The sequence below is a fragment of the Procambarus clarkii genome, chromosome 29, assembly GCF_040958095.1.
Source record: "Procambarus clarkii isolate CNS0578487 chromosome 29, FALCON_Pclarkii_2.0, whole genome shotgun sequence".
Lineage (NCBI taxonomy): Eukaryota > Metazoa > Arthropoda > Malacostraca > Decapoda > Cambaridae > Procambarus > Procambarus clarkii.
Window position 1 is genome coordinate 19,949,947 of NC_091178.1, and position 144,179 is coordinate 20,094,125.

A 144,179-nucleotide genomic window follows, 5' to 3' on the forward strand; every position below is an offset into this window, starting at 1 on the left:
GTCGTACCAAGGTTATGAAGTGGGCCAAGGAAAAGTGTTGCCTCGGCAAGATAAAATCAGTGCCATTCTACAGTATCCAGTGCTCCAGTCAAAAAATCAAGTTCAACGGTTTATCAGTATGTGTGCGTACTACCGCTACTTTTGTCAGAACTTTTCCAGTGTCACCACTCCTCTCACTGACTTGTTGCAAAACGCCATTAATTCTAAGTGGTCAACAGACTGTGCAGAGGCTTGCAAAAACTTGAAATTGATCTTAGCTTCCTCCCCAGTGCTCACTAGTCCAAGGTTCGACAGACTATTTAAAATTCCCGTTGACGCGTCTGACTCGGGTGCTGGTGCAGTGTTGTTGCAAACTGGGGATGATCAAGTGGACCATCCAGTGTACTATTACTCTGTGAAATTTGACAAGGCGCAACGCAATTATTCAGTGGTAGAAAAAGAAGCATTGGCGCTAGTATTAGCCTTAAAAAGTTTAAAGTGTATCTAACAACTAATAAAGTGGAAGTGTACATGGACCATAACCCACTGGTGTTCATACACCAGATGAAGGAGAAAAAAAAAAACGCATCCTCAGGTGGGCATTGTACCTACAGGACTTCAATCTTTCCATTATCCACCTCCCTAATCTTTTCTTCTCCTACCACCCCCATTATTTTATATATATATATATATATATATATATATATATATATATATATATGCAAACAAGCCTGAATGGTCCCCAGGACTATATACAACTGAAAACTCACACCCCAGAAGTGACTCGAACCCATACTGCCAGGAGCAACGCAACTGGTATGTACAGGGACGCCTTAATCCGCTTGACCATCACGACCGGACATAAGGAAGTGATAGCCGAAGCTATTTGAACCACTTCCCCGCCGGCACTCGGATGGTAATCTTGGGCATAGCATTTTATCAAATCACCTCATTCTTTGGGGCAACACGTGAGGAACACAAATGCAAACAAGCCTGAATGGTCCCCAGGACTATATACAACTGAAAACTCACACCCCAGAAGTGACTCGAACCCATACTGCCAGGAGCAACGCAACTGGTATGTACAGGGACGCCTTAATCCGCTTGACCATCACGACCGGACATAAGGAAGTGATAGCCGAAGCTATTTGAACCACTTCCCCGCCGGCACTCGGATGGTAATCTTGGGCATAGCATTTTATCAAATCACCTCATTCTTTGGGGCAACACGTGAGGAACACAAATGCAAACAAGCCTGAATGGTCCCCAGGACTATATACAACTGAAAACTCACACCCCAGAAGTGACTCGAACCCATACTGCCAGGAGCAACGCAACTGGTATGTACAGGGACGCCTTAATCCGCTTGACCATCACGACCGGACATAAGGAAGTGATAGCCGAAGCTATTTGAACCACTTCCCCGCCGGCACTCGGATGGTAATCTTGGGCATAGCATTTTATCAAATCACCTCATTCTTTGGGGCAACACGTGAGGAATACCAGTTGCGTTGCTCCTGGCAGTATGGGTTCGAGTCACTTCTGGGGTGTGAGTTTTCAGTTGTATATAGTCCTGGGGACCATTCAGGCTTGTTTGCATTTGTGTTCCTCACGTGTTGCCCCAAAGAATGAGGTGATTTGATAAAATGCTATGCCCAAGATTACCATCCGAGTGCCGGCGGGGAAGTGGTTCAAATAGCTTCGGCTATCACTTCCTTATGTCCGGTCGTGATGGTCAAGCGGATTAAGGCGTCCCTGTACATACCAGTTGCGTTGCTCCTGGCAGTATGGGTTCGAGTCACTTCTGGGGTGTGAGTTTTCAGTTGTATATAGTCCTGGGGACCATTCAGGCTTGTTTGCATTTGTGTTCCTCACGTGTTCCTCATATATATATATATATATATATATATATATATATATATATATATATATATATATATATATATATATATTGGTGTATACTGGCAGAAGGTTTTCTTTCAAACATGTTTCACTGAATATGACCGCATATTCTGTATTTATTATTTTCTGGTTTAGGGCTTCTATCCCTCTAACTATTTTCTTAGCATCAGGGCTTAATTGAAATAGGAGTTCTCCAAAACTCATTTTCGTACTTTTAAGGTGAAGAAAAGAAGTGATTTACTATAGAGTGTATTACACTTATTTATATAATTTGCACGACGTTTCGAACCTCCATGGTTCATTCTCAAGTGAACAGATCTTACAATACTAGTTGATTTTATACCCGCACTGGGTCAGGTGATAATACAATGAAGGTAAAAACATGGGGGGATACATAAGGGATAAATGTGAGGTGAAACATAGAGGCTGCAGAAGGCTTATTGGCCCATACGAGGCATCTCCTATCTAAACAAAGATTAATCCAGTGTAATTGGCCTGTTATGTTGGACATTGTCTTCTGTGTTGGCATCGATATGTTCTTGTCTTGTCCTTACTCTCATGGTGGGTAGAGTAAATAGTTCCGTGATTTGGGTGTTCATGGTAGGTCGCTCTATTCTTATGTGAATTGCCTCAAGAATTTGTAATCTTCTTGCATCTTGGGTTTTGTCTATTATGCAAGTATTCTTGTTCAACATTTCTCTTGTTAGAGTAATGTCATGGGCTTGTCTCATGTGATTCCTAGGGGCACCAGATTGAAGATGGCATGTCAAACGCCTCGTCAGCTTGGTCGACGTCATACCTATGTACTTACATTGAAGGTTACATCCTTCGTGGGGGCAAGTGTACATGTATACAACGCTTGACTGCTGTAGAGGGTTCTCCGTCGGCTTCGGGCTGTTTTTGATAAGGAGTTCGGAAGTCTTCTTGGTTTTGTAGAATATTATCAGGTTTATGTTTTGGTTAGGGGTACACTTGCCCCCACGAAGGATGTAACCTTCAATGTAAGTACATAGGTATGACGTCGACCAAGCTGAAGAGGCGTTTGACATGCCATCTTCAATCTGGTGCCCCTAGGAATCACATGAGACAAGCCCATGACATTACTCTAACAAGAGAAATGTTGAACAAGAATACTTGCATAATAGACAAAACCCAAGATGCAAGAAGATTACAAATTCTTGAGGCAATTCACATAAGAATAGAGCGACCTACCATGAACACCCAAATCACGGAACTATTTACTCTACCCACCATGAGAGTAAGGACAAGACAAGAACATATCGATGCCAACACAGAAGACAATGTCCAACATAACAGGCCAATTACACTGGATTAATCTTTGTTTAGATAGGAGATGCCTCGTATGGGCCAATAAGCCTTCTGCAGCCTCTATGTTTCACCTCACATTTATCCCTTATGTATCCCCCCATGTTTTCACCTTCATTGTATTATCACCTGACCTAATGCGGGTATAAAATCAACTAGTATTGTAAGATCTGTTCACTTGAGAATGAACCATGGAGGTTCGAAACGTCGTGCAAATTATACAAATAAGTGTAATACACTCTATAGTAAATCACTTCTTTTCTTCACCTTAAAAGTACGAAAATGAGTTTTGGAGAACTCCTATTTCAATTAAGTCCTGATGCTAAGAAAATAGTTAGAGGGATAGAAGCCCTAAACCAGAAAATAATAAATACAGAATATGCGGTCATATTCAATGAAACATGTTTGAAAGAAAACCTGCTGCCAGTATACACCAATATATATAAATATATATATATATATATATATATATATATATATATATATATATATATATATATATATATATATATATATATATATATATATATATAATAATAATAATGGGGGTGGTAGGAGAAGAAAAGATTAGGGAGGTGGATAATAGAAAGATTGAAGTCCTGTAGGTACAATGCCCACCTGAGGATGCGTTTTTTTTTCTCCTTCATCTGGTGTATGAACACCAGTGGGTTATGGTCCATGTACACTTCCATTATATTAGTTGTCAGATACACTTTAAACTTTTTAAGGCTAATACTAGCGCCAATGCTTCTTTTTCTACCACTGAATAATTGCGTTGCGCCTTGTCAAATTTCACAGAGTAATAGTACACTGGATGGTCCACTTGATCATCGCCAGTTTGCAACAACAAAATAACGCATTGAAGGGAATGTAGGTCCCCTCCAATACAGTTTCTGTGTGCTTTTCTCCTACCACCCCCTTTCCTTTTTTTTTTTTCCTTTATTGTGTATTTAAAGGTTACAAAACATACAAGACAAATGCCTAAAGGTTATGGATCTCTTGAAGCTCCTCCGCTTCTGGACAGGAACCGAGGACGCAGCAAGCATTTCCCCTCTGGATTGCCACACTGAGACGCTGAAACAAAAAACTGGAAGCCCTTGGGTCTCTGGTGACGTCAATGAGCTTGGAACCCAATTCCTTGAGAAATCCCAAGGCACTCTTGCCCCAGGAGCCATGCGTCTCAGACGCTATGGGAACAAAGAGGTATTGACCTTCCAGTCGCCTGTACTTGAGTGATTTAGCTGTTTCCCTGTGGTTGGCCTCCCCACCTGCTTGATCAGCTCCGAAGTGTACATAGGTGTCAGCCAGGGTGGATACACATGTGTAGTCCCACACCAACTGTCTACCCTCCTTCCATGGGTATATGGTGATGCCATCAGGGCGAAGTGCGGGGAAATCCGGGTTTTGGACCCCTAGGATGCGAGGTTCTCTCCGCTGGGCACCTAGCTGAGACGAGGCTTCTCTTGATGATGTCATTGACCTCGTTGTGTCTTGCATGCCAGCCCTTTGTGCTTCCGCAATGCAACCCATGCAGTCCGTATTGGTCTGCTTCCACCCTGTTGCAAATACACTTGTATTCAGTGTGAATTGGGGCACCAAGGCGGAGGGCTACTCCTACACGAAGGGATTCTGGATCTAGGCGCGTGCCCATTGCTGACATGGGTACTGCCAGGAGGAAGTCTCCTGCATGGGGGGCACGCACTGCTCTGAGGCGGGCTTTCTCCTTGCCTATATATATGTCTATATATGTATATATATATATATATATATATATATATATATATATATATATATATATATATACATATATATATATATATATATATATATATATATATATATATATATATATATATATATATATATATATATATATATATACATATATATATATATATATATATTTATAATAATATGTTTTTGGTACCACCTCTGGTGCAAGTGTAGGGACCCATAGCCTCGGAGAAGAAAATAAAGAGTACTCAGAGAAGACCTTGTGGATCCTCACTGAACACTTTGATATTTTCTTCTCCTACCACCCCTATTCTTTTGGAATGTGTGTATATTTATCTAACTTTATTTGAAAATGTCATTACACAAAAAAAGTTACAATATTGATTACATGCAGGGTACAAGGCTGCTTGTCACAAGTTGAACAGCTCCTCCAGCTCCTCAGATGGCAGGCAGGAACCATGGATGCAGTGAGCATTTCCTCTCTGGATTGCCACACTAAAGCGCTGAAAAAGAAAACTGGCAGCTCTAGGGTCTCTAGTTGTTTCGATTAGCTTAGACCCCAACTCCTTCAAAAAGCTTGCATCACTTTTACCCCAGGCACCAAGTGTCTCTGAGGTAATGGGGACAAAATTGTAGTGGTGCTCAAGGTCTCTGTATTTACGTGACATGGCCGCTTCCCGGTGATTGGCAGCTCCTCCTGCTTGTGTAGCACTGAAGTCAACATAGGTGTTGGCTAAAGTTGAAACGCAAGTGTAGTCCCACACCAACTGTCTACCATATATATATATATATATATATATATATATATATATATATATATATATATATATATATATATATATATATATATATATATATATATATGCGAACAAGCCTGAATGGTCCCCAGGACAATATACAACTGAAAACTCACACCCCAGAAGTGACTCGAACCCATACTCCCAGGAGCAACGCTACTGGTATGTACAAGACGCCTTAATCCACTTGACCATCACGACCGGACATAATGAGGTGATAGCCGAGGCTATTTGAACCACCCCACCGCCGGCACTCGGATAGTAATCTTGGGCATAGCATTTGGTGGTTCAAATAGCCTCGGCTATCACCTCATTATGTCCGGTCGTGATGGTCAAGTGGATTAAGGCGTCTTGTACATACCAGTAGCGTTGCTCCTGGGAGTATGGGTTCGAGTCACTTCTGGGGTGTGAGTTTTCAGTTGCATATTGTCCTGGGGACCATTCAGGCTTGTTCGCATTTGTGTTCCTCACGTGTGCCCCAAAGAATGAGGTGATTTGGTAAAATGCTATGCCCAAGATTACTATCCGAGTGCCGGCGGTGGGGTGGTTCAAATAGCCTCGGCTATCACCTCATTATGTCCGGTCGTGATGGTCAAGTGGATTAAGGCGTCTTGTACATACCAGTAGCGTTGCTCCTGGGAGTATGGGTTCGAGTCACTTCTGGGGTGTGAGTTTTCAGTTGCATATTGTCTTGGGGACCATTCAGGCTTGTTCGCATTTGTGTTCCTCACGTGTGCCCCAAAGAATGAGGTGATTTGGTAAAATGCTATGCCCAAGATTACTATCCGAGTGCCGGCGGTGGGGTGGTTCAAATAGCCTCGGCTATCACCTCATTATGTCCGGTCGTGATGGTCAAGTGGATTAAGGCGTCTTGTACATACCAGTAGCGTTGCTCCTGGGAGTATGGGTTCGAGTCACTTCTGGGGTGTGAGTTTTCAGTTGCATATTGTCCTGGGGACCATTCAGGCTTGTTCACATTTGTGTTCCTCACGTGTGCCCCAAAGAATGAGGTGATTTGGTAAAATGCTATGCCCAAGATTACTATCCGAGTGCCGGCGGTGGGGTGGTTCAAATAGCCTCGGCTATCACCTCATTATGTCCGGTCGTGATGGTCAAGTGGATTAAGGCGTCTTGTACATACCAGTAGCGTTGCTCCTGGGAGTATGGGTTCGAGTCACTTCTGGGGTGTGAGTTTTCAGTTGCATATTGTCCTGGGGACCATTCAGGCTTGTTCGCATTTGTGTTCCTCACGTGTGCCCCAAAGAATGAGGTGATTTGGTAAAATGCTATGCCCAAGATTACTATCCGAGTGCCAGCGGTGGGGTGGTTCAAATAGCCTCGGCTATCACCTCATTATGTCCGGTCGTGATGGTCAAGTGGATTAAGGCGTCTTGTACATACCAGTAGCGTTGCTCCTGGGAGTATGGGTTCGAGTCACTTCTGGGGTGTGAGTTTTCAGTTGCATATTGTCCTGGGGACCATTCAGGCTTGTTCGCATTTGTGTTCCTCATGTGTGCCCCAAAGAATGAGGTGATTTGGTAAAATGCTATGCCCAAGATTACTATCCGAGTGCCGGCGGTGGGGTGGTTCAAATAGCCTCGGCTATCACCTCATTATGTCCGGTTGTGATGGTCAAGTGGATTAAGGCGTCTTGTACATACCAGTAGCGTTGCTCCTGGGAGTATGGGTTCGAGTCACTTCTGGGGTGTGAGTTTTCAGTTGCATATTGTCCTGGGGACCATTCAGGCTTGTTCGCATTTGTGTTCCTCACGTGTGCCCCAAAGAATGAGGTGATTTGGTAAAATGCTATGCCCAAGATTACTATCCGAGTGCCGGCGGTGGGGTGGTTCAAATAGCCTCGGCTATCACCTCATTATGTCCGGTCGTGATGGTCAAGTGGATTAAGGCGTCTTGTACATACCAGTAGCGTTGCTCCTGGGAGTATGGGTTCGAGTCACTTCTGGGGTGTGAGTTTTCAGTTGCATATTGTCCTGGGGACCATTCAGGCTTGTTCGCATTTGTGTTCCTCACGTGTGCCCCAAAGAATGAGGTGATTTGGTAAAATGCTATGCCCAAGATTACTATCCGAGTGCCGGCGGTGGGGTGGTTCAAATAGCCTCGGCTATCACCTCATTATGTCCGGTCGTGATGGTCAAGTGGATTAAGGCGTCTTGTACATACCAGTAGCATTGCTCCTGGGAGTATGGGTTCGAGTCACTTCTGGGGTGTGAGTTTTCAGTTGCATATTGTCCTGGGGACCATTCAGGCTTGTTCGCATTTGTGTTCCTCACGTGTGCCCCAAAGAATGAGGTGATTTGGTAAAATGCTATGCCCAAGATTACTATCCGAGTGCCGGCGGTGGGGTGGTTCAAATAGCCTCGGCTATCACCTCATTATGTCCGGTCGTGATGGTCAAGTGGATTAAGGCGTCTTGTACATACCAGTAGCGTTGCTCCAGGGAGTATGGGTTCGAGTCACTTCTGGGGTGTGAGTTTTCAGTTGCATATTGTCCTGGGGACCATTCAGGCTTGTTCGCATTTGTGTTCCTCACGTGTGCCCCAAAGAATGAGGTGATTTGGTAAAATGCTATGCCCAAGATTACTATCCGAGTGCCGGCGGTGGGGTGGTTCAAATAGCCTCGGCTATCACCTCATTATGTCCGGTCGTGATGGTCAAGTGGATTAAGGCGTCTTGTACATACCAGTAGCGTTGCTCCTGGGAGTATGGGTTCGAGTCACTTCTGGGGTGTGAGTTTTCAGTTGCATATTGTCCTGGGGACCATTCAGGCTTGTTCGCATTTGTGTTCCTCACGTGTGCCCCAAAGAATGAGGTGATTTGGTAAAATGCTATGCCCAAGATTACTATCCGAGTGCCGGCGGTGGGGTGGTTCAAATAGCCTCGGCTATCACCTCATTATGTCCGGTCGTGATGGTCAAGTGGATTAAGGCGTCTTGTACATACCAGTAGCATTGCTCCTGGGAGTATGGGTTCGAGTCACTTCTGGGGTGTGAGTTTTCAGTTGCATATTGTCCTGGGGACCATTCAGGCTTGTTCGCATTTGTGTTCCTCACGTGTGCCCCAAAGAATGAGGTGATTTGGTAAAATGCTATGCCCAAGATTACTATCCGAGTGCCGGCGGTGGGGTGGTTCAAATAGCCTCGGCTATCACCTCATTATGTCCGGTCGTGATGGTCAAGTGGATTAAGGCGTCTTGTACATACCAGTAGCGTTGCTCCAGGGAGTATGGGTTCGAGTCACTTCTGGGGTGTGAGTTTTCAGTTGCATATTGTCCTGGGGACCATTCAGGCTTGTTCGCATTTGTGTTCCTCACGTGTGCCCCAAAGAATGAGGTGATTTGGTAAAATGCTATGCCCAAGATTACTATCCGAGTGCCGGCGGTGGGGTGGTTCAAATAGCCTCGGCTATCACCTCATTATGTCCGGTCATGATGGTCAAGTGGATTAAGGCGTCTTGTACATACCAGTAGCGTTGCTCCAGGGAGTATGGGTTCGAGTCACTTCTGGGGTGTGAGTTTTCAGTTGCATATTGTCCTGGGGACCATTCAGGCTTGTTCGCATTTGTGTTCCTCACGTGTGCCCCAAAGAATGAGGTGATTTGGTAAAATGCTATGCCCAAGATTACTATCCGAGTGCCGGCGGTGGGGTGGTTCAAATAGCCTCGGCTATCACCTCATTATGTCCGGTCATGATGGTCAAGTGGATTAAGGCGTCTTGTACATACCAGTAGCGTTGCTCCTGGGAGTATGGGTTCGAGTCACTTCTGGGGTGTGAGTTTTCAGTTGCATATTGTCCTGGGGACCATTCAGGCTTGTTCGCATTTGTGTTCCTCACGTGTGCCCCAAAGAATGAGGTGATTTGGTAAAATGCTATGCCCAAGATTACTATCCGAGTGCTGGCGGTGGGGTGGTTCAAATAGCCTCGGCTATCACCTCATTATGTCCGGTCGTGATGGTCAAGTGGATTAAGGCGTCTTGTACATACCAGTAGCGTTGCTCCTGGGAGTATGGGTTCGAGTCACTTCTGGGGTGTGAGTTTTCAGTTGCATATTGTCCTGGGGACCATTCAGGCTTGTTCGCATTTGTGTTCCTCACGTGTGCCCCAAAGAATGAGGTGATTTGGTAAAATGCTATGCCCAAGATTACTATCCGAGTGCCGGCGGTGGGGTGGTTCAAATAGCCTCGGCTATCACCTCATTATGTCCGGTCGTGATGGTCAAGTGGATTAAGGCGTCTTGTACATAACAGTAGCGTTGCTCCTGGGAGTATGGGTTCGAGTCACTTCTGGGGTGTGAGTTTTCAGTTGCATATTGTCCTGGGGACCATTCAGGCTTGTTCGCATTTGTGTTCCTCACGTGTGCCCCAAAGAATGAGGTGATTTGGTAAAATGCTATGCCCAAGATTACTATCCGAGTGCCGGCGGTGGGGTGGTTCATATAGCCTCGGCTTTCACCTCATTATGTCCGGTCGTGATGGTCAAGTGGATTAAGGCGTCTTGTACATACCAGTAGCGTTGCTCCTGGGAGTATGGGTTCGAGTCACTTCTGGGGTGTGAGTTTTCAGTTGCATATTGTCCTGGGGACCATTCAGGCTTGTTCGCATTTGTGTTCCTCACGTGTGCCCCAAAGAATGAGGTGATTTGGTAAAATGCTATGCCCAAGATTACTATCCGAGTGCCGGCGGTGGGGTGGTTCAAATAGCCTCGGCTATCACCTCATTATGTTCGGTCGTGATTGTCAAGTGGATTAAGGCGTCTTGTACATACCAGTAGCGTTGCTCCTGGGAGTATGGGTTCGAGTCACTTCTGGGGTGTGAGTTTTCAGTTGCATATTGTCCTGGGGACCATTCAGGCTTGTTCGCATTTGTGTTCCTCACATGTGCCCCAAAGAATGAGGTGATTTGGTAAAATGCTATGCCCAAGATTACTATCCGAGTGCCGGCGGTGGGGTGGTTCAAATAGCCTCGGCTATCACCTCATTATGTCCGGTCGTGATGGTCAAGTGGATTAAGGCGTCTTGTACATACCAGTAGCGTTGCTCCTGGGATTATGGGTTCGAGTCACTTCTGGGGTGTGAGTTTTCAGTTGCATATTGTCCTGGGGACCATTCAGGCTTGTTCGCATTTGTGTTCCTCACGTGTGCCCCAAAGAATGAGGTGATTTGGTAAAATGCTATGCCCAAGATTACTATCCGAGTGCCGGCGGTGGGGTGGTTCAAATAGCCTCGGCTATCACCTCATTATGTCCGGTCGTGATGGTCAAGTGGATTAAGGCGTCTTGTACATACCAGTAGCGTTGCTCCTGGGAGTATGGGTTCGAGTCACTTTTGGGGTGTGAGTTTTCAGTTGCATATTGTCCTGGGGACCATTCAGGCTTGTTCGCATTTGTGTTCCTCACGTGTGCCCCAAAGAGTGAGGTGATTTGGTAAAATGCTATGCCCAAGATTACTATCCGAGTGCCGGCGGTGGGGTGGTTCAAATAGCCTCGGCTATCACCTCATTATGTCCGGTCATGATGGTCAAGTGGATTAAGGCGTCTTGTACATACCAGTAGCGTTGCTCCTGGGAGTATGGGTTCGAGTCACTTCTGGGGTGTGAGTTTTCAGTTGCATATTGTCCTGGGGACCATTCAGGCTTGCTCGCATTTGTGTTCCTCACGTGTGCCCCAAAGAATGAGGTGATTTGGTGAAATGCTATGCCCAAGATTACTATCCGAGTGCCGGCGGTGGGGTGGTTCAAATAGCCTCGGCTATCACCTCATTATGTCCGGTCGTGATGGTCAAGTGGTTTAAGGCGTCTTGTACATACCAGTAGCGTTGCTCCTGGGAGTATGGGTTCGAGTCACTTCTGGGGTGTGAGTTTTCAGTTGCATATTGTCCTGGGGACCATTCAGGCTTGTTCGCATTTGTGTTCCTCACGTGTGCCCCAAAGAATGAGGTGATTTGGTAAAATGCTATGCCCAAGATTACTATCTGAGTGCCGGCGGTGGGGTGGTTCAAATGGCCTCGGCTATCACCTCATTATGTCCGGTCGTGATGGTCAAGTGGATTAAGGCGTCTTGTACATACCAGTAGCGTTGCTCCTGGGAGTATGGGTTCGAGTCACTTCTGGGGTGTGAGTTTTCAGTTATATATATATATATATATATATATATATATATATATATATATATATATATATATATATATATATATATATATGCAACACCTCCTTGAAAAGCATGAATTACAAGGGCACATTCTTCAGGATGAAGAATATTACTAAATAATAGTATTATCTTATAAAAACTTATATCTTTCGCAGCAGTAAATTTAATGATTTTTTTTTTAATTTGATAAAGTTTTAGTAAAATGCCGGAGGATACGAAAATATTTTATGCTTTTAACAGCTTTAATACTGGACTGATAATTGAGTTTATTGTATAAGTACTAAGCTACTTTAATACAATGAATGTAATAGATAAATTTAAAGTTATACTAATTCACTATTATATACTGACGTTCTTCATTCATAGATACATTATATTGCACAAGCGTTCAACACAAGTCATCTATAAGTTTTACATGACACAAACACACCATTACACCACAGGCCTTCAAACTATCTCATGTTGTACATTCCTTTAATAAAAGCTGAACTACCACATATTGTTCAATCCTGGAACAGATCACACAAACGTGATGTTATACAATAACTGAACCATACACAATACTATCATAAGAACACAATTTTGATGTCCTATTGCTCATTAATGTGCTGCACTCTCCTCAAAGATATTGCAGGTTGTGCAAAATGTAAACACACCTTGAAATTACAAAGCATTGTACAATTTCTAGACAAAACACTACTCATGCTGCTCAAGTCTTTGCAGCATATAATTTCAATACATAGGTTGTACAAGCATTTAACACGTCACCACACTACCACCCAATGACTTGGTGACATTCAATGAAATCTAGTTTGTTTGTGTTTCTAGTCACTGCAATATTTGTTATTGCCATTTTGTCTGGGCAGCGGAAGTCATCGGAAAACTGACATGTGTTGCCCGGCGCCCAAAGGGTGAAGTTTTTAGTCGGATTCACTCCCAGTACAGCTTGTTGACCTGTTTTCCATTGGTGAAGGTAGGTGTGCGAGACAGCGGGGAGAGAGAGAGAGAGAGAGAGAGAGAGAGAGAGAGAGAGAGAGAGAGAGAGAGAGAGAGAGAGAAGAGAGAGAGAGAGAAGAGAGAGAGAGAGAGAGAGAGAGAGAAGAGAGAGAGAGAGAAGAGAGAGAGAGAGAGAGAGAGAGAGAGAGAGAGAGAGAGAGAGAGAGAGAGAGAGAGAGAGAGAGAGAGAGAGAGAGAGAGAGAGAGAGAGAGAGAGAGAGAGAGAGAGAATAGAGAGAGAGAAGAGAGAGAGAGAGAGAGAGAGAGAAAGAGAGAGAGAGAGAAGAGAGAGAGAGAATAGAGAGAGAGAGAGAGAGAGAGAGAGAGAGAGAGAGAGAGAGAGAGAGAGAGAGAGAGAGAGAGAGAGAGAGAGAGAGAGAGAGAGAGAGAGAGAGAGAGAGAGAGAGAGAGAGAGAGAGAGAGAGAGAGAGAGAGAGAGAGAGAGAGAGAGAGAGAGAGAGAGAGAGAGAGAGAGAGAGAGAGAGAGAGAGAGAGAGAGAAAGAGAGAGAGAAAGTGAGAGAGAAGAGAGAAAGTGAGAGAGAAGAGAGAAAGTGAGAGAGAAGAGAGAGAGAAGAGAGAAGAGAGAGAGAAGAGAGAGAGAAGAGAGAGAAAAGAGAGAAGAGAGAGAGAAGAGAAAGAGAGAGAGAAAGTGAGAGAGAAGAGAGAAAGTGAGAGAGAAGAGAGAAAGTGAGAGAGAAGAGAGAGAGAAGAGAGAAGAGAGAGAGAAGAGAGAAGAGAGAGAGAAGAGAGAAGAGAGAGAGAAGAGAGAGAAAAGAGAGAAGAGAGAGAGAAGAGAGAGAAGAGAGAAGAGAGAAGAAAGAGAGAAGAGAGAAGAGAGAGAGAAGAGAGAAGAGAGAGAGAAGAGAGAGAGAAGAGAGAAGAGAGAGAGAAGAGAGAGAGAAGAGAGAAGAGAGAGAGAGAGAGAGAGAGAGAGAGAGAGAGAGAGAGAGAGAGAGAGAGAGAGAGAGAGAGAGAGAGAGAGAGAGAGAGAGAGAGAGAGAAGAGAGAGAGAGAGAGAGAGAGAGAGAGAGAGAGAGAGAGAGAGAGAGAGAGAGAGAGAGAGAGAGAGAGAGAGAGAGAGAGAGAGAGAGAGAGAGAGAGAGGAGAGAGAGAAGAGAGAGAGAGAGAGAGAGAGAGAGAGAGAGAGAGAGAGAGAGAGAGAGAGAGAGAGAGAGAGAGAGAGAGAGAGAGAGAGAGAGAGAGAGCGAGAGAGAGAGAGAGAGAGACGTATATTAGAAATTTATATAAGAATTATTTTCATAAATTTCAAATATTCAAAACCATTCTTATTTCATCATAAAAATAATAATAATATTGTAAAAAATATATAAAATAGTTTACTAATATTGGAATTACTCCTATTGTCACTGATTCGACCTGTTTAAAGTTCGAGTTGTCCTGTAAAATGCATGTAAATCTTTTGGTGTATACATTTCTATGTAACATTGCGCAACTGTTAGACATATATTAGATTGATACCTATCTTATCTGTATATTTAATAAGACATGCTAAGACCATGATGGGTTAGTGAAGAGATAATTAAAAATATTTGTAAAAGTAGTTATATTAATGTAACACGTACTAGTCAGCTAGATCTTAATTGTAACTAGAGGGGGTATTGCTTCAAAAAATCTACAGCAACTCTGCATGGCTTTGGTAAGATATATCTCAATTGCAAACGTGCTATAGAATCACAAGTCATAAACATTATTAGTCTTGTGTTTGTTAGTTTTTTGTTTGTGATTAATCTTTGTTTGTTTAGTTGTTTGTCTGTGGTTGGCAGCCAGACACATAGTGCGAATCTCACACAATTTTATAAAGTGATTGGAAATTTTATAGTCTCGTAGGGTAGTTGAGGTTGGGTCTCCATCTTGAAGGGGAATTGACTTCCTCTCCGCTTTCACGAAGGGAGTGGCTATAAAATGTGCAGTCACATGTCTGTGAAGTTTAGCATTCTTTTTTTATTTATTCAGATATTGGCATGACAGATGACAGATTTGCATTCTGGACAAAACTTCTGATTAAATTAATGTGGAAAGTGTGGGTAAAAATGGTTACAGTGATTTGAAAGTACATACAGTGATCCCTGTACAGTGCGTACAGCGAGTGTATGTATTTGTGGAGACGGATCTCTTGTTGTAAGTGGAGATAGGTGCAATGTGAAGATGTTTTACCTCTATGCAGAGAGCATATTCATAAATTGCTATGAAAAACACGCTGAAAGGTAAGCAGGAATCTTTAATTTTCCTTACATTTTTCTTCACTTAAGAAGGAAGTAAACAAATTACTCACCAGTACATTTTTACAGTTTTATTTGGGTGGGTGAGGAAGTGCATGGTATGAGATGAGGGATGGAATGAGGTGGAGGTGAAGATGAAGCACCTCATTTGTAGGTCTACTGTATCTTGTCACTCCTGTTTGCATGATGGGCCACAGTGATCACGTCACCTTCACACGACAGAAACATCGCCCCACAGTCACCATCTGAACAAGAATCCAAATGATGACTTTTCGCACACAATTATGACCACCAGACAAATTGTGTGCAAACCAACGTTGCTGCTACCAGTTACAAAAGGAAGAATCTCTCCTGTTTCAGTTCAGACAATGATCGCGTTTACCATCCTGTGACCAAAGCCAACAGGACAAACCACTCCACTAAGACCTATCAAGAAACACTCCTAACTACCCAGACAAAATCTGCACTGCCAGTCTTCAAGGTGTTGCATGCAGAAGGTAAATCCTCATACGCCACTGTAGTGGACCTTGAAAAAGAGTACTCCCTGCTCAAGATCGGAGCAAAGCTAAACCTAAGAGGCAAATATATCCTTAGGCCCAAAGACGAGACAGCGCTAACGATACTTAAAAATTACAGGAAATGCGACGAACTCAAGCCAGAGGACAAAATAAGGTAAATCATTGTCCTCCACTATCCCTTGCAAATGGCCCTAACTCCTTTCGAAACTATGCTGAACTATGTGGTGTCAGCAGAAAGATGCCAGGTAAAATCCATAAAGCAGAAAACCCGACAAATCCTTCTCACAGTAAAAGGACGGATACCAGAAAAGCTATATCTTGGCATTTGAGACGTGTTTCAACACAGGCCTTAAACCCCAGAGCCTCTCAGATGCTTCAGATGTCAGAGATTTGGACATCACAGGGACAGTTGTCAACGTCCAACGAGGTGTGGAGCCAGTGGCCAGCCCCACGACATGAAAATATGCCGTGATAAACACAACGCTAACCAGCCCGTCCAAGCTAAGTACCCAAATTGCTACAAGGCACACCACGCCTGGAACTTAAGATGTCCCGAAAGGCTTAAAAGGATGCAAACAAACCCCACACGCCTACAGCAGAGCAGAAGTCCCAACCCAAAAATATGCCAACTCCCTTGCCCACAAAAATAACGTGGAGCTTACCATGACTAAACCAGGTGGAGGGGCACATGGCCCTCCATTATCGGCCATGTTGAAGGGTGTGAAGGCCTCCGTCCAGGACAGAGGGATGGCTGGGGCCACAAGAAAATATTTGCATCCAGTAAGCACATTGGGGGCAATGAAGGCAAGAGTGTCCTAGTTTCCACTGATAATCGCCAAAGAGTAAACAGGCCCCCAAACCATCACAGCAGTAAGTAGTTCTCCCACACAATTGGACACCCTCTGACCAATGCTTAAGGCCTTGGTCACGGAATTGGTCCAATGCTTGCTGTCGAAACACGGAATAAAGCAAACCACAGAGACTCGAAAGACAATTGAGCACATGCTCATGAAATTCGAAAAACAATATCCTCACCCTCAAGAACGCAGGGTAGGAAACACTCCTAAAAACAGGAGTCCAGTACTTCTGAAAGCGACCTTGATGAGTCCTCAACTTCCATGCGGAGTTCATCTGACTCCATGGATATCACGGTAATATCAGCCTGTTCCAACAACCCTAGAGGACTAAACATACTGCAGTGGAATGCACAAGGGCTGTGCACAAAATTGCAACACTTGCAATGCATAGCAGCAACCAAAGGCATAGACATCCTGATCCTGCAGGAGAGCCTGCCTCGAGCCGGATTAGAACCTAAAATCTCAGGCTATCGAGGCTTCTTCCTTCCATGGATCAACGGGCAATCCAGGGGATGTGCCATCCATGTGAAATGTAACCTGATCTCCAAGCCCATAACCATCCCAGTCGATTGTGGGCCAGGGAGAGAGGTGATGGGAGTATCCATTGAGCTAGGACCCGTCAGACTTGAAGTGTTTAATGTTTACAGGTCTCCTTTTGCTGAAATGGATCTCTCGGTGTTATTTGGACACGCGACTACATCAAAAAATCATTTGTGGTGATTTCAATGGCCATCATCGATTGTCATTGAGCTCGAACACAACAAATGAGGCCAGCACTCACAGAGCACATAAACTAGACCAGCTACTAGAAATCCAAATCTTAAACGAGAATGAACCCACCCACATCCAAGGAGGTAGATTGATATTACCTACGTTTCAGCCTCCCTGAGAGATGCAGCAACATGGCCAGTTGAGCCCACACTCACAAGCGACCACTATGGAGTTCAAATTGAACTAAAGCTGGATCTACCCACCCCACCTCCCCCAGAAGCCTAGCACTTCGCTTTAGCAAAATGGGACCGCTTTCAAAACCTTATCTCAGAAAGGCATAGAACCTATGTTGTTCCCGATGACATTAATCAGGCAGAACAAGTTTTGTTAAAGCGCTTCAAAGTGCAGCCAACCATTCAATTCCACAGAAAAAACAGTCCACCAGACACCACAAAGATCACTGGTACTATTGCGAACATGTCAAAGAACTCAATCACAGACTCAGCAGCACAAGGAAGCTATACAAAAAGCAGCCATGTAAAAACAACAGGACTTTACTTAATGAGGTCAAGGAACATGTGCATCAAGAGAACAGAATAATCAAAGAACAAAAGTGGCTGGAATGGTGTTCACATGTGAATGAACACATCTCTCTTGGAGAGGTGTGGCAGCAAATCCACAGGGCAAAATTAAATAAAAAACCTAAAGCCCCACACCCTAAGGTTCCGCAACAGGAAGCCGAAGTACTGGCAACCAAATTTTCTGAAAGAGCAGCCAGTAATCAGCTTCCACCTTGTTACGGACCCGAGCCCGACGTCCGAGCACGGAGCAGTGACGACCGCGCCATCTGAGGGTCAGCTCCCGAAACCCCCTCCAAATGGACGACGACACCTGGTGAGGACGAAGTGTACCGGCCACAAGGGCCAGTTTCCAGTCCTGGTCAGCTCACAACACAGCCGCTGCTGACCTCTGGTGAGGTGGTGCTCAGACAACAGCGCCATCTATGGAGTGGATAGGTGGGCGTTTGTGTCTGAGCCTGTAAGTGAGGTGCTTTAGTGAGTCCTGGTTATTGATGACGTGTCTGCTTACAGAGTCGACCTGGGACTGCTGTGATGAAGTTGAGGCAGTCTACCCAAGTCAGCCGTCCCCATACCTTGTGCGTTGCTGCAGCAGCTGTGAGTCGTCTCCCAGATAAACACTGTGGTGTTACCCTGCCTGTGAAGCGGCAGTGAAGGATTGTCGTACCCGGGACCGATTGCTGGAGACGATTAACCACTGGGGTATTGTAGACAGGAGAGTGATCTGTGGTATCACACGAGGCTCCTGACTAGGGCGTTACCCTAGTATCGCTCGTGGAGTGGCCTGAACAGCGTTGCTGATCCGGAACCTGCCAGCTGTTCTGCTGGACTTGTGGTTGACGGCCTCCACGGCGGTGCCCCCAGTGGAACTGTGTTTTGGCTGGCCTGTGTCAGGGGTAGACTCAGCTTGATCGAAGGATTCGTCAAGAGACCACGAGAGCACCGAGGAACTTGGCACCGAGAGGATCCAGAGTCTTCAGAAGAAGACGTCAGTGTAAATAAGTGTTAATACCCCTCCCCCTGTGTAACTTTTATATATTATTTATTGGTGAAGGTATTAATTATAATCTTAAGTTTTTGCCTTTCTTTCCCTTCCCCTTTTATTTTACTTGCGTCATGGATCTCATCCCTTGAAAGCCACTACTGGCTTGGGGCTGGATACCCTTCCTCTAATAACATCAGAGTACGAACCCAGTTGCGACCCGAGAGGGCCGTAACATAATTGGCATCCCCAGCGGGATCCATCCCCTTGTTAGGTATGTTTGACAGGGGTGGTGAAGTGGCGTAATCCCTGTATATAATTCCCCCTGTGTGACGATTAGGACGTTATACGCCCTGTGCGGTGCTCAAGAGTGACTAAGTGCGATATTGTGCAGTGCGGTGCTCGCTGTGATTAAGCGATTCAGTGCAATATTGTGTAGTGCGGTGCTCGTCGTGATTCAGTGCAATATTGTAGAGCGAAGTGTTCGCTTGGATTCAGTGCAATATTGTGTAGTGCGGTGCCCGAAGTAATTACGTGCAATATTGGCAAGTGAGGTGCCAGGTGCGATAAAGTGCAATATTGGCGTAGAACAGTGCTCGTTGCGTTAAGTGCTAACGTGAAAGCGGTGTGTTAAGTGCTAGTTAAGTGTTCCGTCTGTGACAATGGCAGAAAAAGCTACCATCGATGATCTGGACGAGGTTCAGGCTTTTCTGAACAGAGAGGACTGTCTTGCCAGATTAAAATATCTGAGCAAACCGGAACTTGTGCTAGTGAGCGCCTACCTGGAGATCAAGATCCGTGCCAGTGATTCCCGTGTGGAGATCTTGTCCAAAGTTCACCGGCATTTGAAGGCAGAGAAACAGGAAGGCAAGACTCCTAGTATAAAGGAAGGTGAGGAAATAGCTTCCACTAAACAGGAAGGTAAAAGCAGTGATGTCGAAAGTGATGAGAGTGAACTAAATATAAGTGTGCTTACTGTGAAAATGCGTGAACTAGAGATCCATCGAGAAATAGAATGGAAAAAGCTAGAGATCGCTAAAGAGAGAGAAGAGGAAGCGAGAAAGAGAGAAGATAAGAAATTAGAAATGGAAAGAGAGAGATTAGGAAAAGAATTAGAGATAAGGCGTTTAGAATTAGAACGAGAAAGAGAAGAGCGAGAAAGAGAAGAGAAACGAGAAAGGGAAGAGCGAGAAAGAGAAGAGAAACGAGAAAGAGAAGAGCGAGAAAGAGAAGAGAGACGAGAGAGAGAAGAACGAGAAAGGGAAGAGAAACAGCGAGAGAGAGAAGAAAAGGAAAGACAGAGACAACATGAACTAGAAGTATTACGATTAGGCGGTGGTCGGAGGCCAACAACGGAAACCAGTAGTTTCTATCCGGTAAGAAACATCAAAATGGTCCCCAAATTCCATGAGAAGGAAGTGTCAAAGTTCTTTGCAGCCTTCGAGAAAGTCGCTGCCTCTTTGGAGTGGCCAAGGGAGAATTGGGCCATCATGATACAGTCAGTCTTGACTGGGAAGGCCCAAATCGCCTACTCCACGTTATCCCTTGACGACTCCGGCGATTATGACAAGGTGAAGAAGGTTGTGCTCATGGCGTACCAATTGGTACCTGAGGCGTACCGGCAGAAGTTCAGAAACCTGAAAAAAGACCTCAGAGCACACTTTCACCGAATTCGCCACCATCAAGGAGCGACTTTTCCAGGAATGGTGTGCCTCTCGGAAGATGGAGACTAAAGAAGACCTCGAGCAGCTCATACTGCTAGAGGACTTCAAGGATTGTTTGTCTGGAGACTTGAAGACGTATCTAGAGGAACAGCAGGTAGAGACCTTGAGTGCAGCAGCCACAATGGCTGAGGAATACATCCTGACTCATAGGCCATCTGCTAGGTACGTCCCGAAGACCTATTCAAGATATCCAGCCAAACATAAACCGGAGGATAAAACTGCCCCTCGTAGTGTCGCCAAGTCAACCTCAGATAGTCCTCGGAGGATTAGTCCGAAAAGGGATGTATTGTGTTGGACCTGCGGCAAGAGAGGACATATTGCTGCGAAGTGTCGTAGCAGTACAGGTAATAATCCCCGTAGGGAAGTCATGCTGATAAACAGTATAGTACCACCGACATCCACCCTAGAGAAGAGGAAAGGATTGTTCGCCCCATATACCTCCCAAGGGCATGTAGCCAGTGGCCTTTCGAGTAAGCCCGTGGTAATACTTAGAGACAGTGGAGCGGCCCAGTCTCTAATTTTGGAAACATCATTACCCGAAGGTATATCGGCGAATGGGATGCAGAAGGTAATCCTGGGTGGATTCCCTTCCACCTTGTACGTTGCCCCTTTGGTACAAGTGCATCTAGACTCTCAGCACTTCAAAGGTGAGTGTCGGTTGGCTGTGGTGAATAGTCTTCCCATAAAGGGGATTGACGTAATATTGGCCAATGACTTAGCCCTAGGATTGTTACCCAACTGTCCCCTGGTAGTGGATGATCCAGAATGTGAAGAGACCCGTCCTATCGCGGCGGTGCAAACCAGGTCTCAGGCGCAACTCCATGCACCGCCAGATTTAAGCACTTTGTTTGACTCTCCTCCTATCCCACAGGTTACGAGTAGCCATACACCAGTCCCGCCCGTCCAGATGCCGGTTCCTGAACACTGGACTCGAGCCCATCTGATAGAGGAACAGAAGAAGGACCCTCAGGTACGGAAGTTGGCCGACACCATAGACTCTCCTACGAAAGGAGGTGATTTGTATGTACGGTCAAGTGATGTACTGTGTCGCCGGCATCCTCCGAAATACCCCCAGTCGAGTGCGGTAGGTGACCAGATAGTCGTCCCCGCCGTGTTCAGATCTAAGCTGTTAGAAACGGCCCATGCCAATAGATTTGCTGGACATGGTGGGATCTCTAAGACTTTCCAGCGCCTGGCCAAGAGTTTCTACTGGCCGCATATGAAGGAGGACGTACGTCGTTTTTGCAAAACCTGCCACGCCTGCCAGGTGGCCGGGAAAGCAAACCAGCCTGTCCCCAAAGCCCCTTTATACCCCATTCCATCCATAGGTGAGCCCTTTGAACATCTCATCCTGGATATAGTAGGCCCACTTCCGCCTTCTACCTCAGGGGTGCAGTATTTGCTAACGATACTAGATCGGGTTAGTAGGTACCCAGAAGCGATCCCCCTTAACCCTTACACTGCTCAGGGGTCATATGGACATTTACACCCCTGTGCGCAAGAAAAAAAAAAATTCAAAAAAATTTTTTCGTCTTCTAAACATGTTAATTTGTGTCCCCTGAGCACGGAAAAAATAAAAAAAAAATCGTAGGTAACATATTTTGGGCGCAATTGACCGAGGAAGTCTGGCAAAAAGTTGGCGTTGACAGAGCGGTCGTCAGACCCGGTCAGCGTCACCCGCGTTGACAGATGGAAGTTGCCACAAAGATATTATTACCTAATTGTTTCAATGTCTCCGATTGATTTTTTCTTAGTTTTTTTGCAGTAATATTATTCAATAGTGTGTATTGTAATATATTTATATAATAAAAGTGGTTAATAATCGCTATACTCAAAAGTATGATGTGCGTATTAGTGATTCAATTATTATGTTTATAAAACAATAAACAAATAGTTTTGCTGCTATTACACTCTATACACAGGTTATATATAAGTATTGGCATGTTTTGGTCACCATAACGAACCACTAAGTTTGTATTGAGAGTCGAAAAGCAACGAGGAGTTACCGCCACACACCAGCCAGCCACTCGCTGCCACTCCCTCAACACACGCACTAAACTTTCTCCCCCAACAATACCAGTTGTGGTGTTATTACACTATATACAGACGTTATATATAAGTATGAGTATATTTTGTTCACCACAACTGTACAGCTAAGCTGATATAGTTAGTTCAGGCACTAAGAGTCGTCGCTATACACAGATGGCGGCTGGCGGCTCCCTCACTCTTTCAAGGTCACACGCACTAAACTTTCTCCCCCAACAATACCAGTTGTGGTGTTATTACACTATATACAGACGTTATATATAAATATCTACATGTTTTATGCACCATAACTGTACACCTAAGCTTGTAGAGCGCCCAAAGAGCATAGTGGCCACCCTCTAAACAGCTAGAGAAATCGTGCAGACGACGTCACCTCCGTCACCCATATGGCTCCTCCCAGCATAATCCTTTTGCTGTTATTACACTAATACACACATTATATATAAGTATCTACATTTGTGTTCACCATAGAGAACCACTGACCTGGTATGGTGAACGCAAACAATAACAGGTGGCCACACAGTCAGTAAACGATGCTGTCTCCCTCCGTCTCTCAGCATCACTCCTCACACAGCGCTAATTATTACAACAATCCTGCTATTATCACAACCCTGGTTATTTATATCACAGTCATTGGTCATCTGTAATATTGTCATCGCTAAATAATAACAATTATATATTTATTTTGACATTTTTCGGCGATGCTGTGGGCACAAGCTGAACATCAATGCTGTTCGCTCATGCTGCGTGCGCCGGCCTTGGTTGCTCCAACAGTACTGTGCCTCTCACACCTGAGAATATTGCCCACGATTTTTTTTAAAAATGGCATCTGTTTACAAGAGCCCTGAGGAAGCTACTGTGAACCCCGTGTAGCCGCGGGCCATTTGAATCAGGCCTGGCACCCTATGGCGTATATATACGCCATGCGCACCATGGGACATGTTACTCAGGGCGTATATATACGCCATGCGCAGTTTAAGGGTTAAGACCATCACTGCGATGGTCTTGGTGAAACATTTGCTCTGGTTCGTCTCGCGATACGGTCTTCCTAAGACCATTCAGACGGACCAAGGATCTAACTTTATGTCCCATTTGTTTCGCCAACAGATCGCCGACCTGGGAATCCGACAGATTACCTCCAGTGCCTACCATCCCGAGTCTCAAGGAGCTTTGGAGCGTTTTCACCAGACGTTGAAGGGCATGCTTCGGAAGTTTTGCTATGACCGGCAGAGTAAGTGGGTTGAAGACCTGCCCTACCTCCTATTTGCGGTAAGATCAGTGCCCAATGAATCCCTAGGAATCTCCCCATTCGAGATGATCTTTGGTCACTCAGTTAGAGGTCCCTTAGAGGTGGCACGAGACCATTGGCTAGACGAGGAAACCAATGAGGACGTTGTGGACTGGTTGTCTACAAATAAAGGCCGGCTGTTCTCAGCATGGGAGATGGCTACGAGAACCTTGGAAAATACGCAAAAGACTACCAAGAGCAGATATGATAGAAGGACCAAGCAAAGAGAGTTCCAAGTAGGAGATCTGGTTTTGGTAAGTACTCCTACAGTAACCGGAAGCTTGAGCGCCAGATTCGTAGGTCCCTACCAGGTTGTAAAGAAGGTTACTAATCTCAATTACCTTCTTAGTACTCCAGACCGCCGGAAGAAAGAAACTTTGGTTCATGTCAATATGATCAAGAAATACGAGGGTCGGGATACACTCCCAATAACCTTGGTGACCACAAACGATGACATCGAGGAGGAAGAGGAGGTGTTAACTAACTCAGAAATTCTGTTAAACTTGCAGGCAAAGTTGACACACGTGGCCGAAGGACATCAACCATCATTGCTGCAGATGATCCAGGAATACAAGCCTATCTTCAAAGATGTTCCAGGATTAACATCAGTCCTAAGGCATGATGTCGAGCTGGAGGAAGGAGTCCGACCTATAAAGCAACACCCTTACTGTCTCAACCCACTGAAGAAATGGGTGGTGAAAGAGGAGATAGATTATATGCTGAAACACCATCTAATAGCCCCGAGCTCGAGCCCATGGTCGTCCCCGATACTACTAGTGCCCAAACCTGGTAAGAAATACCGTCTTTGTATTGATTATCGCCAGGTGAATAAGGTCACAGTAGCAGATACCTACCCTCTCCCCAGGGTAGAGGAATGTCTGGATGCCATAGGTAAAGCTCGTTACCTGACTAAATTTGACCTGTTCAAGGGCTATTGGCAAGTTCCCCTCACGGAGAAGGCCAAACCCATATCAGCATTTGTGACTCCCGACGGGCTGTTTGAATGTCAGGTGATGCCATTCGGGATGAAAAACGCAGCCTCCACTTTCCAGAGACTGATGGGTATTGTGTTGCGTGGCGTGGAAAACACCTTAGTCTACATCGATGATGTATTAATATATGATGTAGATTGGCAGGATCATCTGCGTCACATAGAGGATTTCTTCAAGGCCATGCTCCAATCAGGATTGGTGGTCAACCTGCATAAATCTGAGTTTGCCAGAACCTCTGTCATCTTCTTAGGTCATAAGGTTGGAGGAGGATGGATTGCACCGAAGGCCAGTAAAATAGAGGCAATAATCCAGTATCCTACACCAGCTACCAGGAAGGACATCTTGCGTTTCCTTGGTATGGCTGGTTTTTATCGTAAGTTTGTCCCTAATTTTTCCTCCATCGCCGCCCTCCTGACAGATCTTTTGAAGAAGGGGGTGAAACTAATATGGAATGAGAATTGCCAGGAGGCATTTGAGAGTCTAAAGACAATTCTAATCTCTTCTCCGATCCTCAGGTCCCCGAGCTTTGAGGATAGATTTATCCTAACGGTCGACGCTTCTGACTATGGCCTGGGCTCCGTGTTATCTCAGACGGACGAAAAGGGGGTGGAACATCCTGTGGCCTATCATTCTAAGAAGTTCACCCCCAGTCAGCTTAATTACTCAGTCATAGAAAAAGAAACGTTGGCCTTAATTAATTCCGTCCAGCACGTTGAGGTATACTTAACAAGTAATGGTCACCCTATATTAGTACGGACCGACCATAATCCTCTAAAGTTCCTAGCTCAGTTTAGGCAAAAGAACCTCAGGCTCACCAGATGGAGTCTACATCTGCAACAATATCCCCTCCAAATAGAACACATCAAAGGGGTGGACAACGTAGTAGCCGATGCATTGTCTCGCGTCTAGATCCACGTACTAATTTGGTTTGTGTTTCTCTTTATAGAACCCCAAACCAAATTCTTTTTGGTGGGGAGGTGTTACGGACCCGAGCCCGACGTCCGAGCACGGAGCAGTGACGACCGCGCCATCTGTGGGTCAGCTCCCGAAACCCCCTCCAAATGGACGACGACACCTGGTGAAGACGAAGTGTACTGGCCACAAGGGCCAGTTTCCAGTCCTGGTCAGCTCACAACACAGCCGCTGCTGACCTCTGGTGAGGTGGTGCTCAGACAACAGCGCCATCTATGGAGTGGATAGGTGGGCGTTTGTGTCTGAGCCTGTAAGTGAGGTGCTTTAGTGAGTCCCGGTTATTGATGACGTGTCTGCTTACAGAGTCGACCTGGGACTGCTGTGATGAAGTTGAGGCAGTCTAGCCAAGGCAGCCGTCCCCATACCTTGTGCGTTGCTGCAGCAGCTGTGAGTCGTCTCCCGGATGAACACTGTGGTGTTACCCTGCCTGTGAAGCGGCAGTGAAGGATTGTCGTACCCGGGACCGATTGCTGGAGACGATTAACCACTGGGGTATTGTAGACAGGAGAGTGATCTGTGGTATCACACGAGGCTCCTGACTAGGGCGTTACCCTAGTATCGCTCGTGGAGTGGCCTGAACAGCGTTGCTGATCCGGAACCTGCCAGCTGTTCTACTGGACTTGTGGTTGACGGCCTCCACGGCGGTACCCCCAGTGGAACTGTGTTTTGGCTGGCCTGTGTCAGGGGTAGACTCAGCTTGATCGAAGGATTTGTCAAGAGACCACGAGAGCACCGAGGAACTTGGCACCGAGAGGATCCAGAGCCTTCAGAAGAAGACGTCAGTGTAAATAAGTGTTAATACCCCTCCCCCTGTGTAACTTTTATATATTATTTATTGGTGAAGGTATTAATTATAATCTTAAGTTTTTGCCTTTCTTTCCCTTCCCCTTTTATTTTACTTGTGTCACGGATCTCATCCCTTGAAAGCCACTACTGGCTTGGGGCCGGATACCCTTCCTCTAATAACATCAGAGTATGAACCCAGTTGCGACCTGAGAGGGCCGTAACACACCTGATGTACTAGCAGTGCAGACAGGATAAGAGGAGGAAGGATGGCATAGAATCCTTACAGCATGTGCAGACATCTCTGACACTAATACCCCTTTCACACTGGATGAACACAATCGGGCTAAGAAAAACTCCAAAGAAACATCCCCTGGAGACGACAAAATAACCTATAAAATGATTAAAAACCTCGGCCCAGAGAGAGACGCTGCATATACCTTAGTTTAATTAACTTAGCCTGGCCTTAATTAGCCTTTAATTAACTTAGCCTTAGCCTTAATTAACTTCTCAAACTAGACCTACAGCTTGGAATAGAGCAGACATGTGCCGATCCCAAAACCCAAAGATCCAGTTAATCCCAGGCCCATCTCTCTCTCTGAAGATCTAATATATCGAAGATCGAATATATATATATATATATATATATATATATATATATATATATATATATATATATATATATATATATATATATATATATATATATATATTTATATATATATGTCGTACCTAGTAGCCAGAACGCACTTCTCTGCCTACTGTGCAAGGCCCGATTTGCCTAATAAGCCAAGTTTTCATGAATAAATATTTATATATATATAAATTTTATATATATATATATATATATACATATATACATATATATATGTATATATACATATATATATGTATATATGTATATATATATATATATATATATATATATATATATATATATATATATATATATATATATAGATATATATATATATATATATATATATATATTGTGACGGTGTTCCCCCCTCCCCCCTTATATTTCTCCCACACCTGCTGTAAGAGTCATGTCCACTTTACCCGAGCGTTCTCTACGTCGCAGGCTTCAGTTTGATATATGTGGGAGAGTGTAGTGTTCTCGAGGTGGCGAGAAATTTGTAAAAGAAGAGTATTTTGGCCTGTGGTATAGGCCCTTTAGGGAGCCAATATGGCGTTGGCCCCTCCGTTTTGCCGCCAAAACTGTGTGACGTCAGTGACGCCAGATTGGTCACCGACAGGGACGTGGTACAGAGAGCCAATGAAAACCTCTCTTGGCAAGTATGACGTCACGAAGGAAGGGGGGTCCGGTCAACGCGCCGCGGTGGCACCACCAGTCTGAGACAGCACGTCAAGGAGGTCGGATGTGCGCTGGGGGGTCCTGTCAGTTGGACAATTTACCCAGTCTCCGGAGGACTTACGCATCACCAGCGGTCTGACAGCACCTGTGGGGTCTTCCTTCGTTCATGTGTTGGACCAGAGAGGGAATTGGCAGAATATTGAGCAACAAGTGCTCCCAGGACAGGTGTTGTGCAGGTGAAGTCTAGGCAGCAATGTATGCGACGGCTGATAGCTTCACAGTGATAACGTAGTTGCTGGGCAAATCCTCCGTGAGGGAATCAGTCTGACACGACACGTCAAGGTGGACAGATGTGTGAAGGTTGATCCTGTCAGTTTGATAGTTGAACTCAGATCCCGTGGATCTTACGCGTCACCCGTAGTCTGCAAGTACGCCGAGAGGTCTTCCTTCATTCCATGTGTGGACCGAAGAGGGAATTTATGAAATATTGAGCATCAAGTGCTCCAGGGTCGGGTGCTGTGCAGGTGAAGTCTAGGTAGTAACGTCTGGGACGTCTGATAGCTTCATAGTGACGACGTAGCGGCTTGGCCAATCCACTGGGAAGCAGTGAAAGAAGATACTAATTGGGAATCCGTACGACTGCAGCCGAGAAGTAGGTTGGCAGCTGTAGTTGGGAGGAGAAGTTGACGGCTGGGAGACCGACTCCAACCCTACAAGACGTGGAGGAGGAGCACGGACCCGCGGAGGACAGAACACGGAGACAGCGCGTTTATTTTGGGACGTTGGTTGGGTTCCTAGAGGACACGACAGGGTGTGTGTGGGGGGCGTTCCCTACACGAGGTGAGAGCCTGGACCAGGAGCTACAACTCGACTCTCACCGGAGGATAGGTGGAAGTAGGTGATTCTAGTTTCCCTCCCAATTCCCCTTTAGTCAGCTATATTATTTAGCCAGAGTATTTTGTATGTCGTGAGCAAGGCTCACCAATGTCACAGTAGGACACAGTTGTGAGAAGTGGGGCTGTAGAAAGCCCTCACAGGATATATTTGTGGTGTGGATGCACCCGTATTATTATTGAAGAGTTTGCTGTGTTAGTTGATAATTTCTTTCATGTGACATTTATGGTATAACTTATGCCAGAGAATATATATATATATAAAGTGAACCAGTTATTGGAGTTAGGCTATGTGCCCAGTATTGATATTATTACTATTAGGGGCCATGGTACCCGAAAATCCGAAGAAAAATGGAATATTTACGAAAAATTACGAGAAATACTACAACGTTCTGGCAACACTGTGGTGCAAACCGTTTTATGTTATCTTGATAAATAACGTAATTAGAGTCAAATTTCCTGCTGCAACTTTGCCAAATCCGGCCTCGCGGCCTGGGTGCGCCGCGGAGTAATGTGTTTTACGTTGTAGAGGTCTAATATTTCGTAATAGCGTTGTAAATAACATATTATGCATAAAACGAATAAACTCACTCATTGGCAACAGTCTCGTGTGAGGCAAAGGGTGGGCTGTGGCTAAGCAGTCAGTCACTCTTTGTGTCCCTGAGGAGGTGGATCTATCGTTGACGCGCGCTCACAATATCTCCCAGAACGCTCGCTATTTCTGTGCTATTTGGACTGCAATATGACTTACCAAACGAACAAGAAGAAGGCATTGAAAGCTAGATGCATGCGAGCTGTCCGTAGAAGGTACGAGCTGGCTGTAATGCGTAAATCACGCAATTTGTCGAGTGAGGAGCGTGGTGGCCTCTCCGCCGCCAGTGTGAGGGGCCTGTTGCAGCCCGCAACCACCTACCCTCTGCCACCGCACGTCTTGGACCTGCTACTCCAGATGTTGGACCTGCTACACCAGATGTTGGACCTGCTACTCGTGATGTTGGACCTGCTACTCGTGATGTTGGACCTGCTACTCGTGATGTTGGACCTGCTACTCGTGATGTTGGACCTGCTACTCGTGATGTTGGACCTGCTACTCGTGATGTTGGACCTGCTACTCGTGATGTTGGACCTGCTACTCGTGATGTTGGACCTGCTACTCGTGATGTTGGACCTGCTACTCCTGATGTTGGACCTGCTACTCCTGATGTTGGACCTGCTTCGCAATGGCAATGACAGCTGTCAACTACAACGTCGGATATGTGACCGGATCTCTGACCAGCCTCATTGGTCTACCACAAAGTGACGTACGAGACTGGTACTTTGAAAGGAAGAACAAGGAGATGCAGATACCAACGAAACGCATCACCAAGCCACGACAGGCCCCTGAGGGAGCTGACCCAGGTTATGGGGCAGGGGCCTACTAGTGCCAATGCAGTGCCACCTGCAGGACTCATATTTCTGACCAATTATATTAGGTTAGTATGTTTTAGTGTTATATTGTGATATTACTTCATAAATATTTGTACATATACAACTGGTGACAAATATTATTTATTTTTTTTTTTTTAATAATAATAATTTTTTTTTTTTATTAATCAGACGATCTTCATGGAACTTGCACACCATACTGAACCCATGCCTTTCTACAAGGGTGCAAATTTTGAATGATATTGGTCAACATCAACCTCACCCACAGGTGGCTCAACTTTGAACTTTGTTTCTGCAGGTAAGTGTTTTACAACTATATCTGACTTCACAGCCTTTATTTATTATTCGATTTACATGGAACTTGCACATTATATGTAGAGTTTATGCCTCTAAAAATACATGTTGTGATTGTTATCTAAGTAGATTTATTGATTTTATAAATAATGATAAGCTTCAGTTTGTTGCATACTTTTTGGGAAAATTTAATAAATCTGTATTATTGCACTAAATACATTTGGGATAAAAATCCATACTTGCAAATCTTTATTATATAGTAAGGTCATAGCTGAGTGTCATAGAAATGATTTCGTTTTACAATTGTGGGCTGTGAAAGCAATTGAACATTGTTGGAAAATTGTCTAAAATATTCTTTTCCTTTTTTTTCTCCTTCTCTATTTAGGCTGAGATGATGAAACTTGGCCCAGTTGCAGCACCTTTCACATGTATGAGGATAATAAATTTTGAATACCCTACGACAATTTTCTTATATCCTGGTCATATAGCCCCTTATTGATATCTATGATTTATCTATATATATATATGTACTTGTGTGTTGAATAATTTCTCATGTGTGCAGTGATCAATTGAATATTCCCCTACGAAAGGAATTACTGAGAACTCCAGTATTATATCTTGTTGCATTCGTTATCATTACATGAAATACAGTGTGTTACGCCATGATAGTGAATTATTATGTTCATTAATATAGAGATGTTTGATTGAGCTCAAGATCAGTGCAGTGATTCGATTGCGTTCTATTGCCATTATAGCAGTAATTGTGTTGTGTGATAATACAGTGATAGTTGAGAATTTAAAGAAACAGGCGCATAACGCCAACAAACAAATAGTGCAGTAAGAGATCACGCAGTGAGGGGGGAGTCGCCCAGCTGATTTTGACGTTTGACGTGAAGGGAAGCATTGCCAACTTGGTGCGTCCCTGATTATATGTGGAGAACGAGCGACTTTTGCATGAACTAGCTGTTTGCTTGTTGATATAAGAATATGATGTCTTGAGTTTTAAGTAAAATACAAAATACCTTGGGGTTTGTATCATCCCCTCCATATTTCTTGTGGCTGTATAATACTTGAGAGGAGATAGAGTGATAGGAATAAATACCTGCCTGATATCAGACCTATTGTGTGTTCTTGCCGCTGTTATCACAATTTCACCAAACCACTGACGTGTTACTGGACATAGGAAACACCAGTTGGCAACCTTGTGGTTAATAGTAGAGCCCTTTGTCGGGGCGGGCACACAGTTGTAAGAGCAAACTGTGTCTCCACTCATCTCTAACTACTAAGGCCGGTTGGGGATCGACTGGGGTACTCTCCTGGCGTACAGTGGCGCCGCGAGGATGGAGTGAAGACCCGCAGGGCTACGGTGAGTAACAGTTATCGCTAATAGTGCGACCGTTGAGAGGACATCTTGTATACTGTTGCTCACCCCTCGTACGATAAACCCCGACAATATATATATATATATATATATATATATATATATATATATATATATATATATATATATATATATATATATATATATATATATCGTACCTAGTAGCCAGAACGCACTTCTCAGCCTACTATGCAAGGCCCGATTTGCCTAATAAGCCAAGTTTTCATGAATTAATTGTTTTTCGAAAACCTAACCTACCTAACCTAACCTAACCTAACTTTTTCGGCTACCTAACCTAACCTAACCTATAAAGATAGGTTAGGTTAGGTTAGGTAGGGTTGGTTAGGTTCGGTCATATATCTACGTTAATTTTAACTCCAATAAAAAAAAATTGACCTCATACATAATGAAATGGGTAGCTTTATCATGTCATAAGAAAAAAATAGAGGAAATACATTAATTCAGGAAAACTTGGCTTATTAGGCAAATCGGGCCTTGCATAGTAGGCCGAGAAGTGAATTCTGGCTACTAGGTACGACATATATATATATATATATATATATATATATATATATATATCAACGAGGTCAATGACATCATCAAGAGAAGCCTCGTCTCAGCTGGGTGCCCAGCGGAGAGAGAACCTCGCATCCTAGGGGTCCAAAACCCGGATTTCCCAGCACTTCGCCCTGATGGCATCACCATATACTCATGGAAGGAGGGTAGACAGTTGGTGTGGGACTACACATGTGTATCCACCCTGGCTGACACCTATGTACACTTCGGAGCTGATCAAGCAGGTGGGGCGGCCAACCACAGGGAAACAGCAAAATCACTCAAGTACAGGCGACTGGAAGGTCAATACCTCTTTGTTCCCATAGCGTCTGAGACGCATGGCCCCTGGGGCAAGAGTGCCTTGGGATTTCTCAAGGAATTGGGGTCCTAGCTCATTGACGTCACCAGAGACCCAAGGGCTTCCAGTTTTTTATTTCAGCGTCTCAGTGTGGCGATCCAGAGGGGAAATGCTTGCTGCGTCCTCGGTTCCTGTCCAGAAGCGGAGGAGCTTCAAGAGATCCATAACCTTTAGGCATTTGTCTTGTATGTTTTGTAACCTTTAAATACACAATAAAGGAAAAAAAAAAAAGGGAAGGGGGTGGTAGGAGAAAAGCACACAGAAACTCTATTGGAGGGAATACACATTCCCTCCAATGCGTTATGTGTGGTTTCCTCCGAGGCTATAGGTCCCCCTTCTTCCAGCCAGAGGTGGTACTCCCTTCCCTATTTTATATATATATATATCTTGAGATGATCTCGGAGCTTTTTTTAGTGTCCCCGCGGCCTGGTCCTCGACCATGTCTCCACCCCCAGGAAGCAGCCTGTGTCAGCTGACAAACTCCCAGGTACCTATTTACTGCTAGGTAACAGGGGCATTCAGGGTGAAAGAAAATTTGCCCATTTGTTTCTGCCTCGTGCGGGAATCGAACCCGCGCCACAGAATTACGAGTCCTGCGTGCTATCCACCAGGCTACGAGGCCCCGTAGCATTTATGCATATATAATGCATATATATTTATGCATATATTCATTGCATATATATATATATATATATATATATATATATATATATATATATATATATATATATATATATATATATATATATATATATATATATATATATAAACTTTAATTAATATACAAAACAAATTATAAAACAAAGACAATCCCTTGGCTATGTATATATATATATATATATATATATATATATATATATATATATATATATATATATATATATATGTATGTCGTACCTAGTAGCCAGAACGCACTTCTCAGCCTACTATACAAGGCCTGATTTGCCTAATAAGCCAAGTTTTCATGAATTAATTGTTTTTCGACTTCCTAACCTAACCTAACCTAACTTTTTCTGCTACCTAACCTAACCTATAGAGATAGGTTAGGTTAGGTTAGGTACGTTAATTTTAACTCCAATAGAAAAAAAATTGCCTCATACATAATGAAGTGGGTAGCTTTATCATTTCATAAGAAAAAAAATTGAGAAATTATATTAATTCAGGAAAACTTGGCTTATTAGGCAAATTGGTCCTTGCATAGTAGGCCGAGAAGTGCGTTCTGGCTACTAGGTACGATATATATATATATATATATATATATATATATATATATATATATATATATATATATATATATATATATATATATATATATATATATATATATACATATATGCATATATATATATATATATATATATATATATATATATATATATATATACATATATGCATATATATATATATATATATATATATATATATATATATATATATATATATATATATATATATATATATATATATGCATATATATATATATATATGTCGTACCTAGTAGCCAGAACGCACTTTTCAGCCTACTATGCAAGGCCCGATTTGCCTAATAAGCCAAGTTTTCATGAATTAATTGTTTTTCGGCTACCTAACCTAACCTAACCTAACTTTTTCTGCTACCTAACCTAACCTAACCTATAAAGATAGGTTAGGTTAGGTTAGGTAGGGTTGGTTAGGTTCGGTCATATATCTACGTTAATTTTAACTCCAATAAAAAAAAATTGACCTCATACATAATGAAATGGGTAGCTTTATCATTTCATAAGAAAAAAATTAGAGAAAATATATTAATTCAGGAAAACTTGGCTTATTAGGCAAATCGGGCCTTGCATTATAGGCTGAGAAGTGCGTTCTGGCTACTAGGTACGACATATATATATATATATATATATATATATATATATATATATATATATATATATATGCATATATATATATATATATATATATGCATATATATATATATATATATATATATATATATATATATATATGCATATATATATATATATATATATATATATATATATATATATATATATATATATATATATATATATATATGCATATATATATATATATATATATATATATATATATATATATATATATATATATATATATATGCATATATATATATATATATATATATATATATATATATATATATATGCATATATATATATATATATATATATATATATATATGCATATATATATATGTCGTACCTAGTAGCCAGAACGCACTTCTCAGCCTACTACGCAAGGCCCGATTTGCCTAATAAGCCAAGTTTTCCTAAATTAATATATTTTCTCTAATTTTTTACTTATGAAATGATAAAGCTACCCATTTCATTATGTATGAGGTCATTTTTTTTTTATTGGAGTTAAAATTAACGAAGATATATGACCGAACCTAACCAACCCTACCTAACCTAACCTAACCTATCTTTATAGGTTAGGTTGGGTTAGGTACCCGAAAAAGTTAGGTTAGGTTAGGTTAGGTAGGTTAGGTTGTCTAAAAAACATTAATTCATAAAAACTTGGCTTATTAGGCAAATCGGGCCTTGCATAATAGGCTGACAAGTGAGTTCTGGCTACTAGGTACGACATATATATATATATATATATATATATATATATATATATATATATATATATATATATATATATATATATATATATATATATGTCGTACCTAGTAGCCAGAACGCACTTCTCAGCCTACTATGCAAGGCCCGATTTGCCTAATAAGCCAAGTTTTCCTGAATTAATATATTTTCTCTAATTTTTTTCTTATGAAATGATAAAGCTACCCATTTCATTATGTATGAGGTCAATTTTTTTTTATTGGAGTTAAAATTAACGTAGATATATGACCGAACCTAACCAACCCTACCTAACCTAACCTAACCTATCTCTATAAGTTAGGTTTGGGTAGGTAGCCGAAAAAGCTAGGTTAGGTTAGGTTAGGTAGGTTAGGTAGTCGAAAAACAATTAATTCATGAAAACTTGACTTATTAGGCAAATCGGGCCTTGCATAGTAGGCTGAGAAGTGCGTTCTGGCTACTAGGTACGACATATATATATATATATATATATATATATATATATATGTCGTACCTACTAGCCAGAACGCACTTCTCAGTCTACTATGCAAGGCCCGATTTGCCTAATAAGCCAAGTTTTCATGAATTAATTGTTTTTCGACTACCTAACCTACCTAACCTAACCTAACCTAACTTTTTCGGCTACCTAACTTATTCTAACCTATAAAAATAGGTTAGGTTAGGTTAGGTAGGGTTGGTTAGATTCGGTCATATATCTACGTTAATTTTAACTCCAATAAAAAAAAATTGACCTCATACATAATGAAATGGGTAGCTTTATCATTTCATAAGAAAAAAAATAGAGAAAATATATTAATTCAGGAAAACTTGGCTTATTAGGCAAATCGGGCCTTGCATAGTAGGCTGAGAAGTGCGTTCTGGCTACTAGGTACGACATATATATATATATATATATATATATATATATATATATATATATATATATATATATATATATATATATATATATATGCATATATATATATATATATATATATATATATATATATATATATATATATATATATATATATAGGGGAGAGGTGGTACTCCCTTCCCTATTTTATATATATATATATCTTGAGATGATTTCGGGGCTTTTTTTAGTGTCCCCGCGGCCTGGTCCTCGACCATGCCTCCACCCCCAGGAAGCAGCCTGTGTCAGCTGACAAACTCCCAGGTACCTATTTACTGCTAGGTAACAGGGGCATTCAGGGTGAAAGAAACTTTGCCCATTTGTTTCTGCCTCGTGCGGGAATCGAACCCGCGCCACAGAATTACGAGTCCTGCGTGCTATCCACCAGGCTACGAGGCCCCGTAGCATTTATGCATATATAATGCATATATATTTATGCATATATTCATTGCATATATATATATATATATATATATATATATATATATATATATATATATATATATATATATATATATATATAAACTTTAATTAATATAGAAAACAAATTATAAAACAAAGACAATCCCTTGGCTATGTATATATATATATATATATATATATATATATATATATATATATATATATAATCGGGCAAGGCCCAATTAGGCAAATCGGGCCTTGCATAGTAGGCTGAGAAGTGCGTTCTGGCTACTAGGTACGACATATATATATATATATATATATATATATATATATATATATATATATATGTCGTACCTAGTAGCCAGAACTCACTTCTCAGCCTACTATGCAAGGCCCGATTTGCCTAATAAGCCAAGTTTTCATGAATTAATGTTTTTTCGTCTACCTAACCTACCTAACCTAACCTAACCTAGCTTTTTTTGGCTACCTAACCTAACCTTACCTATATATATAGGTTAGGTTAGGTTAGGTAGGGTTGGTTAGGTTCGGTCATATATCTACGTTAATTTTAACTCCAATAAAAAGAATTGACCTCATACATAGTGAAAAGGGTAGCTTTATCATTTCATAAGAAAAAAATTATAGTAAATACATTAATTCAGGAAATCTTGGCTTATTAGGCAAATCGGGCCTTGAATAGTAGGCTGAGAAGTGAGTTCTGGCTACTAGGTACGACATATATATATATATATATATATATATATATATATATATATATATATATATGCATATATATATATATATATATATATATATATATATATATATATATATATATATATATATATATATGTCGTACCTAGTAGCCAGAACGCACTTCTCAGCCTACTATGCAAGGCCCGATTTGCCTAATAAGCCAAGTTTTCCTGAATTATTATATTTTCTCGAATTTTTTTCTTATGAAATGATAAAGCTACCCATTTCATTATGTATGAGGTCAATTTTGTTTTATTGTAGTTAAAATTAGCGTAGGTATATGACCGAACCTAACCAACCCTACCTAACCTAACCTATCCTATCTTTATAGGTTAGGTTTGGTTAGGTAACCGAAAAAGGTAGGTTAGGTTAGGTTAGGTAGGTTAGGTCGTCGAAAAAACATTAATTCATGAAAACTTGGCTTATTAGGCAAATTAGGCCTTGCATAGTAGGCCGAGAAGTGCGTTCTGGCTACTAAGTACGACATATATATATATATATATATATATATATATATATATATATATATATATATATATATGTACCTAGTAGCCAGAACGCACTTCTCAGCCTACTATGCAAGGCCCGATTTGCCTAATAAGCCAAGTTTTCCTGAATTAATATATTTTCTCCAATTTTTTTCTTATGAAATGATAAAGCTACCTATTTCATTATGTATGAGGTCAATTTTTTTTATTGGAGTTAAAATTAACGTAGATATATGACCGAACCTAACCAACCCTTCCTAACCTAACCTAACCTATCTTTAAAGGTTAGGTTAGGTTAGGTAGCCGAAAAAGTTAGGTTAGGTTAGGTTAGGTAGGTTAGGTAGTCGAAAAACAATTAATTCATGAAAACTTGGCTTATTAGGCAAATTGGGCCTTGCATAGTAGGCTGAGAAGTGCGTTCTGGCTACTAGGTACGACATATATATATATATATATATATATATATGTCGTACCTAGTAGCCAGAACTCACTTTTTGGCCTACTATTCAAGGCCCGATTTGCCTAATAAGCCAAGTTTTCCTGAATTAATATATTTTTTCTAATTTTTTTCTTATGAAATGATAAAGCTACCCATTTCATTATGTATGAGGTCAATTTTTTTTTATTGGAGTTAAAATTAACGTAGATATATGACCGAACCTAACCAACCCTACCTAACCTAACCTAACCTATCTTTATAGGTTAGGTTTGGTTAGGTAGCCGAAAAAGTTAGGTTAGGTTAGGTTAGGTAGGTTAGGTAGTCGAAAAACAATTAATTCATGAAAACTTGGCTTATTAGGCAAATCGGGCCTTGCATAGTAGGCTGAGAAGTGCGTTCTGGCTACTAGGTACGACATATATATATATATATATATATATATATATATATATATATATATATATATATGCATATATATATATATATATATATATATATATATATATATATATATATATGCATATATATATATATATATATATATATATATATATATATATATATATATATATGCATATATATATATATATATATATATATATATATATATATATATATATATATATATATATATATATGCATATATATATATATATATATATATATATATATATATATATATTGGTGTATACAGGCAGCATATTTTCATTTATACATGTTTCATTGAATATGACTGCATATTCTGAATTTATTAAATAGTAGTTTAGGACTTCTATTCCTTTGACCAGTGCTCCAGCATCTTTTTTTAAATGGAAGACGAGTTCTCCAAAGATCATCTTCGTTCGAGGTGAAGAAAAAGAAATAAAAAAATGTAGAATGTATTACACTTATTATAAAATGTACACAACGTTTCGAACCTACATGGTTTATTCTCAAGTGATAAGAAAACACATGGCGTGTTAGATTTATACTAGTAAGGGGTCAGGTGAAGACAAGTAGATCTATATAAATGGGACAAGAATAAAGGAAAAGGTAAGGCGTTAAAGAAAAAATGGCGAAAATAGGAGACGAAGTACATACAAAGATTAATCAGGTGTAGTGGGCGTAGCATGTTGAGCAGTGTTTTCTATGTTGGCATCTTTATGTTCTTCACTTATTATAAAAAAATTATATTAAGTGTAATACTTTCTACAGTTTTTTATTTCTTTTTCTTTACCTCGAACGAAGATGACCTTTGGAAAACTCCTCTTCCAATTAAACCCAAGATGCTAAAATACTAGTCAGAGTGATAGAAGCCCTAAACAAGAAAAGAATCAGTACAGAAGCTGCCACGTATGGGCCAATAGCCCCTCTGCAATTTCCTTGATTCTTAAGTTCCTATGATACAAGTTGTCTACAAATTTCTAATTCCAATCAAGAATAGCCCAGTTGAGAACCCATTTTTTCCCCGACATGATTGTATGACTGTTCCTGCTGTGAGCCGAAGGATGCCTTTTAAATTTTCTCCAGGACTTGTTTGTGGCCTTAGCTACCACCCGGCAACAATAACCAAACCATTGTAGATGAAAACGCTTTGTCACATTCTGTAGGTGATGAATATAGTATCCTTATAGAGGAGGTACAGTATGCGACTGCTAAAGACGTTTGCTTTTCTGTTCACGTCTCCTTAAAGTAAGGCATTCCATTTATATGTTCCTAGTTCTGAGTGGGAGGATGGCTTGAATCAAACCCATTTTGTTTTATTAGATTCTTCACCTTGATCTGTTGGGACAGCCACTGCAGTGAAGACAGCCTAGTTTTGTAGCGAAACAATATATCCCAATATCTCTCTCTCTCTCTCTCTCTCTCTCTCTCTCTCTCTCTCTCTCTCTCTCTCTCTCTCTCTCTCTCTCTCTCTTTCTCTCTCTCTCTCTCTTTCTCTCTCTCTCTCTCTCTCTCTCTCTCTCTCTCTCTCTCTCTCTCTCTTTCTCTCTCTCTCTCTCTCTCTCTCTCTCTCTCTCTCTCTCTCTCTCTCTCTCTCTCTCTCTCTCTCTCTCTCTCTCTCTCTCTCTCTCTCTCTCTCTCTCTCTTTCTTTCTCTTCACTAGGATGTGTTTGGCATAGGGAGGGAGGGGATATGACATAAATTTGATTGTAAGAAGAGGAATGACACGAGGCACAAATAAATCACTGGGAAATATTTACGTCTGGAGGTAAAATGTGGCTGACGAGGATGAGGCTGCGTCTCCCAAGGTAATACATGCAGATACTTGCCACACACATGTATACTCTATATAGATGGGGGACCACATAGGTTTACATATATGGGGCTACACCCGGAGTTAACAGTCACACAGGCTCTCATTCATGGGTCATACTCAGAGTTGCTCATAAATTCTTTACACAGAGAATAACTGATGACATTGACTGTCACTCACTTTAGCATAAAAATAAGATAATAACAAAAGGCGTCAAATATGGGTAAATAAGTAATGCTTTGGGTATCATGTAGGAGGAAGAGAAGTTACCTTCGTGTGAAACATGGAAGAGTTTGGCCACAGTTTGACTCAAACATGTTGAAGATAAGTCACACCTGGATTCAATCACACTACACATAAGCCACACTTGGATTGAAATGAAAAATAAAAACATGTTTTAAAGAATACACTGGCTGTATACTCACACCAGTAACTAGAAAGTGCACACGAAGAGTAAAAGTCGACCACCAGGCTGTTATTGTCGCACGGATTATTAGAAGTCTTACTGATCCTAGTGCCGCTCAGGGCCACTTCTGTGAGGTTATACGCGACTACGATCGTACAGCTGCTGTCTGTGGTGATCCCCACAACCACACGGGTAAGGTTATTTATTCCGCATTCTGTAATAATAAAAGAGGAGATATAAAAAAAATTATTTATAATAAACTACCTTAGGTGTTTAGGTTCTTTGGATTTCGGATTTGATGTCCAAAAGGCTTGGAAAGGATGTGAAGGAAGAGGGACGTGGAGGTGAAATTCTGGAAAAGGATTTGAGTGTGGAGAGAGAGGGGTTGAAAGTCCGGTGGCCTGTCCACCATAATCTGGCATGAGGTGTGGGTCGCTTGTTAGTTAAGAGTTAGCTTGGGTGTGTGTTGTGTAGGGTTGTCAGTGCTGGATGGGGTGGCTAGTATGGGTGTCTTACATGGTTGGGCGTATTATTTCATTGAACCACCTGACTTAGTGGGGCCACGTGAGCAACACAAATGCAAACAAGTTTGAATGGTCTTCAACCATATGTGCGACTGAAAACACCACACCCCTTAAGTGACTCGAACCCAGACAGCCAGGTTCCCTTAATACCTTTTTTTTCAGTTTTATTAAACAATAGAGATTTTATACAAAATTTAAAAATAACTGAGTTACTTTATAATTTATTTTATTTTTTATATTTAGCCTTTAGTTTTCTTTTATTAGTTTTATAAAATTGTAATATCAATATAGCTATAGGTTAAGTACTAATTGTAATTAAGAAACAATAAATGCTATTTACATGCTTGTCCTCCATCACTACCAAGGTCGTCTGTAGTCGTGGTTTTCTTTACAGCTTTTCGGGTAAACTCTAATATTCAAATTTTTTTGGCGCGATGTAGGTGATAACGTGTATTTAGGTACTATGCCGATAGTCAGGAATGTACTTATTACATTTAGTATTAAAACGTACTGTCTATTCGGAGGATGGGCTGACCAGTCTCTTTATAATTTTGGGGGGTTAACTTTGTCATCCTGCGCTGGACACGTTCAAGTGAATTTATATCCATTCTATAGTACGGGGACTAAAACTGAACTGCATAATCTAAATGGGGCCTAACCAGAGCAAGATATAGTTGAAGAACAACACCAGGTGTCTCGTTACTAACGCTTGAATTAATAAATTCCAGTGTCCTATTTGATTTATTACGAACATTTATGCATTGATTTTTTGGTTTTAAATTCTTACTAATCATAACTCCCAGATCCCTTTCGCAATCCGACTTTTCCATCTCACCACTATCTAGCTCATATCTTGTAATTCTATCATCATTACCTAGCCCTAAAACCTTACATTTATCAGCATTAAACTACATCTCCCAATCTTCTGACCATTTCAAAACCCTATTTAGATCGTCTTGAAGTGATAACGAGTCTTTTTCCGTGTTTATTTTCCTCCCGATTTTTGTATTATCGGCAAATCTGCAAATGTTGCTACTCAAACCTGAATCTAAATCATTTATATATATTATGAATAACAGAGGTCCCAAGACAGAGCCTTGAAGCACACCACTTACAACATTCCCTGGAAACACAAACCGTAACTGTTTCTATTTTCCGCTTGTTACAACTTGTAATAAAGTTGTTACATCTTAGCTTAACGTGTTTATGACGTATTAGAACGTTTTACAACTTGCTATATTGGTTGTTATAACTGGTTAGGAGGTGTTAAAACTGGTTCAAACGTTGTACCAACGATGTAGTTTCGGTGTGTTTGGCGGGATTTTCCCACTCTGACTTAGAGACTATATTGACTATAGAGACTATATTGACTATATTGACTATAGAGACTAACCTCTCTGACGGCAAAGAGGTTTCGAGGTAGAACGCGAACTTCGTATACCGGATGGAGGGACCTTCTGTAAGCCCGACATCATAGCTTGCAAAGGTAATGAGGCCTTTATATTAGACACCCAGGTCTAAGCTGATAACTTCCCACTCTCCCGTCCACATCAGAGCAAATGCGACCAGTACGGAATCCCCAGAGATCCTTCAAAAGGTCAGGGATGCTTTTCGCCCCATGCCAGTACTGGGATGGGGCGAAAAGCATTGCCAATTGCAATGGCTTTGTGGAACGGAATTTAATTGAGTCTGCGCTAATTAGTCAATGTCCAAATCTTCTCAATGTTAGTACTGGTATGTACAAACTTGACCCTGTTTTAAGTTACAATATTACACAACAGTTTAAGAAAAAACTCTCAAAGGGAGGCTTACAATGTCTCATTACAATTTTATATTCATTTATTGTGTGTTCATGAGGCTTTTCTTCAACCTTTCATCCTTATTCTCTGACCGCTTAATCCTCTTTGACCTTTCCTGTTTCTGGTAATCCTTTCCCTAGAGATGGGTTGGTCAGGTTCCAGGTGTTGGCCTGCATCCTCTCTCTCTTTCTCTAGTCAGTCTGGTGTTGACAAAGGCTCTAACAGGCCGAAACGTTCACCTCTCTTTCCCATTTCTTTGTGGTTTTTCCGCATATATATATATATATATATATATATATATATATATATATATATATATATATATATATATATATATATATATATATATATATATATATATATATATATATATATATATATTGTGACGATAATCTCTTTCAAGAGAGATTGAGCCTGCTCTTCCCTACTTTAAGTTACGCCAAAGACACAATTATAAGATGCTACATTCAAGATACGTCACCAGTAGCACAAAACGTTTTGACCAGGAGGCAAAACGTATCCAAGATCCCCCCACTCCACACACCCTCCTCACGCTGGCTCATCATCAAACCAGCTAACTTCCCTTCACCAGCTTGCCTGCCTCTGATTGGCGACTCGCCAGCCACGCACCTGCACACAGCACCTCAGCGCCCTCTACACGAATCGACGTCTGAGCCTGACCAGCTATCCATTTCAGAATATTCCTTGTGCTCTTAAGGTTGACACCTCTCTCTGGCATACTCGCTTATTAGCTCGTATACGAAGGGAGGTTTCAGCCATAGCCGATATTCTCAGCACCATTTTAACATTGTATTTTGTATTTCACATTGTCTTTGAATTTTCTTTATTATTTAACTGTAATTTAACGTCCCGAGATTTGTCTTTATTTTCATTTATGTTTAAAGTAAATATATTAAAGTTTCATTGTTCATATTTTGTGTTTTACGTGTTCCTCCTTCTAACTTATCACAGGCAAGCAGTCTATATTGTTTAAAGTGTGACCAGGCTTTGACACCTGCCATTGGAGGACTGCCGAACATCAACACTCCAACACTTTCCCGTCACATATATATATATTATATATATGTATATCTTTGCAGGTAATCCAGCCTATAGCTGTAACTCTCTGTAAACTTCAGTACAGGTATTCCTTGGCATAGAAATGACAATCAATCATCCACCTTTCACTGCGTCTTGCATGCTAACGACAATCAAGCACTCTACCAACTTCCTACAAGTAGTCAATAAGAACTTCCTTCCCACATCTGCAAGTTCACTACCCTGACATCATCAGGTTCTTCCAGGCTCATCTACCAGGATCCTCTGTAGCTCTTCCAGGCTGCTGCACCACGAAGTTCTCCTTGGACTCCAGTGATACTCCACTACCGTTTCCAGACACATGTGAGACTTCACTGCTCCTCTTCTCTCATTATGAGGTCCAATTCCTCACTATGGGGCTTGCTATTCCACAGAGTACAACATCTACCCCTACAGGCTTGAAGTTCCAATCATCAACTTCTACTCTGGCCTCAGAGTACTCCCACCAACTTCTTCCTGAGGACAAACCTGCAACCCATCGATATGCCAATAAAAATGTTCCTCTATAAACACACAAACGAAATAAACTACACAATTAATGTTTCCACCCAACATCTGTCTCCAGACTATCGTGGGTGTGGACTCTCCCACGTTTGGGCTGGTCCATCCTCCGCCCGGCCAGGCGGCCCTCGAGACAGCTGGCTGCCAACACTCAGTTGCCCTCAGGAGCTCGGCGTGGAAAGACAGCCGCTCGTTCCTCAGCTGTCTCTCTCACCTCTTTCTTATTTAGGCTTTCTGCCTTAACAAAATGTGTCTAATATATCAACAGACACTTGCTACGATCGCTGGGCACACGATCAACTTTAGGCAATCACTATTAACTAGTTAAATTTGGGCTTACCACAATATTGTCTCTTGCCAGGGCACTCCTCGATGACGCCTGACCAGGGCGCTCCCAAGGCTGCCCAAGAAAATCTTACAGGATGGCTTCACAACTCTTCCTGCCGTCCAGGACTTTAGACCACACTTTCCCAGCTTGACTCAACAACTGAAACGTCAGCACACTTCCTTCCTCTTGAAGGTATATCAACTAGGGGTTCCTCTCTAACAGCTCACACGGAGCGCAGCTTCCCCTCACGATGTCTGGTGCTCAAGTGGGGCCAAAGCCCTGCAGACGCGAGCCTCACACTTCCAGCAAACTCTCCACATCTATTGACCAGTCGTTTACTTACATTCTTGATCACTGCCCATATTCTTAAACTGTCTGTCAACTTTACCCAATTGTTTTACGCATGTATCTTCATTATATTTCTTTGATCTCTTATTTAGGTCAGGTCTTGCAGAATAACTCTCAAGGTAGACTCGTTGTTCAGCTACCTGGGATCATAACACCTGCCAATCAGGCCTCTTGCTGCAATATGTACCAGGCATGGTGGGGATGCTTGTAGTTGACACATTTATGTATTATAGGTGCAAGCTTAGCCACTCTCTCCACAAACTCTCCATAAACAAGACAAAAGCATACTCTCATCACAAGCGGTGGGAAAATGAAGAACTACTATTTAATGGTGTAATACTTGAATGGGTTGATCACTACAGGTACCTTGGCGTCATTGTCGGCTCTAACAAGGGGAAGAAAGAGGAGCTCAACCAACTCATAGGAACATGCAAAATTCGACTTAGGGCACTGAAAGCAATGACCTGGAATGGACATGGAGCCTCTATTGCTGCCCTTAAAATGATGTACACAGCCTATGTGCGCTCCGCTAGAGGCTATGCTGCACCAGTTTTATGTACCTACTCCCAAAGCGACATGAAAAGGCTCGAAAACATACAAAATGAATCCATGACAATCATTCTTGGAGTTCCAAGAACTGCCAAATCCTCTAATCTACGAGAGGAGTTGTCCCTCCCCAGTGTTAAAAACAGAATTAAGGAACTGGATGCTAAGCTTGTATTAGGATAGCCAGAGACCCCTATTACAATGACATTGCCAAGAAAAACTGAGTTCTGTGTTACTTACAGGAGGAAACAGGAGAAGCAAAAAATGGCATCACAGATCAGTCTGCTACCTAGAAGAACATCACCTGCTCGAGCAAGAACGTGAGCTACTGCCTGTAGAGGTTACCTCCCTGCGAGGATGACTCATGCAGGATTATCATTAATGAAATGGCATGGAAAAAATCCAACATGATATAACAAGAAATGAGGCACAAGTATCTCGGGGAAATTTATAAAGAAGCCGGAGATGACCTACATCAATCTGTCAATGGCAGGGCTGGTGCAGCACACACTGTAATTAGGAATAATGCCTTTCGAGGCAGAAATGAAGAGAAAGTACGTATTGAGAACTCTGCCTCTTCAACGCAAGCAGAGCTAACTGCCATTGTTATGGCGTTAAGATTCCTTGAACGAAACACTAATGGCGCAGTGATCTGCACTGATTCAAAAGCAGCGCTTCAAAGCCTAAGTAAAAATCGGGCCGAAAGTCTTGCGATAGTCGCTGAAATTACGAGAGCTGCGAGGGTACTAATCAACCAGGGAAGAGTCGTCAAGTTTCTGTGGATTCCCTCCCATGTTGGAATATGTGGGAATGAACGAGCAAATGTGCTGGCTGCTGAAGGCGCTCAAGGAGACCATATTGAATACTTCATACCCAAGTCTCTTCTACAAATTAGAGGTATTGTCAGGCAACATCACTGTGACACGGTAACTAAGGAAAGGAGGATAGCAGCACAAATCAGCGAATCTGTACGATGGTACAAGATGGTTGCAGCTGGCAATCCCAATCATTATGGACGAAGAGGAGGAGGCTGCAGGAGAGAATCAATAAAAGCAAGAATCCGTCTTGGATACAAATATCCGTGGAGTTTCGGAATGGAAACAACAGCTGAGCAGCGGAGTTGCAGAATCTGTGATGAGAGTGACGGACACCGCCTTGACCACTACCTTAGAGAATGTGAACACCTGAGAGACATTAGATATATGTGTAGAATAATAAACCCCTCATTGTTTGAGTTTGGAAAACACTATTTATCAAATATTGATACTGTTCTTAAAAGATTTCCCCACTTGGAATCCCGCAAGATAACATAAGATTTTAAGGGTTGACAGATGTTAATCTTCTTGTTTGAGAAGGTGTTCACTTGAGACAGTTAAGCAAGTCCCAGCAGTGTCTGGGTACAAGTGACAGGATGAACAACCCAGCGGGTTTTCTTCCTATTGGAGAGTGTTGTACATGCTGCTATGGCGGTATGTCCACTCACAGGATGAGTGGCGCTGCCCAATAAACTCGCCCCTTGGGGCAAAATTTTAATTTATCATATTCTCCAGACACTGATAAAGTTTCTGAAGAATGGTACCAAAATCCAACTACTGTATTTCTATTATTAGGGCACAAAAGCTAAGATTTATATCACCAAATGTTAATAAAAAGAATACCAGTGCACGCAAAACTTAACGTGAAATGTAAATACCTCTAACATGTGTACAACAAATTAAGTATTAAGGGTCTTAAGCCTGTCAGCCTATTAAGTTTGTAGCATAATAACTACAGTACAAGTTGACAGAATAGATTATATTGACGAAGTTGAGTGTCTTAAGTAATTGATTTATTGGATAAATAATAGGAATATCAAATACCAAAAATATCATAATACCTCGAATTTTGACTAGGAACATCAAAAATATTTATTTCTAGGTTGTGCTCATGGGTTCTATTACATAAATCAAGGAAGAGTTTTAAAACAGGATTAGAATTGTGGGATAAATTAATAACAGGGCTAATAACTGCGTGCAAACACCATCCTGAATCGTACGTAGGGCTCTTCTTACCGAGTACTCAAGAACCTTTGTAGCACAGCTTCTTGGGAACAAATACATGGCGATTTGTGAATCTAGGTCCAGGACACCACTACCAGTCACCACGACAATCTGAATTGTCGTGGTGACTGAATAATGTTTACTGAATAATTAACTGAAAAACATACCGCTTTTGTTCGAACCACAACGCAATAAATACTTCACCCACGTACTACAAATACAAATAATCTGGAGTTCCACCTGAGCAGCCGTAGGGTGAAGACGTGTCGTCTGACCGCTCCGGCAGTTTGGGGAGGTTGCAGTTTTCGCCAGCAGGGGGTGTGGGGGTCTCTTACCCTCCCTGACGAGTGTTGTTGCCTGCCTGGCTGCGTGCTGACGTGGCCGTTTTGACATGGGGGCCTGGCAATTCCTCCTGTTTTGCGGGTAAATTCCGTGGGCCTGGAATTCTCGTGTAAGGCTGGTTATCCGGCCATTGAGTTAGTTATGTGCGACATGCTTCGTGTCCCGGTGGAAGCTGTGTATGGAGTTGAGCTTGTTATGGCCCACCGGGTGATTGTCAAGTTCGTGGGGGAGGAGGAGTATCGGGACTTCCTCCGATGGAACGAAGGGCGTTCGTTGCAGTTGCCGGATGGCGCCGGCTCCGTTACGATCTCGGACCGAAGTGGTGCCCTGACATATGTCAGTGTGCATGGTGCGCCCCTGGAGTTCCCTGGCGACCTTCTCTGGCGCTTCTTCGGGAGGTATGGTGCTGTCATCAGTATGCGGGTGAACAAGCTTTCCTCGGGGAAGTATGCTGGGAAGCAGATGAACGTCCGTACCTTAGGTATGCGCCTGCGGTCGGATATCCTATCTTCTGTCCGGCTGCTGGGCTACTACGTTCGGGTGTATTATGCCCGGCAGCCCCGTACATGTTTCCGGTGTGGCCAGTTAGAGCATCAGGCTGCCGGGTGCTCTGAGGCCCCTGCTGCACCCGTTAATTTATTCCGGGAAGAGGATTTCCCACCGCTCCCTCAGGGCGTGGATTCCGGGGATGAAGTGGAGCAGGTCCCAGTCGCTGCTGATGCGGCCCCCCCTGTGTCACCCGACATGCCCCCGGTGCTTGTTGTCCCTCAGCCGAGTGCGTCTGCGTCTTCCTCGACTCCTGCTGCTGCGCCTGGCCCTGCACCCTCGCCAGGTGTTACGGCTGTGCTGGGTGTTGGGGGGGGCTGCGGAGCATCCTGTTGTGTGCGGCCCGGTTCCCCATGTGGTTGAGGCTGCTGCAGTACTGCGACGGGCGTTGGTTCGCCCGGTTCGTGAGGCCCGTGGTTCTGGGTCCACCTCCGGCTATGAGGATGTGCGGCCAGTGCCCAAGCGCTCTAGGCGCTCTTCTACTGCTTGGGCTGATGTGGAGGACTACGACGCGGTGGAGCTTCGGGAAATGGTGTGGCGATTCCGGGTGCTTCGTGCTCTACGACGCTGGTGGTGGCTGATGTCCATGTGTCTGCTGTTAACGATGGTTGTGCGTCCGATTTACCTCCTGTTCTTTCTCCTGCAGAAGGTTCTACGCAGTGGGAGGTGGTTGCTCCTACAGACGTGGATGGTGTGGGTCCTGGTGCGAGCCGAGGCATCAAGCTGGTGCTGAAGAAGGATGCCAAGCGTGGGGGGTCCCAGCAGGTACAACGTTCGGTGGTTGACGAGGGGCCCTGTGAGGCAGCCGAGGAGGCTCCCAGTGCGCTGCCCATTGCCCGGCCTCATGGGCAGGAGCCTCTCCCTCTCATCTTGGCCTCCGGAGTGGCGAATGATGCTGACCATCCGTTGCGTTTTAACATTGATGACCGTGTGCGTCCTGTTCCGTGGTGCCCTTCTACCATCTGGATTCGTCGGGCTCAGTGTTTTATTGTAGGTGTGTCTGAGTTAATGCCTGATCCTCGTACGCTCAATAATGACCCTGTTTCGGAGGACCTTATGTTACTTTGGGAGGCGTATTGCATTCGATTCCCGGCGGAAGAGTGGCCGGACAAGTATGAGATCTTTTCGTAGTCTGTGTGCTTGCTGTGTGTTTGGTGTGCGCTTGGACCTGTGGTTTGTTTGAACTGTTTTGTACCTATTGTGCGCCCTTCAGGCTGATGTTATGTTTGTTCTCTTGATCGTTGTTTTGTTGTATTTTTCATTTGTTTTTGTTGTCGGCCCTTCAGGCCGGTGTTTAGTGTCTTTGTATGGGTGTGTATTGATTTGTTTTGTGCTGAAGTGTCTTGTTCTGTTTCTTGATGTACTTTGTTGTTTCATTCTCGGTCCTTCAGGCCAGTGCATGTATGTTGTTGTGTTTGTGGCTGTTTTGTTTTCAGGTGTGCGTGGTTTGCTTGTTTATTGTTATAGTTTATTTTGGCCTCGCCTTTTGTTTACGGGGCGGATGGCTTGGTGTGTGTTTTTTTATTAATGTATTGTTTTTATATTGCTTTACCTGTTGTACGTGTTTGTTCTTTATGTTTTGTTTGGACAGTATTGTGTTTCTCCTGTTATGTTTCCTGCTATGCCTCTTGATGTATGTTTTGTTTTTCTGGAGGTGTTGTTTTGTGATGTTACTCTGATGTATGCTGTATTTTTCATGTTTTTCTTGTGTATGTGTTTTGTTGTGCTATGCTGTCGGCCCTTCTGGCCGGTGGTCTATAGTTTTCCTTTATGTATTCTGTATTTTTATTGTATTTAATTTGCATGCTTTGCATGTAAAAAAAAAAAAAAAAAATAATAATCGCAAAGAGAACCTAAACATCTAACCTATGCATATATTTGCACAATATGCTAATATATTATAATATTAATTTATATTTGAGAAAATTCTTGTTTTGAATGAACAGCATTTAAAAATTTATGAATGCATCTGTGGGGTCGACCGCTGGATGTAATGGACTTGAGTCGAGGATGGGTTGTTCGCGTACATCTTCTGTTCGAACCACAGTTCATTAAACAGCCCGTCCTCTAAACAAAGACCCAAAGTTCATTGGGCCTTTGGAATACTTTTGTCGCAAAAAGATTGCAATTCTTTTGACAATGTCGTGGCCTAGTCATCTAGAGCATGCATTTGGGAATAGCCAGCGCATAGGTTCGAATCTTCATTATGGCTCCTGTGGATTTTCTCATTTATATATCACTTTACTGTGATTTCTCCAGCCCGTCCTTGCATGCAAAGATCCACGTTGGTTAATCCAGCCGACAATCCAACTGTTTACGAATAAAAAGCGGTTTACACACAACCCACAACTGACGACATCTGAACATTTCCGAAACAAGGGCTTCGCTCACGTCCTCTGTTCGAACCTCAATTCCAAAAATGCTTTACCCACGTACTTCAAATCACCCGGTCCTCCAAACAATGACCCAAAAGGGATTCTGTGCACCCGCCAAATCCCCTGTTTATGATAGAAAAACGGTTTACACACAACTCACAACTGATGACGTTCGAACAGTTCCGCAACAAGTGCTTCACTGACGAATTTCGTTCGAACCACAGCGCTGTAAATGCTTCACCCACATACTACAAATTCATATAACTGCCAACAGAACCTAAACACCTAACCTAACCGTAGCCTATATATGCACAATATGCTAATATATTATAATATTAATTTATATTTGAGAAAATTCCTGTTTTGAATGAACAGCATGATCAAATTTATGAATGCGTCTGTGGGGTTGACCGCTGGATGTAATGAACTTGAAACTATGACGGGTTGCTTCAAATACAAATTATCTACAACAGTACCTAAACATCTAACCTAGCCTAAGCTCACCTAACTTAACCTATGCTTAACTATACATATAATTTTTATGTATAATAATATTAATTTATGAATGAGAACAAACCAGTTTGTAATACACAGTATGTAAACCAGTTTGTAATACACAGTATGTTAAAATTGATGAATGCATCAGGGGAGGACGGCCGCTGCTTTGAACAGCCTACTGTGAGGACGGATTAGATTTCTGTGCGTAATGTCCTTTATGCTAAATGTGAGGCATGGGCAGTATATTGCTCCTCCAGTTCCAACCTTCATGCACGAAGAAACAGGGCACTACTCGCGACCTTCCTGCCTGCTTCTAGGCACCAGTGGTAGTACCGTATAGGGAGAATCGAACACAACTGCACACTGGGAGAATGGGAGACAACTGAAAGATTTGAGGAGAATTTCTGCTCCCTAACTGACCCAGTCATCCAGTATGCTGAAGTTGACGCCAGGGCGAGGCTGTACCCTGGGAACGTGATCGTCCACTGTACTCACAGAGAACTGGGAGAAATCCTGATGCTCTGATGACCAGAGCATCTGGGGAGCCGGTCGGCCGAGCGGACAGCACGCTGGACTTATGATCCTGTGGTCCTGGGTTCGATCCCAGGCGCCGGCGAGAAACAATGGGCAGAGTTTCTTTCACCCTATGCCCCTGTTACCTAGCAGTAAAATAGGTACCTGGGAGTTAGTCAGCTGTCACGGGCTGCTTCCTGGGGGTAGAGGCCTGGTCGAGGACCGGGCCGCGGGGACACTAAAAAACCCCGAAATCATCTCAAGATAACCTCAAGATAACCAGGCAAGAACTGTCAACCAAATGAATTCTTTCTGTGGGAGGGAATTATCAGGGGAAAACGTCAAATCTTTGCGACTATATAGCACCTGGAAGGGATCAGGATAAGGATTTGGGATAGGACGGGGGGAAGGAATGGTGCCCAACCAATAGGACGGTCGGGGATTGATCGCCGCCATGCATGAAAAGAGACCGTCGCTCTACCGTCCAGCCCAAGTGGTTGGGCATCTTTCTGTGGGTGCCACCAGCTATAAAACACCAATTCCCATTCTTCTTCTTCAATAAATACGAGAACCTTCCCAAATCCGCGGAAATGTGCTACACTCCCAGATTCCAAGCCTGAGCGGGATTCTCCTGTCCCCAGGTCTCACAGATCCATTATCCTGTCTCCATGAAACAGAAAATTAATGGTTCAATACCACCTGCTATAGTTGGTGGAGACTTCAGACCTCTTACTGGAAAGCTGCGAGTTTCGCTGAGGGATGAGTATCACAGACCATCTGCTCAAATTAGAACATCGTATCAGGCACATGTAACGGCAAGAAACGAAACATCCTTGCAGAATTCATAGCTTGTTTTTTGGCTTCTAGATAATCTTAAAGTTTTAGGATTATCTCCCGTCCAACCTTGACAGAGGTTCAGCAGAGCTCAATATGGCAATTTTCAGCCAGGTATTATTCAACAGGTTGTTAAACGTGTTGTAGTTGTTGAAGATGTTGTAGCTGTTGAGGGTCTTATGTTTGTTTAGGGTGTTGTGGTTGTTGAAGGTGCTGAGGTTGATGAAGGTGCTGAGGTTGATGAAGGTGCTGAGGTTGATGAAGGTGCTGAGGTTGATGAAGGTACTGAGGTTGATGAAGGTTCTGAGGTTGATGAAGGTGCTGAGGTTGTTGAAGGTGCTGAGGTTGATGAAGGTGCTGAGGTTGATGAAGGTGCTGAGGTTGATGAAGGTGCTGAGGTTGATGAAGGTGCTGAGGTTGATGAAGGTGCTGAGGTTGTTGAAGGTGCTGAGGTTGTTGAAGGTGCTGAGGTTGATGAAGGTACTGAGGTTGATGAAGGTGCTGAGGTTGATGAAGGTGCTGAGGTTGATGAAGGTGCTGAGGTTGATGAAGGTACTGAGGTTGATGAAGGTGCTGAGGTTGATGAAGGTGCTGAGGTTGATGAAGGTGCTGAGGTTGATGAAGGTGCTGAGGTTGATGAAGGTACTGAGGTTGATGAAGGTGCTGAGGTTGATGAAGGTGCTGAGGTTGATGAAGGTGCTGAGGTTGATGAAGGTGCTGAGGTTGATGAAGGTGCTGAGGTTGATGAAGGTGCTGAGGTTGTTGAAGGTGCTGAGGTTGTTGAAGGTGCTGAGGTTGATGAAGGTACTGAGGTTGATGAAGGTGCTGAGGTTGATGAAGGTGCTGAGGTTGTTGAAGGTGCTGAGGTTGTTGAAGGTGCTGAGGTTGATGAAGGTACTGAGGTTGATGAAGGTGCTGAGGTTGATGAAGGTGCTGAGGTTGATGAAGGTGCTGAGGTTGATGAAGGTACTGAGGTTGATGAAGGTGCTGAGGTTGATGAAGGTGCTGAGGTTGATGAAGGTGCTGAGGTTGATGAAGGTGCTGAGGTTGATGAAGGTACTGAGGTTGATGAAGGTGCTGAGGTTGATGAAGGTGCTGAGGTTGATGAAGGTGCTGAGGTTGATGAAGGTGCTGAGGTTGATGAAGGTGCTGAGGTTGATGAAGGTGCTGAGGTTGTTGAAGGTGCTGAGGTTGATGAAGATGCTGAGGTTGATGAAGGTGCTGAGGTTGATGAAGGTGCTGAGGTTGATGAAGGTGCTGAGGTTGATGAAGGTGCTGAGGTTAATGAAGGTGCTGAGGTTGTTGAAGGTGCTGAGGTTGTTGAAGGTGCTGAGGTTGATGAAGATGCTGAGGTTGATGAAGGTGCTGAGGTTGATGAAGGTGCTGAGGTTGATGAAGGTGCTGAGGTTGATGAAGGTGCTGAGGTTAATGAAGGTGCTGAGGTTGTTTAAGGCCTTGAAGTTATTGATGGTATTGTAGTTATTGGGAGTGTTATGATTGTTGATGTTGTAATTATTTAAATGTAGTGATTATCGAAGAATGAATTGTGGTTGTTGTAGGGATTGTTGCTGTTGTAGAGGTTGTAGCCGTTGAAGGTGCTGCGGTTGTTGAGGATGTTGTATTTGTTGAATTTGTTGAGGTTATTTAAAGTGATATTTTTGCTCAGTGCGTTTTGGGTGTTATAGGTGTTGAAAGGGTTATGCATGTTGGAGGTACTGTGTTGTTCAAGCTCTTGTGATGCCCAATGCTGGTGTAATTTTATAAGATACGGTCGTTGTTGAAGATGTAGTAATTGTTGATGTATTTCCGTTGTTGAAGGTGTTGTGTCTGTTGAAGATGTTGAGGTTGTTGAAGGTGTTGTGTCTGTTGAAGGTGTTGTGGTTGTTGAAGGTATTGTGTCTGTTGAAGATGTTGAGGTTGTTAAAGGTGTTGTGTCTGTTGAAGGTGTTGTGGTTGTTGAAGGTGTTGTGTCTGTTGAAGGTGTTGTGGTTGTTGAAGGTGTTGTGGCTGTTGAAGATGTTGAGGTTGTTGAAGGTGTTGAGGTTGTTGAAGGTGTTGAGGTTGTTGAAGGTGTTGAGGTTGTTGAAGGTGTTGAGGTTGTTGAAGGTGTTGAGGTTGTTGAGGGTGTTGAGGTTGTTGAAGGTGTTGAGGTTGTTGAGGGTGTTGTGGTTGTTGAAGATGTTGTGGTTATTAAAGGTGTTGTGGCTGTTGAAGAAGTTGAGGTTGTTGAAGGTGTTGTGTCTGTTGAAGGTGTTGTGGTTGTTGAAGGTGTTGTGTCTGTTGAAGATGCTGAGGTTGTTGAAGGTGTTGTGACTGTTGAAGGTGTTGTGCTTGTTGAAAGTGTTGTGTCTGTTGAAGGTGTTGTGGTTGTTGAAGGTGTTGTGGTTGTTGAAGGTGTTGTGTCTGTTGAAGGTGTTGTGTCTGTTGAAGGTGTTGTGTCTGTTGAAGGTGTTGTGGCTGTTGAAGGTGTTGGTGTCTGTTGAGGGTGTTAAGGTTGTTGAAGGTGTTGTGGCTGTTGAAGGTGTTGTGGTTGTTGAAGGTGTTGTGGGTGTTGAAGGTGTTGTGTCTGTTGAAGGTGTTGTGGCTGTTAAAGGTGTTGTGGCTGTTGAAGGTGTTGTGGCTGTTGAAGGTGTTGTGGTTGTTGAAGGTGTTGTGGCTGTTAAAGGTGTTGTGTCTGTTGAAGGTGTTGTGGCTGTTGAAAGTGTTGTGTCTGTTGAAGGTGTTGTGTCTGTTGAAGGTGTTGTGTCTGTTGAAGGTGTTGTGGCTGTTGAAGGTGTTGTGGTTGTTGAAGGTGTTGTGTCTGTTGAAGGTGTTGTGTCTGTTGAAGGTGTTGTGTCTGTTGAAGGTGTTGTGGTTGTTGAAGGTGTTGTGGTTGTTGAAGGTGTTGTGTCTGTTGAAGGTGTTGTGTCTGTTGAAGGTGTTGTGTCTGTTGAAGGTGTTGTGGCTGTTAAAGGTGTTGTGACTGTTAAAGGTGTTGTGTCTGTTGAAGGTGTTGTGGCTGTTGAAGGTGTTGTGTCTGTTGAAGGTGTTGTGTCTGTTGAAGGTGATGTGGCTGTTAAAGGTGTTGTGACTGTTAAAGGTGTTGTGTCTGTTGAAGGTGTTGTGTCTGTTGAAGGTGTTGTGTCTGTTGAAGGTGTTGTGTCTGTTGAAGGTGTTGTGGCTGTTGAAGGTGTTGTGTCTGTTTAAGGTGTTGTGGCTGTTGAAGGTGGTGTGGCTGTTGAAAGTGTTGTGTCTGTTGAAGGTGTTGTCTCTGTTGAAGGTGTTGTGGCTGTTAAAGGTGTTGTGACTGTTGAAGGTGTTGTGGCTGTTGAAGGTGTTGTGTCTGTTGAAGGTGTTGTGGCTGTTGAAGTTGTTGTGGTTGTTGAAGGTGTTGTGTCTGTTGAAGGTGTTGTGTCTGTTGAAGGTGTTGTGTCTGTTGAAGGTGTTGTGGTTGTTGAAGGTGTTGTGGTTGTTGAAGGTGTTGTGTCTGTTGAAGGTGTTGTGTCTGTTGAAGGTGTTGTGTCTGTTGAAGGTGTTGTGGCTGTTAAAGGTGTTGTGACTGTTAAAGGTGTTGTGTCTGTTGAAGGTGTTGTGGCTGTTGAAGGTGTTGTGTCTGTTGAAGGTGTTGTGTCTGTTGAAGGTGATGTGGCTGTTAAAGGTGTTGTGACTGTTAAAGGTGTTGTGTCTGTTGAAGGTGTTGTGTCTGTTGAAGGTGTTGTGTCTGTTGAAGGAGTTGTGGCTGTTGAAGGTGTTGTGTCTGTTTAAGGTGTTGTGGCTGTTGAAGGTGGTGTGGCTGTTGAAAGTGTTGTGTCTGTTGAAGGTGTTGTCTCTGTTGAAGGTGTTGTGGCTGTTAAAGGTGTTGTGACTGTTGAAGGTGTTGTGGCTGTTGAAGGTGTTGTGGCTGTTGAAGGTGTTGTGGCTGTTGAAGGTGTTGTGGCTGTTGAAGGTGTTGTGTCTGTTGAAGGTGTTGTGGCTGTTAAAGGTGTTGTGTCTGTTGAAGGTGTTGTGGCTGTTGAAAGTGTTGTGGCTGTTGAAAGTGTTGTGGCTGTTGAAGGTGTTGTGTCTGTTGAAGGTGTTGTGTCTGTTGAAGGTGTTGTGTCTGTTGAAGGTGTTGTGTCTGTTGAAGGTGTTGTGGCTGTTGAAGGTGTTGTGGCTGTTGAAGGTGTTGTGGCTGTTGAAGGTGTTGTGTCTGTTGAAGGTGTTGTGGTTGTTGAAGGTGTTGTGGTTGTTGAAGGTGTTGTGTCTGTTGAAGGTGTTGTGTCTGTTGAAAGTGTTGTGGCTGTTGAAAGTGTTGTGGCTGTTGAAGGTGTTGTGGTTGTTGAAGGTGTTGTGTCTGTTGAAGGTGTTGTGGTTGTTGAAGGTGTTGTGGCTGTTGAAGATGTTGAGGTTGTTGAAGGTGTTGAGGTTGTTGAGGGTGTTGAGGTTGTTGAAGGTGTTGAGGTTGTTGAGGGTGTTGAGGTTGTTGAAGGTGTTGAGGTTGTTGAGGGTGTTGTGGTTGTTGAAGATGTTGTGGTTATTAAAGGTGTTGTGGCTGTTGAAGAAGTTGAGGTTGTTGAAGGAGTTGTGTCTGTTGAAGGTGTTGTGGTTGTTGAAGGTGTTGTGTCTGTTGAAGATGTTGAGGTTGTTGAAGGTGTTGTGACTGTTGAAGGTGTTGTGCTTGTTGAAAGTGTTGTGTCTGTTGAAGGTGTTGTGGTTGTTGAAGGTGTTGTGGTTGTTGAAGGTGTTGAGGTTGTTGAGGGTGTTGAGGTTGTTGAAGGTGTTGAGGTTGTTGAGGGTGTTGAGGTTGTTGAAGGTGTTGAGGTTGTTGAGGGTGTTGTGGTTGTTGAAGATGTTGTGGTTATTAAAGGTGTTGTGGCTGTTGAAGAAGTTGAGGTTGTTGAAGGTGTTGTGTCTGTTGAAGGTGTTGTGGTTGTTGAAGGTGTTGTGTCTGTTGAAGATGTTGAGGTTGTTGAAGGTGTTGTGACTGTTGAAGGTGTTGTGCTTGTTGAAAGTGTTGTGTCTGTTGAAGGTGTTGTGGTTGTTGAAGGTGTTGTGGTTGTTGAAGGTGTTGTGTCTGTTGAAGGTGTTGTGTCTGTTGAAGGTGTTGTGTCTGTTGAAGGTGTTGTGTCTGTTGAAGGTGTTGTGGCTGTTGAAGGTGTTGTGTCTGTTGAAGGTGTTGAGGTTGTTGAAGGTGTTGTGGCTGTTGAAGGTGTTGTGGTTGTTGAAGGTGTTGTGGCTGTTGAAGGTGTTGTGTCTGTTGAAGGTGTTGTGGCTGTTAAAGGTGTTGTGGCTGTTGAAGGTGTTGTGGCTGTTGAAGGTGTTGTGGTTGTTGAAGGTGTTGTGGCTGTTAAAGGTTTTGTGTCTGTTGAAGGTGTTGTGGCTGTTGAAAGTGTTGTGGCTGTTGAAAGTGTTGTGGCTGTTGAAGGTGTTGTGTCTGTTGAAGGTGTTGTGGCTGTTGAAGGTGTTGTGGTTGTTGAAGGTGTTGTGTCTGTTGAAGGTGTTGTGTCTGTTGAAGGTGTTGTGGCTGTTGAAGGTGTTGTGGCTGTTGAAGGTGTTGTGGCTGTTGAAGGTGTTGTGTCTGTTGAAGGTGTTGTGGTTGTTGAAGGTGTTGTGGTTGTTGAAGGTGTTGTGTCTGTTGAAGGTGTTGTGTCTGTTGAATGTGTTGTGTCTGTTGAAGGTGTTGTGGCTGTTAAAGGTGTTGTGACTGTTAAAGGTGTTGTGTCTGTTGAAGGTGTTGTGGCTGTTGAAGGTGTTGTGTCTGTTGAAGGTGTTCTGTCTGTTGAAGGTGTTGTGGCTGTTAAAGGTGTTGTGACTGTTAAAGGTGTTGTGTCTGTTTAAGGTGTTGTGTCTGTTGAAGGTGTTGTGTCTGTTGAAGGTGTTGTGTCTGTTGAAGGTGTTGTGGCTGTTGAAGGTGTTGTGTCTGTTTAAGGTGTTGTGGCTGTTGAAGGTGTTGTGGCTGTTGAAAGTGTTGTGTCTGTTGAAGGTGTTGTGTCTGTTGAAGGTGTTGTGGCTGTTAAAGGTGTTGTGACTGTTGAAGGTGTTGTGGCTGTTGAAGGTGTTGTGGCTGTTGAAGGTGTTGTGGCTGTTGAAGGTGTTGTGGCTGTTGAAGGTGTTGTGGCTGTTGAAGGTGTTGTGGCTGTTGAAGGTGTTGTGGCTGTTGAAGGTGTTGTGTCTGTTGAAGGTGTTGTGGCTGTTAAAGGTGTTGTGTCTGTTGAAGGTGTTGAGGCTGTTGAAAGTGTTGTGGCTGTTGAAAGTGTTGTGGCTGTTGAAGGTGTTGTGTCTGTTGAAGGTGTTGTGTCTGTTGAAGGTGTTGTGTCTGTTGAAGGTGTTGTGTCTGTTGAAGGTGTTGTGGCTGTTGAAGGTGTTGTGGCTGTTGAAGGTGTTGTGGCTGTTGAAGGTGTTGTGTCTGTTGAAGGTGTTGTGGTTGTTGAAGGTGTTGTGGTTGTTGAAGGTGTTGTGTCTGTTGAAGGTGTTGTGTCTGTTGAAAGTGTTGTGGCTGTTGAAAGTGTTGTGGCTGTTGAAGGTGTTGTGGTTGTTGAAGGTGTTGTGTCTGTTGAAGGTGTTGTGGTTGTTGAAGGTGTTGTGGCTGTTGAAGATGTTGTGGTTGTTGAAGGTGTTGAGGTTGTTGAGGGTGTTGAGGTTGTTGAAGCTGTTGAGGTTGTTGAGGGTGTTGAGGTTGTTGAAGGTGTTGAGGTTGTTGAGGGTGTTGTGGTTGTTGAAGATGTTGTGGTTATTAAAGGTGTTGTGGCTGTTGAAGGTGTTGTGGTTGTTGAAGGTGTTGTGTCTGTTGAAGATGTTGAGGTTGTTGAAGGTGTTGTTACTGTTGAAGGTGTTGTGCTTGTTGAAAGTGTTGTGTCTGTTGAAGGTGTTGTGGTTGTTGAAGGTGTTGTGGTTGTTGAAGGTGTTGAGGTTGTTGAGGGTGTTGAGGTTGTTGAAGGTGTTGAGGTTGTTGAGGGTGTTGAGGTTGTTGAAGGTGTTGAGGTTGTTGAGGGTGTTGTGGTTGTTGAAGATGTTGTGGTTATTAAAGGTGTTGTGGCTGTTGAAGAAGTTGAGGTTGTTGAAGGTGTTGTGTCTGTTGAAGGTGTTGTGGTTGTTGAAGGTGTTGTGTCTGTTGAAGATGTTGAGGTTGTTGAAGGTGTTGTGACTGTTGAAGGTGTTGTGCTTGTTGAAAGTGTTGTGTCTGTTGAAGGTGTTGTGGTTGTTGAAGGTGTTGTGGTTGTTGAAGGTGTTGTGTCTGTTGAAGGTGTTGTGTCTGTTGAAGGTGTTGTGTCTGTTGAAGGTGTTGTGTCTGTTGAAGGTGTTGTGGCTGTTGAAGGTGTTGTGTCTGTTGAAGTTGTTGAGGTTGTTGAAGGTGTTGTGGCTGTTGAAGGTGTTGTGGTTGTTGAAGGTGTTGTGGCTGTTGAAGGTGTTGTGTCTGTTGAAGGTGTTGTGGCTGTTAAAGGTGTTGTGGCTGTTGAAGGTGTTGTGGCTGTTGAAGGTGTTGTGTCTGTTGAAGGTGTTGTGGCTGTTGAAGGTGTTGTGTCTGTTGAAGGTGTTGTGTCTGTTGAAGGTGTTGTGGCTGTTGAAGGTGTTGTGGCTGTTGAAGGTGTTGTGGCTGTTGAAGGTGTTGTGTCTGTTGAAGGTGTTGTGGTTGTTGAAGGTGTTGTGGTTGTTGAAGGTGTTGTGTCTGTTGAAGGTGTTGTGTCTGTTGAAAGTGTTGTGGCTGTTGAAAGTGTTGTGGCTGTTGAAGGTGTTGTGTCTGTTGAAGGTGTTGTGGTTGTTGAAGGTGTTGTGGCTGTTGAAGATGTTGAGGTTGTTGAAGGTGTTGAGGTTGTTGAGGGTGTTGAGGTTGTTGAAGGTGTTGAGGTTGTTGAGGGTGTTGAGGTTGTTGAAGGTGTTGAGGTTGTTGAGGGTGTTGTGGTTGTTGAAGATGTTGTGATTATTAAAGGTGTTGTGACTGTTGAAGAAGTTGAGGTTGTTGAAGGAGTTGTGTCTGTTGAAGGTGTTGTGGTTGTTGAAGGTGTTGTGTCTGTTGAAGATGTTGAGGTTGTTGAAGGTGTTGTGGCTGTTGAAGGTGTTGTGCTTGTTGAAAGTGTTGTGTCTGTTGAAGGTGTTGTGGTTGTTGAAGGTGTTGTGGTTGTTGAAGGTGTTGAGGTTGTTGAGGGTGTTGAGGTTGTTGAAGGTGTTGAGGTTGTTGAGGGTGTTGAGGTTGTTGAAGGTGTTGAGGTTGTTGAGGGTGTTGTGGTTGTTGAAGATGTTGTGGTTATTAAAGGTGTTGTGGCTGTTGAAGAAGTTGAGGTTGTTGAAGGTGTTGTGTCTGTTGAAGGTGTTGTGGTTGTTGAAGGTGTTGTGTCTGTTGAAGATGTTGAGGTTGTTGAAGGTGTTGTGACTGTTGAAGGTGTTGTGCTTGTTGAAAGTGTTGTGTCTGTTGAAGGTGTTGTGGTTGTTGAAGGTGTTGTGGTTGTTGAAGGTGTTGTGTCTGTTGAAGGTGTTGTGTCTGTTGAAGGTGTTGTGTCTGTTGAAGGTGTTGTGTCTGTTGAAGGTGTTGTGGCTATTGAAGGTGTTGTGTCTGTTGAAGGTGTTGAGGTTGTTGAAGGTGTTGTGGCTGTTGAAGGTGTTGTGGTTGTTGAAGGTGTTGTGGCTGTTGAAGGTGTTGTGTCTGTTGAAGGTGTTGTGGCTGTTAAAGGTGTTGTGGCTGTTGAAGGTGTTGTGGCTGTTGAAGGTGTTGTGGTTGTTGAAGGTGTTGTGGCTGTTAAAGGTTTTGTGTCTGTTGAAGGTGTTGTGGCTGTTGAAAGTGTTGTGGCTGTTGAAAGTGTTGTGGCTGTTGAAGGTGTTGTGTCTGTTGAAGGTGTTGTGGCTGTTGAAGGTGTTGTGTCTGTTGAAGGTGTTCTGTCTGTTGAAGGTGTTGTGGCTGTTAAAGGTGTTGTGACTGTTAAAGGTGTTGTGTCTGTTTAAGGTGTTGTGTCTGTTGAAGGTGTTGTGTCTGTTGAAGGTGTTGTGTCTGTTGAAGGTGTTGTGGCTGTTGAAGGTGTTGTGTCTGTTTAAGGTGTTATGGCTGTTGAAGGTGTTGTGGCTGTTGAAAGTGTTGTGTCTGTTGAAGGTGTTGTGTCTGTTGAAGGTGTTGTGGCTGTTAAAGGTGTTGTGACTGTTGAAGGTGTTGTGGCTGTTGAAGGTGTTGTGGCTGTTGAAGGTGTTGTGGCTGTTGAAGGTGTTGTGGCTGTTGAAGGTGTTGTGGCTGTTGAAGGTGTTGTGGCTGTTGAAGGTGTTGTGGCTGTTGAAGGTGTTCTGTCTGTTGAAGGTGTTGTGGCTGTTAAAGGTGTTGTGACTGTTAAAGGTGTTGTGTCTGTTTAAGGTGTTGTGTCTGTTGAAGGTGTTGTGTCTGTTGAAGGTGTTGTGTCTGTTGAAGGTGTTGTGGCTGTTGAAGGTGTTGTGTCTGTTTAAGGTGTTGTGGCTGTTGAAGGTGTTGTGGCTGTTGAAAGTGTTGTGGCTGTTGAAGGTGTTGTGGCTGTTGAAAGTGTTGTGTCTGTTGAAGGTGTTGTGTCTGTTGAAGGTGTTGTGGCTGTTAAAGGTGTTGTGACTGTTGAAGGTGTTGTGGCTGTTGAAGGTGTTGTGGCTGTTGAAGGTGTTGTGGCTGTTGAAGGTGTTGTGGCTGTTGAAGGTGTTGTGGCTGTTGAAGGTGTTGTGGCTGTTGAAGGTGTTGTGGCTGTTGAAGGTGTTGTGTCTGTTGAAGGTGTTGTGGCTGTTAAAGGTGTTGTGTCTGTTGAAGGTGTTGTGGCTGTTGAAAGTGTTGTGGCTGTTGAAAGTGTTGTGGCTGTTGAAGGTGTTGTGTCTGTTGAAGGTGTTGTGTCTGTTGAAGGTGTTGTGTCTGTTGAAGGTGTTGTGTCTGTTGAAGGTGTTGTGGCTGTTGAAGGTGTTGTGGCTGTTGAAGGTGTTGTGGCTGTTGAAGGTGTTGTGTCTGTTGAAGGTGTTGTGGTTGTTGAAGGTGTTGTGTCTGTTGAAGGTGTTGTGTCTGTTGAAAGTGTTGTGGCTGTTGAAAGTGTTGTGGCTGTTGAAGGTGTTGTGGTTGTTGAAGGTGTTGTGTCTGTTGAAGGTGTTGTGGTTGTTGAAGGTGTTGTGGCTGTTGAAGATGTTGTGGTTGTTGAAGGTGTTGAGGTTGTTGAGGGTGTTGAGGTTGTTGAAGGTGTTGAGGTTGTTGAGGGTGTTGAGGTTGTTGAAGGTGTTGAGGTTGTTGAGGGTGTTGTGGTTGTTGAAGATGTTGTGGTTATTAAAGGTGTTGTGGCTGTTGAAGGTGTTGTGGTTGTTGAAGGTGTTGTGTCTGTTGAAGATGTTGAGGTTGTTGAAGGTGTTGTTACTGTTGAAGGTGTTGTGCTTGTTGAAAGTGTTGTGTCTGTTGAAGGTGTTGTGGTTGTTGAAGGTGTTGTGGTTGTTGAAGGTGTTGAGGTTGTTGAGGGTGTTGAGGTTGTTGAAGGTGTTGAGGTTGTTGAGGGTGTTGAGGTTGTTGAAGGTGTTGAGGTTGTTGAGGGTGTTGTGGTTGTTGAAGATGTTGTGGTTATTAAAGGTGTTGTGGCTGTTGAAGAAGTTGAGGTTGTTGAAGGTGTTGTGTCTGTTGAAGGTGTTGTGGTTGTTGAAGGTGTTGTGTCTGTTGAAGATGTTGAGGTTGTTGAAGGTGTTGTGACTGTTGAAGGTGTTGTGCTTGTTGAAAGTGTTGTGTCTGTTGAAGGTGTTGTGGTTGTTGAAGGTGTTGTGGTTGTTGAAGGTGTTGTGTCTGTTGAAGGTGTTGTGTCTGTTGAAGGTGTTGTGTCTGTTGAAGGTGTTGTGTCTGTTGAAGGTGTTGTGGCTGTTGAAGGTGTTGTGTCTGTTGAAGGTGTTGAGGTTGTTGAAGGTGTTGTGGCTGTTGAAGGTGTTGTGGTTGTTGAAGGTGTTGTGGCTGTTGAAGGTGTTGTGTCTGTTGAAGGTGTTGTGGCTGTTAAAGGTGTTGTGGCTGTTGAAGGTGTTGTGTCTGTTGAAGGTGTTGTGTCTGTTGAAGGTGTTGTGGTTGTTGAAGGTGTTGTGGCTGTTAAAGGTGTTGTGTCTGTTGAAGGTGTTGTGGCTGTTGAAAGTGTTGTGGCTGTTGAAAGTGTTGTGGCTGTTGAAGGTGTTGTGTCTGTTGAAGGTGTTGTGGCTGTTGAAGGTGTTGTGGCTGTTAAAGGTGTTGTGTCTGTTGAAGGTGTTGTGGCTGTTGAAAGTGTTGTGGCTGTTGAAAGTGTTGTGGCTGTTGAAGGTGTTGTGTCTGTTGAAGGTGTTGTGGCTGTTGAAGGTGTTGTGTCTGTTGAAGGTGTTGTGTCTGTTGAAGGTGTTGTGGCTGTTGAAGGTGTTGTGGCTGTTGAAGGTGTTGTGGCTGTTGAAGGTGTTGTGTCTGTTGAAGGTGTTGTGGTTGTTGAAGGTGTTGTGGTTGTTGAAGGTGTTGTGTCTGTTGAAGGTGTTGTGTCTGTTGAAAGTGTTGTGGCTGTTGAAAGTGTTGTGGCTGTTGAAGGTGTTGTGGTTGTTGAAGGTGTTGTGTCTGTTGAAGGTGTTGTGGTTGTTGAAGGTGTTGTGGCTGTTGAAGATGTTGAGGTTGTTGAAGGTGTTGAGGTTGTTGAGGGTGTTGAGGTTGTTGAAGGTGTTGAGGTTGTTGAGGGTGTTGAGGTTGTTGAAGGTGTTGAGGTTGTTGAGGGTGTTGTGGTTGTTGAAGATGTTGTGGTTATTAAAGGTGTTGTGACTGTTGAAGAAGTTGAGGTTGTTGAAGGAGTTGTGTCTGTTGAAGGTGTTGTGGTTGTTGAAGGTGTTGTGTCTGTTGAAGATGTTGAGGTTGTTGAAGGTGTTGTGACTGTTGAAGGTGTTGTGCTTGTTGAAAGTGTTGTGTCTGTTGAAGGTGTTGTGGTTGTTGAAGGTGTTGTGGTTGTTAAAGGTGTTGAGGTTGTTGAGGGTGTTGAGGTTGTTGAAGGTGTTGAGGTTGTTGAGGGTGTTGAGGTTGTTGAAGGTGTTGAGGTTGTTGAGGGTGTTGTGGTTGTTGAAGATGTTGTGGTTATTAAAGGTGTTGTGGCTGTTGAAGAAGTTGAGGTTGTTGAAGGTGTTGTGTCTGTTGAAGGTGTTGTGGTTGTTGAAGGTGTTGTGTCTGTTGAAGATGTTGAGGTTGTTGAAGGTGTTGTGACTGTTGAAGGTGTTGTGCTTGTTGAAAGTGTTGTGTCTGTTGAAGGTGTTGTGGTTGTTGAAGGTGTTGTGGTTGTTGAAGGTGTTGTGTCTGTTGAAGGTGTTGTGTCTGTTGAAGGTGTTGTGTCTGTTGAAGGTGTTGTGTCTGTTGAAGGTGTTGTGGCTATTGAAGGTGTTGTGTCTGTTGAAGGTGTTGAGGTTGTTGAAGGTGTTGTGGCTGTTGAAGGTGTTGTGGTTGTTGAAGGTGTTGTGGCTGTTGAAGGTGTTGTGTCTGTTGAAGGTGTTGTGGCTGTTAAAGGTGTTGTGGCTGTTGAAGGTGTTGTGGCTGTTGAAGGTGTTGTGGTTGTTGAAGGTGTTGTGGCTGTTAAAGGTTTTGTGTCTGTTGAAGGCGTTGTGGCTGTTGAAAGTGTTGTGGCTGTTGAAAGTGTTGTGGCTGTTGAAGGTGTTGTGTCTGTTGAAGGTGTTGTGGCTGTTGAAGGTTTTGTGGTTGTTGAAGGTGTTGTGTCTGTTGAAGGTGTTGTGTCTGTTGAAGGTGTTGTGTCTGTTGAAGGTGTTGTGGCTATTGAAGGTGTTGTGTCTGTTGAAGGTGTTGAGGTTGTTGAAGGTGTTGTGGCTGTTGAAGGTGTTGTGGTTGTTGAAGGTGTTGTGGCTGTTGAAGGTGTTGTGGCTGTTGAAGGTGTTGTGTCTGTTGAAGGTGTTGTGGTTGTTGAAGGTGTTGTGGTTGTTGAAGGTGTTGTGTCTGTTGAAGATGTTGAGGTTGTTGAAGGTGTTGTGACTGTTGAAGGTGTTGTGCTTGTTGAAAGTGTTGTGTCTGTTGAAGGTGTTGTGGTTGTTGAAGGTGTTGTGGTTGTTGAAGGTGTTGTGTCTGTTGAAGGTGTTGTGTCTGTTGAAGGTGTTGTGTCTGTTGAAGGTGTTGTGTCTGTTGAAGGTGTTGTGGCTGTTGAAGGTGTTGTGTCTGTTGAAGGTGTTGAGGTTGTTGAAGGTGTTGTGGCTGTTGAAGGTGTTGTGGTTGTTGAAGGTGTTGTGGCTGTTGAAGGTGTTGTGTCTGTTGAAGGTGTTGTGGCTGTTAAAGGTGTTGTGGCTGTTGAAGGTGTTGTGGCTGTTGAAGGTGTTGTGGTTGTTCAAGGTGTTGTGGCTGTTAAAGGTGTTGTGTCTGTTGAAGGTGTTGTGGCTGTTGAAAGTGTTGTGGCTGTTGAAAGTGTTGTGGCTGTTGAAGGTGTTGTGTCTGTTGAAGGTGTTGTGGCTGTTGAAGGTGTTGTGGTTGTTGAAGGTGTTGTGTCTGTTGAAGGTGTTGTGTCTGTTGAAGGTGTTGTGGCTGTTGAAGGTGTTGGGTCTGTTGAAGGGGTTGTGTCTGTTGAAGGTGTTGTGGCTGTTGAAGGTGTTGTGTCTGTTGAAGGTGTTGAGGTTGTTGAAGGTGTTGTGGCTGTTGAAGGTGTTGTGGTTGTTGAAGGTGTTGTGGCTGTTGAAGGTGTTGTGTCTGTTGAAGGTGTTGTGGCTGTTAAAGGTGTTGTGGCTGTTGAAGGTGTTGTGGCTGTTGAAGGTGTTGTGGTTGTTCAAGGTGTTGTGGCTGTTAAAGGTGTTGTGTCTGTTGAAGGTGTTGTGGCTGTTGAAAGTGTTGTGGCTGTTGAAAGTGTTGTGGCTGTTGAAGGTGTTGTGTCTGTTGAAGGTGTTGTGGCTGTTGAAGGTGTTGTGGTTGTTGAAGGTGTTGTGTCTGTTGAAGGTGTTGTGTCTGTTGAAGGTGTTGTGGCTGTTGAAGGTGTTGTGGCTGTTGAAGGTGTTGTGGCTGTTGAAGGTGTTGTGTCTGTTGAAGGTGTTGTGGTTGTTGAAGGTGTTGTGGTTGTTGAAGGTGTTGTGTCTGTTGAAGGTGTTGTGTCTGTTGAAGGTGTTGTATCTGTTGAAGGTGTTGTGGCTGTTAAAGGTGTTGTGACTGTTAAAGGTGTTGTGTCTGTTGAAGGTGTTGTGACTGTTGAAGGTGTTGTGTCTGTTGAAGGTGTTGTGTCTGTTGAAGGTGTTGTGGCTGTTAAATGTGTTGTGACTGTTAAAGGTGTTGTTTCTGTTTAAGGTGTTGTGTCTGTTGAAGGTGTTGTGTCTGTTGAAGGTGTTGTGTCTGTTGAAGGTGTTGTGGCTGTTGAAGGTGTTGTGTCTGTTTAAGGTGTTGTGGCTGTTGAAGGTGTTGTGGCTGTTGAAAGTGTTGTGTCTGTTGAAGGTGTTGTGTCTGTTGAAGGTGTTGTGGCTGTTAAAGGTGTTGTGACTGTTGAAGGTGTTGTGGCTGTTGAAGGTGTTGTGGCTGTTGAAGGTGTTGTGGCTGTTGAAGGTGTTGTGGCTGTTGAAGGTGTTGTGGCTGTTGAAGGTGTTGTGGCTGTTGAAGGTGTTGTGGCTGTTGAAGGTGTTGTGTCTGTTGAAGGTGTTGTGGCTGTTAAAGGTGTTGTGTCTGTTGAAGGTGTTGTGGCTGTTGAAAGTGTTGTGGCTGTTGAAAGTGTTGTGGCTGTTGAAGGTGTTGTGTCTGTTGAAGGTGTTGTGTCTGTTGAAGGTGTTGTGTCTGTTGAAGGTGTTGTGTCTGTTGAAGGTGTTGTGTCTGTTGAAGGTGTTGTGGCTGTTAAAGGTGTTGTGTCTGTTGAAAGTGTTGTGGCTGTTGAAAGTGTTGTGGCTGTTGAAAGTGTTGTGGCTGTTGAAGGTGTTGTGTCTGTTGAAGGTGTTGTGTCTGTTGAAGGTGTTGTGTCTGTTGAAGGTGTTGTGTCTGTTGAAGGTGTTGTGGCTGTTGAAGGTGTTGTGGCTGTTGAAGGTGTTGTGGCTGTTGAAGGTGTTGTGTCTGTTGAAGGTGTTGTGGTTGTTGAAGGTGTTGTGGTTGTTGAAGGTGTTGTGTCTGTTGAAGGTGTTGTGTCTGTTGAAAGTGTTGTGGCTGTTGAAAGTGTTGTTGCTGTTGAAGGTGTTGTGGCTGTTGAAGGTGTTGTGTCTGTTGAAGGTGTTGTGTCTGTTGAAGGTGTTGTGGCTGTTAAAGGTGTTGTGTCTGTTGAAGGTGTTGTGGCTGTTGAAAGTGTTGTGGCTGTTGAAAGTGTTGTGGCTGTTGAAGGTGTTGTGTCTGTTGAAGGTGTTGTGGCTGTTAAAGGTGTTGTGACTGTTGAAGGTGTTGTGGCTGTTGAAGGTGTTGTGGCTGTTGAAGGTGTTGTGGCTGTTGAAGGTGTTGTGTCTGTTGAAGGTGTTGTGGCTGTTGAAAGTGTTGTGGCTGTTGAAAGTGTTGTGGCTGTTGAAGGTGTTGTGTCTGTTGAAGGTGTTGTGTCTGTTGAAGGTGTTGTGTCTGTTGAAGGTGTTGTGGCTGTTAAAGGTGTTGTGTCTGTTGAAGGTGTTGTGGCTGTTGAAAGTGTTGTGGCTGTTGAAAGTGTTGTGGCTGTTGAAGGTGTTGTGTCTGTTGAAGGTGTTGTGGCTGTTGAAGGTGTTGTGGATGTTGAGGGCATAGTTGTTATTGTTGATGTTTTAGTTGCGAAGGTGTTGTAGTTGTTAAAGAGGTCGTGGGTGTTGAAGGTGTTGTCAATGTTGGAGGTGTTGTCGCTGTTGATGTTGTTATGGTTGTTTAAAGTCTTATTGTTTTTGAAGGTATTATTGTTTAATTGTTGTGGGTATTGAAGGTGTTGTCGTTGTTGGAGGTGTTATGGTTGTTAAAATTGTTGTGGTTGTTTAAGGTGTTATGTTGAAAGTATTGTTGTTGTTAAGGGTATTGAGGTTGTTGAAGTTGTGATTGCTTAAGGTGTTGTAGTTGTTAAAGGTGTCGTGGGTGTTGAAGATGTTGTTGCTGTTGCAGGTGTTGACTGATGAAAGTGATGTGATTGATGAACATATTGTGATCGATGATATAGTGATTGTTATTGATCTGGTTGTAGTAGTATACATTATTTTTAGCATTTTTTTCTAGTAGCAGACGATGAGCTCGTCGTAGATTTTGTTATTGGTTTGTTTGTGCTGTTTCGAGCATTGTGGTTGTTATGGCAGGGGCCATATTGCAGGGTTGTAGTAGTTGTATCAGAACCTTTACCTGCTACACCAGTAAGATCCGTGGCACCTGTAATAGAATGACATTACTTTATATAATGAGAACCAGTAATTTTGAGTCTTATTTCAGGTGCGGCACCTGGGGTATGTTGAGTGGGCGGTGCAGGATGTGTGGTCTCTGTTGTTGTTACAACTCCAGGAGTCGAGTAGAAGTTAAAGTTAGGTTGTGGGACACAGTGGACGGGATTGGATCTGTTGGCTAATTCACACACTCTGTCAGAACCCCTAAGAGACTGCAAGCTGAACCCTACACACGCCGATTCTGAAACAATAAAACATATGAGCAAGCTGAAGAAGCGGTCGACTTCTTCACCGCTACATTTTTATATCAGTTTTAATACTCTAACCTTAAGACGGGAGCATTATGTCTCACAGATCTAGCTACAGACAAATGCAAGCTCAATAATTACTTCCCTTCATATATCTGAAACCATATTATAAAACTATTTACGTAATTCAGCTACCTTCCGGACACTAGGCATACGACAACAGTCACACTACTACAATTACACATCAGCTCACTGTAATGAAGCGATGCCTTTGATTCTTCATCGCTTCATAAGACCAGGCATCGGACAATAACACAGACCAGGCGACACATAGTAACACAGACCGGGCAATACATAGAAACACAGACCAGGCGTCACATAGTAACACAGACCGGGCAACACATAGAAACACAGACCAGGCATCACATAGTGACACCGACCATGTTTCACATAGTAACACAGACCGGGCATCACATGATAACACAGATCAGGTATCACATAGTAACACAGAGTTGGCGTAACATATAAACACAGACCAGGCGACCAGGCGTCACACAGTATCACAGATAAGGCGTCACATAGTAACACAGACTAGGCATCACATAGTAACACAGACCAAACATCACATTGTAACACAGACCAGGCATCAAACAGTAACACATACCAGGCATCACATAGTAACACAGACCAGGCATTACACAGTAACATAGACCAGGCATTACACAGTAACACAGACCAGACATTACATAGTAACACAGACCAAGTGTCACATAGTAACACAGACCAGGCATCAGTCAGTAACATAGACCAGGCATCACTTAGTAATACTGGCAAGGAATCAGACAGAAACACAGAGCAGGCATCAGACAGTAACACACACCAGGCATCAGACAGTAACACACACCAGGCATCAGACAGTAACACACACCAGGCATCAGACAGTAACACACACCAGGCATCAGACAGTAACACACACCAGGCATCAGAAAGAAACACATAACAGGCATCAGACAGTAACACAGAGCAAACATCTGACAGTAACATAGACCAGGCATAAGACAGTAACACAGAGTAAGCATCAGACAGTAAGATAGACCAGGCTTCACATTGTAACACAGAAAATGCATCACATAGTAACACAGACCAGGCATAACAAAGTAACACAGTCGAGTTGACACATTGTAACACAGACCAGGTATAACATAGTAACACACAGACCAGGCATCAATCAGTAACACAGACCATGCAACAGACAGTAACACAGACCAGGCATCAGACAGAAACACAGAGCAGACATCAGACAGTAACAGACACCATGCATCAGACAGATGCATGGTGTCTGTTTTACGATATAATGCCTGGTCTGTGTTACTATGTAATGTCTGCTCTGTGTTACTGTATGATGTCTGGTCTGTGTTACTATGTAATGCCTGGTCTGTGTTACTGTATGATGTCTGGTCTGTGTTACTATGTAATGCCTGGTCTGTGTTGTTATGTGATGCCAGAACTGTGTTACTGTCTGATGCCTGGTGTGTGTTACTGTCTGATGCCTGGTCTGTGTTACTGTCTGATGCCTTGTCTGTGTTACTGTCTGATGCCTTGTCTGTGTTACTGTCTGATGCCTGGTTTCTGTTACTATGTGATGCCTGGTTTGTGTTACTGTGTGATGCCAGAACTGTGTTACTGTCTGATATCTGATCTGTGTTACTGTCTGATGCCTGGTATGTGTTATTATGTGATTCATCATACCAGGCATCACATAGTAACACAGACCAGGCATCACATTGTAACACAGACCAGGCATCCCATAGTAACACAGACCAGGCGTAACGGATAAAAACAGACCAGGCGTCACATAGTAACAAACACCAGGGGTTACATAGTAACACATGCCAGGCATCACATAGTCACTCAGACCAGGTATCGGAATGTAACACAGAGTACACATTACATAGTAACACAGACCAGGCATCACATAGTAACACAGACCAGGCATCACATAGTAACACAGACCAGGCATCATACAGTAACACAGACCAGGCATCACATAGTAACACAGACCAGGCATCACATAGTAACACAGACCAGGCATCACATAGTAACACAGACCAGGCATCACATAGTAACAGAAACCAGGCATCAGACAGTAACACAGACAAGGCATCAGACAGTAACACAGACCAGGCATCAGACAGTAACACAGACCAGGCATCAGACAGTAACACAGACCAGGCATCAGACAGTAATACACACCAGGCATCAGACAGTAACACACACCAGGCATTAGACAGTAACACACACCAGGCATCAGACAGTAACACACACCAGGCATCAGACAGTAACACACACCAGGCATCAGACAGTAACACACACCAGGCATCAGACAGTAACACACACCAAGCATCAGACAGTAACACACACCAGGCATCAGAAAGAAACACATAACAGGCATCAGACAGTAACACAGAGCAAACATCTGACAATAACATAGACCAGGCATAAGACAGTAACACAGAGTAAGCATCAGACAGTAAGATAGACCAGGCTTCACATTGTAACACAGAAAAGGCATCACATAGTAACAGAGACCAGGCATAACAAAGTAACACAGTCGAGTTGACACATTGTAACACAGACCAGGTATAACATAGTAACACACACACCAGGCATCAATCAGTAACACAGACCATGCAACAGACTGTAACACAGACCAGGCATCAGACAGAAACACAGAGCAGACATCAGACAGTAACAGACACCATGCATCAGACAGATGCATGGTGTCTGTTTTACGATATAATGCCTGGTCTGTGTTACTATGTAATGTCTGCTCTGTGTTACTGTATGATGTCTGGTCTGTGTTACTATGTAATGCCTGGTCTGTGTTACTGTATGATGTCTGGTCTGTGTTATTATGTAATGCCTGGTCTGTGTTGTTATGTGATGCCAGAACTGTGTTACTGTCTGATGCCTGGTGTGTGTTACTGTCTGATGCCTGGTCTGTGTTACTGTCTGATGCCTTGTCTGTGTTACTGTCTGATGCCTTGTCTGTGTTACTGTCTGATGCCTGGTTTCTGTTACTATGTGATGCCTGGTTTGTGTTACTGTGTGATGCCAGAACTGTGTTACTGTCTGATATCTGATCTGTGTTACTGTCTGATGCCTGGTATGTGTTATTATGTGATTCATCATACCAGGCATCACATAGAAACACAGACCAGGCATCACATAGTAACACAGACCAGGCATCACATTGTAACACAGACCAGGCATCCCATAGTAACACAGACCAGGCGTAACGGATAAAAACAGACCAGGCGTCACATAGTAACAAACACCAGGGGTTACATAGTAACACATGCCAGGCATCACATAGTCACTCAGACCAGGTATCGGAATGTAACACAGAGTACACATTACATAGTAACACAGACCAGGCATCACATAGTAACACAGACCAGGCATCACATAGTAACACAGACCAGGCATCATACAGTAACACAGACCAGGCATCACATAGTAACACAGACCAGGCATCACATAGTAACACAGACCAGGCATCACATAGTAACACAGACCAGGCATCACATAGTAACAGAAACCAGGCATCAGACAGTAACACAGACAAGGCATCAGACAGTAACACAGACCAGGCATCAGACAGTAACACAGACCAGGCATCAGACAGTAACACAGACCAGGCATCAGACAGTAATACACACCAGGCATCAGACAGTAACACACACCAGGCATCAGACAGTAACACACACCAGGCATCAGACAGTAACACACACCAGGCATCAGACAGTAACACACACCAGGCATCAGACAGTAACACACACCAGGCATCAGACAGTAACACACACCAGGCATCAGACAGTAACACACACCAGGCATCAGACAGTAACACACACCAGGCATCAGACAGTAACACACACCAGGCATCAGACAGTAACACACACCAGGCATCAGACAGTAACACACACCAGGCATCAGAAAGAAACACATAACAGGCATCAGACAGTAACACAGAGCAAACATCTGACAGTAACATAGACCAGGCATAAGACAGTAACACAGAGTAAGCATCAGACAGTAAGATAGACCAGGCTTCACATTGTAACACAGAAAAGGCATCACATAGTAACACAGACCAGGCATAACAAAGTAACACAGTCGAGTTGACACATTGTAACACAGACCAGGTATAACATAGTAACACACACCAGGCATCAATCAGTAACACAGACCATGCAACAGACAGTAACACAGACCAGGCATCAGACAGAAACACAGAGCAGGCATCAGACAGTAACAGACACCATGCATCAGACAGATGCATGGTGTCTGTTTTACGATATAATGCCTGGTCTGTGTTACTATGTAATGTCTGCTCTGTGTTACTGTATGATGTCTGGTCTGTGTTACTATGTAATGCCTGGTCTGTGTTACTGTATGATGTCTGGTCTGTGTTACTATGTAATGCCTGGTCTGTGTTGTTATGTGATGCCAGAACTGTGTTACTGTCTGATGCCTGGTGTGTGTTACTGTCTGATGCCTGGTCTGTGTTACTGTCTGATGCCTTGTCTGTGTTACTGTCTGATGCCTTGTCTGTGTTACTGTCTGATGCCTGGTTTCTGTTACTATGTGATGCCTGGTCTGTGTTACTGTGTGATGCCAGAACTGTGTTACTGTCTGATATCTGATCTGTGTTACTGTCTGATGCCTGGTATGTGTTATTATGTGATTCATCATACCAGGCATCACATAGAAACACAGACCAGGCATCACATAGTAACACAGACCAGGCATCACATTGTAACACAGACCAGGCATCCCATAGTAACACAGACCAGGCGTAACGGATAAAAACAGACCAGGCGTCACATAGTAACAAACACCAGGGGTTACATAGTAACACATGCCAGGCATCACATAGTCACTCAGACCAGGTATCGGAATGTAACACAGAGTACACATTACATAGTAACACAGACCAGGCATCACATAGTAACACAGACCAGGCATCACATAGTAACACAGACCAGGCATCATACAGTAACACAGACCAGGCATCACATAGTAACACAGACCAGGCATCACATAGTAACAGAAACCAGGCATCAGACAGTAACACAGACAAGGCATCAGACAGTAACACAGACCAGGCATCAGACAGTAACACAGACCAGGCATCAGACAGTAACACAGACCAGGCATCAGACAGTAATACACACCAGGCATCAGACAGTAACACACACCAGGCATCAGACAGTAACACACACCAGGCATCAGACAGTAACACACACCAGGCATCAGACAGTAACACACACCAAGCATCAGACAGTAACACACACAAGGCATCAGACAGTAACACACACCAGGCATCAGACAGTAACACACACCAGGCATCAGACAGTAACACACACCAGGCATCAGACAGTAACACACACCAGGCATCAGACAGTAACACACACCAGGCATCAGACAGTAACACACACCAGGCATCAGACAGTAACACACACCAGGCATCAGACAGTAACACACACCAGGCATCAGACAGTAACACACACCAGGCATCAGACAGTAACACACACCAGGCATCAGACCGTAAGTCAGACCAGGCATCATATTTACACAGGAAGCATTGCTTCAGTGAGGCATAAAGGCTCGATATTAGACAGCAATAAAGAAATGTTATCAAAAGAACGTTGCCTTGTCTTGATTTCGACAACGTTATTTATTTTTAACATAGTTTAATTTAATTAGCCTCAATATAAAACAATCAGCAAGCACACACTTCAAAGAATCTGTACGTCAGTATTTATTTATAAAAAATAATGGGTTTGAGGAAGAAGTAATGTCTAAGTCACAGATAAATAAATTTGAAAAGCAAGAACGTTGGTTTAGTTAGAGTAGAGAAGACAAGAGTGAGGCAGACAGTGGCCCCATGAGGAGAGTGCCACCTTGGCTGCAGATGGCGGCACAGGTGATGGCGGAGGACACAGAGGCTGTCTTGATCACTGTCCCACAGCGTTGGTTCGTTGCAGTGCGATTGTAGTTATCTAACGAGGCTGAAGCGAGTACTAGCGAGGCCTCCGCCACCACCACCACCATAATCAGCAGCAACACACTCCCCGACATGTTCTTTGTTGCCACAAATCCTGTGTGAAGCAAACATTACATATTAACACAATATACTTGAAAAAATATATGTCGTTTATCACGGAACATTTATAAATACAAAAATTTCCTGCGTGTCCCTTTCTTAAGTTATTTGTCTACAATCTCTGTAATCTAAAACTATCATACCAAGGCTTCTTGTTTGAAATTCTCAAAATGTCGAATAACGTCTTATATTTCTTGCAAATGGCTGTTACTGTCAAGAGAATATAAGAAGAATGCAGTTGTCTGTCTACATTATGGCCCAGGTAAAGTAAGAGCCATTTCTACCATTTGTTTCACTTTAAAATTACTCAGTTTATTACTTCAGTGATGCTCTCTGGCGTTTTCTCCGATAACCTAAGACTGTTGTGAACCATTGTTTGTTCCAGATAACAGAGGTGGAGTTATGAGCCATTGTTTGTTCCAATCATAAGCGGCAGTGTATATATATATATATATATATATATATATATATATATATATATATATATATATATATATATATATATATAAAAAAGCCTATACTTGCATAAACCACAAGTGAAGATTAACAATCTTTGGACAACACCCACCAGTGGGACTCGAACCCAGAAAGCACAACTACCTTCCAGTAGCTGCCATAACTAGTATGCTTTAACCCACTACACCATCAGACCCTACAAAAGAAGTAGAGACTTCGAGATATATATACATCTCAAACATCTCCACTTCCCGAGGGCACCAGATGAGTGTGAGGTTAGTCTGCATTTTTCGTCAAGCCACTGTCAATGTGAGAGAACTCGTGTCCAGCTTATAAGCCTATACTTGCATAAACCACAAGTGAAGATTAACAATCTTTGGACAACACCCACCAGTGGGACTCGAACCCAGAAAGCACAACTACCTTCCAGTAGCTGCCATAACTAGTATGCTTTAACACACTACACCATCAGACCCTACAAAAGAAGTAGAGACTTCGAAATATATATACATCTCAAACATCTCCACTTCCCGAGGGCACCAGATGAGTGTGAGGTTAGTCTGCATTTTTCATCAAGCCACTGTCAATGTGAGAGAACTCGTGTCCAGCTTATAAGCCTATACTTGCATAAACCACAAGTGAAGATTAACAATCTTTGGACAACACCCACCAGTGGGACTCGAACCCAGAAAGCACAACTACCTTCCAGTAGCTGCCATAACTAGTATGCTTTAACCCACTACACCATCAGACCCTACAAAAGAAGTAGAGACTTCGAGATATATATACATCTCAAACATCTCCACTTCCCGAGGACACCAGATGAGTGTGAGGTTAGTCTGCATTTTTCGTCAAGCCACTGTCAATGTGAGAAAACTCGTGTCCAGCTTATAAGCCTATACTTGCATAAACCACAAGTGAAGATTAACAATCTTTGGACAACACCCACCAGTGGGACTCGAACCCAGAAAGCACAACTACCTTCCAGTAGCTGCCATAACTAGTATGCTTTAACCCACTACACCATCAGACCCTACAAAAGAAGTAGAGACTTCGAGATATATATACATCTCAAACATCTCCACTTCCTGAGGGCACCAGATGAGTGTGAGGTTAGTCTGCATTTTTCGTCAAGCCACTGTCAATGTGAGAGAACTCGTGTCCAGCTTATAAGCCTATACTTGCATAAACCACAAGTGAAGATTAACAATCTTTGGACAACACCCACCAGTGGGACTCGAACCCAGAAAGCACAACTACCTTCCAGTAGCTGCCATAACTAGTATGCTTTAACCCACTACACCATCAGACCCTACAAAAGAAGTAGAGACTTCGAAATATATATACATCTCAAACATCTCCACTTCCCGAGGGCACCAGATGAGTGTGAGGTTAGTCTGCATTTTTCATCAAGCCACTGTCAATGTGAGAGAACTCGTGTCCAGCTTATAAGCCTATACTTGCATAAACCACAAGTGAAGATTAACAATCTTTGGACAACACCCACCAGTGGGACTGGAACCCAGAAAGCACAACTACCTTCCAGTAGCTGCCATAACTAGTATGCTTTAACCCACTACACCATCAGACCCTACAAAAGAAGTAGAGACTTCGAGATATATATACATCTCAAACATCTCCACTTCCCGAGGGCACCAGATGAGTGTGAGGTTAGTCTGCATTTTTCGTCAAGTCACTGTCAATGTGAGAGAACTCGTGTCCAGCTTATAAGCCTATACTTGCATAAACCACAAGTGAAGATTAACAATCTTTGGACAACACCCACCAGTGGGACTCGAACCCAGAAAGCACAACTACCTTCCAGTAGCTGCCATAACTAGTATGCTTTAACCCACTACATCATCAGACCCTACAAAAGAAGTGGTTTATGCAAGTATAGGCTTATAAGCTGGACACGAGTTCTCTCACATTGACAGTGGCTTGACGAAAAATGCAGACTAACCTCACACTCATCTGGTGCCCTCGGGAAGTGGAGATGTTTGAGATGTATATATATCTCGAAGTCTCTACTTCTTTTGTAGGGTCTGATGGTGTAGTGGGTTAAAGCATACTAGTTATGGCAGCTACTGGAAGGTAGTTGTGCTTTCTGGGTTCGAGTCCCACTGGTGGGTGTTGTCCAAAGGTTATATATATATATATATATATGTATATATATATATATATATATATATATATATATATATATATATATATATATATATATATATATATATATATATATATATATATATATATATATATATATATATATATATATATATATATATGTCGTACCTAGTAGCCAGAACGCACTTCTCAGCCTACTATGCAAGGCCCGATTTGCCTAATAAGCCAAGTTTTCATGAACTAATGCTTTTTCGACTACCTAACCTACCTAACCTAACCTAACCTAACATTTTCGGCTACCTAACATAACCTAACCTATAGAGATAGGTTAGGTTAGGTTAGGTTGGGTTGGTTAGGTTCGGTCATATATCTACGTTAATTTTAACTTCAATAAAAAAAATTGACCTCATACATAATGAAATGGGTAGCTTTATCATTTCATAAGAAAAAAATTAGAGAAAATATATTAATTCAGGAAAACTTGGCTTATTAGGCAAATCAGGCCTTGCATAGTAGGCCGAGAAGTGCATTCTGGCTACTAGGTACGACATATATATATATATACGCATTGTTTGACCCAATCATTAGCAGCGGTGTTATGAGTTGTTGTTTGTTCCAATCATCAGTGGCGGTGCTAGGAGCCATTGTTTGTGCCAATCATAATCGGCGGTGGTATGACCCATTGTTTGTTCCAATCACCAGCGGTCATGATATGAGACTTTGTTTGCTCCAATCATCAGCGACGGTGTTATATGAGTCATTGTTTGTTCCAATCAGCGGCGGTGTTATGAGTCATTGTTCCAATCATCTGCGGCGGTATTATGAGTCATTGTTCCAGTCATCAGCGGTGGTGTTATGAGTCATTATTTGTTCCAATCATCAGCGACGGTGTTAGGCGCCATTATGTGTTCAAATAAGCGGTGGTGTTATGAGTCATTGTTCCAATCAGCGACGGTGTTATAAGCCATTGTTTGTTCCAACCATCAGCGGCGGTGTTAGGAGCCAATAATCTTACTCTTTTGGTCATATCTAACTACAAGAAAGACTGCTACCAAAATATACTAATATTAGAACACACGACCTAGCTAAGGGCCTTCGTGAGAAGAAGTCGTCAAGTGCCATACGTGTTAAATGATTGCTATATCAATCATTTAACACGTATGGCACTTGGAGATATTAATAGGAGCGGCCTCGTATGGGCCAATAGGCCTTCTGCAGTTACTTTCTTTCTTATAATTCCTTTCCTCCACTTATTTTTGGTGGTCAGGTGATCTACCCAGGCGGATATAAAGGTCTGATCAGCAATCTTATCTTCATTCTACTTTGCTCTGATAAAGGCGAATTAGCCGAAAACGCGTTAAGCATTTTCTATTTTTCACAAGTGGTTATTCTGCATATTATATATATATATATATATATATATATATATATATATATATATATATATATATATATATATATATATATATATATATATATATATATATATATATATATATATATATAAGTGAAGAGACAATTACTCCTCGAAACTCAGTCACAGCACGGGCCCTGCAAAGCAAGCATCAACCCAGAGCCCCTCAAGGCGACAACACCGTTCCGCCACCAGCGGAGACCATTTCAGACCCATTAACTGTTGGTGAATCTGAGGTCTACAAAGCAGCTCTTTCTTTCTCACCTGGGTCAGCAGGCGGGTTTACAGGATTAAAACCTCAACACATCAAGCAAATGTTAAACACTGCAGTTGGTGATGCTGCACAAGGGAACTCACAAGGTTCGTCAATGCGTGCCTGGCTGGTGATATACCTGAGGTCATCAGGTCCCTCTTTTTTTGGTGCCTCCCTCTGTGCTCTCAAAAAGAAGGACGATGGAATCAGGCCAATCTTTGTTGGCAACACTCTCCAACGCCTGGTTGCCAAGGCTGCTACGAGGATTCAGCAATTCAGCAAGCGGCTGAATTGCTGAAACCAATTCAGCTAAGATTTGGGATCATCTACAAAGCAGCTCTTTCTTTCCCACCTGGGTCAGCAAGCGGCATTACAGGATTAATATATAAATATATATATATATATATATATATATATATATATATATATATATATATATATATATATATATATATATATATATATATATATATATATATATATATATATATATATATATATATATATATATATATATATATATAATATGCAGAATAACCACATGTGGATCATGGATCCCCCAAGGCTGTGAAGCGGCTGCTCATGCAGCACGAGTATACATCACCAACATTTCTGACGAAAAGGCCCTGCTCAAACTGGACTTTAAGAATGCTTTCAACATGGTCAGAAGAGATGCAGTGCTTTGGGCCGTATATCGCCATTTCCGGCCCCTCTACCCGTTCATACTATCGTGCTACAGTGGTGAGTCAAAACTGTTCTTGCGCAAACACGAAATCAGATCATGTGAAGGTGTTCAGCAAGGTGATCCTCTTGCTCCTCTTCTTTTCGACTTAGTCTTAAAAGAAATCACAGAAAGCTTGTCCAGCGAGTTCAACATCTGGTTTTTGGATGATGGCACTATAGCTGGCAGCCTAGCTATAGCTGTCTTGGAAGACATCAGAAAAATAAGGGAGCAAGAAGTAAGCCTGGGTCTCTTCCTGAGCACTTCCAAGTGTGAAGTAGTCTCCTCCAACCCAGACATCGTAGCTAGAATAAGGTCTGCCTTGCCTGGAGCCCATGTCATTTGGGCAGAAAACAGCACCTTCCTTGAAGCCCCCTTCGGGTCTAACGCCATTGAGGAGATCCTTGATAAGAAAATCGCCGACCTTAGGATAATGGAAGACAGGATAGGTGACATCGACGCCCACGATGCTTACTTATATCTCGTCACTAAATGCCTATCCCTTCCGAGGCTAACCTACTTTCTGAGGTGCGCCCCATCCTACGACAGCCCAAAGCTTGAAGAGTATGACCTATTATTGAAGACCATGCTAGAAAAAGCTCTTAACCTCTCCCTCAACGAATACCATTGTAAACAAGCCACTCTTCCTGTCAGGCTTGGTGGCTTGGGTGTCTGCGCTGCCACCCAAATTGCTCTCCCAGCCTTTCTGTCTTCCTCCTCAGCATCAGATGACCTGGTTAAAGAAATTCTACCTGACAACCTGTGTGACCTAGCAGGGATACAGGACTCCCACTACACGGAATGCGACACAAAATGGGGTACCATGGCAGACCAGCACTCAGACCAACCATGCCGAAAGCAAAGAAACAATCCAGCTGGGACAGTCTCATTGTAGACAAAGAAGCCACAGCTTTGCTGGAGGCAGCAACAACTCCCAGTGATCGTTCACATCTCACAGCTGTGCAGGCTTTCCATGCAGGGAACTTCCTTGTTGCAGTCCCTATGTCTGCGACAGGCACACGTCTTGATCCGCAGGAGCTCCATATTGCAGTCGCTCTCTGCCTTGCTGCCTCTATCCACACTGTTCTTAGATGTATTTGCGACGAGGCATATGCTGACGAATATGGAATATTTCCATATTCGCACTGGAATATATCCAGTGCAAATATAGATTGCATGGCCTGCACTGTGGAAAATCTGGCGGTTGGCACTCTAGGCACCACGAAGTCGGTGACATCATTAAGAGAAGCTTTGCCTCTGCCCAGTGTCCAGCAGAGAGAGAGCCCTGCAATCTACTGAACCGTGACTCTGTTAGCTTTGCCGGCCGACCAGACAGAATCACACTGTGCCCATGGAAGGGTGGTAGACAGTTGGCATGGGACTACACTTGCATATCCACCCTGGCAACCACATACATCAACCTCTCTGCCGGCCAAGCAGGAGTCGTGGCGACACACAGAGAAAGATACAAGTCGACCAAGTATAGGGAATTAGATCACCTGTACATCTTCGTTCCAATAGGATCTGAGACCCTAGGCCCATGGGGAGGGAGTGTAAGAAGGTTTTTTAAGTATCTTGGTTCCAGGTTCATTGACACTACAAGAGACCCGAGATCGGCAAGTTTTCTCTTCCAGCACCTCAGTGTTGCGATCCAGAGGGGAGGGAATGCCCGCTGCGTCCTCGATTCCTGCCCGGTGTCGGAAGAGTTTGAAGAAATCTACAGCAGAAATCAAACAAACTTCCTCTTATGCCCTCTTAATGTTCAGTTTTTGTAAACAATCAGATATGTAACTGTATAACCTTGTATAATAAAGTGAACAACATAAAATAAGAGGGTGGTAGAACAAGTGAACACTCATACGTATTCAGAGTTAAGTGGCAAGTTTTTCTCTGAATTATCTGTGTCGGAAAACCCGACAGCATTTACTAATATTAAATACAATAAGCAGATAATATTGCTGCTGTTGTATACACAAGTTAACCCATAGAAAATGTAGCCTGTAGTGGAATTTTCTGTCAATAGAAAACGGGATATCATTGCATCATAAAATTTAACGTCATAAAAACATCTCATTTGTATTAACTTAATTATCAGTACCAAAATAAAGTATATGTAACCTTTCTACCAATTATTGACATCTGGACAAGGAGTGCCAAGACGTCAGAGGGAGAGAGGTCAGCCATTGTTTAGGACCAGAGTTGCAGGAGCATATTCCACACCTGTAATTCTCCCTTGGACAAAGTGTTATGAAGATCAAATTAGTGCTTCTTCCATCATCAACACGCTGTTAACATCTAAACAAGGCAAGTGTATTACCAAAACCCATTTTCTTATCTAGCCATTTTCTGGCCGGTTAATGTTAGGTAGATATTGGTCGAACCGGTTAGCACGAGAGACAACGACTCAACCCAGCTAGGTAATTATTCCTTGGTCATTATCATATAATATACCAGTATTTTCTCTGATATAATAATCATATATAGGATTCCTGCTTTACAGCAAGTGTCTCTTTAACCAACCCGTTCTCGCAAATTCGTAAAGTCAATATTGACTTATTAACTACGTGCATAGGTGATATACTAAACATAATAGATACCCTTAAAAAGCTTCATAGAAAACACCGACCTTACCTAACCTTGTTAGTATCTTCAGATAAGCATCTTATTGCTTTGTAATTACAATTATTACTTAACCTATACCTATAATAGGTTAAGTAACAATTGTAATTACGAAGCTATAAGATGCTTATCTTAAGATACTAACAAGGTTAAGTAAGGTCGGTGTTTTCTATGAAGCTTTTTAAGGGTATCTATTATGTTTAGTATGTCACCTATGCACTTATTTATTAAGTCAATATTGACTTTACGAATTTGCGAGAACGGGTTGCTTTAACAGGTATAGAAGAGGAAGCAAGAATTAATCTTGGTATATCAGTATATGGATGGTGGATGCTAGTCTCTCAACTATGAGGATTATTTGGTTTCAACATCCTTGTTCATACCTATCTTGAGTTGATTTCGGGGCTTTTTTTAGTGTCCCCGCGGCCCTGTCCTTGACCAGGTCTCCACCCCCAGGAAGCAGTCCGTGACAGCTGACTAACTCCAAGGTACCTATTTAGTGCAAGGTAACAGGAGCATAGGGTGAAAGAAACTCTGCCCATCGTTTCTCGCTGGCGCCCGGGATCGAACCCGGGACCACAGGATCACAAGTCCAGTGTGCTGTCCGCTGGGCCGACCATCTACCAGGTGGACATTAGCCTACTATACAATAAGATAAGGCCTCTAAATTATCTTTACTAATATATGTAATTTAATACTGTAGTTTGATTGGCTGCATATATATATATATATATATATATATATATATATATATATATATATATATAATATAATATATATATATATAATATAATATATATATATATATATATATATATATATATATATATATATATATATATATATATATATATATATATATATATATATATATATATATATATATATATATATATATGTAGATATATATTATTAAATATGACCGAAAAAGTAAGATTAATAATTCTAACACGAATTTTCTCGATCTTTCTTACGTTTCTTTTCACTGTTGATGGTAATTCAAAGATCAATTCTCCATAATTCATTTTTATTTCTAGTCTGAGGCGACACTTGAGCGCGTTTCGTAAAACTTATTACATTTTCAAAGACTTTAGTTTACAAACACACAACTGAAACTGAATAGAGCTTTGCACATCTTCGAGTTTATATCTATATTTGGATGAGGTGGATGAGGTGAAAACAAACTTTCAACAATGGGTATTAAATGGGTATTAAATTCTACGTAGAATTTAATTATGTATGAGGTCAATTTTTTGTTATTGGAATTAATATTAACGTAGATATATGACCGAACCTAACCAACCCTACCTAACCTAACCTAACCTATTTTTATAGGTTAGGTTAGGTTAGGTAACCGAAAAAGTTAGGTTAGGTTGGTTAGGTAGTCGAAAAATAATTAATTCATGAAAACTTGGCTTATTAGGCAAATCGGGCCTTGCATAGTACGCTGAGAAATGCGTTCTGGCTACTAGGTACGGCATATATATATATATATATATATATATATATATATATATATATATATATATATATTAGTATATTTTGGTAGCAGTCTTTCCTGTAGACATATTTTATTAAATATGACCGAAAAAGTAAGATTAATAATTCTAACACGAATTTTCTCAATCTTTCGTACATTATGCTTCACTGTTGGAGGTAAATCAAAAATCACTTCTCCAAAATTCATTTTTATTTCTAGTCTGACGCGACACGGGCGCGTTTCGTAAAACTTATTACATTTTCAAAGACTTCACAAATACACAACTGATTAGAACTTGCGTTTCCCTGATTTTATATCTACATTTGAGTGAGGTGGGAAGGGTGATGTGGCATTACATTTGAGTGAGGTGGGAAGGATGATGTGGCATTAACACAAGACAGAACACTAGAGGATATTAATAGGGTATTAAAAGTATCAACACAAGACAGAACACGAAACAATGGAAATTGAATAGAAGTGTTTGTAGAAAGCCTATTGGTCCATATTTCTTGATGCTTCTATATTGGAGCGGAGTCTTGAGGTGGGTAGAATATAGTTGTGCAATAATTGGCTGTTGATTGCTGGTGTTGACTTCTTGATGTGTAGTGCCTCGCAAACGTCAAGCCGCCTGCTATCGCTGTATCTATCGATGATTTCTGTGTTGTTTACTAGGATTTCTCTGGCGATGGTTTGGTTATGGGAAGAGATTATATGTTCCTTAATGGAGCCCTGTTGTTTATGCATCGTTAAACGCCTAGAAAGAGATGTTGTTGTCTTGCCTATATACTGGGTTTTTTGGAGCTTACAGTCCCCAAGTGGGCATTTGAAGGCATAGACGACGTTAGTCTCTTTTAAAGCGTTCTGTTTCGTGTCTGGAGAGTTTCTCATGAGTAGGCTGGCCGTTTTTCTGGTTTTATAGTAAATCGTCAGTTGTATCCTCTGATTTTTGTCTGTAGGGATAACGTTTCTATTAACAATATCTTTCAGGACCCTTTCCTCTGTTTTATGAGCTGTGGAAAAGAAGTTCCTGTAAAATAGTCTAATAGGGGGTATAGGTGTTGTGTTAGTTGTCTCTTCGGAGGTTGCATGGCTTTTCACTTTCCTTCTTATGATGTCTTCGATGAAACCATTGGAGAAGCCGTTATTGACTAGAACCTGCCTTTAATACCCTATTAATATCCTCTAGTGTTCTGTCTTGTGTTAATGCCACATCATCCTTCCCACCTCACTCAAATGTAATGCCACATCACCCTTCCCACCTCACTCAAATGTAGATATAAAATCAGGGAAACGCAAGTTCTAATCAGTTGTGTATTTGTGAAGTCTTTGAAAATGTAATAAGTTTTACGAAACGCGCCCGTGTCGCGTCAGACTAGAAATAAAAATGAATTTTGGAGAAGTGATTTTTGATTTACCTCCAACAGTGAAGCATAATGTACGAAAGATTGAGAAAATTCGTGTTAGAATTATTAATCTTACTTTTTCGGTCATATTTAATAAAATATATATATATATATATATATATATATATATATATATATATATATATATATATATATATATATATATAAATATATTTATATATATATATGTTGTACCTAGTAGCCAGAACGTCATACTCGGCCTACTATGCAAGGCCCGATTTGCCTAATAAGCCAAGTTTTCCTGAATTAATATATTTTCTCTAATTTTTTTCTTATGAAATGATAAAGCTACCTATTTCATTATGTATGAGGTCAATTTTTGTTTATTGGAGTTAAAATTAACGTAGATATATGACCGAACCTAACCAACCCTACCTAACCTAACCTAACCTATCTTTATAGGTTAGGTTAGGTTAGGTACCCGAAAAAGTTAGGTTAGGTTAGGTAGGTTAGGTAGTCGAAAAACAATTATTTCATGAAAACTTGGCTTATTAGGCAAATCAGGCCTTGCATAGTAGGCTGAGAAGTGCGTTCTGGCTACTAGGTACGACATATATATATATATATATATATATATATATATATATATATATATATATATATATATATATATATATATATATATATATATATATATATATATATATATACATATATATATGTTACAACAGTTTTGGATGAGGTGAACAAAACTTTCAACACAGGATAGAACACGTAACAATGGGTATTGAAGGTAAGAATCGAAGTAATTGCAGAGGGCCTATTGGCCCATATTTCTAGATGCTTCTATATTGGAGCGGAGTCTTGAAGTGGGTAGAATATAGTTGTGCATTAATTGGCTGTTGAGTGTTGGTGTTGACTTCATGATATGTAGTTCCTCGCAGATGTCAAGCCGCCTCCTATCGCTGTATCTATCGATAATTTCTGTGTTGTTTGCTAAGATTCCTCTGGTGATGGTTTGATTGTGGGAAGAGATTATATGTTCCTTAATGGAGCCCTGTTGCTTATGCATCGTTAACCGCCTGAAAAGAGATGTTGTTGTCTTGCCTATAACCTGAGTTTTTTGAGGCTTACAGTCCCCAAGAGGGCATTTGAAGGCATAGACGACGTTGGTCTCTTTTAAAGCGTTCTGCTTTGTGTCTGGAGAGTTTCTCATGAGTAGGCTGGCCGTTTTTTTGGTTTTATAGTAAATCGTCAGTTGTATCTTCTGATTTTTGTCGGTAGGGATAACGTTTCTATTAACAATATCTTTCAGGACCCTTTTCTCCGTTTAATGAGCTGTGGAAAAGAAGTTCCTGTAAAATAGTCTAATAGGGGGTATAGGTGTTGTGTTAGTTGTCTCTTCAGAGGTTGCATGGCGTTTCACTTTCCTTCTTATGATGTCTTCAACGAAACCATTGGAGAAGCTGTTGTTGACTAGGACCTGCCTTACCCTACAGAGTTCTTCGTCGACTTGCTTCCATCCTGAGCTGTAGTTGAGAGCACGGTCGACATAAGCGTTAACAACACTCCTCTTGCACCTGTCTGGGCAGTCACTGTTGGCATTTAGGCACATTCCTATGTTCGTTTCCTTAGTGTAGACTGCAGTGTGGAAACCTCCGCTCCTTTCCATGACTGTTGCATCTAGAAAGGGCAGCTTCCCATCCTTCTCCATCTCGTAAGTGAAACGCGTTTCACAGACTATTTTACAGGAACTTCTTTTCCACAGCTCATAAAACGGAGGAAATGGTCCTGAAAGATATTGTTAATAGAAACGTTATCCCTACAGACAAAAATCAGAAGATACAACTGACTATTTACTATAAAACCAAAAAAACGGCTAGCCTACTCATGAGAAACTCTCCAGACACAAAGCAGAACGCTTTAAAAGAGACCAACGTCGTATATGCCTTCAAATGCCCTCTTGGAGACTGTAAGCCTAAAAAAACTCAGTATATAGGCAAGACAACAACATCTCTTTCCAGGTGATTAACGATGCATAAGCAACAGGGCTCCATTAAGGAAAATATAATCTCTTCCCACAACCAAACCATCACCAGAGAAATCTTAGCAAACAACACAGAAATCATCGATAGATACAGCGATAGCAGGCGGCTTGACATCTGCGAGGCACTACACATCAAGAAGTCAACACCAGCAATCAACAGCCAATTAATGCACAACTATATTCTACCCACTTCAAGACTCCGCTCCAATATAGAAGCATCAAGAAATATGGACCAATAGGCTTTCTACAATCACTTCTATTCAATACCCATTGTTTCGTGTTCTGTCTTGTATTGATGAATTTAATACCTTATTAAATACCACCTCACCCTATCCACCTCACTCAAATGTAGATATAAACAAATCGGAGATGTGTAAGTTCTATTCAGTTGTGTATGTTTAAACTAAAGTCTTTGAAAATGTAATAAGTTTTACGAAACGCACTCAAGTGTCGCGTCAGACTAGAAATAAAAATGAATTTTGGAGAATTGATTTTTGAATTACCACCAACAGTGAAAAGAAATGTACGAAAGATTGAGAAAATTCGTGTTAGAATTATTAATCTTACTTTTCGGTCATATTTAATATTATATGTCTACAGGAAAGACTGCTACCAAAATATACTAATATATATATATATATATATATATATATATATATATATATATATATATATATATATATATATATATATATATATATATATATATATATATATATATATATATATATATATATATATATATATATATATATATATATATATATATATATATATATATATATATATATATATATATATATATATATATATATATATATATATATGTCGTACCTAATAGCCAGAACGCACTTCTCAGCCAACTATGCATGGCCCAATTTGCCTAATAAGCCAAGTTTTCATGAATTAATGTTTTTTCGACTACCTAACCAACCTAACCTAACCTAACCTAACTTTTTCTGCTACCTAACCTAACCTAACCGATAGAGATAGGTTAGGTTAGGTTAGGTAGGGTTGGTTAGGTTCGGTCATATATCTACGTTAATTTTAACTCCAATAAAAAAAAATTGACCTCATACATAATGAAAATGGTAGCTTTATCATTTCATAAGAAAAAAATTTGAAAAAATATATTAATTCAGGAAAACTTGGCTTATTAGGCAAATCGGGCCTTGCATAGTGGGCTGAGAAGTGCATTCTGGCTATTAGGTACGACATATATATATATATATATATATATGTCGTACCTAGTAGCCAGAACGCACTTCTCAGCCTACTATGCAAGGCCCGATTTGCCTAATAAGCCAAGTTTTCATGAATTAATTGTTTTTCGACTACCTAACCTACCTAACATAACCTAACCTAACTTTTTCTGCTACCTAACCTAACCTAACCTATAAAGATAGGTTAGGTTAGGTTAGGTAGGCTTGGTTAGGTTCGGTCATATATCTACGTTAATTTTAACTCCAATAAAAAAAATTGACTTCATATATAATGAAATGGGTAGCTTTATCATTTCATAAGAAAAAAATTAGAGAAAATATATTAATTCAGCAAAACTTGGCTTATTAGGCAAATCGGGCCTTGCATAGTAGGCTGAGAAGTGCGTTCTGGCTACTAGGTACGACATATATATATATATATATATATATATATATATTATTAAATATGACCGAAAAAGTAAGATTAATAATTCTAACACGAATTTTCTCAATCTTTCGTACATTACGCTTCACTGTTGGAGGTAAATCAAAAATCACTTCTCCAAAATTCATTTTTATTTCTAGTCTGACGCGACACGGGCGCGTTTCGTAAAACTTATTACATTTTCAAAGACTTCACAAATACACAACTGATTAGAACTAGCGTTTCCCTGATTTTATATCTACATTTGAGTGAGGTGGGAAGGGTGATGTGGCATTACATTTGAGTGAGGTGGGAAGGGTGATGTGGCATTAACACAAGACAGAACACTAGAGGATATTAATAGGGTATTAAAAGTATCAACACAAGACAGAACAGAAACAATGGGTATTGAATAGAAGTGATTATTCTACCCACCTCAAGACTCCGCTCCAATATAGAAGCATCAAGAAATATGGACCAATAGGCTTTCTACAAACACTTCTATTCAATACCCATTGTTTCTGTTCTGTCTTGTGTTGATACTTTTAATACCCTATTAATATCCTCTAGTGTTCTGTCTTGTGTTAATGCCACATCACCCTTCCCACCTCACTCAAATGTAATGCCACATCACCCTTCCCACCTCACTCAAATGTAGATATAAAATCAGGGAAACGCTAGTTCTAATCAGTTGTGTATTTGTGAAGTCTTTGAAAATGTAATAAGTTTTACGAAACGCGCCCGTGTCGCGTCAGACTAGAAATAAAAATGAATTTTGGAGAAGTGATTTTTGATTTACCTCCAACAGTGAAGCGTAATGTACGAAAGATTGAGAAAATTCGTGTTAGAATTATTAATCTTACTTTTTCGGTCATATTTAATAATATATGTCTACAGGAAAGACTGCTACCAAAATATACTAATGTTAAAGTGCACGACCCAGCAGCAAGGAATCAAGCCTTCACGATAAAATATCGCCAGGATCTGATTCGTGATCAGATATACAAGGCAGAGAATGAAATCAAAGACAACAAAACGCAACTACTTCATGCTACAAACGAGTGGAGAAATAGCAACATCGACCATAGTATCCGTACCCGCATTGAACAACACCTTGACATCCTCACAGACCAACATCACCTCAGCACTGAAACAAGGATTATCAAGAAACTAACAACATTATATGGAGGACCTATGGCAATTCCACGACCAAGAGATGGCTTCCTGAACCTTGCAGGAATTAACCTCACTGAGGACCAAGTCACTCTCCTAAATCTGGGCATAAACTGTCATGTTATGTCCAGACCGAGTGAAATGGCCCGGAAAGTAGAGTTGGAAATTCTGTTGGACGACATATTCGACCTCGAGACACAAAAGAAGGTCACTACCAAAGATACCTTACAAGCAGAACTTATTGCAGAAGGAGGAAAGAATCGAGGCAACTACAGAAGCACCATACTGTCCCCCGAGCTAAGCGGCAGCTAAAAGCCTTCGTGAGAACAAGGAGATAGTTGTCAGGAGAGGTGACAAGTCGCCAATATATGTCATTCTTAAAAAAGACGAATATCTGGCGAAAATGAACATCATACTCTCTGACCAAACTAAGTTCCAAAGGGTAACGAAGGACACTACAGCCGAATTAAAAGCAAAGGTCAACAAACTGATCGAAACTGTGAACGCCAAGAAATCCGGACTCCACCTGCCAAAGATCATTGGGGAATATAAACCTGGATACGCGTATGGAAATGTCAAGACGCACAAGCCTGGAAACCCACTTCGGCCAATCATTAGCCAGATACCCACACCCACGTACAGACTGGCGAAGCGACTCAACGGCCTGCTGACTCCTTATGTTCCTTGCGCCTTCAGCCTGAAGTCTCCAAAGGAATTTGTGGACTTACTGCGGGGCGCACGGGCCACAGGGATAAGAGCCTCGTTGGACGTAGAATCGCTGTTTACCAACGTACCTGTGGACGAGACAATCGGAATGATAGCCGACAGAGTGTATCGTGATCCAGCCTGTACTCCTCTTGACATGCCAGAAAGTATTCTGAGGAAACTACTCCAAGCTTGTACTAAAGAGGCACCCTTCTTGAGCCCGGATGGGCACATGTATAAGCAAGTAGATGGGGTCGCCATGGGTTCTCCCCTAGGTGTCCTGTTTGCAAACTTCTACATGGGTACCATCGAGCAAAAAGTCTTAGTCGACATGAACTTGAAACCGGCCATATACTGCAGGTATGTTGACGATATTTTTACACAGGTACCTGATGTCAGGCATCTGCAGGAGCTAAAGGAGGCATTTGAGCAGAGTTCCGTGCTGCGTTTCACTTACGAGACGGAAAAGGATGGGAAGCTGCCTTTTCTAGATGTAACAGTCATGGAAAAGGGCGGAGGTTTCCACACTGCAGTCTACACAAAGGAAACAAACATTGGAATGTGCCTAAATGCCAACAGCGACTGCCCTGACAGGTACAAGAGGAGTGTTGTTAACGCATACGTCGACCGTGCTCTCAGCCACAGCTCGGAATGGAAGCAAGTCGACGAAGAACTCTGCAGGGTAAGGCAGGTCCTAGTCAATAACGGCTTCTCCAATGGTTTCATCGAAGACATCATAAGAAGGAAAGTGAAAAGCCATGCAACCTCCGAAGAGACAACTAACACAACACCTATACCCCCTATTAGACTATTTTACAGGAACTTCTTTTCCACAGCTCATAAAACAGAGGAAAGGGTCCTGAAAGATATTGTTAATAGAAACGTTATCCCTACAGACAAAAATCAGAGGATACAACTGACGATTTACTATAAAACCAGGAAAACTGCCAGCCTACTCATGAGAAACTCTCCAGACACAAAACAGAACGCTTTAAAAGAGACTAACGTCGTCTATGCCTTCAAATGCCCACTTGGGGACTGTAAGCTCCAAAAAAACCCAGTATATAGGCAAGACAACAACATCTCTTTCTAGGCGTTTAACGATGCATAAACAACAGGGCTCCATTAAGGAACATATAATCTCTTCCCATAACCAAAACATCGCCAGAGAAATCCTAGTAAACAACACAGAAATCATCGATAGATACAGCGATAGCAGGCGGCTTGACGTTTGCGAGGCACTGCACATCAAGAAGTCAACACCAGCAATCAACAGCCAATTATTGCACAACTATATTCTACCCACCTCAAGACTCCGCTCCAATATAGAAGCATCAAGAAATATGGACCAATAGGCTTTCTACAAACACTTCTATTCAATACCCATTGTTTCTGTTCTGTCTTGTGTTGATACTTTTAATACCCTATTAATATCCTCTAGTGTTCTGTCTTGTGTTAATGCCACATCACCCTTCCCACCTCACTCAAATGTAATGCCACATCACCCTTCCCACCTCACTCAAATGTAGATATAAAATCAGGGAAACGCTAGTTCTAATCAGTTGTGTATTTGTGAAGTCTTTGAAAATGTAATAAGTTTTACGAAACGCGCCCGTGTCGCGTCAGACTAGAAATAAAAATGAATTTTGGAGAAGTGATTTTTGATTTACCTCCAACAGTGAAGCGTAATGTACGAAAGATTGAGAAAATTCGTGTTAGAATTATTAATCTTACTTTTTCGGTCATATTTAATAATATATATCTACAGGAAAGACTGCTACCAAAATATACTAATATATATATATATATATATATATATATATATATATATATATATATATATATATATATATATATATATATATGTCGTACCTAGTAGCCAGAACGCACTTCTCAGCCTACTATACAAGGCCCGATTTGCCTAATAAGCCAAGTTTTCATGAATTAATTGTTTTTCGACTACCTAACCAAACCTAACCTAACTTTTTCGGCTACCTAACCTAACTTAACCTATAAAGATAGGTTAGGTTAGGTTAGGTAGGGTTGGTTCGGTTCGGTCATATATCTACGTTAATTTTAACTCCAATAAAAAAAAAATTACCTCATACATAATGAAACGGGTAGCTTTATCATTTCATAAGAAAAATTTTTGAGAAAATATATTAATTCAGGAAAACTTGGCTTATTAGGCAAACCGGGCCTTGCATAGTAGGCCGAGTACGACGTTCTGGCTACTAGGTACAACATATATATATATATATATATATATATATATATATGTCGTACCTAATAGCCAGAACTCACTTCTCTGCCTACTATTCAAGGCCCGATTTGCCTAATAAGCCAAGTTTTCATGAATTAATTGTTTTTCGACTACCTAACCTACCTAACCTAACCTAACCTAACTTTTTCGGCTACCTAACCTAACCTAACCTATAAAGATAGGTTAGGTTAGGTTAGGTAGGGTTGGTTAGGTTTGGTCATATATCTACGTTAATTTTAACTCAAATAAAAAAAAATTGACCTCATACATAATGAAATGGGTAGCTTTATCATTTCATAAGAAAAAAATTAGAGAAAATATAATAATTCAGGAAAACTTGGCTTATTAGGCAAATCGGGCCTTGCATAGTAGGCTGAGAAGTGCGTTCTGGCTACTAGGTACGACATATATATATATATATATATATATATATATATATATATATATATATATATATATATATATATATATATATATATATATATATCGAACCTAGTAGCCAGAACGCACTTCTCAGCCTACTTTGCAAGGCCCGATTTGCCTAATAAGCCAAGTTTTCATGAATTAATTGTTTTTCGACTACCTAACCTACCTACCCTAACCTAACCTAACTTTTTCGGCTACCTAACCTAACCTAACCTATAAAGATAGGTTAGGTTAGGTTAGGTAGGGTTGGTTAGGTTCGGTCATATATCTACGTTAATTTTAACTCCAATAAAAAAATATTGACCTCATACATAATGAAATGGGTAGCTTTATCATTTCAGAAGAAAAAAAATTGGGAAAATATATTAATTCAGGAAAACTTGGCTTATTAGGCAAATCGGGCCTTGCATAGTAGGCCGAAAAGTGCATTCTGGCTACTAGGTACGACGTATATATATATATATATATATATATATATATATATATATATATATATATATATATATATATATATATATATATATAGATATATATAGATATATATAGATATATATATATATATATATATATATATATATATATATATATATATATATATATATATATATATATATATATATATATGTATATATTAGTATATTTTGGTAGCAGTCTTTCCTGTAGACATATATTATTAAATATGACCGAAAAAGTAAGATTAATAATTCTAACACGAATTTTCTCAATATTTCTTATATTTCTTTTCACTGTTGATGGTAACTGAAAAATCAATTCTCCAAAATTCATTTTTATTTCTAGTCTGACGCGACACTTGAACGCGTTTCGTAATAAATTATTACATTTTCAAAGACTTTAGTTTACACACACACAACTGTAAGTAAACAGAGTTTAAACAGCTTCGAGTTTATACCTGCATTTGGGTGAGGTGATATGTTACAACAATTTTGGATGAGGTGAAAACAAACTTTCAACGCAAGACAGAACACGAAACAATGGGTATAATATTTTGTAAGTTAAAGGGGAGAATGAAAGTAACTGCAAAGGGCCTTTTGGCCCATATTTCTTGATGCTTCTATATTGGAGCGGAGTCTTGAAGTGGGTAGAATATAGTTGTGCATTAATTGGCTGTTGATTGCTGGTGTCGACTTCTTAACGTGTAGTGCCTCGCAGATATCAAGCCGCCTGCTATCGCTGTATCTATCGATGATTTCCGTGTTTTTTTGTTAAGACTTCTCTAGTGATGGTCTGGTTGTGGGAAGAGATTATATGTTCCTTAAGGAACATATAATCTCAAATTTTAAGGTAGCATGATGAACACAGGATCGATGGAGGGTTTGAAGCGTGCACATTAAGGCTCTTCCCTCAACCCGTCTTCTCATCTAATGTGTCGCGTTTTTACGTTAACGTAACCAACGTTACAAATGCAACCAATTAAGAAAAGAAATGGCACACAATGAATTTTTCAACGTATTACTTTCGATAAGTAAGGTTGGTTCGTTGGGTTCGTACGTTTCTGTCTATGCGCAAAGGTTGGATTTTTTACGGAGTGGAAAATCAAGAGAATATGGTACCTATATAATGGGTTCCCCCGACTCACCTGCTGTAGTGTGGGCTGCCAGAGGAACTATGGCAGGTGGCGACTGTGTGATGTGAGGCAAAAGTCTTAGTCGACATGAACTTGAAACCGGCCATATACTGCAGGTATGATGACGACATTTTTACACAGGTACCTGATGTCAGACATCTGCCAGGGCTGAAGGAGGCATTTGAGCAGAATTCTGTGTTGCGTTACACTTACGAGATGGAGAAGGATGGGAAGCTGCCCTTTCTAGATGTAACAGTCATGGAAAGGAGCGGAGTTTTCCACACTGCAGTCTACACTAAGGAAACAAACATAGGAATGTGCCTGAATGCTAACAGTGACTGCCCGGACAGGTACAAGAGGAGTGTTGTTAACGCTTATGTCGACCGTGCCCTCAGCCACAGCTCAGAATGGAAGCAAGTCGACGAAGAACTCTGTAGGGTAAGGCAGGTCCTAGTCAACAACGGCTTCTCCAATGGTTTCGTGGAAGACATCATAAGAAGGAAAGTGAAACGCCATGCAACCTCTGAAGAGACAACTAACACAACACCTATACCCCCTATTAGACTATTTTACAGGAACTTCTTTTCCACAGCCCATAAAATGGAGGAAAGGGTCCTGAAAGATATTGTCAGTAGAAACGTTATCCCTACAAACAAAAATCAGAAGAGACAACTGACGATTTACTATAAAACCAGAAAAACGGCCAGCCTACTCATGAGAAACTCTCCAGACACAAAGCAGAACGCTTTAAAAAAGACCAACGTCGTCTATGCCTTCAAATTCCCTCTTGGGGACTGTAAGCCTCAAAAAACCCAGTATATAGGCAAGACAACAACATCTCTTTCCAGGCGTTTAACGATGCATAAGCAACAGAGCTCCATTAAGGAACATATAATCTCTTCCCGCAAACAAACCATCACCAGAGAAATCTTAGCAAACAACACAGAAATCATCGATAGATACAGCGATAGCAGGCGGCTTGACGTCTGCGAGGCACTACACATCAAGAAGTCAACACCAGCAATCAACAAACAATTAATGCACAACTATATTCTACCCACTTCAAGACTCCGCTCCAATATAGAAGCATCGAGAAATATGGACCAATAGGCTTTCTACAATTACTTCCATTCAATACCCATTGTTTCGTGTTCTGTCTTGTGTTTGAATTTAATATCCATTCAATACCCATTGTTGAAATTTTGTTTTCACCTCATCCACCTCACCCAAATGTAGATATAAAATCGAAGATGTGTAAGCTCTATTCAGTTTCAGTTGTGTGTTTGTAAACTAAAGTCTTTGAAAATGTAATAAGTTTTACGAAACGCGCTCAAGTGTCGCGTCCGACTTGAAATAAAAATGAATTTTTTAGAATTGATCTTTGAATTACCATCAACAGTGAAAAGAAACGTAAGAAAGATAGAGAAAATTCGTGTTAGAATTATTAATCTTACTTTTTCGGTCATATTTAATAATATATATATATATATATATATATATATATATATATATATATATATATATATATATATATATATATATATATATATATATATATATATATATATATATATATGTATATATGTATATATATATATATATATATATATATATATATATATATATATATATATATATATATATATATATATATATATATATTTATATATATATATATATATATATATATATATATATTTATATATATATATATATATATATATATATATATATATATATGTGTGTGTATATCACGAAAGTAAACACGTGATTATATATATACAAATATATATATATATATATATATATATATATATATATATATATATATATATATATATATATATATATGCGAACAAGCCTGAATGGTCCCCAGGACAATATGCAACTGAAAACTCACACCCCAGAAGTGACTCGAACCCATACTCCCAGATGCCACGCAACTGGTATGTACAAGACGCCTTAATCCACTTGACCATCACGACCGGACATAATGAGGTGATAGCCGAGGCTATTTGAACCACCCCACCGCCGGCACTCGGATAGTAATCTTGGGCATAGCATTTTACCAAATCACCTCATTCTTTGGGGCACACGTGAGGAACACAAATGCGAACAAGCCTGAATGGTCCTCAGGACAATATGCAACTGAAAACTCACACCCCAGAAGTGACTCGAACCCATACTCCCAGATGCCACGCAACTGGTATGTACAAGACGCCTTAATCCACTTGACCATCACGACCGGACATAATGAGGTGATAGCCGAGGCTATTTGAACCACCCCACCGCCGGCACTCGGATAGTAATCTTGGGCATAGCATTTTACCAAATCACCTCATTCTTTGGGGCACACGTGAGGAACACAAATGCGAACAAGCCTGAATGGTCCCCAGGACAATATGCAACTGAATTATATATATATATATATATATATATATATATATATATATATATATTATTAAATATGACCGAAAAAGTAAGATTAATAATTCTAACACGAATTTTCTCAATCTTTCGTACATTACGCTTCACTGTTGGAGGTAAATCAAAAATCACTTCTCCAAAATTCATTTTTATTTCTAGTCTGACGCGACACGGGCGCGTTTCGTAAAACTTATTACATTTTCAAAGACTTCACAAATACACAACAGATTAGAACTTACGTATCTCTGATTTTATATCTACATTTGAGTGAGGTGGGAGGGGTGATGTGGCATTAACACAAGACAGAACAAGAGGGGATATTAATAGGGTATTAAAAGTATCAACACAAGACAGAACAGAAACAATGGGTATTGAATAGAAGTGTTTGTAGAAAGCCTATTGGACCATATTTCTTGATGCTTCTATATTGGAGCGGAGTCATGAGGTGGGTAGAATATAGTTGTGCAATAATTGGCTGTTGATTGCTGGTGTTGACTTCTTGATGTGTAGTGCCTCGCAAACGTCAAGCCGCCTGCTATCGCTGTATCTATCGATGATTTCTGTGTTGTTTACTAGGATTTCTCTGGCGATGGTTTGGTTATGGGAAGAGATTATATGTTCCTTAATGGAGCCCTGTTGCTTATGCATCGTTAAACGCCTAGAAAGAGATGTTGTTGTCTTGCCTATATACTGGGTTTTTTGGAGCTTACAGTCCCCAAGTGGGCATTTGAAGGCATAGACGACGTTAGTCTCTTTTAAAGCGTTCTGTTTTATGTCTGGAGAGTTTCTCATGAGTAGGCTGGCCGTTTTTCTGGTTTTATAGTAAATCGTCAGTTGTATCCTCTGATTTTTGTCTGTAGGGATAACGTTTCTATTAACAATATCTTTCAGGACCCTTTCCTCCGTTTTATAAAACGGAGGAAAGGGTCCTGAAAGATATTGTTAATAGAAACGTTATCCTAACAGACAAAAATCAGAGGATACAACTGACGATTTACTATAAAACCAGAAAAACGGCCAGCCTACTCATGAGAAACTCTCCAGACACAAAACAGAACGCTTTAAAAGAGACTAACGTCGTCTATGCCTTCAAATGCCCACTTGGGGACTGTAAGCTCCAAAAAACCCAGTATATAGGCAAGACAACAACATCTCTTTCTAGGCGTTTAACGATTTTTATAAAACGGAGGAAAGGGTCCTGAAAGATATTGTTAATAGAAACGTTATTCTAACAGACAAAAATCAGAGGATACAACTGACGATTTACTATAAAACCAGAAAAACGGCCAGCCTACTCATGAGAAACTCTTCAGACACAAAACAGAACGCTTTAAAAGAGACTAACGTCGTCTATGCCTTCAAATGCCCACTTGGGGACTGTAAGCTCCAAAAAACCCAGTATATAGGCAAGACAACAACATCTCTTTCTAGGCGTTTAACGATGCATAAGCAACAGGGCTCCATTAAGGAACATATAATCTCTTCCCATAACCAAACCATCGCCAGAGAAATCCTAGTAAACAACACAGAAATCATCGATAGATACAGCGATAGCAGGCGGCTTGACGTTTGCGAGGCACTACACATCAAGAAGTCAACACCAGCAATCAACAGCCAATTATTGCACAACTATATTCTACCCACCTCAAGACTCCGCTCCAATATAGAAGCATCAAGAAATATGGACCAATAGGCTTTCTACAAACACTTCTATTCAATACCCATTGTTTGTGTTCTGTCTTGTGTTGATACTTTTAATACCCTATTAATATCCCCTCTTGTTCTGTCTTGTGTTAATGCCACATCACCCCTCCCACCTCACTCAAATGTAGATATAAAATCAGAGATACGTAAGTTCTAATCAGTTGTGTATTTGTGAAGTCTTTGAAAATGTAATAAGTTTTACGAAACGCGCCCGTGTCGCGTCAGACTAGAAATAAAAATGAATTTTGGAGAAGTGATTTTTGATTTACCTCCAACAGTGAAGCGTAATGTACGAAAGATTGAGAAAATTCGTGTTAGAATTATTAATCTTACTTTTTCGGTCATATTTAATAATATATGTCTACAGGAAAGACTGCTACCAAAATATACTAATATATATATATATATATATATATATATATATATATATATATATATATATATATATATATATATATATATATATATATATATATATATATATATATATATGTATATATATATATATATATATGTATATATATATATATATATATATGTATATATATATATATATATATATATATATGTATATATATATATATATATATGCAATTGACGATCACAAAACACTGATCATTTTATGCGGAAAATCCACAGAGAAATATGAAATGAGGTGAACGTTTCGGCTTTGTTTCGGCCTCCCCCTTCTCCCTTCTCCTTAGTCAGTCTGGTGTTGACAAAGGCTTTAACAAAGCCGAAACGTTCACCTCATTTCATATTTCTCTGTGGATTTTCCGCATATATATATATATATATATATATATATATATATATATATATATATATATATATATATTTATATATATTTATATATATATATGTATATATATATATATATATATATATATATATATGTATATATATATATATATATATATATATATATATATATATATATATATATATATGTATATATATATATATATATATATTATATATATATATATATATATATATATATATATATATATATATATATATATATATATATATGTATATATATATATATATATATATATATATATATATATATATATATATATATATATATATATATATATATATATATATGTATATATATATATGTATATATGTATATATATATTTTGGTAGCAGTCTTTCCTGTAGACGTACATTATTAAATATGACCGAAAATGTAAGATTAATAATTCTAACACGAATTTTCTCAATATTGTTTATATTTCTTTTCACTGTTGATGGTAACTGAAAAATCAATTCTCTAAAATTCATTTTTATTTCTAGTTTGACGCGACACTTGAACGCATTTCGTAATAACTTATTACATTTTTAAAGACTTTAGTTTACACACACACAACTATAACTAAACAGAGTTTAAACATCTTCGATTTTATACCTGCATTTGGGTGAGGTGATATGTTACAACAATTTTGGATGAGGTGAAAACAAACTTTCAACACAAGACAGAACACGAAACAATGGGTATAATATTTTGTAACTTAAAGGGGAGAATGGAAGTAACTGCAAAGAAACTTTGCCCATATTTATATTGGCCCATAATTCGTGATGCCTCTATATTGGTGCGGAGTCTTGAAGTGGGTAGAATATAGCTGTGCATTAATTGGCTGTTGATTGCTGGTGTCGACTTCTTAATGTGTAGTGCCTCGCAGATATCAAGCTGCCTGCTATCGCTGTATCTATCGATGATTTTCGTGTTTTTTTGTTAAGACTTCTCTGGTGATTGTCTGGTTGTGGGAAGAGATTATATGTTCCTTAAGGAACATATAATCTCAAATTTTAAGGTAGCATGATGAACACAGGATCGATGGAGGGTTTGAAGCGTGCACATTAAGGCTCTTCCCTCAACCCGTCTTCTCATCTAATGTGTCGCGTTTTTACGTTAACATAACCAACGTTACAAATGCAACCAATTAAGAAAAGAAATGGCACACAATGAATTTTTCAACGTATTACTTTCGATAAGTAAGGTTGGTTCGTTGGGTTCGTACGTTTCTGTCTATGCGCAAAGGTTGGATTTTTTACGGAGTGGAAAATCAAGAGAATATGGTACCTTTATAACGGGTTCCCCCGACTCACCTGCTGTAGTGTGGGCTGCCAGAGGAACTATGGCAGGTGGCGACTGTGTGATGTGAGGCAAGCTATCGTCGCGCCCGACACACTCACCTCAGACACAATCGATGCACTCACGCAGAGGTGCTCTGGTAATACGTATGTTTGATATACTCAGAAGATATATGTATCACGCTCACTTGATGCACTGGGGGAAAATACTCATCTGATGCACGAAGGAGAAACACACAGATACGAGAAACAAAGGGAAAACACGTGATGCTGTATGGGGAACACTCATGTTTATACATTTATACAGTCTCCGTGGTGCAGTGGTAAGACACTCGCCTGGCGTTCCGCGAGCGCTATGTCATGGGTTCGTATCCTGGCCGGGGAGGATTTACTGGGCGCAATTCCTTAACTGTAGCCTCTGTTTAACGCAACAGTAAAATGTGTACTTGGATGAAAAAACGATTCTTCGCGGCAGGGGATCGTATTCCAGGGACCTGCCCGAAACGCTACGCGTACTAGTGGCTGTACAAGAATGTAACAACTCTTGTATATATCTCAAAAAAATGTTATGAGGCGGTGGCTGTTAACCTGGGGGTCGACTCACCATCGTGTGGGGGTGATCAGCTATCAGTAGGGGTGAGAGAGGTCATCAGTTGGGGTGAGAGAGGTCATCAGTAGGGGTGAGAGAGGCCATCAGTAGGGGTGAGAGAGGTCATCAGTAGGGGTGAGAGAGGTCATCAGTAGGGGTGAGAGAGGTCATCAGTAGGGGTGAGAGAGGCCATCAGTAGGGGTGAGAGAGGTCATCAGTAGGGGTGAGAGAGGTCATCAGTAGGGGTGAGAGAGGTCATCAGTAGGGGTGAGAGAGGTCATCAGTAGGGGTGAGAGAGACCATCAGTAGGGGTGAGAGAGAGGCCATCAGTAGGGGTGAGAGAGAGGCCATCAGTAGAGGTGAGAGAGGCCATCAGTAGGGGTGAGAGAGGCCATCAGTAGGGGTGAGGGAGGTCATCAGTAGGGGTGAGAGAGACCATCAGTAGGGGTGAGAGAGGTCATCAGTAGGGGTGAGAGAGGCCATCAGTAGGGGTGAGAGAGGTCATCAGTAGAGGTGAGAGAGGCCATCAGTAGGGGTGAGAGAGACCATCAGTAGGGGTGAGAGAGGCCATCAGTAGGGGTGAGAGAGAGGCCATCAGTAGGGGTGAGAGAGAGGCCATCAGTAGGGGTGAGAGAGGTCATCAGTAGAGGTGAGAGAGGCGATCAGTAGGGGTGAGAGAGGCCATCAGTAGGGGTGAGAGAGGCCATCAGTAGGGGTGAGAGAGGCCATCAGTAGGGGTGAGGGAGGCCATCAGTAGGGGTGAGAGAGACCATCAGTAGGGGTGAGAGAGGTCATCAGTAGGGGCGAGAGAGGTCATCAGTAGGGGTGAGAGAGGCCATCAGAAGGGGTGAGAGAGGCCATCAGTAGGGGTGAGAGAGGCCATCAGTAGGGGTGAGAGTGGCCATCAGTAGGGGTGAGAGAGGCCATCAGTAGGGGTGAGAGAGGCCATCAGTGCTTGTAAAAGTCTAGCACTGGACCCAGATATTAGGGAACCACCAGAACGCTGGTTCAAGTCACCCCGTTGCCTCAATATAATATTTTCTAATTGATCCATCATGACATTATGATTTTTTGTGTGATCTAAGGGATTCAAGACATAAGAGTGTGACCACCATTACTTTCGGGCCTGAGTGTAGACGGGCACTATACAAAAGTCTTGGATTTACAACAATTATAGATTACTAGCTAAAACCTTACAAGAAACATTAATATTGCACTAAAACTAAAGACCCAAAAATTTAAGTATATGTCTTAATTATACAAACACAACATTACAATATATCAACACTTGATATGAGAAACAAAGACACAATTAAAGGGAGATTAAAGAAAATAATAAAGACGTCAACATGAACTATAAATCAAAACACGAGGCCTACTGTGAATTATACAGTGAACAATTGAACAGGTGAAACGTTGTTATTTAGCAGAGGCCGCATCTCCCTGATATATAAGGATTCCATCAGCATGCAGCCCAAGAAGAAGCTGCCACCTCAACGCCAGTACCTTGTATCAGATTGTTTTACTACAACTTCTTTTCCACGGCTTGTAAAATGGAGGAAAGAGTCCTGAAAGATATTATTGATAGGAACGTTAGCCCCACAGACACCATACACATGATATAATTAACAATATATTACAAAACAAGAAGACCGCCAACTTACTTATGAAGAACTCTCTAGACAACATCAGGGGTCCGAGACTGTTCAACACGCTTCCACTACACATAAGGGGCATAACTGGCCGGCCCCTCACAGTGTTCAAGAGAGAACTGGATAAGCACCTCCAAAGGATACCTGATCAACCAGGCTGTGACTCATACGTCAGGCTGCGAGCAGCCGCGTCCAACAGCCTGGTTGTTCAGTCCGGCAACCAGGAGGCCTGGTCGACGACCGGGCCGCGGGGACGCTAAGCCCCGGAAGCACCTCAAGGTAACCTCAAGGTAAGGTAGGACACCAACCAGAACGCCTGAAGAGAGACCAAAGTCGTCTATGGCTGTTATGTTTATGCCCACTTGGGGGACTGTCAGCCCAAAGATCTTAGTATATAGGCAAGACAACAACGTCTCTCTCTAGGAGATTACCAATGCACAAGCAACAGGGCTTCGTTAAGGAGCATATAATCTCCTCACATAACCAGACCATCACCAGAGACATCTTAACAAGCAACATTGAAGTAATCGACCGGTACAGAAGACTGGATATCAGCGAGGCCGTACACATAAAAAAGTCAAGGCCAGCAATCAACATCCTCGCTTCATGCAGGTCGACGTTCAATCCCCGACCGTTCAAGTGGCTGGGAATCCCCCCCTCTCCCCCATTTCCATCTCAAATCCTTATTCAGATCCCTTCCAAGTGCTATATAGTCGTAATGGCTTGGCACTTTCTTCTGATAGTTCCTTTTCCTTCAGAAAATATACTGTTAAAAAGTACTGAAACTACAGCATGTATCTTTCAGAAAATATATTATAATGATCACTAAATTCTCTGGGGGAATCATTAAACATATTTCGCGCTTGACTATGGAAATTGCATAAGGATGGAGGGGGGGGGGGAGGTAAAATGCTAATATTTCTTAAGCTTATAAATTAGGCCTACCGAGGCCATTGTATAACCATTCTGTACCCCAGACCATTCTCCATGCCAGTTTAGGTTTGGATAGGTTAGGCTATCCCCAAGCATCTAGCCTCTAACTCTGAAGAGAAGAGCAAATGGACAGACATTCACTCTTTTACCGTACAAATGGCTACCCGGCATTGCCCGGGTTTCTCTGTCTCCAGTCTGTCAGTCTACCTATCCATCCATCTGTGTATATACTTATTTATCCATCCATTGTTCTATCTACATATCTATCCATCTATCTATACAGCTATCTATAACTCTGCTCATATATTTCTACATATATCTATCTACCTATCTGTCACTCTACTTATCCATCTTTACGTCCTTCTATCTATTTATCTATATTTTCACCTATCCTTCCATTTATCTGTCCATCTGACCATCTATCTGACCATGTATCTGTCCGTCATTCTATCCAGCAATGCTTCCATCCATCTGTCCATGTATCTCTTCATCTATCTATCCATATATATATCCATCAATCTAGCCGTCTATTTTCCCTTTTATCATCCATCTATTTAGATGATAAAATTAGATGATAAATTTAGATGATATCTCTTTACATCTCATCTTCTATTTAAATCCAACCGTCTATCTATCCACCAATCTGTCTATCCATCTTTCGTTCTATTAATCCATCTATCTATCCTTCTATCCATACATCTATATGTTCATCTATCCATCCATCTATCTATCCATCCTTGTATCAATCCATCTATCTATTTATTCTTGTATCAATACATCTATCTATATATCCATCAATCATACCTTCTAGCTATCCACCTATCCATATATCAAACCATCTTTCCCTCTATCCATCTATCTGTCTATCTATACATCTATCTACCCTTCTATCATTTTATCTTTTGATATATCCATCCATTAATCAATCCATCGAGCTATCCATGTATCCACCTGTTCATTCATCTTTCCTTCAATCTATCTATCTATCATTCTTTCCCTCTCTATATATATGTATTCATCTATCTATCCATATATCCTTCTATCCATTCATCTAACTGTCCATTTATCTATCTATATATGTATCAATTCGTCTATCTATCAATTCAACTATCAATCTATCGTTCTTTCCATCCATTATCTGTCCATATATCCATCTATCTATCCGTCTACCTCTCCATCTATCCATTAACATATATGTCCAATTAATATATATCTGTCTATTAATATTTCCATCTATTTTCGGTCAATTCATCCGTCTATCTGTTAATCTTTCCAACTATTCATTCATCTATACTTCACCTATCTTTCCATCAATTTTTCTATTCATCCATGTATCTGTCCCTCTATTTAACTGTCGTTCATTCGAACAAATCCACAAGGGCTGTGACGAAGATTCGAACCTGCGTCCGGGAGCATCCCAGACACTGCCTTAATCGAATGAGCTACGACAGGATTAAAAAAGAGTTGAAACCGAAGTTCTACTGAACTTACTGGATCCCGTAGCCTCTCCGAGGCACAATCCAGGATTTTACACAACTCCCCCCTGCACCCGAGCAATGTCAATAGGCCGTTCTCCCTCTTCTCCCTTACATCATTACACACAGAGATCACACTAACGTGATGCATCAAATTAATAAATCATAAGAACATAAGAACAAAGGCAACTGCAGAAGGCCTATTGGCCCATACGAGGGAGCTCCTATTTATAACCACCCAATCCCACTCATATACATGTCTAACCTATGCTTGAAACAATCGAGGGACCCTACCTCCACAATGTTACGCGGCAATTGATTCCACAAATCAACAACCCTGTTACTGAACCAGTATCAACCCAAGTCTTTCCTAAATCTAAACTTACCCAATTTATTCCCATTGTGTCGTGTTCTGTCTTGTGTTGATACTTTTAATACCCTAATAATATCCCCTTTGTTATGTCCATTCACCCACTTGTAAACCTCTGTCATGTCACCCCTAACTCTTCGCCTTTCCAGTGAATGCAACTTAAGCTTTGTTAATCTTTCTTCATATGAAAGATTTCTAATTTGGGGAATTAACTTAGTCATCCTACGCTGGACACGTTCAAGTGAATTTATATCCATTCTATAATATGGCGACCAAAACTGAACTGCATAATCTAAATGGGGCCTAACTAGAGCAAGATATAGCTTGAGAACCACACCAGGTGTCTTGTTACTAACGCTACGATTAATAAATCCGAGTGTCCGATTTGCCTTATTACGAACATTTATGCATTGATCCTTTTGTTTTAAATTCTTACTAATCATAACTCCCAGATCTCTTTCGCAATCCGACTTTTCAATCTCAACACCATCTAGCTCGTATCTTGTAACTCTATAATCATTACCTAACCTCAGAACTTTACATTTATCAGCATTAAACTGCATCTGCCAATCCTTTGACCATTTCAAAACCCTATCTAGATCATCTTGAAGTGATAGTGAGTCCTCCTCCGAATTAATTTCCCTACCGATTTTCGTATCATCGGCAAATTTGCAAATGTTGCTACTCAAACCTGAATCTAAATCATTTATATATATTATAAACAACAGGGTCCCAGGACAGAGCCTTGAGGCACTCCACTTACAACATTTTCCCACTCTGACTTAACTCCATTTATACTAACTCTCTGTTTCCTTTGGTATAGCCATGCCCTAATCCAGCTTAATATAGCACCCCCAATACCATGAGACTATCTTTTTAATCAGTCTTTCATGTGGCACTGTATCAAAAGCTTTGCTAAGGTCAAGGTACACAACATCACAATCCTTACCACTATCAACTGCCTCAACTATGCTAGAATAAAAAGATAACAAATTTGTTATACATGAACGGCCATTTATAAAACCATGTTGCGACTCAATTATTAATTTATGTTTTTCAAGATGAAGACGAATTTTATTTGCTATTATAGATTCGAGTAACTTTCCCACAATAGACGTTAGGCTAATTGGTCGATAGATAGACGCAAGTGATCTATCTCCTTTCTTAAAAACTGGTATCACATTAGCAACTTTCCAAAACTCTGGCACTCTGCCTGACTCTATTGATTTATTAAATATGGTTGACAGTGGATCACAAAGCTCCTTTTTGCATTCGTTAAGCACCCTGGCAAGCACTTTATTGCCCTGGGGATTTGTTTGGTTTGAGTTATACTATTTGTTTAAGAACATCCTCCCTGGTAACTGCTAAACTCGTCAACCTGTCCTCGTCCCCACCCACATATACTTGTTCGGCTGAAGGCATATTGTTAAGTTCCTCTTTAGTAAATACAGATTCAAAATATTTATTAAAAATACTACTCATCTCTTCATCACTATCTGTTATTTGACCTGTCTCAGTTTTTAATGGACCTATCCTTTCCCTAGTCTTAGTTCGATATAACTGAAAAAACCCTTTAGGATTTGTCTTTGCTTGCCCTGCTATGCGAACTTCATAGTTTCTTTTTGCTTTCCTAATCTCTTTTTTAACATTTCTAACCAGTTGTATGAATTCCTGTTCTAAAGTGACCTCCCCATTTTTAATCCTTTTGTACCAAGCTCTCTTTTTACATATAAGGTTCTTCAAATTCTTTGTTATCCACTTTGGGTCATTAGTATTCGATCTATTCAATTTGTATGGTATACTACGTTCCTGTGCTTTGTTTAAAATATTCTTAAATAAGTTATATATTGAATCCACATCAAAATCCCCATACACGTCACCTATCGCTGGGTTCATTTCTCGCTCCAAGACCGGCCCACACCCCATACGCAAGACTTTCCAATCAATTTGACCCCAAAAATTTCTTAGGCTATTAAAATCAGCTTATCGAAAATCTGGCACTTTAACAGAATTTTCTCCTACAGGTCTATTCCATTCTATGCTAAATCTGATTTCTTTGTGATCACTGTTCCCTAGCTCACTCCCTATTTCGATGTCATTAATTTGTGTTTCCCTGTTAGTTAACACTAAATCTAAAATATTATATTCCCATCCACAAGGGCCGTGACGAGGATTCGAACCTGCGTCCGGGAGCATCTTTGTTTCAAACTCCGAGGCATAAACTCTCCGAGTTTGTGCCTCGGAGAGGCTACGGGATCCAAGATCTACGGGACTACGGGATCAGTAGAACTTCGGTTTCAACTCGTTTAACCCTGTCGTAGCTCAGTCGATTAAGGCAGTGTCTGGGATGCTCCCAGACGCAGGCTCGAAACCTCGTCACGGCCCTTGTGGATTTGTTCATTTGATGCATCACGTTAGTGTGATCTCTGTGTGTAATGTCGTTCCTTCTATCTATCTATCCGTCTTCAATTTTTCTATACATCTCTATATCTCTCTCTGCCTGTCCCTCACTCTCTGTCTCTATCTGCGCATCTATTCATTCATTTATCCCCCCATCTATCCATCTACCAATCTATCCATAAATCTTTACACTCATCTGTCTATTATCCCACATCTCTGTCAATCTGTTCATTTATTGGGTTCCTTCTTTTTACCTCTCCTCCATTTTCCTTTATCTCCCTATTCACACCTCCTTCCTGGTTTATCTCCCTATTCACACCCCCCTGCTTGATCTCCCTATTCACCCTCCTTCATCCTTTGCCTCTTTTCATATTCTCTCATAAAATGTATTATAAAGAAGAACTTAAGCAACTGACAAGCTATATCTATCCATTTGCCGTGTGCCCTCATCTTCCCCCCTGTCTCTGCCTCTTTTGCCGTCGTTGTCTATTTCTGTATCTCTGTGTCTATCTGTATGTCTGTCTATAGGTCTGCCTTTGCCTGCCTCTCTTTGTCTCTGTTTTTCTTTATCTCTCTCTAATTGTTTATGTGTTTTCTGTGTCTGTCTCATTCTCAGTCTTTTTATGTCTGTCTCTCTTCACGTAAAAAAAGGCTTTGACTTTTTTATTTTTAAATAATTTTATTAACAGTGTAGCTGACGGACAGTGCCAGAAGTCGTCGTCGAGTTCATAAAGTGACAATATAGCACGCTGTTCCCTCTTTGAATTTTGGCGACCCTGAGCAGCCTATGATCATCCCATACCCCAGACCATTCCCTGTGTCATGGTGAGGTTTGCCCCCAAGTATCTGGCCTCCAGTTTTGGACAGACAAACAGACATTCTCTCTTAAAAGCATATATTTATTGCATATTTAGGGGCTATCCAGCATTGCCTGGATCTGCCTGTCGTCCAACTTTCCATCTGTCTATAAATGTATCTGTTTATCCATCCATCTATCAATCAATTTATCAATCCATCCCCACATAAATGATCTGTCTATCCCCGCATAAATGAAAGTATGTTGTGGAATGATCTCACTGTAAAACCTGTCCATTTTAACCTTTGAGAGTAAAGAGCTATAATTATACTGTGTAAATTTTAGTATATAAATTTGTTGACACAGTGATAGTAATAAAATATGAAACAAAATAAGAATATTAGTTATCTCCTTAAATAATATTCACTCACGTGCCTCACTACTGTGCGTCCCTCCGGAACTCAACACAATTATTGTACACGAGAAGGTACCAATTGCACATATATTAGAACGTACTAATACCATATATATTACAACATACTAATAACATATGTATTAGAAAGTACTAATAAAATAGTATTAAACATTCAGTTAATAAAATAATGTAAATATTGATGAAAACACAACGTAAATCAATAATCACTCGCTCAGTAATAAAGGAAGGAGTCTTTAAAGTCAATATCATGAGAGAACTGGTAATGCAAATCAATCATTTACACATTGTTTGTTCCAGATAACAGAGGTGGAGTTATGAGCCATTGTTTGTTCCAATCATAAGCGGCAGTGTATATATATATATATACCCATTGTTTGACCCAATCATTAGCAGCGGTGTTATGAGTTGTTATTTGTTCCAATCACCACCGGCGGTGGTATGAGCCATTGTTTGTTCCAATCATCAGTGGCGGTGTTAGGAGCCATTGTTTGTGCCAATCATAAGCGGCGGTGGTATGACCCATTGTTTGTTCCAATCACCAGCGGACATGATATAAGACTTTGTTTACTCCAATCATCAGCGACGGTGTTATGAGTCATTGTTTGTTCCAATCAGCGGCAGTGTTATGAGTCATTGTTCCAACCATCAGCGGCGGTGTTAGGAGCCAATAATCTTACTCTTTTGATCATATCTAACTACAAGAAAGACTGCTACCAAAATATACTAATATTAGAACACACGACCTAGCTAAGGGCCTTCGTGAGAAGAAGTCGTCAAGAGAGGTGGTGACAAGTCGCCAATATACGTTATTCTTAAAAAAGACGAATATCTCGCAAAAATGAACCTCATCCTCTCCGACCAAGTAAATTACATAGGGTTACGAGGGACTTTACTTCGAAATTGAAAATGAAGGCAAACAAATTGAAATTGTGAATGCCAAGAAATCTAGACTACACGTTTCAAAGCTTATCGGGGAATACAAACCAGGTTATGCATATGGGAATGTCAAGACCCACAAACCCAGTAACCCACGTCGGTCAATCATCAGCCAGATAACCACACACAAGCATAGAGATTGGCTAAGCAACTCAACTGCCAGATGACTCATTATGTGCCTTGTGCTTTCAGTCTGAATTCTCCAAAAAAAATTTGTTGACTTATTGAGGGGAGCACGGACCACGGGGACGAGAGCCTCTGTGGATGTGGAGTCGCTGTTTACCAACTTGCCTGTGGACGAAACAATCAGGATGATGATGGACAGAGTGAATCGGGATCCAGCTTGTACCCCTCTAGACATACCAGAGAGCATACTGAGGAAGTTACTCGAAGCTTGTTCTAAAGAGACACCCTTCTCGAGTCCCGATGGGCACATGTATAACCAAGTAGATGGTGTCGCCACGGGTTCTCCCAATAGGTGTCCTGTTCGCGAATTTTTACATGGGTACCATAGAGCAGAGGGTCTTAGTTGACATGGACTTAAAACCTGCCATATACATCAGGTATGTTGACGACATATTTATGCAGGTACATGATGTCGGTCGTTTGCAGCAGTTCAAGGAAGCATTTCAGCAAAATTCGGTGTTAAGTTTCACTTACGAGAGGGAGAGTGATGGAAAACTGCCCTCTCTAGATGTAACAGTTACGGAAAGGAATGGAGGCTTTCTTACTGCAGTCTACACTAAGGAAACGAACATAGGAATGTGCCTTAATGCTAATAGTAACTGTCCAGACACGAATAAGTGTAGGCAACAACTACGTCGACCGAGCTCTCATTCACAGCTTTGGTTGGAAGTAGGTCGACGAAAAACTCGGTAGTAAGACAGATCCTAGTCAATAATAGCTTCTCTAGCGGTTATGTTAAGGACGCCATTAAAAGAAAGGTGATACGTCATGCAATCCATGAAGAAGCAGTGAACACAACACCCGTACACCCTATCAGATTGTTTTACAGGAACTTTTTTTCCATGGCTAGTAAAACGGAGGAAAGCGTCCTGAAAGATAGTATTGATAGGAACGTTAGCCCTACAGACACCAATCAGAAGATACAATTAACAATTGACTACAAAAACAATTGGACAACCAACTTGATTATGAAGAACTCACCAGACACCAAGCAAAACACCTTACGAGAGACTAATGTAGTCTATGCCTTCACATGCCTACTTGGGGACTGTAAGCCTAAAAAATCTCAGTATATTGGCAAGACAACAACGACTCTCTCCAGGCAATTAACAATGCACAAGCAACAGGGGTCCATCAAGGAGCATAAAATCTCCTCAAACAACCAGATCATCACCAGAGGCATCTTGACAAGTAGCACTGAAATAATCGTATAACGACAGCAGCAACCCTTTCTCGCACTTGCTTATAGTCAATATTGGCTTATTTAATAAGTCCATATGTGACATACTAATTAATTGTGAATATTTTAGTTTACCTTGAAAAGCTTCACAGAAAACACAGACCCTCACCTAACCTTCTTAGTATGTTAAGACAAACATCTTATTGCTTCTTATTTACAATTATTACTTAACCTATCAACGGTATAGGTTAAGTAATAATTGTAAATAAGAAGCAATAAGATGCTTATCTTAACATACTAAGGTTAGGTGAGGTCGGTGTTTTCTATGAAGCTTTTCAAGGTAAACTAAAATATTCGCAATCAATTAGTATGTCACATATGAACTTATTAAATAAGCCGATATTGACTGTACACAAGTGCGAGAACGGGTTGACAGCAGACGACTGGACAGTGGTCTATCTATGAAATATCTATGCCCAAGTTGACCACCGAGGGCTGTCGGATCTTGGATAAATAGCCTCACGACTACCAAGAGTGTGGTCTAGTGGTTAAAGTACCAGGTACGCCAAGGGGCATAGTGCTCGTGGCTGACTGGGTTCGAATCCATTTGGGGTGTTTAGTTTTCAGTTATACAAATATATATGAGTGTCAGACCACGGAGGAAGAATTGAAGCAGGAATTTCCTTAAATACTTTCGTATATTAATACATCTTGAGAAGGAAGGAATCATCTCCATTCCTTCTGAAGATATATTAATATATGAAAGTACTTAAGGAAATTCCTGTTTCAATTCTTTCTCCGTGGTCTGACACTGTCACATTTTTCATCAAGTGTTAATTTTCGTGATTTACACACACATACACACATACACACACACACACACACACACACACACACACACACACACACACACACACACACACCCACACACACACACACACACACTGTTACGGACTCGAGTCCATCGTCGAAGCAGGGACGACATCGCCATCTGTGAGTCCCCTCCCGACACCCCCTCCAAATGGACGACGCCATCTAGTGGTGACAGGATATGCCGGCAATAGGAGCTGGATTCCTGTCTTAATTGACTAGTGGAGTAGCCGCTGCTGACCTCTGGTGAGGTAGTGCTTAGACAGTGAACGCCATCTATGGAGTGAAGAGGTGGACGTTTCTGTCTAAGCTTGTGAGTGATGTTCCCTAGAGCGTCCCAGTATTAATGACGTGTCTGGTTTATTTAAATGAGGTACAATAAGCACTTATTTCTTAGCAAATGGACCGGAGAAGCACTAACTCTTTAAGTAGGTGGGCGTTTTTGTAAGTGATGTTTCCTGGTGGCCCCAGGTCGTGTCCCCAGTACTGATGACGTGTCTGGTTTCAGAGTCGACCTGGGACTGCAGTGTTGGACGATGGGGCAGTCTACCCCAAAGCAGCCAAGGTCTCTTCACCAGTCTGCTTTGAAGAAGCTGTGAGCTACCCCCGGACGAACTCTGTTGAGAGTACAATAGCCTGCCTGAGAAGTGGCAGTGTCGGGAATCGCCTTATCCGGGGTTGGCTGGTGGAAGAGACCACCCACTGGGGTGCTGTATGAGGAGAGTGACTGGCGAGTCACACGAGGCTCCTGGCTAGGGTTCGCAACCCTAGTATCGGTCGTGGAGTAGCTTATACAGCGGAGCTAATCGGTACCTGCCAGCTACAGGCTGGATTGTGGCTGAAGGCCTCCACGACGAAGCATCCAGTGGGACTGTGATTTGGCTGGCCTGTGGCCAGGGTAGATTCGGGGTAGTCAGCGTGGATTCATCGTGGGCCACGGAAGAAGGAACCAGGGCTACCCAGAGTGAGCATCGCCGAATATCCAGTGTCTTCGGAGGAAGACGGAACTGTATATAAGTGTAGTTATAATCCCCGTGTGTGACCTGTTTTATATATATATGGTGGTGGTAAATATATTTGAAGGGAAATTCTCATAATCTAGTGTACTTGTATACCTCCCCCGTTAATTTTACTTGTGTTACGGAGCTCACCCCTTGAAAGCCTCTACTAACTTGGGGCCGAATTCCCAAAACTCTACTACCATCAGAGAAGAACCCGGTTGCATCCCAGTAGGGCCGTAACACACACACACACACACACACACACACATACACACATACACACATACACACACACACACACACACACACACACAAGGTCAAGCCATGCCCTCCCCAAACCCACCTTCCCATCCCCCCTCCCCAAATACCCCTTCCCACTCCCCTGCCCCTTCTACCCCATTGACTTCAATTCCATCTACTCCATCCCAGCTTCCACTGCACCCCTCTTCCACTCACCCCCAAACCCCACCCAACCCTCACCCCTCCTATGCACCTCCAGCCCACATTTAACCCCCTCACCTTGTGACCCCCTAACACCTTCCCCCATCTCCCTCTTCCCCTCTTCTACCCCAAAACCCCCACCTACCCCCGATTCCCCCCTAACTAATATACCCTCTCTTCCACTCCCAGCACCCATGCTCCATTCTCATCTCAGCTCTCCGCCCTCAGTATCCCTCTTCCCCCCAACCTCTCAACCTCTATCTGACTCTCAGTCTCACTCTATTTCTCAACCCCCCTATGCTATTCAGACCCCTAACTTTCAGACCCATTATGCCCTTCCTACCCCCCTAGATGCCCAGACCTCATTCGCCTACCAGGCACTCCCAGGCACCCCCCTAGCACCCCCCCACTCACCCTCCCACTCACCCCCACAGCCCCCACTTGCCCCCCAGACACCCCCCAGTTCCCCCCAGACCCCTGGTGAAAGGGGGAACTCTGACACCCGAGTTTCCAAGAAGAGTCTCAAGGTTTGGTACACCAATGCTGATGGGGTAGCCAATAAAGCAGAAGAGATAAAAGAAAGAGTTAGTGAGGCAGACCCAGACATAGTGGCAATAGTGGAAACTAAAATAAATGGCATGATCTCGGATGCAATCTTTCCAGAGGGGTACCAGGTGATAAGAAAAGAAAGGACACAGAGACAGGGAGGAGGAGTGGCACTACTAATAAAGCGGAAATGGAAGTTTGATGAGCTGGAAAATCCGGGTACCAATGAAAGCACAAGCTTCATACATGGAACTCTGACAGTGGATGGGAAGAAGATTGTAATCTTGATACTCTACAATCCCCCACCAAACAGTAGAAGGCCCAGGCAGGAGTACGAGGACAGCAACAAGACATGTATGGATGAACTGCAGAGGGCAGCAACTTTAGCGCATAGAATGAGAGCGAAGCTGCTGGTCATGGGGGACCTAAATCACGGAGAGATAGATTGGGAAACGAGGAATCCCCATGGCGGGGAGGAGACCTGGGGAGCGAAGCTGGTAGACGTTATTGACAGGAATTTCCTAACACAGCATGTGAAAGAAGATACTAGGGAAAGAGGAGGGGATACGCCCAGCCTATTAGATTTCATTATCACTCAGAATGTAGAAGACATCGAGCAGTTGGAACATGAAATACCACTAGGAGCTAGTGACCATTGTGTCCTAGCCTTTGACTACATGATGGAGCTTAAAATTGTGACCAAAGGACAAGAGGTCCGGGAAAGGAGACTTGATTACAGAAAAGGGGACTACAGAAGGATAAGGGACTACCTGGGAGAAGTGCAGTGGGAGGAAGAACTTAGAGGAAAAACAGTGCAAGGTATGATGAACCAAGTCATATTGAAATGCAAGGAGGCTGAAGATAGATTTATTCCAACAATAAAGGAAAAAAGCAGGAGGGAATATAATAACCCATGGTTTAATAGACAGTGTCAGGAAGCAAAGGTGAGAAGCAGGAGGGAGTGGAGGAAGTACAGAAGACAAAGGACAGAGGACAACAGGATTAGATGTAACAGAGCTAGGAATGATTACATTAACATAAGACGAGTGTCGGAAAGAAATTATGAGAACGATATTGCAGTCAAAGCGAAAAAGCAACCAAAATTACTACATAGCCATATAAGAAGGAAGATGTCGGTAAATGACCAAGTGACAAGACTGAGGAAAACAGAAGGGGCATATACAGAAAGCGACAAGGAAATCTGCGAGGTACTGAATGCAAAATTCCATGGAGTGTTCACTACCGAGCCTGAGCAGCTCCCATTGTTAGAAGAGATTATCCAAGATGAAAGACTATCAGATATAGAGGTGACAGCAGAGGATGTAATGAAACAGTTGACAACACTGGATGCAAATAAAGCTGTTGGACCAGACAAAGTATCACCGTGGATACTTAAAGAGGCAGCGCAGGCTCTCAGCGTGCCTCTGGCAATGATCTTCAATGAGTCACTTATGTCGGGAGAATTGCCCAGTTGCTGGAAGGAGGCAAATGTCGTACCGATTTTCAAAAAGGGGGATAGGGAGGAGGCACTTAACTACAGACCCGTATCACTGACAAGCATCCCCTGCAAAATACTTGAAAGAATAATTAGGCTAAGACTTGTTGAGCACCTGGAGAGCATTGGGTTTGTAAACAAGCACCAACATGGGTTCTGGACAGGGAAATCATGCCTAACAAACCTTTTAGAATTCTATGATAAAGTAACAAGGATAAGGCAGGACAGAGAAGGCTGGGCAGACTGCATATTTCTTGACTGCCAAAAGGCCTTTGATACGGTACCGCACATGAGACTGCTATACAAACTTGAGAGGCAGGCAGGAGTAAGCGGAAAGGCCCTAGTATGGGTGAAGAACTACCTAACAGGAAGGAGCCAGAGGGTAATGGTAAGGGGCGAAAAGTCGGACTGGCGAGCAGTAACAAGTGGAGTACCTCAAGGATCGGTGCTGGGACCAATCCTCTTTCTAATTTACGTAAATGATATGTTTACAGGAGTGGAATCATACATGTCAATGTTTGCAGATGACGCAAAATTAATGAGAAGAGTTGTGACAGACGAGGATTGTAGGATCCTCCAAGAGGACTTAAACAGGCTGCAGAGATGGTCAGAGAAATGGCTACTGGAGTTTAACACCAGTAAATGTAAAGTTATGGAAATGGGATCAGGTGACAGGAGACCAAAGGGACAGTACACAATGAAGGGGAACAGCCTACCTGTAACGATTCGAGAAAGAGACCTGGGAGTGGATGTGACACCTAATCTAACTCCTGAGGCACATATAAATAGGATAACGACAGCAGCGTACTCTACACTGGCGAAAATTAGAACTTCATTCAGAAACCTAAATGAGGAAGCTTTTAGGGCGCTTTACACTGCCTACGTGAGACCCGTCTTAGAGTATGCCGCGCCATCATGGAGCCCCCACCTGAAGAAACACATAAAGAAACTGGAGAAGGTTCAGAGGTTTGCGACGAGGCTTGTCCCAGAGCTACGAGGGATGGGATATGAAGAGCGGCTGAAGGAACTGAACCTTACGACACAAGAGAAAAGAAGGGAGAGAGGAGATATGATAGGGACATATAAAATACTCAGGGGAATTGACAAAGTGGAAATAGATCAAATGTTCACACGTAATAATAACAGAACGAGGGGACATGGGTGGAAACTGGAAACTGAGATGAGTCACAGAGATGTTAGGAAGTTTTCTTTTAGCGTGAGAGTAGTAGAAAAATGGAATGCACTTGGGGAACAGGTTGTGGAAGCAAATACTATTCATACTTTTAAAACTAGGTATGATAGGGAAATGGGACAGGAGTCATTGCTGTAAACAACCGATAGCTAGAAAGGCGGGATCCAAGAGTCAATGCTCGATCCTGCAAGCACATATAGGTGAGTACATATAGGTGAGTACACACACACACACACACATACACACATTATATATATATGTATATATATATATATATATATATATATATATATATATATATATATATATATATATATATATATATATATATATATATATATATATATATATATATATGTAAGTGACGAGAGAATTACTCCTCGAAACTCAGTCACAGCCCGAGGCTCTGCAAAGCAAGCACCCACCCAGAGCCCCTCAAGGCGACAACACCGTTACGCCACCAGCGGAGACCATTTCAGACCCATTAACTGTTGGTGAATCTGAGGTCTACAAAGCAGCTCTTTCTTTCTCACCTGGGTCAGCAGGCGGGTTTACAGGATTAAAACCTCAACACATCAAGCAAATGTTAAACACTGCAGTTGGTGATGCTGCACAAGATCTTCTCAGGGAACTCACAAGGTTCGTCAATGTGTGCCTGGCTGGTGATATATCTGAGGTCATAGGACAGCCTAGACCCACATCTTGTCGACGCATGAGGAGCAAGCTAAGTGTTGACAGCTAGTGTGGTAATGACCTGGGAAATGAGTAAAAAAAAAAAATAAGGAGAGAAAGACGTGAGTACTATTATCATTGTGTACAGTGTGATGAGTACCAGTGGAAATTCCCGGTAAGAGTTGTCTCAGAGCCTCGCCAGGCTAGAGAAGCAGCTGGGAGACAGTTGTTTGTAGCACCTCCAGGTGACTGGTAGGGCGGTACCTAGAGATAGATGTTATACACGGGACCACACTGTAGTATCATAATGTATATATGTGTAGACTGACTCGAGTATGTAACCGGTCAGTGTAGAGATTTACCATATAAGTGATCCAGCCTGTCGATTCTATATAATCGTTCAGACTGGATTAATGCCATAGAGTACCGTAAAATTATAATCATTAGAGGTAGGCAGGCCAGGTGCAGGGATGTCAGTGGGTACCCCTGAGGTCTGTGTAGTTAGTTACATTTACCTGATGATATAATTTTCATTGATTATGTGAATGCCATTTCTATGTGTTCATTTGCATGTTTATGTACTATGTTGTGTGGTAAATCAGTAGATGTGATTGCTGACTGATTGCCTAATGATGTCATTAGCATGTGGGGTATGCTGACGGCATCATTATGTTGCAGGTTTGTGCAGTGTTGTTATCAGTTTATACAATATTATTGCCCTAGGAACTGTGTTGAGGGTTTAAGGGACCTCTAGGATTATTCAGGGGAATTCACAGTGCTTAATGAGAGCAGGCAATTGATGGGTTAATTCCCTTGCTGAGGTAAGTGTGTGCTCACAGTAGTCTTTTGCAACGGGTGCAAGATAAGGGGGGCAGTAATATTGGTATACTCTTGTGTGTTGCACAACCGTGTGTCATTATTGTGTGGACACAGTAATTAACGAGTTGCAGTAGTCGCAACCGTATGTGGGCAGTGCATTTGTGATGTTGCATGCCATTGGAGTGTGACCTATGAAACACTGGGGTTACTTTGTTTCTTTAAGTTGTGTTGAGGACTTAAGGATTCAGTGAGTTAATAATTGGGGAATTAACTGGATAAGGGGTGCACACTTATTGTGGAGTGAGTGAGAGCTGTTATGAGAGAGAACAGCGTTGAGCTTGAGTGAGATACGTCTCGGGAGCAATTAATTGTCCGTGTGACAACTAATTGACCACTCTAGCTAATTATGTAATTAGCTTTCTCATCATGAATTCACGTAGTGGGAGAGGATCTGTCAGAGTCTGTCAGTATTTGTGTTAACGTAATTTGCTCGAGACTAATTACCTTCCTGGGGTATAGCAATTAGTGGCTCAGGTTAATTAGTGGAGTAATTAATATTGGAGAGCTCCGATGACCCGATAAAACGAGGTCATGGAGCTAGCATAAATCGTTGTATTAATCATATCCTGTCTGAGGACAGTGGATTAGTGGCACATCTTGTTAATTAGGGGTAATTAACTCCTTTCCCGTGAATTCACAGTGTTTGATGAGACCTGCTTAGGCAGTGCGGAGTGAGACGTATTTATGGATGATTAATTATCGGTCCTGGCGACAGTTAATTAATTGCTCAGAATTAATTAGGGTAATTATCACTCACTAGTAAGTTTTTGACACAGACTGTTGAGAAGCTACCAAGTTAGGGTAGGCTTAGTTAACGTAACTCAATGGAGATGTAATTAGTGGTCCGTTTGACCTTAATTGAGAATTACTCACTGAATACTTGCAAGGAGTCAATTGTGATGTAATATAAGTTTGAGTTATTGTTAACAAGAGAGACAAGTGTTAAAGATTAACGTAGGGTATCATCATGTTGTTGTCTAGTGTGAGACAATTGTTTGTGATTACCGTAGTACTTTGTTGCTGACTGCTGCGATCAGTCAATTAACGTAATTAATCACTTAAGGCAATTTCTTTTGGTTGTCGTCTGGTGACGAGAGTAGAGTAATCTAGGGATTTGTGGAGCTGTGTCCCAGAATCCCGCCTTGCCTGTCTTTGTTACTGTTTACAACAGGGCAACTTCCTGTAGGGAGTTGCAAAGAGTGTTCACACTGGGTTATGATTGGGGTGGCGGGGTCACTTTTGGACTACCCGCCTAGTTACGTGGGTCTCTCCTGGGGGCGGGAGGACCCCTAAGTTTGTGATTATAGTAGCTGTCAGGGAAACCGAGACACTATTGATTGCATGCTTGTGTCTTCAGTGGATATCCTTCATTTGTTCAGTTAGTTCATGTTGTCAGCCCGAAGTGTCAGCAAGATGGAGACTGCTGTCACTTCTCGAGGGGCTGTTGAATAGCTGTGTTGCAAATGCCACTTGTTGGACAATAACGTAACCATTCGCTGTGGTGTAACTTAGTCTGTGATATTTTTCTTTGATTTGCAATATTGCGTCATCAGTGGGCACACCTGTGTTTAGGTTAGTTCAGTATGCAGCCTCACAGCAAGGGTTGCTATTTAGCTGTTTGTTATCGTGCCACTGGATGGACATTAATGTAATGTAAACTCAGTAATGTAGTAGTTAGTCTCTTGTTATTAATAAATTGTTATGTTATAGAAAACGGTCTTTGATGTCAACCCTTCAATCATATTATTCCACCATATTTCTGCATATTACGATTAAATGTTGATTGTGATCTTGATATGACGGCTGTTCTTGGGAATTCGAATTCCAATTCATAGCGCCACATCAAATATAAATATTTGATTGTGAGAACCCGTCAGTTACCCTTTAGCTACTAGGTACGACATATATATATATGTCGTACCTAGCAGCCAGAACGCACTTCTCGGTCCACTATGCAAGGCCAGATTTGCCTAATAAGCCAAGTTTTCATGAATTAATTGTTTTTTGACTACCTAACCTAACCTAACCTAACTTTTTCGGTTACCTAACCTAACCTAACCTATAAAGATAGGTTAGGTTAGGTTGGGTAGGGTTGGTTAGGTTCGGTCATATATCTACGTTAATTTTAACTCCAATAAAAAAATATTGACCTCATACATAATGAAATGGGTAGCTTTACCATTTCATAAGAAAAAAATTAGAGAAAATATATTAATTGATTAAAACTTGGCTTGTTAGGCAAATCGGGCCTTGCATAGTAGGCCGAAAAGTGCATTCTGGCTACTTGGTACGACATTATATATATATATATATATATATATATATATATATATATATATATATATATATATATATATATATATATATATATGTCGTACCTAGTAGCCAGAACTCACTTCTCAGCCTACTATGCAAGGCCCGATTTGCCTAATAAGCCTAGTTTTCATGAATTAATGTTTTTTCGACTACCTAACCTACCTAACCTAACCTAACCTAACGTTTTCGGCTACCTAACCTAACCTAACCTATAAAGATAGGTTAGGTTAGGTTAGGTAGGGTTGGTTAGGTTCGGTCATATATCTACGTTAATTTTAACTCCAATACAAAAAAATTGACCTCATACACAATGAAATGGGTAGCTTTATCATTTCATAAGAAAAAAATTTGAGAAAATATATTAATTCAGTAAAACTTGGCTTATTAGGCAAATCGGGCCTTGCATAGTAGGCTGAGAAGTGAGTTCTGGCTACTAGGTACGACATATATATATATATATATATATATATATATATATATATATATATATATATATATATATATATATATATATATATATATATATATATATATTTGTTGGTCTTTCTTGTAAACATATGTCGCTGAATATGACCAAAAAGATTTTTTGGTCAAAAAAAAAAGAAAAGAAATTAATATATATATATATATATATATATATATATATATATATATATATATATATATATATATATATATATATATATATATATATATATATATATATATATATATATATATATATATATATATATATATATTAATTTCTTTTCTTTTTTTTTTGACCAAAAAATCTTTTTGGTCATATTCAGCGACATATGTTTACAAGAAAGACCAACAAATATATATATATATATATATATATATATATATATATATATATATATATATATATATATATATATATATATGTCGTACCTAGTAGCCAGAACTCACTTTTTGGCCTACTATGCAAGGTCCAATTTGCCTAATAAGCCAAGTTTTCCTGAATTAATAAATTTTTTCTATTTTCTTTCTTATGAAATGATAAAGCTACCCATTTCATTATGTATGAGGTCAATTTTTTTTTATTGGAGTTAAAATTAACGTAAATATATGACCGAACCTAACCAACCCTACCTAACCTAACCTAACCTATCTTTATAGGTTAGGTTTGGTTAGGTAGCCGAAAAAGTTAGGTTAGGTTAGGTTAGGTAGGTTAGGTAGTCGAAAAACAATTAATTCATGAAAACTTGGCTTATTAGGCAAAACGGGCCTTGAATAGTAGGCTGAGAAGTGCGTTCTGGCTACTAGGTACGACATATATATATATATATATATATATATATATATATATATATATATATATATATATATATATATATATATATATATATGCAAGGTCCAATACCTAGTAGGTCCGTACCTAGTAGCCAGAAGTGCGTTCTGGCTACTAGGTACGACATATATATATATATATATATATATATATATATATATATATATATATATATATATATATATATATATATATATATATATATATATATATATATATATATATATATATATATAGTAGCCAGAACTCACTTCTCAGCCTACTATGCAAGGCCCGATTTGCCTAATAAGCCTAGTTTTCATGAATTAATGTTTTTTCGACTACCTAACCTAACCTAACCTAACGTTTTTGGCTACCTAACCTAACCTAACCTATAAAGATAGGTTAGGTTAGGTTAGGTAGGGTTGGTTAGGTTCGGTCATATATCTACGTTAACTTTAACTCCAATAAAAAAAAATTGACCTCATACATAATGAAATGGGTAGCTTTATCATTTCATAAGAAAAAAATTAGAGAAAATATATTAATTCAGTAAAACTTGGCTTATTAGGCAAATCGGGCCTTGCATAGTAGGCTGAGAAGTGAGTTCTGGCTACTAGGTACGACATATATATATATATATATATATATATATATATATATATATATATATATATATATATATATATATATATATATATATATATATATATATATATGTCGTACCTAGTAGCCAGAATGCACTTCTCAGCCTACTATGCAAGGCCCGATTTGCCTAATAAGCCAAGTTTTCATGAATTAATTGTTTTTCGACTACCTAACCTACCTAACCTAACCTAACCTAACTTTTTCGGCTACCTAACCTAACCTAACCTATAAAGATTGGTTAGGTTAGGTTAGGTAGGGTTGGTTAGGTTTGGTCATATATCTACGTTAATTTTAACTTCAATAAAAAAAATTGACCTCAAACATAATGAAATGGGTAGCTTTATCATTTCATAAGAAAAAAATTAGAGAAATAATATTAATTCAGGAAAACTTGGCATATTAGGCAAAACGGGCCTTGCATATTAGGCTGAGAGGTGCATTCTGGCTATTAGGTACGACATATATATATATATATATATATGTCGTACCTAATAGCCAGAACGCACTTCTCAGCCTACTATTCAAGGCCCGATTTGCCTAATAAGCCAAGTTTTCATGAAATAATGTTTTTTCGTCTACCTAACCTACCTAACCTAACCTAACCTAGCTTTTTTTGGCTACCTAACCTAACCTTACCTATAAATATAGGTTAGGTTAGGTTAGGTAGGGTTGGTTAGGTTCGGTCATATATCTACGTTAATGTTAACTCCAATAAAAAAAAATTGACCTCATACATAGAGAAAAGGGTTGCTTTATCATTTCATAAGAAAAAAATTATAGTAAATATATTAATTCAGGAAAACTTGGCTTATTAGGCAAATCGGGCCTTGAATAGTAGGCTGAGAAGTGAGTTCTGGCTACTAGGTACGACATATATATATATACATATATATATATATGTATATATATATATATATATATATATATATATATATATATATATTATATATATATATATATATATATATATATATATATATATATATATATATATATGTCGTACCTAGTAGCCAGAACTCACTTCTCAGCTTACTATGCAAGGCCCGATTTGCCTAGTAAGCCAAGTTTTCATGAATTAATTGTTTTTCGACTACCTAACGACTACCTAACCTACCTAACCTAACCTAACCTAACTTTTTCGGCTACCTAACCTAACCTAACCTATAAAGATAGGTTAGGTTAGGTTAGGTAGGGTTGGTTAAGTTAGGTCATATATCTATGTTAATTTTAACTCCATTAAAAAAAATTGACCTCATACATAATGATTTGGGTAGCTTTATCATTTTATAAGAAAAAAATTAGAGAAAATATATTAATTCATGAAAACTTGGCTTATTAGGCAAATCGGGCCTTGCATAGTTGGCTGAGAAGTGCGTTCTGGCTACTAGGTACGACATATATATATATATATATATATATATATATATATATATATATATATATATATATATATATATATATATATATATATATATATATATATATACATATATATATTATTTTTTTTTTTAATACCACCCCCCCCCCTAATGTATAAGGAGTCTATTTGTGAGAATATTGCAGATATACAATCCACTTAACCTCATACAAATTGCTATGGAAATATATAAATTAATGTATATATAAATTTGTTTTAAATTCATATAAATTAAATAAATATAATTCTCATGAGTCGGTTCCCCACCTTATATGGTCCTTTGAACCAAGATAGCACAGAACTGGTTCGAATCTCCCACATTATATGGTCCAGAGAGCTAGATTATCATCACATTAAATAAACTAATGTAATAAATTAGTGAACAAATATTGCCAGTCACCAGACCGGGCGGTGACCCGCCATCAGCTCAGGACCCCCCTCAGCCTAGCCCTTCATAAAGGCTCCACGGTTACCCACCAATTTCGTGAAGTGTTATTTCGTGAAGTGACAGCGCTTATTTTAAAGCCAGCCAAATTAGTGACTGTGCCGTCGCATGTTTATTTTGTGGTGTTTATTTCGCGAGGTCACTAATAAGATTTAATATTTCTAAATAATTCTAGAGGCTAATTAAGAGGCTATCATCAACAATTGTGTATATTATTTCTCTTAAATAGAGAATTATTTAATATATAATGTACAAGTTTTCTCAATACAATATCTACTAATTGCCAACCCACAACAAGGTAGGATATACATTGACTAGTGTTTATTGATAACCTAGTCCCCTATTACCATTGACTAGTTGAACTATTTATTGTTCATCCAAGTCCCATTTATAATCACAGTTTAGTTGTACTACATTGAACAACCTAGCACCATTAATTAATGGTGCAGACCCTATTTTGCGTGTAATTAATACCAGCTCGAGTTGAGTGTATACATAATAATTTACTGATAATCATTGCACATTATGAGTGAATAATTAGTGTCTATGCCATTCTAGAGTGATAATTGAGAAGCTAACCTAAAGGTACTTCCAGTGACGCTGGTTTAGCATTTAAATCATTAGTGTGTATGATTATATATATATATATATATATATATATATATATATATATATATATATATATATATATATATATATATAAAGCACACAGAAACTGTATTGGAGGGGACCCACATTCCCTCCAATGCGTTATGTGTGGTTTCCTCCGAGGCTAAGGGTCCCCCTTCTTCCAGCCAGAGGTGGTACTCCCTTCCCTATATATATATATATATATATATGTCGTACCTAGTAGCCAGAACTCACTTCTCAGCCTACTATTCAAGGCCCGATTTGCCTAATAAGCCAAGTTTTCCTGAATTAATATATTTACTATAATTTTTTTCTTATGAAATGATAAAGCAACCCTTTTCTCTATGTATGAGGTCAATTTTTTTTTATTGGAGTTAAAATTAACGTAGATATATGACCGAACCTAACCAACCCTACCTAACCTAACCTAACCTATATTTATAGGTAAGGTTAGGTTAGGTAGCCAAAAAAAGCTAGGTTAGGTTAGGTTAGGTAGGTTAGGTAGACGAAAAAACATTAATTCATGAAAACTTGGCTTATTAGGCAAATCGGGCCTTGAATAGTAGGCTGAGAAGTGCGTTCTGGCTATTAGGTACGACATATATATATATATATATATATATATATATATATATATATATATATATATATATATATATATATATATATATATATATATATATATATATAATCATACACACTAATGATTTAAATGCTAAACCAGCGTCACTGGAAGTACCTTTAGGTTAGCTCCTCAATTATCACTCTAGAATGGCATAGACACTAATTATTCACTCATAATGTGCAATGATTATCAGTAAATTATATATATATATATATATATATATATATATATATATATATATATATATATATATATATATATATATATATATATATATATATATATATATATGTGTATTAATTTTAAGTGCTTACCTCTAGAAGAGGTAGGATTATAACCTAGTGATTGCAGAATTTTTATCCTAGGCGTTAGCCTAGGATAAATTAGCCAATTTTTATCCTAGGCGTTTTATCAGTGTTAGCTCACAATTTATGAGCCAGTAATATCCAATTAACAAGTCACCATGACTAATCCTCAGAAAGCAAAATGTGCTTTAGCAGCACGTAAACGTCCACTGTCAAGTAATCTCGACCAATGTAAACAGTTGTTATATGAGCCTATAGTTAATTATCGTCGGTTGAAAAATCCCAATATTACAGATTCAAACCCAATTGCGTTTATTGAAAGTAAATAGGAAATCTTACCAAAATCAGGTCCTCAACGATGACGACATAGTAGTTGAAGACGTGGAACCATTCCTGTCTGACTTAGCACAATATGAAGAAGAAACCCATGCCAGGTTGGAGCACTTACACAGGATTACTGATTCAGAGCAAACAGCCAGTACATCAAATAAAGTTGATAATATTATGAATGATCTGGTTCCTTTTGATAACAAATATCAAGCCAGATTAGACCCTTTCAACGAGTTAATCAACTAGGATAAATCCTCACCAACTACAGCATCACCCAATACTATACCACCAGAAATTAAACAGTTCTCAGACAATTTATCCACAGTCTCTGTAGATTCTGGAAACCCAATACCTGAGGCTACTAAGTTAACATGCCTCCAAACTGATATTAAAGGTGAAGCTGAACCAGAAATAGAAAATGTAAATGGAAATAGCAACAGCATTATTTTTCCAGTCCAGCTTCATAGGGATAATGATGGCAATGAGAAAACTGTCCTACATCTATTACTCCAATTGCAAGACTTACCTCAACCTGATCAGACTGCTGACTCATTACAATCCTTCAGCATTGAGTTTGAGTCACTACTGAGAACATTCAGTATTAAGGGTGATATAACCACTAGTGAGTGGATGATCAAAGTAGTCCTTCAACGAAAGTTGTCCAGCGACATACTAGATAAGTTATACACACATCAACATAACACATCCTGACAGTACAGGACATCACTGAAGGTTTGCGCTCCGTCACAGACAAACGACGAGCAAATAAGGAGGTAAAAGCCTCTTGAGAGCCTACAGAAAATAAGAGTAACTTAAAGGGTAAACAACTACCCCAAATAAACATCAATCAATTACTTTCACACCAAGTTGGAGAAAATCTGGCAATGCAGCGGAATCCTCCAAGCCTACTGTTACTAGTTCACCCAAACCGGTAACTTCCAAGCGTGCAGTTGGCTGGGGGACATGTATGTTCTGCAAAAATAAACATTCAACATACCGTTGTGCCAATTATCCAGACAGACACTCATATTAAGCAACTCCAGGAATTGGGAAGATGCGCAAGGTGTCTCAAATCACACAATATAGATTATTGTGAGACCCAATTCTACACCTGCAACAGATGTGGTAGAGGTAAACACCATGCAGCGCTGTGCAAACATACGCAATTAACGTATTCCAGACCAAAGGTGTAAGATAACATTCCCACAACAATACACAATTTGATAGGTGATTTGATAAAATACTATGCCCAAGTTTCCCATCAGATTGCCGGCGGGCTGATGGGGAAATATCCTCGGCTACCATCAGCTTTTTGTTCGGTCATGATGGTCGAGTGGATTAGGTGCCCTGTACACCAGTTGCATAGTGCTCCTGGCAGTGTGAGTAAAAGTGACTGAGAGTGAGTAAGAATGACTGAGAGTGAGTGAGAGTGAGTAAGAATGACTGAGAGTGAGTAAGAGTGACTGAGAGTCAGTAAGAGTGAGTGAGTGAGTATGAGTGACTGAGAGTGAGTAAGAGTGACAGAGGGAGTAAGAGTGATTGAGAGTGAGCGTAAGAATGATTGAGAGTGAGTGAGCGTAAGAGTGATTGAGAGTGAGTGAGCGTAAGAGTGATTGAGAGTGAGTAAGAGTAAGAGTGAGTATGAGAGCAAAAGTGATTGAGAATGAAAGTAAGAGTGACTGAGAGTAAGACTGAGAGTGAGTGAGAGTAAGAGTGACTGAGAGTGAATAAGGGTGATTGAGAGTGAGTGAGAGTAAGAGTGATTGAGATTGAGAGTAAGAGTTATTGAGAGTAAGAGTGATTGAGAGTAAGAGTGAGTAAGAGTAAGAGTGAGAGTAAGAGTGATTGAGATTGAGAGTAAGAGTGAGAGTAATAGTGACAGAGTAAGAGTGATTGAGAGTAAGAGTGATCGAGAGTAGGAGTAAGAGTGAGAGTAACAGTGAGTAAGAGTAAGTAAGAGTGTTTAGTGTGACAGGGTAGCTGGCCAGGGAGGCAGGATGTGTGTGGTCACAGCTAGACCTAAGGGGAGCCGGTCGGCCGAGCAGACAGCACGCTGGACTTGTGATCCTGTGGTCCTGGGTTCGATCCCAGGCGCCGGCAAGAAACAACGGGCAGAGTTTCTTTCACCCTATGCCCCTGTTACCTAGCAGTAAAATAGGTACCTGGGTGTTAGTCAGCTGTCACAGGCTGCTTCCTGGGGTTGGAGGCCTGGTCAAGGACCGGGCTGCGGGACACTAAAGCCCCGAAATCATCTCAAGATAATCTCAAGAGACCTTGTGATCTCTAATGTTGGTTTTTATATATATGTTAGACTATTTTGTCCTGTTTTAACTTATAATTATTTAGCAGGAATGTAATAAGATATTGCACAGTATTATTGTGACCATAATATATGAATTATTTCCTTGATAATCAAACTTGTTGTTCAAAGATAATATACAATCTTTGAAGGAAACATTTTGAGAGGGCGAGCTGGCAACTCTGGGCTGGTGATGAGAGAGACACACATGGTTAGTGTAGCTCAGGCCTTCAGTGGTGGAGGGTCCCAGCTGGCCGCCACCCACCACCAGCCGCCACCGCCCGCCACCAGCCACCATCGCCCGCCACCAGCCACCACCGCCTGTCACCAGCCGCCACCAGCCACCACCGCCCGCCACCACCGCCTGTCACCAGCCGCCACCAGCCACCACCACCCGCCAACAACAGCCGCGACAAGCCGCCACTGCCCGCCACCAGCCACCACGGCCCACCAACACCAGCTGCCACCAGACACCACCGCCCGCCACCAGCCACCTCCGCCCATCACCAGCCGCCACCGCCCACCACCAGCCACCACGGCCTGTCACCAGCCGCCCGCTGTAACATTTACCAAACCTTTAACCTCACTACTGATTAAAAGTTGGTCGTTATTGAAGAAAAGTTAAAGAAAATATATACAGAAACCAGAGTTCTACTGAGTAACCTTCCGTACAATCTCTTGAGACCCCAAACGTTTGACCATTTGGATGTCACGAACTCAGAAACACTGTATCCTCTAAATTAAACTGCAACTCTGAATATTTGCCGCCACCACCTGCTAAGCCTGAGTGAAGCTCTCAAATGATGGGAAGCAGGATACCATCAATTAAGCGTCCCGTGAAATTTTATCCCCAATGAAATGGAACGGGGAGGATAAGCTTTACATTAATGTGGAACTTACGAGAAAAGGGATTATTATTTTTTTTTAATTAAGAACATAAGAACATAAGAAAAAAGGCAACTGCAGAAGGCCTGTTGGCCCATACGAGGCAGCTTCTATTTATAACCACCCAATCCCACTCATATACTTGTCCAACCCGCGCTTGAAACAATCGAAGGATCCCACCTCCACAATGTTACGCTGCAATTGGTTCCACAAATCAACAACCCTGTTACTGAACCAGTATTTACCCAAGTCTTTCCTAAATTTAAACTTATCCAATTTATACCCATTGTTTCGTGTTCTGTCTTGTGTTGATACTTTTAATACCCTATTAATATCCCCTTTGTTATGTCCATTCACCCACTTGTAAACCTCTATCATGTCACCCCTAACTCTTCGCCTTTCCAGTGAATGCAACTTAAGCTTTGTTAATCTTTCTTCATATGAAAGATTTCTAATTTGGGGAATTAACTTAGTCATCCTACGTTGGACACGTTCAATTGAATTTATATCCATTCTATAATACGGCGACCAAAACTGAACTGCATAATCTAAATGGGGCCTAACCAGAGCAAGATATAGCTTAAGAACCACACCAGGTGTCTTGTTACTAACGCTTCGATTAATAAATCCCAGTGTCCTATTCGCCTTATTACGAACATTCATGCATTGATCCTTTTGTTTTAATTTCTTGCTAATCATAACTCCCAGATCCCTTTCGCAATCTCAACACCATCTAGCTCGTATCTTGTAACTCTATCATCATTACCTAGCCTCAGAACTTTACATTTATCAGCATTAAACTGCATTTGCCAATCCTTTGACCATTTCAAAACCCTATCTAGATCAACTTGAAGTGATAGTGAGTCCTCCTCCGAATTAATTTCCCTACCGATTTTCGTATCATCGGCAAATTTGCAAATGTTGCTACTCAAACCTGAATCTCAATCATTTATATTTATTATAAACAACAGAGGTCCCAGGACAGAGCCCTGAGGTACTCCACTAACAACATTATCCCACTCTGACTTAACCCCATTTATACTAACTCTCTGTTTCCTTTGGAATAACCATGCCCTAATCCAAGTTAGTATAGCACCACCAATACCATGAGCTTCTATTTTTACAATTAGTCTTTCATGTGGCACTGTATCAAAAGCTTTGCTAAAGTCATGGTACACAACATCACAATCCTTACCACTATCAACTGCCTCAACTATGCTGGAATAAAAAGTTAGCAAATTTGTTAAACATGAACGGCCATTTGTAAAACCATGTTGCGACTCATTTATTAATTTATGTTTTTCAAGATGGAGACGAATTGTGTTTGCAATTATTGATTCAAGTAACTTTCCCACAATAGACGTTAGGCTAATTGGCCGATAGTTTGACGCAAGTGATCTATCTCCTTTCTTAAAAATTGGTACCACATTAGCTACCTTCCATGACTCTGGCACTCTGCCTGACTCTATTGATTTATTAAATATGGTAGACAGTGGCTCGGAAAGCTCCTCTTTGCATTCTTTAAGCACCCTGGCAAACACTTCATCCGGCCCTGGGGATTTGTTTGGTTTTAGTTTTTCTAATTGTTTAATTACATCCTCCCTGGTAACTGCTAAACTAGTCAACCTGTCCTCATCCTCACCCACATAGACTTGTTCGGCTGAAGGCATATTGTTAAGTTCTTCTTTAGTAAATACAGATATAAAATATTTGTTAAAAATACTACTCATCTCCTTGTCATTATCCGTTATTTAACCTGTCTCAGATTTTAATGGACCTATCCTTTCCCTAGTCTTAGTTCGATATAACTGAAAAAACCCTTTAGGATTTGACTTTGCTTGCTCTGCTATGCGAACTTCATAGTTTCTTTTTGCTTTCCTAATCTCTTTTTTAACATTTCTAACCAGTTGTATGAATTCCTGTTCTAACCTGACTTCCCCATTCTTAATCCTTTTGTACCAAGCTCTCTTCTTACCTATAAGGTTCTTTAAATTATTTGTTATCCACTTTGGGTCATTAGTATTCGACCTATTCAATTTGTATGGTATACTACGTTCCTGTGCTTTGTTTAGAATATTCTTAAATAAGTTATATATTAAATCCACATCGAAATCCCCTTTTACGTCACCTATCGCTGGGTTCATGTCTCGCTCTAAGACCGGCCCACACCCCATACCCAAGAGTTTCCAATCTATTTGACCCAAAAAATTTCTTAGGCTATTAAAATCAGCTTTACGAAAATCTGGCACTTAAACAGAATTTTCTCCTACAGGTCTATTCCATTCTATGCTAAATCTGATTACTTTGTGATCACTGTTCCCTAGCTCACTCCCTATTTCGATGTCATTAATTTGTGTTTCCCTGTTAGTTAACACTAAATCTAAAATATTATTTTCCCACGTTGGTTCCTTAATGTGTTGCGTAAGAAAGCAATCGTCAATTAATTCTAGAAAATCTTCTGCTTCACTATTTCCTGTTTTGTTCACCCAGTTTATTCCTCTAAAATTAAAGTCACCCATGACATAAATACTGTTAGATCTAGATGCTCTAGATATTTCATTCCATAGATGCTTTGCTTCCATTCTGTCTAAATTTGGTGGCCTATATATAACTCCTATTATAATATTATTTGCTTTTTCGTTTAATTCTATCCAAATAGTTTCTGTGTGTGGCTCAGTTTTGATTCCCTCTTTGAGACTACATTTCAAATTGTCTTTAACATATATGGCTACTTCCCCTCCTCGTCTAATATATCTATCTGTGTGAAATAGTTTAAATCCATTTATCTGATATTCAGCTAATAGTTCTCTATTTTCTACGTTCATCCACGTTTCGGTAAGTGCAATAATATCTATTTTTTCTGTGCAGACAAGAGCATTTAATTCATTAATTTTATTTCTTAGACTTCTACTGTTAGTGTAATATATCCTAAGTGAATTGTTATTTTGAGGCCCTTTTCTTTCCCTGATCATTTTGCCAATTCTTTTCTCCCACGAAGCATTAAGCAATAAGCAATAAGAAAATGCTTATTGGTTTGCATGTGGAGACTAAGGTGTAGACATTTGACTTGCATTCAAGAATAATGTGAAAATAACACCGTAAGACAAATACCACTAAACACAATAAATTCTATAATTATTTATTAAATCAAAATTTATGCATCAAAACAATATTCAACAAAGTCCCTGACTATAACCCTAGTGAATTGAGGCACGGAAAATCTTCAATCAATAAAAGTAGATTCCTATGGCAATACAAAACTCAAGAACATAAGAACAAGGTAACTGCAGAAGGCCTATTGGCCCATACGAGGCAGCTCCTCTCTATAACCACCCAATCCCACTCATAAACATGTCCAACCCGCGCTTGAAGCAATCGAGGGACTCCACCAGGTTACGCGGTAATTGGTTCCACAAATCAACAACCCTCTTACCGAACCAGTATTTACCCAAGTCTTTCCTAAATCTAAGCTTATCCAATTTATACCCATTGTTTCGTGTTCTGTCTTGTGTTGATACTTTTAATACCCTATTAATATCTCCTTTGTTATGTCCATTCATCCACTTGTAAACCTCTATCATGTCACCCCTAACTCTTCGCCTTTCCAGTGAATGCAATTTAAGCTTTGTTAATCTTTCTTCATATGAAATATTTCTAATTTGGGGAATTAACTTAGTCATCCTTTGCTGGACACGTTCAAGTGAATTTATATCCATTCTATAGTATGACGACCATGTGGGGTGTTTCTTTTTTTTGCTTTCACGACTGCAATGCGTACGTCGCCAATGTATATGTGGCAGACGCTACACGAAGCTGTCGGAATTAGCAGAATAGAAAATACGAGAGCAACCGTACAGGGCCGGGGAGCAAGGTCGAGTTAGAGTCCTTGAGGGTCTCTTCTCAGACTAGTCTCACCTGGTTCTGCTCCACGTTGATCGTTGGAATCTCCTCAATGATTTAACACGCGCACCCACTGGCACTGGCGATGAGCAAGGTGGTGACGTCACGTAGTAGTGTGAGGCCGGCGGCGGGCGCTCGAGGCACAGAAGTACAGAGGTACTGGGGTACTGGGTACTGAGGTGCACGCTCGGGACGAGTGGCGGCTGTGGTACCATGCAGGTACACTTGTGGTAAAGTCACACACAGGTTACTTAGGCGGCGGCACTGCCTTAGTTCACTCTTAAGTCACTCACAACGATCTTTGTCACCAGGGGTTACCTGATACCAGTCTGTTTCGCTCTGGAGATTTGTGTTATGATCTCAGCCTGCAGGAGAAACGAGTCTCCCTCCTTGAGAGTTATTCATCAAGCCTGACCTGATTAGAAGGTCTAGCAAATATTGAGGTGATAACGCATATGTAAAATAGTTGCTTGGATATGTATAACAGTTTGAGATTATGGGCAATGAAGAAGAAAACAGATAAATGACTGGCTAGGAGATGTGGACATTTTGCTGGAGGCGTGAGGCTCGCTTCCGGAGGACCTTGACCTCACTTGAGGCCAGACATCGCAGGGGAAAAGCCGCGCTCCGTTGAGCTCCCGTCAGAAGGGAACCCCTAGTGATATATCTCGAAGAGAAGAGAAGTGTGCAGACGTGCCAGCTGTGGAATTGAGCTGAGAACGTTGTGGTGTCAAGTCTTGGACGGCGAGGAGAGTTTAATCAGCTGCTCAGAGGCATTTTCGTGGGCTGTGTGAAGCGCCCTGACCAGACGCCGTCAGAGGGAAAGCGCCCTCGACCTTATAATCTGTGGTAAGCCCGATATACGCCAGTTCATAGTGATTGCTTGTAGTTGGTCGTGTGCCCAGCGACAGTAGCAATGTTTATTTATAAGTTAGACATGTTTTAATAAGGCAGAAGGCCTGAAATAGGAGAGTGAAGAGGGAGGAGCACGGAGCGGCGTCCGTCCCCTCTGAGCTCTGACCGACGACTGAGGGAGCCCGGCTCCTGACAGAGGAAGACCCTCCCAGTGAGTGAGGACCGCCGCCAGGCGAGGTGGAGTATGGACCCGCCCAAACGGGGGAGTCCACTCTCACTGTATGTAGAGGACAGATAGAGGTTGGAGACAAACATATTGTGTGATTATTTTTGTTTATGTGTTAAAGGGGAAACAATTTTATTGGAGTGTCGATGGGTTGCAGGTTTGTCTTTGGGGAAGAAGTTGCTGAGAACTTCGAAGCCAGCCTAGATGAAGTAATTGATGAGACTCCAAGGTAGTGAAGCAGAGGACCTCGAGCTGTGAGGAGAAGCAGTGAAGAGGAGTGTCACGTGCTTCTGTAGAGGTGGTGTAGCAGCCAAGAGAGCTGTAGAGGAACCTAACAGAAGGGTGAAGCACCGTAGTTGCACAAGGAAACTTCATGATAGCAGCCTGGAGGAGCTGCAGAGGATCCTGGTAGTGAAGCCCGGAAGAACCTGAAGATATCAGGGTAGTGAACTTCCAGAGGTGGAAGGGGAAGTTCTGGTGGATTACTTGTAGGGAGTTGATAGTGTTTGGTTGTCATTAGCGTGCAAGACGCAGTGAGAGGTGAGTGACTGTTTGCATTCTTATGTCAGGGAGTGTTTTAAACTGAAGTTTAGAGTTACAGTCGTAGGCTGGATTACCTACAGATGTATGCGTTCCAGGACTGACAGTGATCGATTGATCATTGTTGTGTATCAATGAACATTTATACTGATATATGTTATTGCATTCAAATGCTGATTTTCTATATATATATATATTATCTTGCTGATGGTGCAACAGTGTATGTAGACTTGATCAACTTGAGGAGGTTGATAGTATCAGGTGGTGAACCAGGAGATAGGATACCACTTGATAAGCTGATAATAGAGTTCTGATGGTGTTGGAGTGCAACCTGATTGTGATATTATAGAGTATAGGATTCATTATTATTATATGTGTGTATGTATCGTGTATGTGCTTTGTCCAGTAAATGTATCCCAATTTGCTGGTGTTTGCCCTTGTCCTAGTGAGGCTTCCCAGGAGGTAGTAAAGAAGGAGAGAGAGAGAAAGAACCAAGAACCACTGCTGTGGACAGGGTAAAAGGTAATACTAATAAGTCAAAAGGGGATTGAGGAGATCATATCACCTAAGGAGAGAGTGGGGAGTCACAGCGGCTCGAGTGGGTGTGTGCACGTGACAACGAGGCTAAGTGTTGGAGCCGCATCCCCTAAACGTGTGACGCTGAGCCCCTCTCCAAGAGCCAGAAGTGCCAAGGGTGATCTCCTAGTATAAGCACTCTACCGAGTTGTGGGTTGGGTTGTCCATAGAGAAGGATCAACGACGACAACACCAAACAACCCACAGTCTATAATATTTGTCACTTTAGGCTTCTGAATAATATATTCACAACCGTGATTCTGGGCGGGTGTGTCGTATAATCTTCAGGCGCTGAGTTAACTTGACGGTGAGGAATAGACGGTGTTCAGTCTACTGGCCGGTAGAACAGAACACGTCCACTTTGCTAGAGATCCCTCACAAGTATGCCTGATGCTCAGGGCGTCTTGTGGCACACACAAGGGGATTGCAGCAAATTGCACACACAATGGCATTGCAGTAAATGAGCGGGAACCAATCATATTAGCTCGTTCGATGAGCAGTAGCAGGAGTGACGTCATGAATACATCACGAACACATCATATCTGTTATTTGCCATCGCGCCGGTTGATCCCACGCGGGTACCAGCCATGTACTCACTGACCCTTTGGTGGCAAGTATGCTTAACTCCCTATATCTACTTCCTGCCTGGACATACGGCGGCCTCCATATTATGAAAGTGTTCCTGGTTAAGTGGGCATTCTGGAGATACCCAACATGCCAGGTCACTATCCAGGGTGACCTGGAAAATAGGACCTTGTGCACAAGATCGGTGCACTGTGCACAGCAATGAGCCATTCCAGTCAGCTGTGGGAGAATCTTGAGAGACACTCTCTTACAGACAAAAACTGAACTGCATAATCTAAATGGGGCTTGACCAGAGCAAGATATAGCTGAAGAATCACACCAGGTGTCTTATTACTAACGCTTCGATTAATAAATCCCAGTGTCCTATTTGCCTTATTACGAACATTCATGCATTGATCCTTTTGTTTTAAATTCTTACTTATCATAACTCCCAGATCCCTTTCGCAATTCGACTTCGCAATCTCAACACCATCTAGCTCGTATCTTGTAACTATATCATCATTACCTAGCCTCAAAACTTTACATTTATCAGCATTAAACTGCATCTGCCAATCATTTGACCATTTCAAAACCCTATTTAGATCAACTTGAAGTGATAGTGAGTCTTCTTCCGTGTTAATTTCCCTGCTGATTTTTGTATCATCGGCAAATTTGCAAATGTTGCTACTCAAACCTGAATCTAAATCATTGATATATATTATAAACAACAGAGGTCCCAGGACAGAGCCCTGAGGCACTCCACTTACAACATTTTCCCACTCTGACTTAACCCCATTTATACTAACCCTCTGTTTCCTTTGGAATAGCCATGCCCTAATCCAACTTAATATATCACCTCCAATACCATGAGCCTCTATTTTTTTAATCAGTCTTTCATGTGGCACTGTATCAAAAGCTTTGCTAAAGTCAAGGTACACAACATCACAATCCTTACCACTATCAACTGCCTCAACTATGCTGGAATAAAAAGATAGCAAATTTGTTAAACATGAACGGCCATTTGTAAAACCATGCTGCGACTCATTTATTAATTTGTGTTTTTCAAGATGAAGACGAATTTTATTTGCAATTATCGATTCAAGTAACTTTCCCACAATAGACGTTAGGGTAATTGGTCGATAGTTTGACGCAAGTGATCTATCTCCATTCTTAAAAATTGGTATCACATTAGCAACTTTCCATAACTCTGGCACTCTACCTAACTCTATTGATTTATTACAATTGATTTATTATTTATTCTCTTTATTATAAGAGAAACAGATACCATAATACCACTGCCGGGCTCGATGTTGTCGCCGGCCTCCAGGGAGAGATGTTGTTCCCTCGTGGGTGTCCAGTCTACACTAAAAGTTTCCACTCCTCTCTCAATCCGAGAGAGCTGCCCTGCCCTAGTATTCCTCTGCCTAGTTGTCAATTACTAAGCAGGGTGAATTGAACAAACTAAAATCCTAATTACTGGCAAACATTAGATGGTTGAATTATCAATTAACTAGTAGTAATTACATTAGTCATCTTGGCTAAAGTTATATAAATTACAAATATTATAGAGATCTGAATTTTGTAACTTGTGAATTAAATAATATGGAGAATTTTGGTGACCTTTGGACCCAGGGAGGTCAAGATTCATCCGCTTCCGAGACTAGACCCCTCCTATTGACGTCACTGAAGGAGCCTCCATAACATATATATATATATATATATATATGTCGTACCTAGTATCCAGAACGTACTTCTCAGCCTACTATGCAAGGCCCGATTTGCCTAATAAGCCAAGTTTTCATGAATTAATGTTTTTTCGACTACCTAACCTACCTAACCTAACGTTTTCGGCTACATAACCTAACCTAACCTTTAAAGATAGGTTAGGTTAGGTTAGGTTAGGTAGGGTTGGTTAGGTTTGGTCATATATCTACGTTAATTTTAACTCCAATAAAAAAAATTGACCTCATACATAATGAAATGGGTAGCTATATCATTTCATAAGAAAAAAAATTAGAAAATATATTAATTCAGGAAAACTTCGCTTATTAGGCAAATCGGGCCTTGCATAGTAGGCTGAGAAGTGCGTTCTGGATACTAGGTACGACATATATATATATATATATATATATATATATATATATATATATATATATATATATATATATGTCGTACCTAATAGCCAGAACTCACTTTTCAGCCTACTATTCAAGGCCCGATTTGCCTAATAAGCCAAGTTTTCCTGAATTAATATATTTACTATAATTTTTTTCTTATGAAATGATAAAGCAACCCTTTTCTCTATGTATGAGGTCAATTTTTTTTATTGGAGTTAAAATTAACGTAGATATATGACCGAACCTAACCAACCCTACCTAACCTAACCTAACCAATATTTATAGGTAAGGTTAGGTTAGGTAGCCAAAAAAAGCTAGGTTAGGTTAGGTTAGGTAGGTTAGGTAGACGAAAAAACATTAATTCATGAAAACTTGGCTTATTAGGCAAATCGGGCCTTGAATAGTAGGCTGAGAAGTGCGTTCTGGCTATTAGGTACGACATATATATATATATATATATATATATATATATATATATATATATATATATATATATATATATATATATATATATATATATGTCGTACCTAGTAGCCAGAACTCACTTCTCAGCCTACTATGCAAGGACCGATTTGCCTAATAAGCCTAGTTTTCATGAATTAATGTTTTTTCGACTACCTAACCTACCTAACCTAACCTAACCTAACGTTTTCGGCTACCTAACCTAACCTAACCTATAAAGATTGGTTAGGTTAGGTTAGGTAGGGTTGGTTAGGTTCGGTCATATATCTACGTTAATTTTAACTCCAATAAAAAAAACTGACCTCATACATAATGAAATGGGTAGCTTTATCATTTCATAAGAAAAAAATTAGAGAAAATATATTAATTCAGTAAAACTTGGCTTATTAGGCAAATCGGGCCTTGCATAGTAGGCTGAGAAGTGCGTTCTGGCTACTAGGTACGACATATATATATATATATATATATATATATATATATATATATATATATATATATATATATATATATATATATATATATATATATATATATATATATATATATATATATATATATGCACAACTTTCCTAAACACGCAATAGAGATTATACAACCTTAGAACACTTTCCCACCAGGAGATTCGAACCCTAGCCAGAACCCTAGCATAAAGAGAGGTTACGTTAGGTTAGGTAGGGTTGGTTAGGTTCGGTCATATATCTACGTTAATTTTAACTTCAATAAAAAAAATGACCTCATACATAATGAAATGGGTAGCTTTATCATTTCTTAAGAAAAAAATTAAAGAAAATACATTAATTCATAAAAACTTGGCTTATATATATATATATATATATATATATATATATATAAATATATATATATATATATATATATATATATATATATACGTATATATATATATATATATATATATATATATATATATATATATATATATATATATATATATATATATATATATATATATATATACGACATATATATATACATATATATATACATATATATATATATTATATATATATATATATATATATATATATATATATATATATATATATATATATATATATATATATATATATATATATATATATATATATATATATAACTTAGATCCATTTTTAATAGATCAATTAAAGGGCGATTTAAGTAGGATCATTGGAACACATTTGTCTCACTAATTCATTGTATATATTTTCTATTTTATGCTATAAGTATCTATGTGTTGGCGTGTATGTGGTTGCTGCATCGGATGGCCCAATGGGATGCATTAGATGGGCCAATAGGCCGTCTGCAGTGTCCACGTATTGTACCTCACCTTTCTCCACCATTCTCTCCTGCCTATTTATGTCCAGTACTCAACCTGTAAAATCACTCCTTCTGAAGATGTATTAATATACGAAAGTACTTAAGGAAATTCCTGTTTCATTTTTCCATCAATGGCAAAGGTGCAAGGAACCATGCACAAAAATGCCTAGATATTATCAGCAAGGAAGCGGAACGCATAGCAGTGAAAATAAACAGCAATAAAACAAAAGCAATGGCCGTTAAAATGAGAACTCAAGACATCAGACTGGCAATGCAAGGACTCGAAATTGAGTGGGTTACCTCTTTTCATTACATAGAAGTCATAATAGACAACCAGTTGAAATTCACTCAAGAAATTGAATATCTTCGGCAACGCTGTAAAGCCAGAAACTCAGCTTTGCGCTCTCTGACCAGTCTTAGCGAGGGTGCATCTCTACCAGTACTCAAAATGTACTACGTTCAAGCAGTTAGGTCACTCATCGATTATGCTGCTCCTGCTCTTACATTCCTCAGTGATAACCAATGGGAGAAACTGGAAGTGTCTCAAAATGATGCTCTGCGAACAATGCTGGGAGCACCTATTTGGACGCGTAGAGAGAATCTTAGAATGGAAACAAATTTACCAGCATTAGAAAACAGGATGAAACAAAGGATAGCCACCATAATAGGAAAACTTACTGGAATAACCGCCAGGCTGTCAATCAAAGACAGCATACAGAGATCCTTTCAGAAAAACCTACAGTATAGAACAAGCTCATAGATGGATAATGTGGTCAAGATTTTAGAGAAAATGGACATGAAATGGACCATTAAAAACAAAGGGGAAGATAGACCATATCAACACTTTCGACAGCCTCCTCCATGGGAAGAATCGACTCTAAAGATAATCATTGAAAGATTACCAGTTAAAAAATCAGCATGTGACCCGCAGAGGCTCAAGGAAGTAATAGAACAACAAATGGAAACTATCTCTAGACCCACAACGACTCACATCTTCACAGACGGATCAGTTGATCAAGAAAAAGGTTCTGCTGGGCAGCAGTTTACACTACCAACCATGAAGCTTACTGGAGCATGAATAGTGGGTGCTCAACATTGCAAACAGAATTATATGCCCTGAAGGAGGCAATAAACTATACAATTGAGAATAATTTACATGATGTCATCATTCATACAGACACTAAATCTTCGCTCCAGGCATTGTTATCCAGTCAGCACAGAGATAATATACAACTCCTCACAGAAATTCAACATATAGGAAAAGATGCTCATAATCAAGGGCTGTCAATCACCCTAAATTGGATACCAAGTCACATTGGCATAGAGGGTAACGAAAAGGCAGACTCACTAGTAAAAACTGCCACTGCTCTACCTGTTGTACAGGTTCAAATACCTCCAAGTTTCTCACAGACTAAGGAGCAAATCAAGAAGAAAATATTCTCAACTATCGAAAGTCGCCACAGAGCCAAAGTAGCGGAAGGAAGATCCACTGCGATATGGTATAATCAAGCCACTGGTTACTCCTCTTTCAAGCCTGGCAAAAAGATATCCAGAGACATTGCAGTAGCCATACACAGACTCAGACTTGGGTACAAGTGCTGCTGGGAGGTAATGAACCCAATAGTTAAAGGGTGTCACATCTGTGAAACAGAGGCAAAGGCGCCGCTATTGCACTACTTACTGGAATGGAACTTACTGGAAAACTCACACCCCAGAAGTGACTCGAACCCATACTCCCAGGAGGAACGCAACTGGAAACAACAGGACGCCTTAATCCGCTTGACCATCACAACCGGACAAAAGGAAGTGATAGCCGAAGCTATTTGAACCACTTCCCCGCCGGCACTCGGATGGTAATTTTGGGCATAGCATTTTATCAAATCACCTCATTCTTTGGGGCACACGTGAGGAACACAAATGCGAACAAGCCTGAATGGTCCCCAGGACTATATGCGACTGAAAACTCACA

The 144,179-nt window shown here is 41.1% G+C and overlaps 1 protein-coding gene and 1 long non-coding RNA gene across 2 annotated transcripts; one reads left to right on the plus strand and one right to left on the minus strand.

The window, feature by feature from the left end:
- Positions 1-12,159: 12,159 nt before the first annotated feature.
- LOC138369739 (uncharacterized) lies at positions 12,160-75,930 on the minus strand. Its single transcript, XM_069333185.1, has 4 exons — positions 75,736-75,930; positions 69,580-69,762; positions 41,080-41,274; positions 12,160-12,853 (listed from the first exon to the last, which is right to left on the minus strand). Exons 1-4 carry the CDS (start codon positions 75,911-75,913, stop codon positions 12,672-12,674), a joined length of 738 nt encoding a protein of 245 aa, XP_069189286.1. The 5' UTR covers positions 75,914-75,930; the 3' UTR covers positions 12,160-12,671.
- On the plus strand, positions 27,958-30,970 carry LOC138369738 (uncharacterized). The gene is made up of 3 exons (XR_011229909.1): positions 27,958-30,267; positions 30,392-30,518; positions 30,900-30,970. It is a non-coding gene; the product is annotated as an uncharacterized lncRNA (long non-coding RNA).
- Positions 75,931-144,179: the final 68,249 nt, after the last annotated feature.

Excerpts from the sequence above, each read along its gene's own strand:
- LOC138369739 (XM_069333185.1), bottom strand. The coding sequence starts at position 75,913 with ATGTCGGGGAGTGTGTTGCTGCTGATTATGGTGGTGGTGGTGGCGGAG. Across the intron at positions 41,275-69,579 it reads GCCCACTCAACATACCCCAG|AATGCGGAATAAATAACCTT; the intron begins GTGCCGCACCTG and ends TTATTATTACAG. Across the intron at positions 12,854-41,079 it reads TGCACTTTCTAGTTACTGGT|GTCAACAAGCTGTACTGGGA; the intron begins GTGAGTATACAG and ends AATGGAAAACAG.